The 144,179-nt window shown below is 39.9% G+C and overlaps 6 protein-coding genes and 2 pseudogenes across 11 annotated transcripts in view; 3 read left to right on the forward strand and 5 right to left on the reverse strand.

The window, feature by feature from the left end:
• Positions 1–2,911: 2,911 nt before the first annotated feature.
• LOC144543480 (uncharacterized) lies at positions 2,912–11,827 on the reverse strand (annotated as a pseudogene).
• A 7,485-nt stretch (positions 11,828–19,312) lies between these two features.
• On the reverse strand, positions 19,313–56,802 carry LOC139916070 (uncharacterized). Of its 3 annotated transcripts, none has more exons than XM_078290815.1 (6): positions 56,691–56,802; positions 44,388–44,687; positions 30,331–30,609; positions 26,749–26,816; positions 24,791–24,904; positions 19,313–19,953 (listed from the first exon to the last, which is right to left on the reverse strand). In XM_078290815.1, the coding sequence occupies exons 1-6, from the start codon at positions 56,728–56,730 to the stop codon at positions 19,924–19,926; spliced, it is 831 nt and encodes a 276-aa protein (XP_078146941.1). In that variant the 5' UTR covers positions 56,731–56,802; the 3' UTR covers positions 19,313–19,923. The 3 variants fall into 3 exon arrangements, with proteins under 3 accessions (XP_078146941.1, XP_078146946.1, XP_078146943.1); XM_078290820.1 differs by having other exon boundaries at positions 19,313–20,205; positions 24,774–24,904; XM_078290817.1 differs by lacking the exon at positions 19,313–19,953 and adding an exon at positions 20,297–21,106 and having other exon boundaries at positions 24,774–24,904.
• Positions 39,557–43,595, forward strand: LOC144538473 (uncharacterized; annotated as a pseudogene).
• Positions 56,803–79,676: 22,874 nt separating the features above from the next.
• LOC139910258 (CD48 antigen-like) lies at positions 79,677–94,445 on the forward strand. 2 transcript variants are annotated; one of them, XM_078282157.1, is made up of 5 exons: positions 79,677–79,760; positions 81,533–81,832; positions 82,255–82,533; positions 92,197–92,319; positions 94,377–94,445. In XM_078282157.1, the coding sequence occupies exons 1-5, from the start codon at positions 79,721–79,723 to the stop codon at positions 94,382–94,384; spliced, it is 750 nt and encodes a 249-aa protein (XP_078138283.1). In that variant the 5' UTR covers positions 79,677–79,720; the 3' UTR covers positions 94,385–94,445. The 2 variants fall into 2 exon arrangements, with proteins under 2 accessions (XP_078138283.1, XP_078138277.1); XM_078282151.1 differs by lacking the exons at positions 79,677–79,760; positions 81,533–81,832; positions 82,255–82,533 and adding exons at positions 85,728–85,855; positions 91,004–91,303; positions 91,807–92,085.
• A 4,924-nt stretch (positions 94,446–99,369) lies between these two features.
• Positions 99,370–104,731, forward strand: LOC139910232 (uncharacterized). Its single transcript, XM_071897476.2, has 5 exons — positions 99,370–99,632; positions 102,690–102,983; positions 103,675–103,953; positions 104,063–104,185; positions 104,285–104,731. Exons 1-5 carry the CDS (start codon positions 99,593–99,595, stop codon positions 104,290–104,292), a joined length of 744 nt encoding a protein of 247 aa, XP_071753577.1. The 5' UTR covers positions 99,370–99,592; the 3' UTR covers positions 104,293–104,731.
• A 3,428-nt stretch (positions 104,732–108,159) lies between these two features.
• LOC139910190 (NACHT, LRR and PYD domains-containing protein 3-like) lies at positions 108,160–120,393 on the reverse strand. Of its 3 annotated transcripts, none has more exons than XM_071897422.2 (13): positions 118,583–120,393; positions 117,779–117,961; positions 117,321–117,566; positions 117,073–117,243; positions 116,302–116,475; positions 114,788–114,837; positions 114,146–114,690; positions 113,980–114,035; positions 112,367–112,581; positions 111,925–112,190; positions 111,300–111,416; positions 111,026–111,167; positions 108,160–108,718 (listed from the first exon to the last, which is right to left on the reverse strand). In XM_071897422.2, exons 1-13 carry the CDS (start codon positions 120,385–120,387, stop codon positions 108,408–108,410), a joined length of 4,281 nt encoding a protein of 1,426 aa, XP_071753523.2. In that variant the 5' UTR covers positions 120,388–120,393; the 3' UTR covers positions 108,160–108,407. The 3 variants fall into 3 exon arrangements, with proteins under 3 accessions (XP_071753523.2, XP_071753516.2, XP_071753532.2); XM_071897415.2 differs by having other exon boundaries at positions 114,122–114,690; XM_071897431.2 differs by lacking the exon at positions 111,026–111,167 and having other exon boundaries at positions 108,466–108,718; positions 114,122–114,690.
• Positions 120,394–128,163: 7,770 nt separating this feature from the next.
• Positions 128,164–140,951, reverse strand: LOC139910254 (T-lymphocyte surface antigen Ly-9-like). The gene is made up of 7 exons (XM_071897487.2): positions 140,840–140,951; positions 133,967–134,284; positions 132,908–133,225; positions 131,155–131,448; positions 128,623–128,745; positions 128,391–128,452; positions 128,164–128,303 (listed from the first exon to the last, which is right to left on the reverse strand). Exons 1-7 carry the CDS (start codon positions 140,877–140,879, stop codon positions 128,241–128,243), a joined length of 1,218 nt encoding a protein of 405 aa, XP_071753588.1. The 5' UTR covers positions 140,880–140,951; the 3' UTR covers positions 128,164–128,240.
• Positions 140,952–141,638: 687 nt separating this feature from the next.
• LOC139910224 (uncharacterized) overlaps positions 141,639–144,179 on the reverse strand; it is a 4,295-nt gene continuing 1,754 nt past the window's right edge. The window contains exons 2-5 of the mRNA XM_078290145.1: positions 143,867–144,179; positions 143,457–143,602; positions 142,430–142,536; positions 141,639–142,096 (exon numbers count right to left, since the gene is read on the reverse strand). The exon at positions 143,867–144,179 is cut by the window's right edge and continues 227 nt beyond it. Of these exons, the coding sequence (XP_078146271.1) occupies positions 141,931–142,096; positions 142,430–142,536; positions 143,457–143,602; positions 143,867–144,179 (732 nt within the window). The 3' untranslated portion in view covers positions 141,639–141,930. The remainder of the gene's footprint in view (positions 142,097–142,429; positions 142,537–143,456; positions 143,603–143,866) is intronic.

The following is a 144,179-nucleotide window of genomic DNA, read 5'->3' on the forward strand; positions in this document are numbered from 1 at the left end:
ATGTTGCCAATTTCAGAGACACTAATACAGATTCCTTGCATTTATTGGCATTGAGTCATTTTTTGTGAATCTAATTCTATTTATAATAACGCTGCTGCTAATACTCATTACTGAGAACACAGATGTTATGTGTCAGGATCTCATGTTTCAGAATGTGGGAGGATTCAGTCATTGGTCTCTAAAGGTTTTTCTTAATGGTGTCATGCTCCACCTATACTGGCTCTGGTTGCTTCCTACATTTGGCCGACTCAAAGGCATCATTTTCATGAACTTTTTGCTGGTTTTGTACCTTGTACCTATAGATGTGTTTGTCAATTTTGTCAAGTTTGTCATGTGTTTGTCAATTTCAAGTGCCAGTTATGAGCTTTATGACTTATAATCATGAGTTTAGATCGTGTGACTACGAGTTGAAACAATACCTTTTAAAGCATTCACTAAACTGATAATTTTATTAAGAAATCAGCAGACTTCCCAGTATGCATTGCATTTGGTTTAACTCTCCAGAAACTCTTCTGGTTTGAATGAAGTTACAGTATGGAGACTTGTTATGTATCATAGCTGAATCATAGCTCAATTTCTGAATAAAAAAAAACAACAACAACTATGTAACCGTTGTTCTATCACATTAGTGCTTTGCTAATAGCTAAATAGTAGTAATAGTAAATAGTAGTGGCTAGTGTCAGTAGCTAAATACATAGGCTACTAGAATAGAATGTGGTGTTTCAGCTTCTACCATAATAGTTATGATGTATGTGCCTTTGCAGATTCAAGAAGAATGTAAGTGGAATCATAACTAACTCTGATGTGCATATGTGTGTGAGTGAGTGCGTCCATCATGTGTCCTCCCTCAGCCACAGACCTCGACCCTGTTGAATGAGGAGGTCAGAGCAGCTTGATGCTCCAACAGGAGGAAACATCAACTCCACAAGATCCTTCAGTCGGCCCTGTAACTCCCTATATTTCAACCACTGGCCCATTCTTACAGCGCAAAGATTTTACATAGTAGCCACAAATAAAACTGTATTGACTGTGCACAACTTCTCTGATGCCCTCACTGCCCTTGCTTTCTTGTACTTCATTTTGTGGTAGCAGTATCCCAAAATGTATACAAATACAACTACTGAATAATCCTAACCCTAACAGGTAATATATGGATACTATGGATCAGTCCCTGTCTGTCCGTCCATCTGTCCGTCCATCACACACAACATTTTGGATGCCACTGAACCAGTTGTGACCAAGAAGAGAAGCCAGGTACATTAGTTGACAATGCCACCTTGGGAATTTCACCCAAAGAGTTCTTAACCAGAATTGAGTTATACTCTTTCCAAAGAGGAGCAGAAGCGTAGTTTTCCAAGTATAAAAAATTACACGTTTATTTGAAATACAACAGATCCAAGTTAAAAACTAGAATACAGGAAGCTTAATGCTTTATAAAATGATAAAAATGTACAGGTTGCTACAACATAAGGGCCTCTAACAGCCAGGAGGTGGTTGATTGTCTACAGAGAGAGGCTAAAATACTAAGGCTATCCCAGAGGAGTCAAGGCGACACGTGCGGGTTCACTACAAAATAGCACAGCAAACGGTGAACAATATTATGTGTATAAACAAAAACACATGCAAACAGGTGACTAGGAAGGGGGAATTGCCGGCAACAGCCCCTCTCAGCAGGACAACTGCTCCTCCTCTCCTGGCTAGGCCGATCTGCAGCCAGAGGTTTAAAAGAAAGAAACACAGGCAGCTAGTTTGGGATGAAGTAATGAGGCTATACCAGAATAGGTTCAACTGAATGTTTTTCCCCCATGTAAAGTTTCACAAAGGAACAATGATACACAGGACAAGATAAAAATCAGGCAGAACAGAGTTAGAGAAAAAATAAAATAAAAAAAAATAGCCACAAAGCAAACCAACTGCTTGAACACAAAACAAAAACCTGTCTCTGCTCACAAAAAGAGGGGTCCTGCTGACAATGCCAGAATGTGACTGAGAAGAGAAGCCAGGTACATTAGTTGACACAATGTTTATTAATTATTGTGTAATTGTCTATACAGTAATTGTGTAATTGTCTATACAGTAGACAATATAATTGTGACACAATATCAGGATTTTTACGAAACTTAGGGATATAGGTAGATGCTATATTGCTTCGTGTGGGCATGGATGGCCTTACAATACGTACAATACGATATCTTGTATGCTGCTAATTGTTTATTGATAAAACTAAAATTTTTTCTCTTTTTCTGTCCTCATTTGTACTAAAGATATTTTAATTCATTGAACAATATTTGACAAATAGGTAAAATAGTTGGTTGATACACCATATGAGGGTGTATCGCTATGAAACCATATGAAACAATGTAAAACAGAGTTACTGTCAAGGATAAACACTATAGTGGTGTTTGGAGTACATGAGAAAAAGGATTAAATATACCATAGTGGTGTCTGAAAGTAAGGCATCAAAACACCATAGTGGTGTTTGGATTCCCTGACAGTCAGCTATTAAAACACCGTAGCGGTGTTTTCAGTCCATGAAAGTAAGGCATCAAAACACCTAAGTGGTGTTTGGAGTTGAGGAAAAAAAGCTCTCGAGTTCCAGGTTTTACAGACTTCAAAACACCATGCAGTCTTTCGAATCTCTATTATCAGGAGTGTCTCTAATCCTTGAAAAAAAGAGTTTGAATCTCTGAAATACGTTTCAAACCACTTATCTCATTGGTGTGTCCATGCTCCATATCATGTTTGAAAACTCTGTGACCTGAATGCTTCAAAGCACCATTTTCGGATCTCAAAACAGTCACAAGAGGGTGTTTTGTAACACTCTATGTTGTCTTGAAACGCCAGTGTAAACATGTCGGGTTCAAGCAACCTGAACATTATTAAAACACACAAAAAGAGAGAAGACACAGAGTTAGAGTTTTCTTCCTTGCAAGGGAGAACGGACGGAAACGTGCTCAGTTACACTTTCCACCCCGCTCTGAACCCGTCCCGCCGTCTCCTCTCTTTTTATTTCCTTAAGGTGGTTCCTAGTTACAAAAGGATTACAGCCCCTAAAGGGTGGGGGACACACGGGCTGAAATTCTCTACGTATCTTTTTCTAAACATGGTTACAAAGAAGTTCTCGTTTGTAGCAGGTGTCTTCATTCAGATCAAAGGCATAGTTGCGGCCTCCGCCTTCTTGTAGGAGTGTTTCTTATCTGCCTCCTCAATGCAGTCACCTCGACCCTGAGCCTGCCCATGAGGCTTCGTGATATCTCTGAAAAACAGTTAACACATCCTCTCGCACAGACACACACACACATATATAGCTCTCAAACAATATAAGCAAATGTAGGATAACTTTCTATGTACAATTATTCCAACATTTCCCTCCTGTTTATCCTGTATTTGCTTAAATTCTCATATCGCTTATTTTCAGCCACTTAACTTAGATTTTCAGCTGTAAGGTCATTTTTATAAGAACAAGTACATTTACACTCAGAGGCCAATTTATGATTACTCACATCTTTTACTCATAATCACCTGAGTTTGAGGACAGGTCATCATCATTGTCATCGTCAGTGTCATTGTTTCTCTCTAGTAGGGGATACAGTTGTTCCATATGCTGTTCCATTGGTGATATGGCTGTGGTAATGAGACGGTTAAGCAAAGCACGCAGACAAGGAATACAACAACATCCACACAAGGTCAGTACTGCTGCAAACACAGCTAGAGACATTAATACTGAGGACACCAATAGTCGGTATTTTCCGAAGGCATCCATCCATGAATCCCACATCGTGGTATCAACCCCAGAATGCTCTTTCATTTTGCTGTTGAGAGTGCGTAGACCTTCAATTGCCTTGGTCAGGTTGCCATCAGCAGCGGTGTTGTTTGGTATGAATGAACAACATTGTTCACCAAACATTGCACAGACGCCTCCCTTTTCAGCAAGCAGCATATCTAGAGCAATTCTATTTTGGAAAGCCATAAGTGAAGTTGCCGACAGTTGTCCATGAACGGCCTCAAAACCGCTCTGAGTCCAATTACCTAATCTTTGAACATTGTAGTGGATGTAATTGATCCTGTCAACGTTTTTGTTAAGCGTACACCACCAACAGATAGAAGATTCGAACCCTGCTACAACTTGATCAACTAATTTGTACTCATCGGGTACTCCACGTGGAACGCCTATCGCGTCTATGTAAGTTGGGTCATTATCAGGTAGCCAGGTCGCAGAACGTTTGTGTCTGCGCCATCGTTCAGGCATTACACTTGACATGGTATCAATTAACTGAGTAGCGGACATTGGATAGACAGACACTGGAAGGATCAACGACACTAAAGCACAGTATCCTGTTGTATTTATGGGCAAACGGTCGAAGATCCTGTCATCTCCACACCACCACCAGATGTCACTACGAGACACTGGGGTGAACAAACTAGGTACTGCTAGTGTTACGTTACACCATGAGCTTGACAAATTTCCTAATTGCTCCCCTTTACCAGTTCTGTTGACACAAAAAATTACCTGGTGCCACAGTCTTTGAAAATATTGTTTTTTTTCTTTTCAGGTCCAGTATTGGGGAAAACTTCATCCCAAGACTGGCATGTGACATTAGGATTAGTATTATTCATCACATCAAAGATACACTCTTCAGAAATAACTGCTGGCACTCTCTGAAGTATGGGCTTTGGACCCATACAGATCACACAGTCTGTTTTCGTTACATTCACCGCTTGTTCTACCATCAGTAACCAATTGTTGTTATTACCAGACACTCCAGTTGTGACGCGAAACCATCCATCAACACTATCAAACGACACACTGACAGCTCTCACACCAGCTCGTCATGTATAATTGCTCATTCTAGGCTGCTCTGTGGTTTCCATAGTACTATTGACACATACAACAATCGGAAAATAAGGGTCAGCGCCTGACGACCAAGCCCACAGCAGCAGTCCCCAACAGGAAGTGTTAAACAGTGTTGCATTTGGAGGACGTATTTCGCCGTCGGGAAGAGAAAAAGTCAACCTAAGTTGTTCTCCTGGGTGACTGAGAGTTATTCTATCTTTAAAGAATTTAGCCTCTTCACTATGGCCTGGTGGCCAATATTGTCCTGCCTGAGTTGTAATAAAAGCACTCCAATCAAGTCGCAGAACGTGTCCAATCAGATATCACCAGGAACCTAACCAATCTTTGCCTGTGGTTGGTACAGTGTTCCGAAACCCTTTTAACGCTTTTATAGGAATATCTACAGAAGTGGTTGTATTGGGGGGCACTATAACAGTAACCGAGTTATTATACGTCCAGGATATTAGCCATGGAATGTGAGTCTCAGGAGTACTACTTCTCTTAACACGATTGGTGTCATTGCTAGTATGAATTTGTTTGGGAGGCTCCCAGAGATACCATACCAGTAAAAAGGTCAGGATAAAAAACACGGTTATCATCCAACAACAGATGGACTGTTTCAGCCATCTTGGGGCCATTTCAGCTAAAGGGTTATCCTCTACTTGGTTTGGTGTCTTGGAAAATCTTCACTGACTTTCAGGTCTTACCAGTCTCTACACGTCTGGCACCACCCTATTATCAGATTCTCGCTCACCGCCCCTATTGGAACCTTCAGCTGAGATGACTCTTTTACAGTGTGTCAAATGTATCCAGGTACCTCTCTCCGCTATTTTAACTACAGTAGGAGTCGTCAACAATACCTGGTAAGGCCCTTCCCATTTAGGGGAGTACCAGTGTTTCTTCTTGATGCTCCTTATTAGAACCCAGTCTCCTGGTTCCACTAATGGAGTGTCCTGCTGAGAGACAGGAGGAACGTCATCAGTATTGTCTTTCCTCTGTCTCTCCAGTATCTTTCTCATATAATCTGCCAGATTTGTTTCATCATCAGTTTCCCATTGATTCTTAAACTGAGGCAATCTGTAGGGTCGTCCAAACAGGGTTTCGTATGGGGTCAGACCAGTAGTACTGGTAATGTTTATGTATAGTTTTACCAAATCCAAACAACCTGTCCATGGTCTGCCAGTTTCCTCAATACACTTTTTCAATCTATTTTTTATTGTTCCGTTCATTCTTTCTACTAGGCCTGCGCTTTGTGGGTGATAGGCACAGTGATTTTTTAAGTCTATGTGGAACATAACTCCTATCCTTTTTATTATTTGATTTACAAAATGGCTTCCATTATCACTGTAAATTCTTTCTGGGATGCCATATCGCGGTATGATATCTTTACATAGCGCCTTTGCAACTGTTAGAGCATCTGGATGCTTTGTTGGAAACAGCTCTATCCATTTTGAAAATGCGTCTATTATGACCAAGCAAAACTTCTTTCCTTCACTCTGATTCAGTTCAATAAAGTCCATATGGATTATTTGGAATGGGTATTGGGGTGTTGGAAACTTTCCCCTCTTTGGTCTCATATTGCCCTGTGGATTATGTTTTGCACATATCAGACATGCTCTCTTTGAATAAGAGTTAAATCCATAGGTTTTATAATATTGATGTATCTGTCCTACCATCCCTCCTGTTGAGACATGTGTAGAACCATGGCTCAATATTGCCGCCCATTTATATAGGTTTTTTTTGGTAGGATAGGTTTGCTCTCTGGTCATACATAGATGTCATCTTTCAGGTGGGCACCATTCTTTTTCCACTGATCTTTTTCTGTTTGTAAGCTTTGGATTTGCATATCTTTTAACACGTCAGTAGTTAAGAGTCCACTCTGCTCTAAAGTTAACACTTGAATTCCGCCTTCTGCTGCCTCTTTGGCTGTTTTATCAGCAAATGCATTTCCTAGCGAGGCCTTGTCTTTATTTCCGGTGTGTGCAGCACATTTGCATACTGCTAATTCTTCAGGGAGTTTTACTGCTTTTAGTAGCTCAGTTAGAAGCTGAGCATGTGTCACAGGTTTCCTTGTTGAGGTCACCATTCCCCTGTTTTGCCAATATTGTGCGAATGTGTGCACTGTAGCATAAGCGTATTGGCTGTCCGTGTATACAGGGACAGAGAAGAATGCATTGCTTATATCTACTACGGTAAACACCTTAGCTTCTGGTCATAATGAGTTCAGCAACGTATATGGGTCTGGGACACATGGTGCTCGTTGTATTACTGCACTGTTGACTGCTTGCAAATCTTGGACCATACGCCACCCTATAGATGGTGCTTGTTTCTTTACTGGGAAGATGGGGGTGTTACAGGGTGAATCTTCACATTTGATAATAACGCCAGCTTTTATCAAATCCTCTATCACTGGCTTGATGCCTTCCTGTGCATCAGCTTTAAGGGGATATTGCCTGACACTAGGCCTGTAATCATTTTTTGGTCTGATCTGAACTGGTAATGCTCCCTTTACTAGTCCAACGTCTGATGGACCTTTGGACCATAAATTTTCTGGCACCCCTTTCAACAGATTCTCTTCTTCCTCAGAAAGAAATATATCTCATCCCTCACTATCGTGCATGTGTGCTTCTTCATGCACTTGGATTGTCCAGAACAAGGATTTTCTAGTCAATCCAGTAGCTGCACTAGTCCATGTATTTACAGATGTGGGTACCCAATCGGTTGCTTTTTCTCCCTCCTGTACTACGCGCCCCAAATCTTTCCACTGGAGTTCCTTTTTCTTGTACAGGGATATGTGAGGGGGAGTCCACATCCTGAAAAGCTTTCTTATTTCGGGACTCAATGTGACCCCTACCACAGAGGTATTTTTTGCATCTGAGTACATATAGTTCACAGTTACTCGTGTTGGGGTTAATTGTTTTAGCTTTCTCTTGTAGTCTGGGTCTGGACCGGGTTTATCTTTGTACCACATTGTGACATGCAAATCATCAGGAGACATTATATCTTGTGGAGTTAAGATGGCCTGTCTTCCCTCACTCAAGAGCTCTGTCCCCGTGTTGCATGGTGGTTTGGGTGTAGGCAGCGTTGGATACAGCTTCTGCTGCTGCTGCACCCTCCTCCTCACTCTCTTCCTCTTCTACTCCTAGCCCCCCCCTTACTGCTCTCTCTTCTCTGCTACTCCTAGCCCCCACCTTACTGCTCTCTCCTCTCTGACTTTCTTCCTCTTCCTGCCTACGATGTCTACTAGAGGTTGTTTCATCATCCTCTTTTCTGTGAAACATTAACTTTGTTTCTGTCTGCCTCAACACATTTATCTGCACATTCCTTTTCCTTAGCCTCTTTAACCTTCCTGTCGCCTTCTTCTCTTTTCTGTGCTACTTCTAGCCAGTATTTCACATCCTCATAACCATCTTTGCGCACTTTCTTGTTTCTGCTTTTATTCTTCCTTTCTATTGCTCCCTGTAATTCAGTTAATTTCTGAGTACTTAATTTACCATTATAGTTGTACTTTTTCACCCATTTTTCAAGGTATTTTACTTTTTGCGGGTTTTTTTTTTTTTTTTTTTTTTTTTTTTTTTTTTTTTCCGATATATTTCCAATCTTTGCATTGCAATGCTTCTTTAATTTGACATTTACCATTTCCTTTTCCCATTTTATGTGTCTTTTAGTCCAGTGTAATAACACCTAGGGTGTTCTAAACACTGGGAAATTCAAGCAGGACAGTGATTCAAATTTCCTTTTGTGGTAAGTCTCACTTCAACTCTTTCGAGTGGAGACTTCTTGCCTTTGCATCCACAAAAGTCCACTGTTTAACTCCTGCCTTTTGGTATGAGGTTAAATACCTAGTGGTATTTTCCCCTCCACTCACTCACTCACTCACTCTTTCGTACTTTACGCTGCGCTTTTTCAGGCTTACAGAGGACTCCGCCGTCCTACGGAATTTAACTGTAACACAGGGGACTCCGCCATCCTCTACGGAATTTAACTGCGCCCCAGGACTTCTTTGCCCTTATTCACCTGCCAGTGTCTAGAATATTCAGGGTTTTCGCAATGACCCTCAGTCATTCTTTTCCTTTTTAAGAAAACTGTAACTCACCGATTTGTGTTGTCTCCCTGTCAGACTACCGTCAACCGTCGGATCTCAGTCGGCGGGGCGGATCAGTCCTGGAAAAGGACTCACCGTGCACGGATTTTCCTGGTGTCCGCCTCGCCCACTGAAATCCTCAGATCTATTGGTATCCGGCTCGAAGGACCAAGTTAATGTCGGGTTCAAGCAACCTGAACATTATTAAAACACACAAAAAGAGAGAAGACACAGAGTTAGAGTTTTCTTCCTTGCAAGGGAGAACGGACGGAAACGTGCTCAGTTACACTTTCCACCCCGCTCTGAACCCGTCCCGCCGTCTCCTCTCTTTTTATTTCCTTAAGGTGGTTCCTAGTTACAAAAGGATTACAGCCCCTAAAGGGTGGGGGACACACGGGCTGAAATTCTCTACGTATCTTTTTCTAAACATGGTTACAAAGAAGTTCTCGTTTGTAGCAGGTGTCTTCATTCAGATCAAAGGCATAGTTGCGGCCTCCGCCTTCTTGTAGGAGTGTTTCTTATCTGCCTCCTCAATGCAGTCACCTCGACCCTGAGCCTGCCCATGAGGCTTCGTGATATCTCTGAAAAACAGTTAACACATCCTCTCGCACAGACACACACACACATATATAGCTCTCAAACAATATAAGCAAATGTAGGATAACTTTCTATGTACAATTATTCCAACAAAACAGGTTTTAGTTAATTAGTTAGTTAGTTAAGCCCATCGCTCCTAGTGGAGCATAGGCCATTGACGACGGTCCTCCACTGGATTCTGTTCTGGGCAATTTTGTCCAGCTCCGCCCAGGTATGGCTTGACATTTGCCTCCAGGTCCTGCCTCCAGGTGTTTTCTGGGGCAGCCTCTCTTACTTGTACCTTGTGGGTTCCAGGACAAGCCTTGGTGAGTGATGTTGTTGTGGGGTTTTCGGAGGGTGTGACCGATCCAATTCCACCTCTGCCTTAGAACCTCTTCCTCCACTGGGACCTGTCCAGTTCTTCTCCACAGGTCCACGTTACTAACCCGGTCCCTCCAGCTCAGGTGTAGGATTCTCCGTAGGCATTTGTTTATGGAATGTCTGTGGCTTCTTCATGTCCGTCTTTGTCACTCTCCACGTCTCAGAGCCATATAGAAGCACCGGCAGCCGCAGCTTTGTAGGAAGGGGTTTGATAACTTGCCAGCATGCACGAATCTGCATGTTGTGCCGTCGTAGGTGTTGCGGATTAGTGTGACAAACTTCATGGGGACTCCATAGTGTCTCAGGCGCTTCCATAGTGTCTGCCTGTCCAGACTATCAAATGCCTTCTCGTAGTCCACAAAGTTAACATACAGGGATGAGTTCCACTCGATTGACTGCTCCACAATGATCCGGAGGGTGGCAGTTTGGTCGGTACATGATCTGTATGGTGGTCTCTGAGCTTGGCGTCTATTGCAGATTTGAGTCTCAACAGATGATTCTGTTGAGAACTTTGGCAGGCACTGATAGTAGTGTTATTCCCCTGTAATTTTCACAGTACCGAAGTCTTCTGGTATCACTTCTTCCAGCCAGATGGATCCAAACAGCTTGAACAGCATGTTTGTAGAGATGTTAACATCTGCCTTTATGGCTTTGGCAGGAACCTCGTCTGGGAGATTTTCCATTCTTGAGGAGACGGATGGCCTTCTTGATCTCTTCCTTGCTGGGTTTATTGCAGTTTATTGGTAAATCAGTCTCTGCTGGTGGGATATCTGGAGTGTCTGAAGGTATTGGCATGTTGAGGAGCTCCTCGAAGTGTTCAACCCATCTTTCCAGTTGTTCTTCTGGGTTTGTGAGTATTGCTCCATCTTTTGCCTTGACTGGTTTCTCCATTTGTTGGTATTTCCCTGCCAGTTTCCTTGTTATGTCGTACAGTTGTTTCATGTTTCTTGTTGCTGCTGCCTCTTCTGGATCCTTAGCTATGTTATCTAGGTGTGTATTTTTGTCCTTCCTGATGCTTTTCCTGACTGCCTTGTGTGCTTTAGTATAATCTTCTTGTGCTGCTAACTTAGCCGCCCTAGTTCGGCTATTGTTTATGGCCCCTTTTAAAACCTTTCTTTCTTGCACACTTTCAGTGTGTCCACCGAGATCCATTCTTTATGTTGGGTCTTTTTCTTTCCAAGAACCTCCTTGCATGTTGTGGTCTAGGTTTCCTTTGTTTGTTGCCACTCCTTGTGGGGATGATGGGATCCATCCTCCTGTAAGTCCTGTAGGGATTGATACTTATTGGCAAGGGTGAGGCGGAAATCTTCCAGGGTCTTTCTGTCCTTTAGGAATTCCACATTGTAGTGTGTTCTGGAGTTCTTCTTTGCCCAACCTTTCCTCAGTTTCATTTTCAAACTGGCCAGGACTAGGTGGTGGTCAGAGGCTGCGTCAGCTCCTCTTCGGAACTGGACATCTTGCGTCTGAACTTCTGTCCAATACAGATGTGGTCGATTTGGTTCTTGGTTATCTGGTTATCCAGTGAGATCCAAGTTGCTTTATGGATTCTTTTATGGTGGAATATGCTCCCTCCGATCACCAGTCGGTTTGATGCGCACAAGTCTGCAAACATCTCCCTTGTTAATTTCCCAGAGACCAAACCTCCCCATGACTTCTTCGTAGCCGTTGTTGTCAGCTCCCACCTTGGCATTGAAGTCACCCATGAGTATGGTCATGTCCCTGTCCTTGAGCTTGTCGAGGATGTTCTGCAGCCTGGTGTAAAAGACTACTTTTGTTTCCTCCTTGGCCTCGTTTGTTGGGGCGTAGCATTGTATTATGTTTAATCAGATTTTTTCTTTTGTGGTTCTGAAGGTCCCCCAAATGATCCTTGATCCTGCAGCCTCCCAGCTGATGAGAGCTTGCTGTGCCTCCCGAGAAAGCATGAGCGCCACTCCCTCGGTATGCGGGGCATTTTCCGCGTTTTAACTCCATTATAATGGTGGCAGGAGAGTTGCCACCACTTTTTGGGTTTCAAAACACTTTCTTCTAACAGTCTATGCTCATATAGACAAGTTAAACAAGCCCAACATTTGTGATAAATTGTGATCTATTTGGTCACACACATGACAAACGCATTTGATAATGGTCAATCAGAACCATTCAGCATAGGACAGACCAGAGCTATTATTATACGCGTCCCATATGTTATTATATGCGCACGACAAACAACACTTCATCACAGTATAATGTGTAAAGTAAGACTTTTCTGTCTACGTGTAGCCTATTACCCTACATAAAATGGAATGGCAAGATTTTCACAAGAACTACAATGGCAGTCGGAGAGATGTCACACCTGCAGCTGAGTTTGCTCTACCCGCAGCACCCCCACTATAACCTTGCTGTGTGGCTTGCAAAATTGAAACATATTCAACAATGAATATCCTGTCCAGTTATGGACAGACACAGTGACATGGGTGAAAGACCCTTGGACACTCACATTGAACTTGGTTGTAACAAAGAGGATAAATCAAAACTCACATTTTGGATACCTTGTATTGGCTCTGTTGATTTTAGAGTAGCTGTTAGGATTCTACTTATTACTTAAAAAGCAATACATGTCAATACATTATCTCCACTTCATATACTTCATGTTATTTATCTTATTTCATTCACACCAGCTGTCATTCAGTAAGGTCAGATTTGATCTAATTAAATTCTCTATTCCTAGGAATCAGCAACACCAGCGGAGCCCTGAGCCAGCGACTGATGACCAGGCCACTTCTTCAACTGCCAATGAACGGTTAGAACATATCATACTTGGACCATTGTAACCATCTACTGCATTTTGTACTTTGTGTTTTTGTGGGATTTGTCAATATACTTCAACTATTAATGCAATCTTGTGTAGTCATCTTGACTTGTCCTTTTTTATAGCTTAGAAGTAGGGGGAGAATTGTCTTATATGTATAGTTGGTTAAAATCATGTCATAGAGTCTGGAGTGTTAGTAGCAGCACTGGCTTTCTGCTAAATCAAGTCCATCATTTGAACTTCTCTCTTCTCATACATACAGAAACAGGCAAAGGAAAGGGCAAATGACAACAGTGATGGCAGTCCAGCATCCTACATTAGTTGAAATGTGTTTCAGTAATGTGAAACACACATTAGTGTGTGCAGATCTCAGATTTGGATGGGTGCCACACTGGAGCATAGACGGAAGTCTTTTCGTCCTCACTGGCGCATAAATGTCAAGTTTATGGATGACATTGGAGTAGCAGAAGGAGTTGTTGATACAGGAGGGCCAAAGCGGGAGTTTTTCACTGTTGTCCTGGACTACCTACATGGTAGTGCCCTTTTTGTGGGGACCAGAAGGTAGCAAATTGTTGAATTACTCCAGTTCAGGTAAGATACAACTTTAAGGACCATACTGCTGTTTTTACATGTTTAGCCCATTTATTACAAATCAGATACTGTTTACATTGCTGCCAACTATTTACCAATACTAAGTTTGTTAGTTTTTCAAATGTATATATTTTTTTACCATTCAGACAGCCATTATCTTCAATTCATATCAGTAGGTTACGGTTTGAAAATCCATTTGCAGAGACTTGAAACTTGACTTGAAATTCCAAGTGTAAACGCACCCCAAGACGGATTGAAATGTAATTGCTCAAACCACCTCCGTAGGTGGGTTACAAATTCATTCATTCAATTCACTGTGATTGGTGTGAGGTATCAACAGAGCGCAAATAAAACAGAATGATGAGGAAATTTTAGGTTGCCAGTGCATTATTGGGAGCTAATGGAAATCCTTGGAACACGTCTCAGCAAATCACAACACAAGTTCTGACTAAACTGTGGTGTAGTGAAGTTTATCATGTAATTACTGCCCAGCCCTTGTCTCATGGATATGCACCGTATCTTTGGACAAGGACCTATGCCATTGTTCTTAATAAGGAATTAACTTACTTTATAGATGAAAAATTTGAGTGCCCTGGCTTGGTATAGATTTGTTATCAAGTGTATTCTAGGCAAGCAAAGTCTTGTTTAAATGGTGGACACCATCTTGTATGTTTTTACTTTAATTCAGTATTTATGTTCTCAAATTTTAATAATGGACAAAGATGAGTACTTCTATGCTGGTATGACCATAGCGATGTCTCTGGTGCATGGAGGGCCTGCTCCCCAGTACCTCTCCAGAACTCTCTACCAAGCTCTCACAGAAACTCCGGAGTAGACAACAGTGACCATTGAAGAAGTTCCAGATTTGAAATTGAAGGAAAACCTGCAGAGGGTCAGTATGCTTTTCTGTTTTATCTGAATGCTTAATTGAAAAGTTTTTTAAATCAGTAGTTTACCAGGAAATCTTTTTCAGCCATCCCCTTATAGGTAGGGTTTGGCTCCATGCCCCGCAGTGAAAAATCAAAACATTTTCTCCACAGTGTCACGAGGCAAATTCAGGTCAGTCAGTCAGCTGTCGCTTCGTGAGATGATGTGCTTCAACAGATGGCCTCTAGAGACAAAATCCAAATCTGGTGATAGCTCACAGTCAAAGACTGTGAGATGGAGTGTTTCCCATACAGAGGCACAAAATCAAAACAGGGTTCGACAATAACGATTGTCCGATGGCCCGGGGCCAGTATAAACTCACGTCGGGACAGTAAATTAAGCAACTCACTGTCCTGATTGGGCCAGTGGAAATAAATTGGAGATTGCAAAAAAATATATATATAAATATTCCTCACAAGTAGTGTTAAGGGACCGGAGGACGGACTGTCAGACACCTGCTTGGCTGCCATGCAGGCCAGGTGCTGCTTGCTGTTGCCGTGGCTGTCGAGGAACTCAGGGTTTCCCATACATAGACAACTTTGTGGCGGCTCGCCACAATATCAGCACTGACCGCAACAATTATTTTTTTTTACTATTTAATTGTAGAGCTCTGTGTAGCGCATTGATTAGCTCAGTCCCAGTCCTCAGATGATGTAAATCCATCATCTTGGTCAAGGGCAGAGACAAGTGTATTTCCACATACATATCTTTAGTGCGTTTTTTAATTTCCAAGTGGGACAAAGAAATGTATCAACATGCCTCCATCCCTCTCTGATACAGTCCACATGTCATCCAACATGTCACTGTATCTTGTAAACTTGTTTCTTTGTCTTGTAGATGATGAATCAGATGTCTCATTGGAAAACATCCTGTTCTTCTCCATTGGTGTAAAATCCATCCCCCCGCTTGGTTTTAGGCCCACTCCATGTCTTCGCTTCCTACATGATGCTGACGACAACGGGGAGCTGTCAAACTATCCAAAAGCCAACACACACTAACACGCTGTACCTGCCAACGGTCCATAAAACGTATGACAAATTCAAAAGCCACATGGCTTTTGCTCTCACTGCAAGTGCAGAATTTGGACTGCTGTAATGTTGGGATGCACAGTTGATGTTTACACCACTTAGGGTGCGATCACACCTGCAGTTAGTTTTCTGTGGTCTAAACCATAGTTGAAAAGTTTACTTTGTTACATTTTTGTATCTGTTTTGTTTGGGTTCACACTTTTCAAATGCAAGCGAACCATGGTTTATTAACAAAAGTCACATGGACTCACAAGTAGCTTGTTTAATTGCACAGAATTTTGGTGACCTGTCATCCTGCGGGATTAAAGATTTTTGGAGCGGGGGAGTCAAAACAAATCGTTTAACTACAGACTTATCAGTGCTGTTTGCCATAATTTACCATCTCTGGCATACCAGACAAGGACACATTAATGAAAAGTTGAATATGAGCGTCAGTCCAGACTGCAGTGTGCCCCCAGTTCAGTCTAGGCTTTCCAAGCATGAGGAACTGCTGACTATCAGATGTCAACATCTATCCTTGGAAGCTGACCGAGACCCGTATTTTCAGACGGTGTTAGTGCTGTTATTTGGTGCCACCAGCGTTCAAATGGCATTGTTCTCACCTGCTCAAACGAAACGGACTAAAGGAGGAAACGCACCAGAGTTCAATTGAACCGGTCCAAACGTGTGGTGTGATGCACCCATACCTGCATGGCCCCTCTTAATGCACCTATGTTTTGTTTCATTTCATTCACTTTCAACAAATGCATTTTTTTTTTCAATCCCACTAGCACGTTCTGTAAGAGACAATTTTTTCTGTTGAGAGACAATTTAGACCCCTTGGCAGCAAGCTCCTGTTTTGGGGCAGACATCTACCTGGAAGCATTGAGACTGGCTAATGCTCTTAGACCCTGATCATGCTGTTCATATTGGCCCGTCTTGGTGCACCATGTTCATTTCAAAGTGAAAAAAATTGCATTTTTATTTATTTATTTTTACAATCGACTGTTTCTTTGTGTTTTAGGTTTTGTGCTCCAATTCAAAATTGCAATTGAGTCAGTTTCAATGATTTGTTTCCCTTAAATTGTGATTTTTAGGGGTTTAAGCAACCATTAAAACCCAGTTATCCTATGGGTTTTATTTGTTCTTGGCATTCCTCCATGCATTTATGTAAAAGAATAAAATAAAATACAATGAGCCTTTGACCTTTTAACATTCTGTCATATCAATCCATCATTTACTCCATTGCCACTTAGTGGTGACTTATGGTGCTGCTTGGCAAAACTGAAAATTATTTTAACGTGGGAATTTTTGAGATTATCTACAAATATGCTATATGGAAAATCACGTTAAATGGTTATGTTGGATTGCATCGTAGTTGGACATGCAATATCAAACAAATTTTAATTCAAAGTTCTAAAATAATGCCAAAATTTAATTTAGGGTATTTGGTTTAGACAGGATGCATGACACTGATAGAATGAGGAAGGATAATATTGATTACCTAGCTCTGCCCAGTGGTTACAAAGGCAGATGGCATGCCAGAATTGAGCCCAACTCCCCTGTCATATTACAGTATGTTGTGTGCATTAAATAAGTGAAACAAATGTCTTCATAAGTTAAGTTTTGTCTGAGATGTCCCAGCAGCTGTGCCGGTTGTTGACCGGCTTGATAGACTTACTGTGTTTCCTGTGACATCTATTGGCAGTTAAACGAAACTGCATCTTACATACAGTCCAATGCATATCTAATGGCCTGTCTACATGAATCTATTACACTATCCATCTAAGCGAACCCTGTTGTACCAGATCTTTCTCAGACATAATCAGTTGGACTACACATTCATATTCATAACTGGTGTAGATTTAAATGTAATGGGTAATTACTATAATGGTAGGTTTAAATGTAATGGCTAATGGTCTTTATTATTAACTATTTAAACATAACATCTTCTTGGTAGTTGTATGGTATGCATTTATAATTTACCTCTGAAATGTAAAGTAGATTGGCCTAAAAATAGACATATTTTGAAAAGTCATTACACTTTTGTGCACATGCACGTTCTGAGCAGCAATACGGTATCGCACATAAATTGTCAGCAAAGGAAAGTTGGTGACGACTACGCTGCCGGAAACTAGATCAATCCCATTTGTCTTCAGTTGGTGGCGGTAATGCTTCGCATTTGGCTGCAATACGCCAATAAAATAGAAGAAGAAGAAAGTGATGAGCCGTGGAATGCTAATGACCAGCCAAGCCAGTAGCTAATACAGTGGGTTGCTAGCCTCGGCATGCTAGTTACCAGCCAAGCCAGTAGCCAATCCAGTGGGTTGCCAGTTTAGACGCATGAGTTACCACCTTCGTCGAGTCAATAATCGGCTTCTCATTTACCACTGCCGGCTTATCATTGGGAGATCAGTAGCTGGCTTTGACAAGGATATAGCCTCTGCCGGCTTCTCAGTAAGCCTGTCCCTGCGACATAGGGAAAAAGACAAATAAAATATGAGCACAAAAAATTAGCATAAAAAAAGCCTTTAAAACGAAATTAAATAATAAATCGGTGAAGCAATAAAATAGAATACAAACAATTGTGGGGATATATAAATGTATGCTGGTGACAATTTCAACACATCAAGTAGACTGTATGGGTGGGAGATACAGGGAAGAGTGTGGATTACTTACATGTATGGATTAAGTTACTTACAGATGTCACTAGCACTCATAATTGCTTACTTAAATACAGATGAATACATTTCAAGTATGTATAAACATGTGAATAGAGACTGTTGTGTAACCAGAAGGTCCCAGGTTTAATACCAGCTAGACAATGTCTCATTCTAAATTGCCTGTCTTTCTTCATGTGTTTTTGCTGCCTGTTGTTATTTTTAGTGTTCATTCAGTCACTGTCTAGTATTCTCAGTGAGCAAATTGTTTTGTCTGTATGATCCGTTTTATCCTTCCCCATCAAGAGGTGAATTCCCCTTTGTAAGGAGGATTTTACTCTTCCATGATCTACCAGTTGAAATAAAAACAAATAATGGGAATAGTTAACAGAGAGTCACTGGAACCCACAACTTCCACTGACATGGACATCCGTCTAATAAGACTGTTGAATGCCTAATCACTCTTTTTGAAGTCCACAGACAATTACTCCTTATGGGATCCTTGACACCATACCATAATGTCCTTATGATGTCTACTGTCATCCGATCATTTTACAGAAAATGATCAAGTATTACAGAAGATATAAATGACCATAATCCTGCTGCATTTACAATATCTCTTAGTACATAAAAATAGTAAAATAAAGACAAATCTTTAGAAAACAAAGAATTTCCTTTGTAATCATCTATAAGCCATTCCAACTAATTTAATATACTCATGGACATCGAGCACGGTAGGTGTGTTGCTGCCTTTAAGTGCTGTCAGAAATATTGTAATTATGAGTTTGAGTGTACATCAATGATTTAACAAAATGGTAAATAAAACTGGGAAAGTGGGAATTTTCTTTGATACCTGAATTGCTGAGATGTGACGTTTAGGGGGCAGAGAGCATGGAAATCGTGTCAGCAAGAGATGTTAAAAATGATGGACTTGAAGGCAGCATAAAATACAAAGCAACCTCACTGTAAATCAGAGCAAGAGCTCTGGTGTATCACTAGGTGGCATAAGGCACTATTGGAAATGGACAACACAGTGCAGCAGACCAGTTTGGCAGCTCTGGTCTCCTTGTTTATTTCATGGGCATCTGGTTGACTCCATTTTACACGCCACACTCACAAGGGTGACGAGTTCCTTTCACAACACTCTTGTGTGTACAGTGCACAGAAACCTTTCTTAACCATGGTGTTACCATGGTTTTACTAGTGGACAGATGGCTTTATTTACAGTGAAGCCATCTGCTGCACCTGTCTGCAGGTACCGGATCATTAACAGCAGCTGATAACAGAGCTGACTTACACAGCAGATGACAAAATGTAAGCACAGGAGAAACCCTAAATATACAGCACGGGATATAAAATCCTGTAACATTTCACTGAAAAAAGAAAAATAATCCTTTCTGGTTAAGTACAACATAAATTAATTTTACAATGCTATAGTGTGTATAAGACAATATAATAATAATATATAATAAAAACATTTATTTTTATAGCGCTTTTCAAAAACAAAGTTTACAAAGCTGCTTAACAGATAGAAGAACTGCAACGGAATGAAATAAAACAAAAAGAAAGAAAGGAAGAAAGAAAGAAAGAAAGAAAGAAAGAAAGAAAGAAAGAAAGAAAGAAAGAAAGAAAGAAAGAAAGAAAGAAAGAAAGAAAGAAAGAAAGAAAGAAAGAAAGAAAGAAAGAAAGATATAACAAAAGGTACAATACCAATAGGCTTATACTGTAGGTTAAAATACTATGCTTCTTCCTCTGTAGGGCCAGCGATGGCCACCCCATGGCCTACATAAGACAATGACGAGTTTGAAATGAAATGATAGACTATATGAAGTGGCCTTAAAGACAACTTTTTTTTGTGATACATTTTTTGACATTGATATTTTGGTATAAAACAGGGATGTGGTCATAAATTAATTTGACACCCCCTACCCTCCCTCATCACCAGTTTAAAAAAATACAATTTGAGAAGTGATATAAAAGAGGCTAATGAGGGGGCTAAAATGAGCTCCTCTGGTAAGCTGTTCCAAGGCCTTGGAGCCCTAATGGCAAAGGCCCGATCACCCTTACTTTTCAGCCTAGACTATGGAAAGAAATGTCATTGTTTTCTCTCAATCAGCATCTGTATCAGTCAGTGGGTACGTCTCAAGTCTCTTATTTGATATTTCCTCACTCCTCGATCCTCGCTTGAACCGGAAGTCGTTCTGGTCCGCCATGTAAAAGGTCGTCCCACAGCTCTTATTTCTGCTCCGAGGAGCGAGGAGGGATCTCTGAGGAGCTATGAGCGAGGATACACGAGAGCAGCCTTCCCGGAAGACTTTCAGCTGAACGGCATGACGTCAATTACACCGCCCCTACACCTGGCAAATTTGATGCCATGATGGCAGAGAAACAGTACAAGTGTAAGTGCCCGTTATTTTATGCTTTTTGGGGAACCTAAATTGAACTGAATAGAATTTATAGAATTTATTTCAGTCTGCAATCAATAATAGAAATTAGTTCATATGTATAAATATACAAATTCATATACATACATACATAGACACATATAAAAATAGGCAGATACTTAAATACCGCAGTTGACAACAGCACAATAACACAACTTAAAGATTTCTGAAGTCCGAAAAAGGTGTAGGCTGAAGCTACAGCTTATAATGCCTACCCTTTTAACAACACATCATGTTTAACCTTGAAACATCAAACAACAAAAACAACAAAAAGGTAACATCAAACAACAAAAATAATTAATCTGCTAATCACAGTGACAGAATAAATGGCATAGCAAGGCAAGGCTAAAGACTGTTCTTTCATTGCCATCAATGAGCAGGTAACGTTAGCCTATCACTTTGGCAAACTATGACAAATGACTCAATAACAATGTAAATACAAGTAAATGTGTCTAAACGGAGTCATGAAGGAGGGGGGTGGGGGCTACTGTTTGTGTCAGTGTGAAAATAACGGTAACGACAGACGCTGGCAGCAGATCCAGCTGTGCCGCCATAAACAGAAACAGACGTCGCTTCACATGACGCTTCAGAGGAAAGGACGGCTCATTTCTCTAAAAACATGTTTCCTTGTTTCCTCTCTCCTCGCATGGTTTCCTTGGAAAAGACGCAAGTGAGGGAAACGTGGATGCAATTTAAGAGACTTGGGATGCACCCTGTGTACCAGCCAAAATGGCTGATGGCTGGGGAGCTGCATGCCCTTGAACCACCAGGGGGGGCAGGGATTCCAATGTCGTCAGGGCAGGTTCTGAGGGTTCTGGTAACTGAGTGAGATGTGTTTCAGGAACAGGTACCATTTGCAGCAAAACATATTCCTCATCACCTGCCATGTTGCTGGATGTTGGTCTTTCCCTCACATAGCGCTCAATGAAACTCATGATGGAGCTAAATCTCCATCGCTTCCTCTCTCCTCCTGCTGAACCACTCTTCTTTTCCTTTTCTAACTTTCTCTCCTTGATGTATCTGTCCCTCAAATTCTTCCATCATTTTTTACACTCATCATCTAAAACCAGATGAACACAATCAGCAATCTTCATGACTATTTCACAGCAAGGTTATTATAGTTAACTGTTAACTGTTAACTAGTTAACAAATAATAACTAAATTTACTGAAAACTAAATTAAAAGTGTAATGCACCATGGTAAAACCAACTGAAATAAATACAAAATGACCATGGATTATTTTCACCTGACCTGACTCTTCTAATTGGAATAAATTCTTGGTTGATAAAAATAAAAACTAAAATAAGTCAAATGACATTACTAATGACATGAATAATGTACTAAATTAATGCTTTCAGGTCTTTGTACAGCTTAAATAATTCAAAAATGCTGCTGTCTGGCTTCTTTTGAATCAGAATGTGGAATATGTAAATAACGCAATATAATTTTTCTAACCTTTTCTAATCCTTTGGGATATTGCCTGCCATGCCTGTGATTTTTTGGCCAGGTTCCTGTATGTTTTCAATGTGGGGTTATATAACTCTGGGTGCTCCAACACACAGAGAATTTACTTTTCCTCCATTCTTCAATTGTGGTGCCTACAATACTTCCGCCTCCTGTAAATGTCAGAATGCCATTGGACGCGCCTCATAGATAAGGTAATTGGCAGAACAATGAACAGTTGATAGTTGACGGGAAACTCCTGTGCCGGTAGGAGAGCTGATGGAACTTGAATGGATAGAATGGTCTTTCCCATCCCATTTCATGCACGAAAGGGTTAACAAAAGGCCAACATGCACCTGGTGTGTCTGTTCCTCCTCCCTTTAGCAAATACAAACCTGTTATTTACAGTCAAGCCATCTGCTACACCTGTAAATGAATAGCCCTGTTAATAGGGTTATTCACACACACAGCAGATGGCAAAATTTAAGCACAGGAGAAACCATAAAATATGTACAGCGCAGGGTATGAAATCCTGTAACATTTCACTCAAAAAAATTAAAATAATCGTAACTGGTAGAGCGTGTACAATTAAGGCAAAATCCTAATTGCAACAGCATAGGTTTGAATCCGGCCCATGCCCTTTGCTCTATGTCATCCCCTGTCTCTGTCCTGTCTTTCCTGTGACGGCCCCAACTCCCTCTGCCAGGGCTTGTGTGTCTGGGCGTGGCTGTGCAGGTTCTGGTGTGGCGGAGTTGGGAGCCATCAGAGCAACTGGGAGCACCTGGCCAGTGTTCTCAGGGGTATAACACCTGCTCCAACTCTGACTCTCTCCCAGAACCACGTTCTGTTTGACCGTCTGTTCTTTTCTGCATTATCCATACCCTCAAACATAAACGAAATCCTAAAGTCCTATTTGACACTATCAACAACATTGTCACTCCTGCACCCCCTGATGTGCCTGTATTTTCAAATGAGGATTGCAGTAACTTTCTCTCCTTCTTTGTGGATAAGGTTAGAGATGTTAGGGCAAGCATCATCCCCTCTTCCACTCCCCTTTCCGTCTGCCCAATTCGGCCGTCAATTTTGAACTGCTTCTCTCCCATTTCCCTGCAAGACCTCATTGATCTGGTGGGCAGTATGAAAACGTCTTCAAGCCCCTTAGATATCTTACCAACGTCTATGTTTAAAAATGTACTTAGGTCTATTGGTCCGTGCCTGGTGTCTATTATTAATAGCTCCCTGCAATCTGGTTGTGTCCCATCTTATTTTAAACATGCAGTTGTTCAGCCTCTCCTAAAAAAAACTAACCTTGATCCATCCCTGCCCAAAAACTATAGGCCTATATCCAAGTTGCCTTTTATTTCCAAAATTTTAGAAAAAGTTGTTGCCAAACAGCTCACTGCTGTTCTGAATGCACACAACATTCTTGACAAGTTCCAGTCTGGTTTTCGTCAGAAGCATTCCACTGAAACAGCTCTTCTCAGAGTCTCCAATGACATCATGATGTCTTCTGATGTGGGTGAATGTTCTGTTTTGGTGCTGCTGGATCTTAGCGCAGCTTTCGATACTGTAGATCACTGCATTCTGATCGAAAGGCTTAGGCAGTGGGTGGGTGTCTCTGGGAGCGCCCTGGACTGGTTCTCCTCCTATCTCTTGGATAGGAGTTTTTCTGTGTCGGTTGGTCCCTACATGTCTGCAACTGCTGCCCTGTCCTGCGGTGTGCCCCAGGGTTCTGTTTTGGGTCCTATCTTATTTGCTTTATATATGCTTCCCCTAGGACTGATTATTAGCAAATTTAAAGGTGTTTCTTATCACTGCTACGCTGATGATATTCAGCTGTACATCTCTTTTAAGCCAGATAAGACTGACAAACTGTCTGTTTTGCACGATTGTCTGAGTGCCATTAAGGACTGGATGGCCAACAACTTTCTACAGCTTAACGCAGACAAGACTGAGGTTCTTATTATTGCTTCAGACAGTATCGTTTCCAAGGTTGCGCAGTCTATTGGGTCCCTTTCCTCAACTGTACGGTCTAACCTTAGAAATCTTGGTGTTATTTTTGATCAGGCTATGTACTTTGATCAACATATTAAGTCATTGTCCCGTACATGTTTTTTCCATCTTAGAAACATTGCCAAACTCAAGTCTGTTGTGTCACAAGCTGAGTTGGAGATGATTATTCATGCCTTTATATCATCCCGCCTGGACTACTGTAATTCCCTTTTCACCTGCCTCAGTAAGTCATCCCTGGATCGTCTACAAATGGTCCAGAACGCTGCTGCAAGGCTGCTGACCAGGTCCAGCAGGACTTCTCACATCACTCCCATCTTAGCTTCCCTACATTGGCTTCCCATCAAGTTTAGGATTCAATTTAAGGTTCTTGTAATCACATATAGAGCCCTGCATGGTCAGGCACCTGTGTACATCTGCGACCTACTCCATCCCTACATTACCAGCAGGTCACTTAGGTCTTCTGACCAGGGCTTACTGTTCGTCCCTCGCTCCAGACTCAAAACAAAAGGTGATCGAGCCTTTGAAATTGTAGCACCTAAACTATGGAACGCTCTTCCACTGGACTTAAGATCTGCGGTCTCTGTTGACACTTTTAAAAAGCAGCTGAAGACTCATCTGTTCAGACTGGACTTTCTCTAGCCTCTTGTGTCTGTATTTCTGTGTGTTTTTATGTCCTTTGTTTTTATGTTTTATTGTTTCTTACTATTTGATGGTCTTATTTTAACTATTTTACTCCTGTGAAGCACTTTGTGACTTTGTTCTGTGAAAGGTGCTATATAAATAAACTTTACTTACTTACTTACTTACATACATTTCATTCATTCACTCACTACACTACTGACTCCACTGATTCACCTGCATTATGATGTGTAAATAAATTCCCTTATCTTTTGCTGGTATCTGCGTGTGTCTCCCGTTTTTGTTATGATCTTGGAGACGGTCAAAACAACTGTGATTGTCCAATAAAGCAGAAATGCCAATAAATACAACATAAATGCATTTAGAATGTCATTTGAAAGGGTTACCATGTTTGCTCTCAAACATTCTCAACAGTGTCTGTATCAGTCAGCGCCATGCGATGAACCTCCAGTTTGTCATAGACTGTCGTTAGATTGGAGCCTTCTACAGCTGAAGAAGAGTCTGATAAATTTCCTCCCTGGAGGAAAAATAGAAGCAGGGAGGGAAGAAAGGCATGAGTCAATAATAGGTAGGAGAAAATAAGAGAGACTCAGCCAGAGGGGGTGAATATGAGATGTCTTTTAGGTGATGTAACACACCCGCTGCCGGTAGGGCTGCCAGATGCCCGGTTTTCAACTGGACTGTCTGGTTTTCAGAAGCATTGTCCGGGTAATTCTGTAAATAATTATTTTATTACTTATATTATTTCCCTATCATTGGTGGGCGTCTGTTGCTTTAACAAGCTAAAAGTGTTTTGATAGGCTAATGACTACAGAAGGGGTAATCTCCACCAATCACAAGTGACCGTTTCACCCCACGTGGAAGAGTGTTTTACTGTGTGGGCTATGTAAGTACATGGCGCCAAAGTTTGAATAGATTACATTATCATCAGGCCTACATGATGGAGATAAAAAGGTAAGAGAAGCAAGTCTCTGTCTGTCTGCCTTTCTCTCTCTCTCTCGCTCTCATTTGTGCCGGGATTTTTCCGAAAGTTGTCAGAAGCGACTGTAGTTGTAGTTATGCTATGATCATGGTATAGTGATGATGCAATATGTCATTTAGAAAAATGTCAGCTCGGGATTAAGTTTTGTGAAAGACGCTTGCTGCTCAGTAAGATCATCAAAAGAAGAATTGCATATTTGATTAGGCCTACACTTTTTTCATCTTTTTTACGATTTTTTTATTCTCATTATATTTAGTTGGCTACGTAACATTTGTTCATCTCAGTTTATTGACAGTGCTTACTGTGCTACACACAGCATTGATATGACTGTAAGTGCTCCGCCTGAGGAGGCCAACTGTTTAAGTGAAATCATACAAGAAAGCAACGTCCACGCACATGCACGCACGCGCATGCACAAATGTACACAGCGCACACAATGTCCGGTTTTAACCAAGATGTAAATCTGGCAACCTTAGCTCGTGGTCATGGTGGAGGTCTAGTGCTCTTGGCAACAATAGCTGTCAACAGCTGACTGCATTCCTAAATGTACAACTTGGCCGTCTCAACTCAATTTGGTAGAAACTGTTCATATTGCCAAATAAATTTGATTGCTTTTGCGTTCACAGTGTCAGCCTGTTAGCTAGCTAACAAGCCTAACGTTAGTAGCTGCAAGTTAACATTAAGATTAGTTGAAATTAGTTGTCAAGACGCCCATGCACAGCCGCTTATGATCAGGTGCAGGTTGGTCGCAGGAATACAAGTCAGTCCATATAGAGGAATTATCCAACCGCACATTGTTAGACTTCGTTGTTAACTTACTCACATCTTTATTTTCTTTAGAGGATTAGGCTTGAGAAGCGAAAAATTTGTTTCGCCAGTTGCTTCCTCAGGTTCGCTCCTATAATTAACTAATTAACATTAGTTGCTTTGCTAAATGAGCCTGCTGTCTAGTGGAGTAGAGAGGCTAAAGACAGGACAGTTTGCTGTGTCACAGTAACCTACATTTGGAAACAAATCTACCTTATCACACTATTCATTTTTATTTCTAACATTAATGAATGGATCTACAGCCACACCACAACAATCTTCAAGTATCTCTCTTTTTCTAGCTAGGTTGTTGTATAGTTAGGCATTAAGTTAGACATTTGCATGGAACCAATTCTTCAGTGAACCTCCATGATGGAGCCAGAAATGTTTGCTAAAAGACTTCTGACGCAACTGTAAAGCCTCAACAACATACAGGCCAGTAGGCATAGTCTATTTACTTTAAGATAGGATAAACCCAGCAAACATTGTTAATGACAGCTGTGGTTAGGGAGACGAACATCATCATAATAATTAACTATTGCCTAAGGTGTGTTTGTGTGCAGAATACCAACCTGTCTGTTTCTCTCATCAGCAATAAGTACGTCAGTATAGACAACTTCTCCCTCTCTTTTTATTGAATCTACAAAGATATAAGATGAAAAGCAGTAAATGTTGGTGTAGCAAGTTACACTCACACACCACTCCTGTTAGCACATGCTAATGTACATGTCATACATTGAAACTTTTCATGTTATCCTTTAACCAGCAGTTTTACAGTGCAGTCTTATAGTTAACTGAAGAAATAGATTAACACAGACATGTATAATGAACTCCAAATGATGGAAGTTCAATTTACAGTTTCTGAAACTGGAAAACAGATAGGAGGCTGGAAGGCTTCTGAGCCTCTAATGTTAAATATTTTGGGGGCTCGTGTGATAAGAAAAGGGTCCACTGGTAATAATATGGCAAACAAAGAGTTTCGGCCTCATGGCCTTCAAAGGGGTACAGAAGCCTGAAATTGGATCTGGTTAACTAAGGTTAACTATGGCGACTAAGGTTGGCTGCACAGCTCATGTCTACCAGCACAGTTTAGTGTCACGCTGAGATCACCTCATATAAACACTTTGTGTTGCTTATATACAATTTGGGTATTACCTGAGAAGCAAACATACACAAACATGAGGTGACTTGTCAGCTTCTAGCCATTTATATTTAGAGGCGAGAGAGAAAGAGAGATTGTGTGCATTAGATGCATGTACAGTATATATGCATGTATTTGCGTTTGTGTGTGTGTGTTTTATACCTTCTGCTTTTTCCAGCCAATACAAACACAACAATGCAACTTCCTTTTAATTAAGGAAATAACTGAAGTGTGAGACAATGTAGACCATAAAAAGTTCAAAGCCGACCTCTACAGCTTTCAATGCAGCTGAAAGCAGATCAGAAACTAGACGTGTGTTCAAGACCTGACTAGTCGCCCTGTTATTTAGTCTGTGTGTGGCTTTCTGTCTGATGCAGCATGTCTACATGACTGACTGATTCTTCACCACTGTAGGATTACGAGATAATGATGAAAGAGGAACAGCCTCTTTCACATGAAAGAGCCTGAGACCTAATACTGTGTGGAACAGCATTCCACACAGTATTAGGTCTGCTGATTCAGTCCGTGCTTTTAAATCTCGCCTTCAAACCCATTTTCATAAAATTGCTTTCCCTAATGACAGTAGTGCTCTTTACATGTTAGTTATGGACACAACTAACATGTAAAGAGCACTACTGTTTTTACCATTGTGTTTTTGTATTTTATTCCCTGTTTTTGCATTTTTTTAATTCCAGTTTTATCATTAAAGGATAAGGCCGGTGTTTTTTAATGCATTGCTTACCGTCAACAAATCCTATGAAAATAAAATCAACAATGCGTTTGTTCTACTCCCGTTACTTTCTGACTTCCCACGTACCGTTTTTAGCCGTCAACCCAGCCGTCACTCAAGTCATTGGCTCCAACTGTAAGCTAAAAACCTTGAAATACAGCTCACAAAGACATAGTTTCAATTTTAAAAATCGCTAACTGTTACCACGAAAAGTCAGGCTATTGTAGTTATTACCAAATCAAATTCAAATGGGAACAAATTCTTCATTACGCCAGGGACTATTTTCGGTGCTACGGAACTACTTTCCTGAGATCGCAATCGTGTTTACAGCCGGCTTATTAAGTTGTTTGAGGAAAAAGTCGGCCGGCCCGGTGCATCGTGATGATGAAATATGTTGCCCAGAGCAACGGCATGGCTCTCTGACGTGTTTTTAACCGTTTTTTTAATACAATGGAGTTCTATGGCTGCTGGAACATGGCTGCATTGGGCACCGGCTACATGGACGAGACTTGCTGGCAAAACAAAATCATTGCTGATTTTGTTATTTTCATAGGATTTGTTGACGGTAAGCAATGCATTAAAAAACACCAGCCTTATCCTTTAAGTTTCTGCATTTATTCTTGTTCTTGCATTTTATGTTTCTGTTTTTATATCTGTTTATGTCTTTGTATTTTATCCTTCTTTCTTCTGGAAAGCACTTTGTGCTCTATGCTTGAAAGGTGCAAATACAACTTATGATTGTAAAGAGTGAACGCCATACACATATTTCAGTTTTCACAAGCTATTGTGAAATGAAATTGTAATCCCTAAAAAAGTCACTTTGAAAAAAGTAACACAAGTGGATTACATATCATCCTTCAAATCCCCTGTCTCTCTTTCTGTACCCATGACTTTATTCAACAAGGTTGGAGACTGTTGGAGAAATTGTGAAATAAAAAAAGATCAGTAACACTTGCCCTTTAGAATCACATATGCTTATAGTGCTACCAAAAAGTTATCAAATATATCTCAAACACAATGAGGTATTCGGTTAACGGTCAGAATTAGTGCTTTTCTCATCATAACGTATCAGATCAGAGTACTGCAGTGTGCACAAGGTACACAACATCCAAAACTGGGATGAAAACATGGACAGATGTGAAACCAAAATGACAATGACCCCCAGTCATTACTGCTACAGAGAGCTATCAGGGAAAAAAACATGTGTTCGGTGGTTTCCACCATGATAAGTGTCTTATTTCCTCTGGCCTGCAAAACAGGAAATTCTGTGTTTACAGCAGATTTTTGTCAGCCGTTTGAGATCATGTGAACCCAACTTATCTGTCAGTCCCTTTGGATTACTTAAATGGAAACCAAAACGTGCATGCTGACATTTCTGAGTAAACAATAAACTATAGTATAGGTTAGTGGTAAGGAAGTATTTGGGAGTATCAGATGTGGAAAGTACCATCTCTCCCCTGATTAATCAATGGGGCAGAACGCAGTGTGGGGGAAGTGTCAAGTTCCTTCTGTTGTCAGATGCTTTCTCCACACTATGAAATCATACACAATTAGCCTTTTTATACTACAGCAATACTAGTGAGAGCATTATTTGCTATGGTCATGGTACAGTGGTGATGCAGCCAGGTCCAGCCAAGTACCATTGGCATCACTGACATGCCCATAACCAGCTCAAAGAACGCTCCCTAAACCATTACTGCTCTGTATACAACAGTTACCAACATATTTGTACTGTCTGAAGTTTTCTCCAAAGTAGAATACATACATGAGAATAGAAGTCAGAGCAAGAAAGATCTCATATTATTTTTTCATAAAGTATGACTAGCTGTATTTAATTAAATGTTAATGATCAGCACTGATGCATTTTTGGCCAATCGATTCACTTGGCTGTAACTACATTTTCTATCAATTTAAATTAAAGATTGGTCCTTTAAGATTTTGGAGAGCAATGCCATTACACACATAAGAGACAAATGTTACAGTATAAAATTATGAGAGCTGAATATCTGTAATCAAGCAGTGAAATAAGAACAATTACACAAGTAAATAATAAATACCTGCCTTGTGATTGTCTGTCCCTCTTTCTCTTCCTTCTCTTAAAATACATCCCAGTGATGATAGCGGCAATGACACTTGGAAGTACAACCATGGGAATCAGGAGTAACGCGGACTGTCTCTCACCTGTCAAAAAGATTTACAATGATCAGCAAAATTATGCGCCATTGAGAAAAATCTTTGGAAATCTAAAAATTTTATAAAAAATTATGGTGGATTTTGCCTTACTTGTCTCATCTGTATTGTTTTCCTCACTGCAGAATGTCTTGACGTTGACTGGAAGTGTCTTCTCATCAGCAGGGTTGGCAGCCACACATCTATAAGAGGAGTTGAAGTCTTGCTTGTCTACAGTGAGAGGCAGAGAGGGACCAGTGCTGGTCTGGTTCAGTATCTCCTCTCCTTTGATCCAGTACAGCGTCGTCTCATGAGCCTTCTCCACAAAACATACCAAGGTGCAGCTGTCAGCGTTCACTCTTGATCTGTTCACACCAGGCGTTGGTGCAGGTTCTGGGGAGGAATTTGGTGTAGATTCAAAACAAAGAATTAAAGGAATAGTTCACCCAAAAATGAAAGTTCAGTCATTATCTACTCACTCCCATGCCAGTTGAAACTCTGGTGAAGTTTGTTAGTCCATAAAACAATCTTGGAGCTTCCGAGCACAACTTCGTAGCAGTGTTCTCCAAAAAAACTGAAGTCATTAGGGACCGATCTTTAGAGTTCCGAAAAGAGCAGAAAAACAACAGAAAATATCCATAAAATTACTCCATACAGCTCTTGTAGCATAAACCAAGTCTCCTGAAGCCGACGATCGCACAGTGAGTGGAAAAGACCGATATTGACGGCATTATTTAGAGCAAATCTTCACTACAGCCGAAAAACGTTCGAAAAACGTCGCGTGTGTGCAGTCGTGAATCTCCTCCACTGTTTATACTCCTAGTCACACAAACTGAAAAACTCTGCTGAAAGTGACTTTTAACGCTATGCACATACTTATCAGACTTTCAAACATCGGCACACTCTAACACTATACATGTAAATTATTTCACATATCACATTGTAAACACGCGTTGTACACAGCAGTCGGCTTCAGAAGCAGTAATTCCACTTTTCTTTCCTGGACTTTTGGACGGTAATCCTCTGAGGAGAAAGTTCACTACACAGCCGGACTACACGGAAGGATTTAGAGGAGAAATTGGCATGCAGTGATTCGCCGGATCATTGTGAAAAGTCACAGATTCAGCAATGACGCTGGTCACGGAGCCTCACAGGCTTCTCTCTGCTGAACCATTCGTGAAGACCTCTCACTCAGATCATTTTTTAAATGTCGGCACTGGGGAGAGAAGCTACAACAGCTAGGAAACAGACCAAAGATCGAGTGGAAGGTCCAAGTGAAGCTCGTTCAGTTTGTGTGATGTAGCCCTATGACTAGGAGTGTAAACAAGGAAGTGGAGGAGATTCACGACTGCACACGCGTTATGTTTTTCGAACGTTTTTCGGCTGTATCAATATCGGTCTTTTCCACTCACTGTGCGATCGTTGGCTTCAGGAGACTTGGATTATGCTGCAAGAGCTGTATGGAGTCATTTTATGGATATTTTCTGTTCTTTATCTGGACTTTTTGGAACTCTAAGGATAGGTCCCTAACGACTTCAGTTTTTTTGGAGAATGCTGCCACAAAGTCGTGCTGGAAAGCTGCGGGATTGTTTTATGGACTAACAAACTAAACCAGAGTTTCAACTGGCATGGCGGTGAGTAGATAATGACTGAATTTTTGTTTTTGGGTGAACTATTCCTTTAAACACTTTAATCTTTAACTTTAATCTTCACTTTGCTTGAAACACGTCCCATGGTGCATTGTGGTGATGACATATAGACCTAATTAACTATAAGTTTATTTGAATGAGATCTCAGCTCTCTGGCTCCCTAATTGATCAGCTGTTTTCTCTTCTATTGAGAATACAGTATCGTTATGCTACTTGGCTAACAAGCTAATGTTAGCAATTAAACCGTTGGAAACATACCTATAGCATCTTACATACATACATATAAGCTTACAAAACAATGTGATTTATTATAAAATACAACAGTATGTGTTGTCTTGTGAAAATAAGACAACCTCACCATACATCACTGTATGGTAGCAGTCCATGTAAGCTAATAGATGAAGAACCCAGGAGCAGTGTTGCTAATTTTCTTCAACAAAAAGTTGTCTAAGTCACTAGAATTTACCAGATGAGGTTATATACTAATTGATGTGAATATATTTGCTACAACATGCGACAAAGGTCCCAGGCTCGATTCTAACCCAGGAAGTCGCAGTTACATGGTATGGTATTATATTTACATTTCCAAGCATTTACATTTTCTGTGAAGCCTCTCTGAGGGGAAGAAATTGTAAATAAATTAATGAAACAAAAGGAAAAGAAGAAAGAAAAAGAAAAAAGGAAAAAAATACAAGGCTAATCAAAAACAGAACAGAAAAACAGAAACTCCACAAAGAGGTAGGGCAGGATTGGACAGAGTACAGCACACAAAGTAAGACAGAGGACAGGGACAGACAAGACACAGACTGACAGAGAGACATGACAGTTTCTGACAGGTCTGGTGTCTGTTGAAAGTTTTTGAGTAAATAATCACATAGATATAAGAATGTAATACTATAATTATATTTCAAAATAAACCAGTAATAATAATAAAAGTCAAATTTGTCTTGGTAAACTCATAAAAACATAGACACAGTTGTGCAAAAGATACATTTCACACTAGAATTGAATGACTTGAAACATAATAAATAGCACAGAAAGAGCCTAAAAACATATGTAGCATAAAAAGAGCCTAAAAATAATAATGGGATCAACACCAGTTTGCCAGATTAGAGACCTCCCTCCTGTATACATTCATCACCATCAATTATCAACCCTACCACCGTGGTATCATCTGCAAATTAAATTACATTAACAGTAGAGTGTCTTTCAATCAATGAGAACCGTGTGGACTCAATCAATGAGAACCGTGTGGACTCAATGAATGAGAACCATGTTTGTAGATTAGAAGAACCAAGCGCATTTCTCGTTCATCGCTTGTTGACCTATATAATATTACAAAGGTAGGAAATGCTACAAATAACTAAACAAAAACAAGGCCAAATAAAAAACAAGTATGAATTAAAAACAACACTAAAGTGAAATAATTTGAATCTGCATAAGCTCCAGCTCTACACTTACGTCAAAGAAACATTTTAGCAGTTGAATGGTGAGTAAAACAAATATAAAAGATGTTTGTTTTCATAAATATGCAAACAAAGTATATGACACACAGTAGTTTAGGATGTAGCCTAAATGACTGGACTGTTTCTCTAACATGATTTAAATTTGTGGAATAGGCAAAATTATTTACTTAGGTGCAGGAATGCAAAGTGTGAATTAGTCAGCTCGCTGGTAGAATTACACATATCTGACTGCTTATTTGGTTGCAGTCTAAACATCGTGTTGGTTAGCCAGGAAGCCAGACTCACTCATTCACTCACTGAGTCACTCACTCAACAGCCCATCGTTAGCCCATCGAAGAGCCGGCACATGCGCAGCTCTCAGCTCAATTTCCTCAACCCACTCACAGCTCCTCTCCTTGCTGCATGTGGCACTGTGGAGCCGTGAACGAACGACTCGTTTGGCAGAGGGAGTCTTGACTCCCAGTTCCTTGTTTAGAGTTGTTCGCCACAAACTAATCATTCATGGATCTTCCATCACTATAGGAGTATAGGAAAGGAGAAAGGCAGCAGCATTGAGGAGCACCAATGTTGAGGGTGCGAGGCTTAAAAAAGTTAAAAAGGCTAGAATCCAACAGCACATTAATCCCCATGCCAATTAGCTTCTGAAAGTGCCTTTGGGGAACTATTGCATTGAATGCCAAGCTATAATCTACAAAGAGGACTGATGCATATGTGGTAAGATGTTGTAAAATGTGATGGAGACACAAAGGCAAACTGGTGCTAGTCCAGTTGAATACCAGACAGATACTTTTGCACCAGGCATTGAATGCGTCATTTTTAGTTTTACACAGTGCTTTAAGGTCTTTGTTGAACCAGGGCTTGCTGTTACTATAGACAGTCACTGTCATGGAGACAAGACAGACCTCCTCATAGAAACTGATGTAAGATGTTACAGTCAGCCAGTTCATCCAGAGTGCAACAAGAGTCCTTAAAGACATCCCAAATGAACAGACAGTTCAATGTAATTTCCTGTTTCTATTGTGTACTACTCTCAGCAGTGTCCTTGCACAAATTTTAAACTGAGTTTGAAAGGATGGAGGAGATTGAAATCATAAGGGAATATTTTAACAAAGGACATTCATATGATGTAATTCTCGATATGCTTTCAACATATCATGACATTAAAATGTCCCGTGGAACCCTGAAAGCACGCTTGAAAGAATTAGGACTGAGGAGACGGGGCGGCTACTCTTCAACAAGTGACATCAGAAGGTCCGCCTGCGCGGACCTGGACAGATGTTTGGATACAGAACTATGTGGTTGACTTTAAAGCAGAAACATGGCCTCTGTGTTAAAAGGGAGACGGTAATGCCAATGCTTCATGAACTGAACCCACGCGGAACCTTGTTGCGGACACGACGTAGGTTTATTAGACACACTTACTATTCTATGGGTCAGGATGCGAATTGCCGGGGGGGATGGGGGGGATTTCCCTCCCTCTGCTTTTGATATCCCCCCCTCTGGTCATTCATTTTTATTGCCGGTGGGGATACGTTTTATCCCTGCTTCTGGTCAGACTGAATTAAATAAATGCATTTCCTATGCCCAACAGTTAGATTGCGCAATGAAATGCAATTGCAGGTGGGGACACGCTTTCCCCCACTCTCTGGCATGTTTTATTCTGTCAGTAAATTAAATACATGTATTTCTCCAATATGACAGTACATGGCGCAAACAACTTCCAAAAAAAAATGCATGGATTATAGAAGGTGCGTTCTTTCCAGCTCATAAATTTGTAGAGCTGTGGATAAAAGAAGGGCGACCAAGTGTAAAAAGAAAAGGAGGTCCGTCATCAACACTAATTGTTTTGCTAAAAGAACGGTATGTGAGAAATCTTTCTTCCTTTCGTCAGCATCGCTGCCGTCCACAAACACGTGCTGACTGGCACACAGCTGGCATCACCTGCGGGCCAGACGCATAAAACTGGAGATTCAAGCCAAAGCAGCCACTGTATTACGCACAGCCATTACGCACCGGCACCGCTGTATATTTTGAGCCATAATGGCCCGATTGATCAGACCAGTAGGTCTGATTTATTATCTGATGTGCGTTATTCCTATTCCCACATTACTGTACGATATGGTGACAATATGTAAACCTATTTACTCCACTAGAATAGAAATCAGGCTTGTAGAAAAGGGATGTTAACGCACGCATGTATTACATTTAAGGCTCAAAATAAAATGTCGCACAAATTCCCTCTTTTATATTATCCTTCTCTTTGCCACATAGCTATATCACACTCACCGGGAGCTGACGCAAGCATGAATGAGTGTATGCAAACATGCGCATTCTCCTACTCAGAATCTCTCTCTCTCTCTGTGTGGCTCATATATGACATGCGTATATGGTCATATATGATATATATGGACATATATGGATAGAACTCGTTGGGGAACAATAATATGTGTATGATAGGAGTTTGCACTTGTATTTTTCCCCCCCCTTAATATCCCCCCCTCTGTTTTTTTTTACAAATCGCACCCTGCTATGGGTTCAAATTACTTGTGGCATGTAGACGGGTATGACAAATTACAGTTTTTGCCAATTGCTTACACACTGAAAGTGAATGCTTAGACAAAAGCATCAAAACCTTAACTTTTGTAGCCATGCCTTAAACAAAGGCACCAAAAGTACAAACACATTTTCTGCTTTGCACTTTGTTTGCAATTCTGCAACACACTTCTTGCAAAACACTACACACTGTTTCTTACATTAGACACTTCGTTCAAAAATGAAATCTCTTGCAATCATTGGGAAAACACTTCTATTCAAAATGCAAAACATACCTGAAATTGGCAACACCCACACACACACATGAAAACACTTATACACTAATTGAACACCAATCAGTCTGAGCCTTAGCACTACAAATAGGCCTCAGGTAAGCTCACCTCTTTTGTGAGAACTTGCAAACATGGAGGCAGAGAGAGAGAGAGAGAGAGAGAGAGAGAGAGAGAGAGAGAGAGAGAGAGAGAGAGAGAGAGAGAGAGAGAGAGAGAGAGAGAGAGAGAGAGAGAGAGAGAGAGAGAGAGAGAGAGAGAGAGAGAGAGAGAGAGAGAGAGAGAGAGAGAGAGAGAGAGAGAGAGAGAGAGAGAGAGAGAGAGAGAGAGAGAAGGAGGAGGAGGAGGAGGAGGAGGAGGAGGAGGAGGAGGAGGAGGAGGAGGAGGACAAAGAAGGGGACCAGGCAATAGACGGAGACATATTTCCGACGACATTAGGGCCACTTTGGTGGACCATGTCATAAATCATGGCCTGACGATGAGGGAGGCTGGGCAGAGAGTCCAGCCCAACCTGAGTCGCTACACGGTAGCATCCATAATACGGACATTTAGACTGAACAGGTATGTCTTCAACTTTCTACACTAGACTGTACCTATGTAATTGTTGCACATCATTCTGCATCACAGTATAATACAATGTAGTCCTACAGTATTAGGTCTGTGCTCCTCAGTGAACAAATAACAAAATAAAAAATAGGTATAGTGCTGTGAAGTACATGTAATACAGTTTTGATGTTACTGTGTACAGTATGACAGTAGAGTATGTAAAAAAGAACCTAACCAATGACATCATGTTCTTGCATTTTCTACAGAACTGCCAGACGACCTCCTGAGGGTGGAAGGCAACGTCTGTTCACCCATGAACAGGAACTGGCCATTGTCAATATAGTGTTGGCAAACAACACCATCCGCCTACATCAACTGCGAGAGCAAATCATCGCAGATCACGCAACATTCCATAATATCAACCGTGTCAGTATATGGGGGGGGGGGGGGGGTCTGTGGGGGCACCTGCCTTGCCTGTAGCTTGTAGTTTTGACTGAATGTGTCTGACCCAACCCAAGCCCCACCCCCACCCCCATCCTTGTGTGAAAATGTAGACATTGTAATCCTGTGTTTTGAGTTACACCATATTCACGGTACAGTGTATGCATTTTCTGTTACAGAGAGTCCTGGACTTTGATGCAGCTGCACAGCCTCATGGGTTCATTTTCATTGATGAAGCTGGATTCAATCTAGCTAAAACCAGGCGTCGGGGTCGAAATGTTATAGGACAAAGAGCCGTTGAATGTCCCTGGGGAGCGCGGGGGAAATATCACCTTGTGTGCCGCCATTAGTCTGCAAGGAGTTCTCCATCACCATGCCACCCTAGGTCCCTACAATACTGCACACATAATCACATTTCTGGATACACTACATAATGCAGTTGTACAGGACAGACCAGAGCAGCCCAGGTTTGTTGTCATCTGGGATAATGTTAGTTTCCACCGGGCTGCTCTGGTCCGGGACTGGTTCACCAACCACACTAACTTCACAGTTGTATACTTGCCCCCTTACTCCCCATTTCTCAATCCGATTGAGGAATTATTTTCGGCTTGGCGTTAGAAAGTGTATGACCGGCAACCACATGCCCGCCTGCCTCTTCTGCAAGTAATGGAAGAGGCATGCGGAGACACTGAGGTGGGGTCAGTCCAGGGTTGGATACAGCACGCAAGGCCATGTTTTCCCCGTTGCCTAGCCAGGGATGACATTGCTTGACGTGATGTGGATGAGGTGATGTGGCCAGACCCTAACAGAAGGCGGGATCCATAAACCATCCACCCCATCCCTTACAATCTCTTACAATACTATTTTTTGTTTTACCATTGCACTGTAATTTTACTGTAATTATTTTTGTTTCCGTGAGTTTACAGTAACATATTGTATTGATTACTGTACTGTAATTCTACTTTTCTTTGTGTCTTTTTGTTGTTGTAAAAACCTGCAATGACAAAAAAATAAGCTGTATATATTTTTTTCTGAAGCCTTTCTATTTTTGTGTTGATTGAAATTTGAGTAGATGTACTGTACTGGAACAATCTTTCACAGAAGCCTGTATGAAAATATTAAAAAGGTATACAAAGTACTAAAGACAGCAGTGTTTTGTATAAAGTACATCAGTGTGTTGTTGCTGCTTTGAAAGAGTAATTCAAATGGTGCATGTGTGTATCATTTTGTTGCAAAAATGCCATTTTGAAAAAGGATTGTTAGGTTTTGATTGCAGTTTCATTTTGATATAGAAGTGAGATGTTTATCTCCAAGTGTTGTGTCTTATTTGGCTTGTGTGTAGAGTTTTGACACAATGAGCCAAATTCCGCAACAAGTGTGTAAGCAATCACAAAAACTGTAAAACCGTTTGGCATTGCAATATCTGGCTGTATAGACGGGTTCTCCCGCAGAATCATGTGGCTCAAATGTGGGCCAACAAACAACAACCCCGAAGTAATAAAAAAAACAACTTTCATCTATTATTTCACCATCTAAGGGACTTCTGTGTAGCTGACCATTCTAGTTAACTTTAACACATGCCCAGAGCATCATCAGTTGCCTGACAGCGAAACAACCAATCACAGCAGCGTAGAGTTTAGAGCATCCCTCTGGCTGATCCAATCTAGCACCAACCCACCTTAACACATCCATTGAATAAACTCTGAATTGACTTGGGTTCTGTCCAATCACAAACAAGAAGTGTTGTCCCACCCTTTCCGTAATCTGAAATGTTGTTGTGTTTTGTGAAATGTCGTCGTGTTTTCTGAAATGTTGTTGTGTTTTGACCCTCAGGGCCACCGTACAAAACAGTCTTTCAGCAGATCAACAGATTTGGGCGACCATGTGTTACAGTTTTTTCTGATTGCTTAGGCACTATCTTTGAAACTATAGGCTATTTTTGCAAAACTCTACACACTAACCACAAAACCTTACACCAAACCAGCAAAACATTATACATCTCTTGCAAAAGTAAACAATTCTTGCAAAACTCTTCAAACTCTTTTAAAACATTGTGTTTTTGCGTCAATACAGTACACACAAACCATCATTTGAATAAGCACACGAAGCACCAACTACGCACTGATAGTATAAATGAAAAACACTTGTGGCTTTTGCTTTTTCTGTGTGCAGGGCATAGCAGTTTGCAATACTGTAAAGTTTTGTCATACATGTAGTAAACACACATACAAAGAACCTAACCCTAACCCTGGATCAGACACAATGCCCTGTGAAGACTGCCAGCTGCTCCAGAAGGCGAACAGAAGCATAACTAACCTCAAGGAGGACATCCGTAGACTCTCGGATGAGCTGAAAAAGAAAGATAGTCTCTTGTCCAGCTTCATTAACACCGCCTCAGGCTAAAAAGATATCAGTGATGAACTCGGCTATATCCGACACCATTCTGTGGGATCCAGTAACCCATCCGCGACCCTCCTCCTGCTCGACTCCCAGTCACCCGGCAACCTGGACCGAGGTAGTGGTCAGGGGCCGCAAGAAGAAGAAGAATGGTCACCAGGCAGTCTCACCACCTCCCCTCAATCTTTCCAATCCCTTTGCGATTTTACAGAGCGAAGCACCGATACATCCAGCGGATCTCTCCGTGGATGCAGCCATCGACCCGCGCTCTGCTGCTGGCCCGAGGTCTGGAAGAGCTGCGCCTGCGGCTGCTTGCGCCTTCCAAGCTCAATCCACCGCTGGCTACAACGGCAACAACGCACCAGGTTCCTCCTCTGCTGCAGCGGCCGTCTCCCATCCTGCCACCGCGGATCCTCCTGTGGTCACCTCAACTGGCTCCTCTTCCACATCACGGCCTGGGAATTCCCGGTATCGCTTCCCCAGGCAAAATGATTGGAGCACCGAGGTGCATCCCCGGTTAGATCTGCCACCACCACTGCCACAATCCCCTTCTCTGCCTTGTCCCTCGACACTGATTCTTGGAAGCTCCAAGGTAAGGAACATCAGAGCCAAAGGTGCCCACACGTTCTGCTTTCCTGGTGCCTGCATTCTGGACATCCGTGATAAACTATCTTCTGTCCTAAAACGCCATCCGGTGCTCCAACCTGGTCATTCACGTGGGATCAAATGACGTCAGCAAACAACAGTCGGAAATCCTCCGTGTGGACTTTCAACAACTCATCTCTGCCCTAAAGGACACTGGGAAACGCATCCTCATATCTGGTCCAATCCCGTCCCTTGGGCGGGGCTGTGGTCGTTTTTCCCGTTTACTGTCACTGCACACCTGGCTGAAAGGAGAATCCAGTGCAGCATGAATGAACCTGGACTTTATTGACAATTTTGACCTGTTCTGGAACCGGAGCCAACTGTACAGACCCGACGGACTTCATCCAAACCTGCATGGGGCAAAGCTGCTCTCTGCAAACATTGTCTATGCATTGGTTAACCTGCAAAATGCCTGTCAGACTGTCTGAGACAGTCCATGCCACCATGAGGTAACCCACACATACGTTCAAAATAATGTTCACTGCCACTGTAAATTTACTGGTAGGGTTCCTGTTACAAGTGACATTTCTGCAACATCTGGCCAAATTCATCCCCTACCAATCATGGGGCATGGACTGTCAAACTCACATTCAGCTGCTCTACCTGTAAATCACATCCCAATCTGTCTAACACTCAGACACTGTACTTCTGTCTCTAGAGTATCCCGTTCAGTAAATTATGACAATCTTATTAACATTACACACACTATAACTCCATCCTCGCCTCCCCCTCCCTCCAAATTGGTCTGCTAAATGTGAGATCGCTGTCAAACAAATCATTTATCTGTCAAGATTTTATTGTGTCCCAAAATCTAAACTGTTTCTTCATCACTGAGTCATGGCTCACCCCTGATGACCTCTCCCCTCTCATTGAAGCCACTCCTTCAGGCTACTCTCACTTTCATCAACCCAGGTCACATGCACGAGGTGGTGGGGTTGCCGTAATTCACAAAAATGCCCTCAAGTGCTCCATTATCTCTATAGGCCCCTTTTCATCTTTTGAATTTCTGGCTTTTGTGATAGATAGCACCCCGCCGGTTTTCTGCCTACTAGTATACAGACCCCCTAAGCCCAATATTGATTATATCAGTGAATTCTCTGATCTCCTCTCCCCCACATTGCTCCGAAATATGACAATATTCTCATTCTCGGAGATTTCAACATCCACATTTGCTGTCCCTCTGAAGCCATGACCCGTGATTTTATAAATTTACTTGAATCCTTTGGTCTCCAACAATCTGTGAATGGCCCAACCCATGTTAAAGGCCATATCCTAGATTTAGTTCTCTCCTCAGGTCTCTCTATCTCCAACCCTGTGATAGAAGTTTTTCACCTATCTGATCACAGGGCAATCATTTTTGACCTCGATTTGCCACACGCTTCTCCTGGCCGCCCAGCTCTTCTCCGCTCCCGCATTCTAAACTCTTCCACTGCCACTAGGTTTGCAGAAGCCTATAGAGAGGCTTCCATCACTACCAGTATCGAGGCTGCACCATCTCATGTGAGCACAGAGGAACTTGTCTCATTATTCAACAATACTGTTTCGGCCACCCTTGATTCTGTTGCACCGGTCAAAACTAAAAAACGTAAGCCTTTGGCCTCACCGTGGCTTAATAACAGTAATATTAGAGAAATAGGGAGAGCATGCAGAAGGGCAGAGCGGAGGTGGAAGCGAGATAAATTGCAGATCTCATTTCAAATTCTGAAGGATCTCTTGGATAAATACCAGCTGGCTGTCAAAAATGCCAGAAACTAAACTTCTTTAGAGACAAAGTACTTGATATCAGAGCTAGTATTAGTCCACCTGTAAATAGCCTATCCATCTCCTCTGAGAACACTGCAGTTCTAAATTCCCTTACTTCCATCACTCTACCAGAACTTGATCATATTATCTCCTCTATGAAGACCTCCACCTGTTCTCTCGACATTATTCCAACGAAACTCTTCAAAGAAGTTATTGGCACCATTGGCCCCAGCATTCTTTCAATTATTAATAGCTCTCTGGAAACCAGCCATGTTCCCCAATCTTTCAAACATGCAGTGGTCCAGCCACTTTTAAAAAAACTGAATCTAGATCCTTCAGTCCTCAATAATTACAGACCAATCTCCAAACTCCCCTTTCTTTCTAAAATCCTTGAAAGAGTAGTTTTTAACCAACTGCTGTCCCACCTGGCTCAAAACTGCATTTTTGAAAAATTCCAATCTGGTTTCAGAGCTCTTCACAGTACTGAATCTGAATTACTGAGAATAACTAATGACCTCCTTCTAGCTGCTGACTCAGGTAACTGCTCCGTCCTCTTGCTCCTAGATCTAACTGCAGCCTTTGATACAGTAGATCATTCCATTCTCATTCACAGGTTAAACTATTGGGTGGGGGTCTCCGGTTCTGCCTTAAACTGGTTTTCTTCATATTTATCTAACAGATCTTTCAGTGTCTCTATTAGCGACTCATCTTCTTCCTCTGCCCCCATGTCCTGTGGTGTCCCCCAAGGTTCCATACTTGGTCCAATCCTCTTCTCCATCTATTTGCTTCCGCTAGGCCACATTATTCAAAAACACATTTCTTTTCACTGTTATGCGGATGATACACAGATCTACCTCCCCCTAGAGCCTAATAACTACACCAAACTAACTGACCTCAATAACTGTCTTCAACACATCAAATCCTGGATGGCTGCAAACTTTCTTCAGCTCAATGAGAATAAAACTGAAGTTATCTTATTTGGACCACAGCATTTGACCAACATGATTTCTCCTCATCTTGGCCCATTGGCCCCCTCTGTTAAACCACATGCAAAAAATCTTGGAGTCATATTTGATTCAGGATTGAAGTTTGACAAACAAATCAATCAGGTAGTAAAATTAAGCTTCATGCAGCTCCGCATCATCTCCAAACTCAGATCAATTCTCTGTACTTCTGACCTGGAGAAAGTCATCCATGCCTTCATATCATCCCGCCTTGATTATTGCAACTCGTTATATTTTGGTATCACTCAGTCTTGTTTATCCCGTCTCCAACTAGTTCAAAATGCAGCAGCAAGAGTTTTGACAAGGTCAAAAAAGAGGGAGCACATTACTCCCATTCTTGCCTCCCTACACTGGCTGCCTGTTAGCTACAGAATTGATTTTAAAATCCTGATGTTTGTTTACAAGATGTTAAATGGTTTTGCCCCCTCTTACATTACAGAACTCCTGTCCCCATATCACACTGTCAGAGTACTGAGATCGTCTGACCAAAGACTTCTGTCTGTCCCGAGATCCAGGACTAAGTGTTATGGGGACAGGGCCTTCTCTATCACTGCCCCAAAACTATGGAATTCTCTTCCTCCCACCATCCGATTCTCCCCCACTATTGAGATCTTCAAGAGTCATCTTAAAACATACTTCTACTCATTAGCTTTTAACTGTGCCTAACTTAACTTAACTAGCTCAGGTATTTCTCCTGGAGTCTCTGTAGGTCTGTGTTGTCACTTTGGGCTTTGTGTGACCATGTGCCTTCACTATTATTATTATTATTATCATTATTATTTATCATCACTCTGATCTTTTCTCCTCTTCTATTGTGTTTGTTTCCTTCTTTTGTTTTGTTTTCCTCTGTGTGTGTTGTAAAGCACTTTGGATCAACTGCGTTGTGTGTAAAGTGCTATATAAATAAAGTTGAGTTAAAGCCAACAGATTCCAAAGTGACTTGAAAAGACCAACATTTACATCATTATTTAGCTGAAATCGCCACTCTAGCTGTTATTTCAAAATGCGTCAGCTAAATAATGGTGACTTGGTGTTATTTTGTGGGGAGGTTGACAGGTGTGAGATCTCCTAGAAGGCAGAGAGAGGGAGATAATGGAATGCTGTGATAAAGAGATTTTGAAATTTCAGTAGTTGCTGATTTAAAAAAAAAAAAAAAAAAAGGATGTGTGAGCTGCCTATAATGTAAGGGCTTTTGATGTATCCATGTTGCACTTCACAGCCTTATATTTTATGTTTTTTGCGGAGGGTCTGGTGTGCTGTAAAAAGAATGGGATATTGCTCCATAAAAACCAGAGTTGATCTGTGCAAAATGACAAAATTTCATAGTTCCTAAGTATAGAGGAGAGAAGTGTCCTCCTCCCATTTGCACTGGCTGAACTTGGCTTGTTGCCAGAGAAAAAAACTTGCGCCAAAAAATCTAAGAACAAGTATTGTAAGTTATTAGCAAATGTGACTTACCATACACTGTGAGTTGATATAATGTGAAAACACCTCCTCTCTTGGAATCAATTGTATAAGTCCCTGAGTCATTTGTCTGCAGTCCTGTGATGGTAAACAGTCCAGTGTTGTTGTCCCAGAGAAGTCTGTACCTGAAACTTTCCTCCACTATCTGGCTTCTCCTGTCAGTCACCAAAGCAATGTTCTTTCCTTGATATAAAAGAAATCCAAACTCCACAATAGGGTCAGGTAGAGTGATGAATCCTCCTTCAGTACGTGTCAGGTTCTTCTTCACTTCCTGTGTAGCAGATGAGCTCATTACTGTAAAATAATGAGTGATACAACAATCAGGTGAAAGCCAATGATAGAGAACATGTAAAATCAAGAAATTAAGACAGATACTCCCCAATTTGATCATTTTCATGATATTCCTCTGCATTAGAGCAGTTCAGCCAAAGTCAGAAGCCACATAACCAAGAAAGACTACTGTGATGTTATTGAGATGCACAACCTGGAGCTGGTCCATTGACACGCTAGACTCTCTTAAAGTTTGTTTGAACTTGAGAAAATTTACCCATATCTGCAGAAAATCCTCTGTGGTGCTTTTACTGTCTTGTTTTCTTCCTTATTCAGAATATTTTTAGTTGAGTTGTACAGTAAATTGGTGGTGCATCACAGTTTTGGGGGTGTGGCTAACTCTAATGGTAATGGTAGCTGTGGGGGTCAATATTTAATGTAAAACACTAAATAGCCTACTTGTAATTTTTTTATATTTTTGCCATGAAAATGATCAAATTTAAATATACTGATACTTTGATTATCCTGAGAGAATTGTGGAAATCTGATTTTTTTTCTTTAAAAAAACACTTTAAAAAAACACAGCTGTGGTACATTTGCATAAAACATTCGTCATCAACGTGAGTCCGTCCGATGCACTTTATCGGTGAAAATGCCACAAAAGAAGAACAATGTGCGCCTTGTGTGAGCGTCACTTGCGCCTGTTTGCCTCACATGCAGTCATGCTGCAGATGTGCAGAAGGCAAGCTGGTCGCACAAGGTTTCTGAGAAGACAGGCAGACATATAGGCCTATTTGTAGCAGAAGCGCATGCACTCATTGTTTTTGTAGCATCATGGATGTGTCACAGTTTTATCATTATGGACACCCTCTTAATATTTTTTTGGTTATTTAAATAGTATTTTGTTACTTATACAGATTACCTACAAGCTCACCTGCTCTTCTCTGAAACAGCTCTGCTGTAATACCAATTTTAGCCAGTAGATTTATTGGAAGCAGGCTTATATTAGAGACAGGCCTTTATTTCTAATTCCCTCTGTTTGATAAGTATATTTGCTCATATTTTAGTACGAAGCCTCCTTGTTTTCTGACCTGCTTCTGTTGGGGTTCGTTAGGTAGCCGTTTTTTTGTTACTGCAATGCATTACGATAATTACGGTAATCGACGACGGCATGCTCCAGAGACTTCCGCCGGCCGAGCCGTCTTGTGGCACTTGTACATTACTACAAACTACAGTTACAAACAGGCAGCAGGAGTTTACCGGTATCCACCGTTGTTTGCATGTAAGCTGAAGCTAACTGACGCTAACTGAAGCTAAGAATAGAATCTATACAGTTATATCATATCCCCGTTTATTTCGATGCATATGCGCGAGCTCAGTCCACCTGACAGCCCTCTGTTCTGTCGGCGGAGAGAGAGACACAGACAAGTATGGAGGTTTCAGCGCGCCGAGGCTTACTGCCGACGCTTACTGCCGACGCTTTCCAGAGTTTCCCAGGGGCACGGTTCCGGTCAGTGCCGATAGCTGGGCGCCGATGTGTTCCCGGTGATCTGGCCGAGATTTCGGCGGGGGTTCGACGCCGATGCGTCACCGGGCGTCCGGGGCTTGGATCGGGAGGATCAATGCAGGCCGTGGGCGCGGTGGAGAGGACAGCGGCGGAGAGAGGAGACAGACACGGTCCAGCCATATACTAGGTTTTGACGTAGTCTTGTTTCCTTTGTTTTTTTCCCAGGCCTGTATTTGAGGCCGGCCTTTATTTGTTCGTGCCGACCACGGCCCCGGCCATTATCGGAGACCCAGCTTTTAATTGACTATTAGAGGAAATACGGTAATTTCTGTAATTTTAAACCCACCCACACAGATCAAGCGATTCCTTTATGGTAATTCAGCCGATTGGTGCACATTACAATAACATAGGGATGTTTAATAGGAGGACACGGAGACCGTTTCCGATCGCACAGTTTACAAATCCGTTCGCACGGATTTACACATCTAGTTTTTTTTCTACCATGTGACCCCAGAGGGGCTCCGTACTAGGAGGAGTCTGGCTAGTTTAATATTTTTTCCATTTCCTAAAGATGGAGCCTACTGTGCTCTCTGAATCCTACAATAGTTCCTTGGACTTCATGGTAAAGTTTCTGGTCTGACATGCACTGACATTTATGGGACTTATATAGACAGATGTGTTTCCTTTGGAAATCATGTCCAATCAACTGAGGTGTCCACAGGTTGACTCCAATCAAGCTGTAGAGACATTTCAACAACATATTCTGAAATTTGGATTTACTTTAACTAGGAAGTAGGGATGTGCAGAGAGCCCAGTATTTGTATTTGTATCTGTATTTGTTGAGGCAGCAAAATTATTTGTATTTGCATTCGAATAAAAGTGGAAATAGGCGTAACAATCCTGTTTTTGTTTTTATTACACTTCTAATTTTAGGATATTAAAGTGTTAAAATCAGTGTTCTTCAATAAACTATTTTGCAAAGGAGGGTTCCCCACAGCAAGTCTTGAACGCTGGTCTCCCAGACCACAGACAACTGCACTGACCACTCAGCCAAAGACCAGGGGCCTCATTTATAAAACTGTGCATAGGATTCACGCCAAAAGGTTGCGTACGGACGAAACACAGAAAGTGCTTACGCACAAAATATTCTGATTTATAACACAGTGCGCACGCACGTCCTACGCCGGTTTCCCTTTATAAATCACAATCAACTCGAAATGTTGCGCACGTGCGCGAGCCTCATACTTACGCCCCTTAACTCCCACAATTAACCATATATGGTCAATGAAACGCCCTGAATGAATACTGATGTGTATGTAAATATACTTGTCATTCCATTCTCTGTGTGAGAAATTGGCAAAGCCGGACCAGACAGAAAAGAGAAATGTCCCCGGTGGCCTCAGTTCGGGCGTCACCAACCAGAAACAGTTTGTTGAGTGGCAACATGTCACAGCAGTATTTAATGCTGCAGCTCAGAGAGGAGAACCCTTTATAAAAATAAAAAAGAAATTGTCCGATATAAAGGTTGACGCCAAGAAGCGCATTGGACTGTTGTGTCAGCACCACCAGCGGGGCGAGGAGATACCGGAGCTCTCTCCTCTTGAACGTTACACCTCGATGACGGGGGAAACCCTATTTAGTGGCATTGTGCCAGAAAAACAGCGTGGCACTGACTTAACGTTAGAGAGGAAGATGAGATGCTGCTACGATACCCAGGTACCGTAAATGTGCCTTTTGTTTTTGGAAAGAGTGAACGTAACCACGCACTCAGCATTTCACATTCATTTAATTTTAATAAAAAACGCATAGACAAGTTCTGTATTCTCGTTTTCTGACTCGGGGATCAGACAGTGTGCGACCGGGGTGAACAGCTGGCTGTAGAGGACGCTGCGCCTGGCACCGGCGTCTCCAATGCGCCCCGTGCGTCATAACGCATAATTATTTATTACCTTGAGACATCCAGTCCAATTGCCTAACACCTTGAATTTGTCAGATTTAATTGTGACAAACTGGGTCTCTGCTAAAAGACTGTAATGCACTTACTTGAGACTAATTCACACCATGTCAGCCTATAATGACATGTAGATGCTTTTTGGACAAATGATCGGCTTTCAAACTAAAGCAACAAAGACACTATTTAGTTGTAGCCTTGACGTTCTTCCGACAAGGAATATTATTATTAGAGGGGTTTCTAAGTTGATGTGGAGTCGGCCTGGAAGTTAACTGAGTGTAAAATGCCACTTTTTGCTTTATTTTACTGCTTTGCTATGTCACTCGCCGTTTCCCACTGTCTCCAAAATGTGCGCACGCATGGGTCAAAGTTTCCGTGGCGGTGCGCACATTCTCCCATCAAGTTTTTTATAAATCCCAAAGTTTGCTTAGAAAGTGGCGTACGCCTTCTTTTGTGTGTACGCAACGTTTATAAATGAGGCCCCAGCTCTGCCAGACACACAGACCTGCAGCTATTTATACATCCATGACACATAGACAGACAGAGCAGAGCAGAGGAGAGAGATGGAGACAGCAATTTAACCTCGCTACGCTACGAGTCCCGACCTGTGCGCTGTTATTTGACATGTATTGTTTTTCTTCCCGAAAACAAATAATTTTGAAAATATTTGTACGAAATAAATATTCGTAAAAACCCACTATTTGTGCTTTTCCGAATACCGTATTCGGATTCGGCTCCACCCCTACTAGGAAGGGATTGAATACTACTTAAATCATTTCAGCTTTGAATTTTTTATTAATTTATAAAAAAAAAAAAAATTCAACAAATCATGTTCATCAAATCAACTTTTGGGTTATTGTGTGTAGATCAGCGACAAAAAAATCCTAATTTTATTGATTTTAAATTGGGGCTGTATCAACCAAAACCCAGCAACACTCTGTCACTTATAACTCACATCAGAAGCACTTTTCATGTTACAGATTGAGATCCAGTCATGCTGACCTGGCTAAGGTCAGCAGCTAAATTTGTTGTCAGAGCACACTTTGCCATGCTTTCCCCTGTAGCTTTAGATTGGCTAGACAAGATAGAGAGTAAACATACAGTACCAGTTTAACAGAGCTTAGAGGCCTTCAGGCTTCATGAAAACTGAAGGAATTCATGGCAGACGGATTTGCCACCACCGATCTTACCTCTCACAATCTGCCACCTGAGGTTTTCTTAAAGTTAAAACTTACATTAAATGTACGAAATATACCCACTAAAGTGGCCAGGTGAATGCATGTGAAATCTATGCTAACTTTTTGATTTCCTATTACCTTTTTACAGTGGTGTAGTCTAGTTTGGGGGGGGGTACATAATTGGCGGGGGGGGGGGGGGGGGGCTGGCGGTCCTCCCCCAGAAAAACAATAGTAATTTAAAACAAATTTCCTGCATTTCTACACCACCTAACTTCTTGGATTAAGTCAAGAAACAGCAACCCTGTACAATGTTAACTGTCGAGCCGGGGAAATGACCGTCAAGCAACTGTGTTCGTTGGTAGGTGACGTCAGGTCTAGGTCACGGGCCACGGCCAAACTCAAAGCCCCTCCTATATGGGAAGCCACCACGTTCCGCGCTTTGTTACACAGACAGAGCGCACAGGGTGAATCTAACTATAAAGCAAGGAATCTCTGTCTGTCTGTCTGTCTCCTTCGCATATCTCGAGAACCGTTCATCCGATCTACTTCACACTTGGCGGGTGTATTGCTGGGGACCCAAAGACGTGCAGTGTCGGATTTGGTGCAATTTGGACACGCAACACGTTCAATATTAATAAACTTTTGAATAAACAAGCGAACAGCGAACTGTGCAGCAGCGGGGCAAACGGGCACTGCACTAGTTTTATGAATGGAAGTGTGAATGGAGGAGATGCTTTCCCCTGCAAAACTTATTTTATTACAGTTATACTCTACCCGGTATTTGCGAAACAAAATCACTAAAGTGAAAGTTCTGTCACAAAACTATATTGTTACGTATCTTTTTAAGTGGGTATACGGAAATCCTGGAGCTTTCTTAGTGGGTATACAGCGTATACCTGCGTATCACGTAGACTACATCACTGCCTTTTTACCACCTACTGAATCCACTTTACTAGATGAAGTGAAGTCAAAGAAGCTCAAACAGGGTTAGGATTTTGTAAGGGATTTTGAAGGGGGTACAAGATGAGTCTAATCTTCTGTATACTCAGTACAGTTTTTAATGTAAATACTTTAGCCTATTATCTGTTCAAATGGGCATATTTGGAGGTTTTTGGCCTTTCTCCATTTGGTCATTCAGAGGAGGAGTGTTGGTGGTTTGCTTAGCAAAGACTGCTTACTGTAAGCAGTTCTTGTATTTTCAATATAAACAGAAATATTTCCATCAACACAATTGGATGGAAAAATCTTCCCCTTTTTCAAAGTCTGTTGCTGCTGCTACTCTGTTATAGGACAACCACAACAAGAGCTCTATTGTAATTGTTAATATTTCAAACAGTTAGGTTCTTCCCCATTTACTTCACAAATTCCCACTGCTGTGTGCCCTTGTATTACAGACTTTCTTGTCCTTGGAGTTGTTAAATTTCCAGAGGACATGTGACAAACCAAAGTTTATTTTCACACACAGTACATCTGTTTCCTACGTTACTCAGAAAACCACTTCACTTGCCGTGAAGACAGCTATAGCGACCACAACGCAGATCATTTCCTGTTACAGACATGCAATTGCCTGTGAAAGGCCATTATAGTTTTTCAGTAGCTTTTATACAGTTTTCTCATTTTTGTATTTCAATTTCAGTTTTGTTTTTTGTGTCCAGGGTGAGTTTGATAGTTTTAGTTTAGTTTTTATTCAGTTTCAGTGCTAATTTGATTATTTTTGGTAGGGGTGGATTTTATCATAACGATACAATGATAGAAGTTCAGAACAGGTATTGTGTATGTTTGCAGCAGGTATTGTGCAATACAAACAATAAATCATAAATTGTTTTTACATTTAATTAATTACTTTCATTTTTCCTCAATTATTAAAGCCCACTCGGTTTTATGCTGCACAAATTGAATGCACTAGCAGACTCAACAGCAGTCTGAATTCAGAACATTTTGCTCAAAATAATCCCAAACGAGACTCTGGTGTTTTCCCCGGTTATTTTGTGCAAATGGTGATGGAGTTAGCAACACTGGCAGGAGGGGTTCATGCGTAAAAAATTGGTCCACAGGATAGTAGTGAAAAACCCCCACAATACATTCTCTTTCTTTACCCTGCACAAAAACAAAAAGTAACTTTTAGTTTACTATAGCAACTTTTCTGTGTAATGTAACATCTCAAAGCCAAAACCATTTTCTGAATTTAGGCCACACCCTCTTACCTGAACATTGAATAGGCCTTTTCCTGTTGCATGTTCAGGTAATAGTGATAATGTGAACAGATAATAATGCACGTGTTTTGCACACTGCCATTTTTCTGTAGGTCAGTCAGGACAACTCACGTATTAATATTAATAAGTTTATCAATGGTTATGACATTGCGATAAGTTTGGTTTTGTCAGGATAGATCTTCTTCTATAGCTTGTTTCTGCACATGCAGTAGTGGTAGTACATGAAAGCAGATCTATGCAGGTGGTATGAACAAAAGCAAAGTGAACAAAAGCAGCAAGACCCATTACAGCAGACAACAGCTGCAGAGTGGCAGCCTGCATGATGAACTAAACAGTGAGTGAGTAGGCCTACGTGTCATTTAAAAGGTTTGACATTAGGGTGTGTTTATGTTGACCTGAGTTAGTTTGATCAGTTGAAAGCAACTACATTTTCCTGCCTTATATCCGGTGCCTTCGTCCTGGAGCTCTTTAAAAAGGGAACAGCTAGTAATTCACAGATCCCTATGGTACATTCTGGAATATATTTAATACGGTATATAGTTTTATATTATATGGTATTATATGGTGGCCAACGTGGGAAAACGTACTACATGGGTTCAAACCAATTGGATTAGGAGAAACACACTGCAACTTCAGAAACAATGCAAATTCAAAAATGCATATGAAAATCCAAAGCAAATACAACAACGAAAACATGCTGCAAAAGAGGAAATGCACTGTAGAATGTCAAAGCAAATTAAGCACATTAACAGGAAACACACTGGAAATTCAAAAGCACATTCAAACCACAAAAACAAATACAACAGAAAAGTGCTCCAGTCAATACAACGTAAACGCTCCAGGTCTCTAGGGAAGTCCGAAGTGGAATAGGTTGATATTCGACACGAGAGAGAGAGAGAGAGAGAGAGAGAGAGAGTCTGTTTGGTTTGGCAGCAGGAAGAAGAAAGCTTCCCGTCATCTCCTTTGTCTCTCTATTTGTTATAAATATTGATGCTGCTGCACAATCACTCATAATGGGCAGAGAGGCATGATGATGGGTATGATGACCAAGATTGCATCAGGAGCCCTTAAGAGCATAACAACATCTAGATGAAAATCAACCTATTCTACTTAGCGCGGCCTGGAGGCCTGGAGCAGCGCTTTTCTGTTGCATTTATTTTTGTGGTTTTTCATGTTTTTGAATTTGCATAGTTTCTGATCTGCAGCACATGTCATGTTACAGTAAAGTATTTGCTTTGGGATTCTGCAGCATGTTTCTTCCTTTGCTTTGGATTTTAGTATGTGTTTTTTAATCTGCATCATTTCTGAAGTTGCAGTGCGTTTTGCTTAAAGGATACGGCTGGTGTTTTTAAATACATTTCTTATCGTCAACAAATCCTATGAAAATAAAAAAATCAACAATGCGTTTCCACTACTTCCATTACTTCCCGACTTCCCACGTTCCCTTTTTAGCCTTCAAACCAGAAGTCATTGGCTCCAATTGTAAGCTAAAACCTTTAAATACAGCTCACAAAGACTTAGTTTCAGTTTTAAAAATCGCTAACTGTTACCATGAAAAGTCAGACTGTTGTAGTTTTTACCAAATCAAATTCAAATGGGAACAAATTCTTAATTTTTTATTTTCGGTGCTGCGGAACTTCTTTCCTGAGATGGAAAATGTCTTTACAGCTGGCTTATTAAGTTGTTTGAGGAAAAAGTCGGCCAGCCCGGTGCATCGTGATGATGAAATATGTTGCCCAGAGCAACGGCATGGCTCTCTGACGTGTTTTTAATCGTTTTTTTAATACAATGGAGTTCTATGGCTGCTGGGACATGGCTGCATTGGGCACCGGCTACATGGACGAGACTTGTTGGCAAAACAAAATCATTGCTGATTTTGTTATTTTCATAGGATTTGTTGACGGTAAGAAATGCATTAAAAAACACCAGCCTTATCCTTTAATGCAATTGGGCCCTTGTAGTGTGTTTTCACCTGTCGGCCATCATACTGTTCCACACTCCACAACACTTTCTGTGTACGTTGTACACTGTAAAAACTCATAGTGCAATTTAGTGAAATCAACTCATCTTTATCCATTAACACAATGTATATATTTGTGTTTGTCAATTTCAACTTAAAAGCGCTAGTTATGAGCTTCACGACTTAAAATCATGAGTTCACATCTTGTGACTTAAAATTATGAGTTGAAAGAACACCTTATAAAGCATTCACTAAACTCAACACTGTTAGTTTATTAGCAGACTTCCCAGTATGCATTGCATTCGGTTTAACTCTCCAGAAACTCTTCCTTCTTTTGGTTTGAATGAAGTTACAGGATAGAGACTTGTTATGAATGTATGTGAATATGAATGTTATGTATCTGGGAATTCACAATCAAGTAAGTTTCTCTCTGATGCACATGGCAAGTACAATCCACTACAAGTAAGTGTATTGCAGCTGCATACTATATGCTGAACTGTGTATAGTCCAAATCAGAATGTTTGTAAACAAACAGATTGGCTATACTTCCGGGTGGATAACTCGCACCTGTCGGCAGCGGAAATCGTTTGTTTTAAGCAGCGGTAAATACGAGTCAACTAAACAAAACATTAGCGATTATGCTGAAATCGGGTTGTGTTTGGGGCTGTAATGCCAAATACAGCTTGGTACATAAGGGATTAGGTTTAGGCTTTTTCCGTTTTAAAGCAACCTAACGGAATCGGTGGATACAGATAATAGTTTACAGGCCGTCTGCATCTACAGAACTGGGGACAGGCTGGCAGCAACCACTCATGACCGGGTTTTGCGGCAGGCATTTTCTTACAAGTCAGTAATAAAAATTATAAATGTAGCTGTTGGGTAGCATAACGTGCAAGCTTGCTAGAGTGACAGTAATACAGTCTCTCGGTTTTGCTTGTCTCGTTCGGGTCTAGCACAGCAGCAGCTCCGTTGTGACTGGCACTGCACTGCCGGTCCCAAGGCGTTCCATTAAAAACCGTTCGGGTAAAATCTTTCACTTCATGTAGGTAAGGTTTCCTGACCGAAATTTTGCCAACATGATAAGCTTTCTGAAATCCTTGAGCCATTTTCTGTTACACGAGTAAAACATATTGTCAAAGTGCCACAAATGTTTTATCCGCACGGTTTTTTATGGACCACGGTTCTAGCACAGAACAAGTAGCACAACACACGCAGTGGTTTGTGATCTGGCTTTGCTATCATACCCTGTTTTACAGTCAAGATGCTTTACAATGGAGTCTGAAAGTAAATAACGAACAGTCCACAGTTTCTACTATAAAGCAAAACACTAAAGAATGACTGGTTTGAGGTTGCTTTGTTAGATCAGCACTTGAATTTGAACTTCTGCTCGCTGAATCACACTAACAGCCTACTTTGTGTCACCGGCTGTCACTGTTTGGCTATATAACATAATATAAAATAAAAACAGAAAGTTATGGTTAATTTGTATAAGACAGTGGCCAAAACAGAACTTTTAAGCATTTCTAAACATTTTGGTAAAATATAGTAGTTTGTGGACACATGTTTAAATAGGCTATATATTTAGGTTATGTTAGGTTATACACTAACAAATATCAACAGCAACGACATCAGGAACGTCTCATTTTCGGTGGACAGCCAGAACTACATAATGTCTGTGTATTTCTAATCACAAGAGCTTAAAAAGGGCTCTTACTTTGGTTAAATAACACGAAAAATACTGTAGCGCCGATGCAGCACCACCGACGTTATCCACCCGTTAAGTAAGTTCTTTGTTGTTGTGACGTCACACTGATATGGCCTATTAATCATGTGATACAGGAGGAACTCAAACTTAAACCTAGCAAACCTTGTGAGAAAATAAATAACACTGGATTTCAGTTCATCAATTAATGCATTCAACTTGGAAACACGAATCAGCATGACTAGACATCTTTGACCTATATTGAACTATTCAGTACTACTCCACTCAACTCACAATTTTAAGGCAGCAAGGAAACTTATGTTTTTAAGTTGAACTGCCTTAATATTTTTTGCAGTGTACATGTGCACATCAACTACACTGCTGTAAATTCACATCCAGTTATATTAATGTTCTGCACAGACTACCTTTTACTTTTAGAAGGGTTACGCTATTACATACTGTATTCATATACTGTAGATATTTTTATATTTAACAACATTGTGTTTATACATACCTATACTTATACATATATAAACAGCAGAAATGTTTAGACATACCTATATTTATACTTATCTATCTGCTTATATTTACTTATGTATGCTGCACAAATGTAATATTTGTTGCATTGTACATCATTTGTTCACTCAGTGTTTCACGTGCAAAATCTCAGATACCACTGATCCGATTTTGACAAAACTTGGGGAAATAATGCATGTCATCGCTGCATTCAAAATTACCCAAGGGGAAACTACAATTACAGCTCAAAACAAGGTGACATATTTGATTGTTACTTTTTGTTTGTTACATGTTTACTTTTGCCTTGTAAATCTGTGATGTCAGACCAACCTGTTAAAAGAGTTTGGTAAAGATGGAAAAGGTGAGTATGAGAACAGCAATAGTGCTCTGTTGTTCCACTCATTTAAATATGATAAGAAAAAGGCACCACAGTCCCAGTCATTATCTATCTGCCACAGCAGTTTTTTGAATATTCATATTAGATAAAACATTTTCCTTGTAAAGAACAGAGGCTCTTTTTTGAAATATCTGAAAATTAGTATTAATGCTCAATATATTAAACATGTCTTCTTCTAAGAGCTTCTTTTAAAATATTGGATTATAATACTTGCAATATTAGCGTGAAATCTGTCTAAATCATTTTCATTGTCTTCTCTTAATCTATCAAACCTTTTCTTAGCAAGTTAGTCAAAATGAGATTGTAGTCCTAAAAAGGATTTGCTGAAATTACCCTAACTGTACAGATGGGTTTAAAAATGACATCTCATAAACTAAACATGTTAGTAGGCTACAAGCAAAACCTAGCCAAGACAAGAAGTCAGTCAACAAGTAAGTGCCATACTGTTATTAAATACTATAATAATACAACACACATTCATTTGAAAACAGCCTCTAAAACTATAGAAGAATTTAAAATAGAACATCATGCAACAACAGCACCCTCTGTAAGCCACAATCAAGCGAAGAAGCAATGACATCAGCTATGAAGTGAAAATGTTACCTATGAAAAAGATCACAATCTTCATCTCCTGTATCTCCATGGTCCATGGTCCAGAGTTTGGGACTTGTCAGGTACTGTATTTGTGCGGCTTGAGATCGACAATGAGGAAGTGTTCGTACAGCAAATATCAGGAAGCTCTTATCACTGATAGAGCAGGCTCCTATGAAGAAGAGGAAGAGAAGAAGTCCTCATTTTTTCATCAAAATGAATCCCATCAACCAGTCAAGATCAGAAATCATCTCATGTTCACTTTGGGGAAATCGTGCAGAGCTGGGGAAGTTCCCACCGTTTTGAGCACAATTATGCCATAAATGGACAACGGAGGAAGAAAAAAGCAACTGGACTAATCATTTTCCAAACTATCCAGACTTCTGCTCAAGCAGCATATGTTGTAGGCTACAGTCTGGCCCACATAACTCCAATATTACTTTAAGAAGTCTATTTTCGTTATTCGATGACGTGCGTGTTTTTGTGAATTCAAGGCTTGAGAAGCGCACAGTTGGAATCGGTTAGGTTTACGATCAGTAGGTGTGGCAGCCAGAAGTTATTTTCCTTGCCTTTAAATCCAGTGCGCTCTGCGTCACGGCGCTGTGACAACAACTGGTCACCGTGTTGCTCTGGTCATAAAAGAGCCGTTGCCCAGTATAATAAACCGTTCAGTGATTTCTTTTTTGCCTCAATGGTAGTAGAACAAACAGAAGCAGCAGCGAATAGCACGGACAGCTTGGCAAGTCCCTGAAGTTCCCTCCTCCACAATCCCCTCTCCCTGCGTCATGACCAAGGGCGGATATTTCATTTCACTGTTGGGGGGGACAATAAACAGAAAACTTTCTCAAGAGCAATTCCTGAAGGGGACACCAAAGGTGCCGCCAAAAGTACTGTTGTATTAAATGTATATAGAGGTCCATTATGAAACATTTCCATAAGCACTTCATTCCTTTCTTATGAAGATTTTATCAAATTGCCTTTGATATTACTGGGGTCTTTCTACTTGGCGTTTCGGTGCACTGAAAAATGATCGGATGTCTGTTTTTCTTTTCTCTGCCATTTTAACTGACCTGGCTGGCTGACAAATAGACACACACACACACACACACACACACACACACACACACACAGTATGCAGGTTATTTACAGTAGTAGGTGAGATGCAACACCCATTAACTGAACTAAAGCTAATATATGCCTAATTAAATTTAGTTTTCCCGAAAAAGCAGATCTCTAATGTTTTGCTGTCAATGTGTAAAAGTCCAGAACGCTATGAAGCCTGCCAGAAACTTACTTCATATTTTAACATAGTGTTTGTTGTAATTATGTCTTTTTTATGAATTAAGTCTTCATTTATTTCCAAAATTATAAACAAAATTACATAGTGGCAGCCATTTTACATGCAGTAAGAAAAAAAGAATATACTTAGAACCTAATTACGTAGGGTAAGTTAATCTTAAATATTATATTATAGAAATACTACTGTTACCATCTACAAAAGATAATTTTGGTATGAAAACCCGCATTTTAATTTAACCAAGTATCCTGTATCATAAATACATGTCTGGCATTTGTAACAAACCAAACCGCTTGAAAATCAGTCGAAAATTCAGTGAGTTATGAGGATTTTAATTGTGGATAGACCTCCTGCCTCCATACACATACATGCATTAGGAGACGCGGCTGCCCCGTACCAACACGTTGACACACAAGATTCAACCGCGAGGTAATGGAGTGAACAAAATGTAGTCTGGTTACAATTGTGAATGTGTTTTATTCTGTTGAGTGGTAGAAGTAAAGAAAAATGTCTGACACATCCTTTGTTTTAAGTTAACCTTTGCGAAGCAGCTACTTACTGGAGGTCTGCCGCCACTGACACACTTCCAGAGATCCTCCACACACACTCGTACCGAGGGCTAATGTGTGTGTGTGGGGGTTCGGGGAGGCAGGTAGGCAGTGGACCAAACCACTGTGATGCATCCACACGCATTGTTTTGTGTCTATAATTAGCACAAGTGCTTTCAATGCATATTATTATATTATTTAAAATTATATAGTTATGTTTACAATGATATATTGCCTGGGACAACTCGTCCCCCGCAATATATCAACTCGTCCCCCCCGTCCCCCCCGTAATTTCCGCCCATGGTCATGACGCATCAAACCACTATGCTTACATATTTAGATCGAATGAAAAATGTTGTATCTTATTTTTTCCCGCTTGAGGGATCTATATCAAAGTCAAATTGGCCAACATATCCACAAAAAGGGTTGGTAAGCTTTTGAATAGGATCCGTTCATACGCACATCACTGACAGTAGTGAACTTATTTTGTCAAAATGACAGCCTGCAACATAATGCTTTGCTCACTCATTTATATATATTACGTTTTTATCACAGATAAACTTGGATGACGGTCTCAATGATAATTTGATTGCATGTAAGATTTTATTGCTGCAGTTCAATGAATAATGTGAATAATGAATTGATAGAAAAGCCCTTGAAGATCAGATATTGGTGTAGATAAATAAGTCTTAAAAAGGGGTCTCTCTCATGAGCCTTTCATGAGCCTTTATGTTTTGGCATGATATGAAAATTCTTTCACATTTGAAGAAAGAAAGTAAGAAAGAAAGAAAGAAAGTAAGAAAGAAAAAAAAATGTGTACAAAAACAACAAGGGATTTAAAAATCTATATCTAAATATCTGAAGCTAGCTTCACTATGCCTTACCTGCTCATGACTTGCAGTGACATCACTGTTCTGTCTCCATCATTCTGATTGTTTGATTGATCTTTGAGATGCTTTCTTTCCCAGCCTGTTAAATGATTATTTCCTGATTACTATTTGATTATTTTTGTTTATTTACAAAAAAGAAATCTGGTTGAGGCATATGATAAATGTTCATTCATTCATTCATGCATTCATTTACTGTATATAGCACTTATTTAAACATGGTTACAAAGTGCTTTACAAAAATAAAATAAGAATAAAACATTCCTGACAGAATGCAGATATTAAGAAAAAAGATAAGCAAAGATAATAATAAACAACAATGAAATGTGTATAAAAGAAATAATACAATATAAAGGCAAATAATTCAACCCATAAAATCAATAAAAGCAAGTCTTAAAAGGTGTTTCACCCTTTTAGCCCAAGGGATGGTCAAGAGGGCCGCATCTGTGGATCTTAAAGTGCGTTCAGGTTCATAAGGTGTTAAAAGGTCACTTATGTAGCTAGGTGCAAGCCCCTGATTGCCTTAAAGGTAATCAGTAAAATTTTTAAATCAATTCTGAAACGCATAGGGAGCCAATGGAGAGAGGATAAGATAGGCGTGATATGTTCTCTTTTTCTGGACCTCGTGAGGAGTCTGGCAGCAGCATTTTGGATAAGCTGTAATCGGTGAAGATTTTGCTGGGTCAGGCAGATATAAAGAGAGTTACAGTAGTCCAAGCGCGATGAAATGAAGGCATGAATAACAATCTCCAGGTTCTTATGAGACAAAAATGAACTACTTTTAGAGAGTTTCCTAAGTTGCAGGAAACATCACTGTCTTAATCTGGTTCTCAAAACTAAGATTGTTGTCAAACACAACACCAAGATTTTTACTGTACTTGGTCACATTTGAGGATAATGAGGCACGATGAGTAGAAATTTGGCGACTAGTGATGTCTGGGCCAATAATAATTAGGCTACCTCAGATTTCTTGGAGTTCAGTTGTAGAAAATTTTGTGACATCTAGTTTTGAATGTCAAGGCAGCAGTCGTGGAGAGTGTTAACCTGCTGTGTATCATCTGCGTCGAAAGAGAGGTACAGTTGAGTGTCATCAGCATAAGAAGGAAAGCATGACATTGTGCTTTCGAATGACACGGCCTAGAGGTAATGTTATGTAATTACCTCTCAGTAATGTTGTGTAAATGTTATCATTTTTGTTCCCTGAGTGGTCTTTTATTTTCCTACCAGAGTCGAAGCAATAAAATGTGAGGGAGGGAGGTTCTTGGCCATCATGGAGTGGGTCTTATTCCCACTTTCCTTTACAGCTGTGTGGGATAGCTGGGCCGGTTTGGGCCATAGTAGTGTAGTGAGGTTTGGGATCTGCTATGTTAAAGGTGACTGTGAGCTCCCTTGCATGTAGATTAAACTGTGCCGTTGTGAAAGGAGGTCGATGTATTCTCATTTACATTTACCTTCCACAGTAGGCTGCAGTGGAGGCTTGCAGAATTTGGATTCTGCCACATTATTATTGGGATAGTTGTATTTGCTGAAAACATACAGCATGTTTATTATCATTTGAGGGACTAGGCAGTTGTTGACCTTCCCATGGAGCCAAAGAGATGGTAGGTTGCAGCTGTAGAAGATAAATATCCACTGCATTTCAGATATGTATAGAAATCACCTGCTACTAGAGATGCGCGGGTCAATCCGTGGGTCCCACGGGTTTATCCGCGGGTGGGGCAGGTTAGGGTCAACTGAAGATGATATTGAGAACGGGTCAGGCGGGTGCGGGTCAAATGGGCTACACACACAGTAGACACACACTTTGTTTTCTTTATACTGCAGTACGCCCGGGCCACACCGCCTAACTGAGCAGCGCATGTGCGTCACGGAACCTGTTGCTTTTCATTTCGGCGCCCATGTTAACAGGTTAGAGCAGCCACACAGCTCGCGTGAGCAGTGCGGCTCAGGCGCAGCTCATCTAGAGATTCAGCGTGTCGCCTATTTTTTCCACGTGCGATTCTCAGCAAAAGTAGACAGTGAAAATGATCTGTTGATAGTCATATTGACATCATACCAGCAACATTACACCTTTCAATACAGTTTCAATGTCTATATCTGTAGAATATGTCACAGACATGAAAAAATATAAAAAAAATTTTTTTACTCAATACTTTCTGTTTCCGTTTCAAATTAAAAGCCTTCTAGCGTTTCTGTGGACAGAATCCCTTCATTTAGTTCTATTGTTAAATATTTGCAGGACCGTGTTGTAGAAAATTCAGTGACTTGCACAGCTAAATTAGTGGAGTACCGGCTTTTAATTGTGGAAATACGGTAGTCATAGCAGAAACCCCACGTAGGCTATAATTATATTATGTTAAAAAGTTAAAAGAACATCAGGTGAAGGGCAGTATTTTTCTGGTGTGCTCTCTCTCTCTCTCTCTCTCTGAACGTGGGTAAACAAAAACCATGTATATTTTTTATTTATTTATTTTTATTATTATTATTTATTATTTACAATTGAGCATACACTTCTTAACCTTTTTCTGTCTAAAATAAATATAAATGACATTTATAATGACATGAAATGAAACATTCTATGGCCATTATCAAAGGCAAACTCAATGTAGAAAGATAGGGCTGGAAGGCAGCGCCGCAGCAGCAACGCTGTCTGTGTGGACACCACAGGCGTGCAAGCCGCAGCAGTTCAGCGAAGTAGCTGTCATGCACAGGTAGAGGTAGGCGGTGTGGCCCGGGCGTCATGTGTGCTGCAGAGTGTGGCCATTACTTGTCCACAGTTTCTCTGTTTGGCTGTTTCTCATGCAAAGGAAAGGTTAAAACCCTCTTCCTGTCCCACTTTAGCATACGTTAGATGAGAGAGAAGCTAAAGCATCACTGCTATTCTAGCCATCTGTCCAACCGCATCATCGCATGTATGAGTCAAAGCTAGTTAGAGACTGCATCCACCCCCTAAAACCACTCGCTGTTCACTCGTGCTTCTATAGAAGAAGTTAACTGGACCACAGAGAACGGTTTGACCTCAGTTTTTTTTCTACATCCTGCAGAAGGAAGTTGCCTGTATTGTTCACATCAGTAAATCATTGTTTAACTTTGCAACAATAATGTCTTGAATAAAGTCATTAATAATAGAATAAGTCATAATGATTGTCAGCATTTAGAGTAACACACTTGGTGTGAGAACGTTGTCATAAGCTCAATATTAGCCAAAATCTGTGCTGCTGAAAAACTACAGTGCAATATTCTTAATGTATCTACTAAAAATAGCTACAAGCACAAGAAATATATTTGTAAATAATTAATGAATTAAAAAATGATATGGCACTGACTTTATATGTGTTGATGAAAAATAGCAAAAATGAAGCAATGCCTTCTGCTTTGTGGCCCACAAGATTTTCACAAGATCATTGGTGGTGAAACAGGCGTGACAAGGGCTAGAATTTACTCTTCACACGCGGTCTGTGCTGTGAGATTATGAGTCAGGCCTGGGTCTTGCGGTTTATGCTTGGGGGGGGAGGGGCTTAAAAAATTCCAAGGACTGATCATAAAACAGACAAAGATGTGGCAAAGATGAGTGTGTGGCCTGAAGGCGTAGTTCTGGGATATTTCTCACCACAAATTCAGTGACAGATGAGGTGTCCTACAAATCACTATATCTGTGAACCTCCTCAGCTAGGCTCCATTTCATCCCCTCCATTGTCTTCACTGTCAGTGGACATCAACCACGAGACAGGTGGGAGGAGATACAAAACAGGCCAGTCACAGATCTTGCAGTCTTGCTATGCTACAGCATAGCTACGGCGGTACTTTAATGCAGAAGTACAAATTACCCTTAATGTTCCCCAGAGAACAAAGATGAATGAGAAAGCATTCACTCTGTAATTTTAGTAGCGATTGCGGGCACGGTGGCGCAGTGGTAGCAGTGTCGCCTCACAGCAAGAAGGTCCTGGGTTAGATTCCCGCCTGGGTCGCTGTTGGCACTGGGTGTGAATCCGAGTGTGAAACTTTGTGGTCAAGTTTTGACTCATCTTGAAACCAATGATTCCTTTGAGATGATTCAACAGTGGGGTGAGCCAAGGTTCCCTCAAAAACATCTGGAGGAGAGACTGACATGTGAGGACATGTCAGAAACTGTGTGTGTGTGTATGTGTGAATGTACACGTTTCAAAATAATAATTTTGATACTTGACACCACTTCTCTGGATTCTACCTGGATTCCAGATGCAAAACAATACAAAACAATACATTAATTTTCTAGATTGGACTTTACATGCAGTAGCTGCCTCCAGAATTTGATATTGGTGTTCATTTTGCTAAACCCCACCATCCACTGCTTGGCAGATAAGCCATTTAAACAGTTATGGCAGTTGACAGCACCTGCTGCAAAACAATGATAAAAGCCAGTATAACATGATGACATTGATAGCCAGGGGTGTAGTGGCGGGGGGAGTGGCGCTCCCTCACTGTATTTATACTCGCTCATGTTATGTTACAGTGTGGATAGCCTACAGTTATTCATCCACAGACACTCCCAAGTAGCCTACAAAACAATTTATTCACAATCCCATAGGTGAATCCACAAGGCAGTACTTACTATCCATTACAGGAGTAAAGATTTAATAAGCAAAACATAACGTTAAAACACAAAATTGCCATTATAGTCGAAAAGTAAACAAATCCAGGAGGAGCAGAACACTGACCAGCGAGTTTCTTAAAGAGAAAGTAACTATTACTATACAGTAAAATTATGAACAATAAATTATGATTCAATTATTATATTTTTTTTTATTAAGTTTCAATCCCTCCCCCACTTCTACAAATACCACCACAACACTGCTGATAACATGTGAGGAGGGGGTGAATAAAGGCTTGAAATCAGTGTTTGCAATACTGACTCTAATATATATTCTAATAATTTGAATATACACCAGCTATATTAAATACTCCACTGGTAATCAGTGAAATAGTTTAAACATCAGTGTAGGAGATAGAAGCTGAGATAATATGGCGAAAGCCTGATGCACTTTTCCAGCACTTTTTGTATCAAATGTCAAATTATCTTTCATTGTCATTACTGCTGCTACTACTGCTACTAATATTCAGCTTTGTAGTGTGTTATTTTTGACTGGTGTACAGGCTCCATTGTCCCTTTTGATGTTTTGAATTATGCTTTTGAGCCTACCCAAAGTCAACACAGGTGCAGTATCGAAGGTTAGAAGGGTGTCCATGCTGAAATAGTAAGTGAAAGAGAAGAGAATACTGTGGCAATAGAAAGTACAGTAGTGACCAAGTCAAGAGAATTGTAACTATAAGCCACTGTTAGATTCAAGTATGCGAGTATGTTAGTGTGAGAAATGTAGTCATTTTAGAGCAGGCTAGTATGTAAAAGTAGACTAATGCTATCAGAGAAATGAGACAGTGAGGAAAGCCAGAGGGAAGTTGGGTGGGTGCAGTGGCGTGCTGTCAAGGCCTGCAAGGCCTTCACTGCAGGCCTAATAGTGTTCAGAGAAAAGGGAAAAACGTGTTCAAGTAATGTAAAATTATAAAAATAAAAATTCTAAGCTTATTTACATCGTTCATAAATCATAATGTAAACTTACTATAGCAGTCCAGTGACTCTGCAATTGTCTCTGTTTTTTTAGCCAATCAGATTTTTTTCCTGGTGTGTCTCTAGGTGAAACTGAAATCTGTGCTCCTCCCTCAACGCCTGCAGAATTTCTATTGAATCCATCCGTTCATAGAACTTGGTGTGAAGGGGGTGTGGGGGTATTTCGGATTGTCATTTTTTTTATCCAATCCAAATTTGATGTGTGTTGATTTGGGCGGGAGCCAGGCCTGCATGCAGGTTTTTCGGCGGGAACTCTGGAATATAAAACGTCAGTCAGCGTAGTTAGCTTGGAGGAGTGTTAGCTAACGTTAGCTGGCGATTTGTTGGAGTAGCTTACTTTGTGTTAAAAATCATGGCAGAGGGAGGAGAAGGAGTGGATTTGGTAGCCGATTTAATGGCAAAACCATTTTCAAGGAGATCGTTTCAAGACAAGCTTGCTATCGTCCAGAACGGTCGGCCTACACTGGATTTACCAGCGCTTACCCAGCAAGGGAAAGGCTTTTTGCGCCGATTCCAGTCGGCCAACTTCCAGCGTTACCCGTGGCTAACTGGCTCGATGCAGAAGAACAAATTGTTTTGCTGGGATTGTCTTCTGTTTTCAGCCGACCTGTATGGTGTGTGGAACCACGTTGGATTTGGCAATTTGAGCTGCCTGAGCAAGGCAGCAACTCGACATCAGAGCACGGCAGGACACCTCCAAGCAACTGTCATGCTGAAAACGTTTGGGGACACAAGGGTTGACTTGCAGTTGGATGAACAGAGAAGGAGGGAAACTGAAATGCACAACGAAAGGGTAAAGAAAAATCGGGAAATACTGAAAAAGCTGATCAACTGTGTGATGTTCTTGGGGAAACAGGAGCTCCCTTTTAGGGGTCATGATGAGGGAAAGGAATCTGCTAATCGTGGCAACTATGTGGAGCTGCTCTCCTTTTTAGCTGAATATGACAAGGATCTACATTATCACCTCTCCACCAATAAAGTATTCACTGGCACATCAGGAAAAATACAAAACGATCTTATCACTGCCATAGCTGATGTGATGGGAGAGGAGATAAAACGGGAGATCAAGAAAGCAAAGTTTGTAGGAGTTATGGTGGATGAGACCACAGACGCCAGCAATGCGGCCCAGCTGTCTCTTGTGCTCCGTTATGTGACAGACCATGGTGTAAAGGAGAGGTTCGTCAGGTTTGATGATGTCACCACCGGGAAACAGGCAGATGATATTGCAGCTTTGATTGTTGGATTCCTGGAGGAGTATGAGTGCTTAGACAAGGTTGTGGCCCAGTGTTATGACGGTGCCGCTGTTATGGCCTCAAGTTTAAATGGTGTGCAAGCCAAAGTGAAAGAGAGAGCTCCTTTGGCCTTATTCATCCACTGTTATGCACATACATTAAATCTGGTTCTCACGCAAGGAATGTCCAAGTTCAGAGAGTGCAAAATATTCTTCTCTACTCTCAACGGTCTTTCTGCATTTTTCTCCCAGTCACCTAAGCGCTCCCAAGTGCTTGACGAGATTTGTCAAAGACGGCTACCTCGTGTGGCACCAACAAGGTGGCTCTACACTTCGCGACTGGTTGGCACCGTGTCTGAGAAGAGAGATGCCCTAAAGGAGGTGTTTGAACACATAGTAGAGCATCATGGCGAATATGACAGCGATACTGTAAACAGCGCCGATGGATACATTACACATCTGGAAAACTTCGAATTCAACTTCTTGCTCTCCACTTTCCACGGGATTTTTGACCACTCAGATGTTCTCTTTGGACTGCTTCAGAACAAAGCCCTGGATATCCAATTCTGCTTAGACAGAATCAATGGGCCTCATTCACGAAACGTGCGTACGATCAGATTTGATCTTAAAGTGTACTTACGAACGTTTCCACGAACATTTCGGCATTCATCTTTTTTTTTCTTACCTGAATTTGTTCTTTGGTACGATCAAAATCTATGTGTGTTTGGAAACATGCGTGGGGCATTACGCATGAAGTGGTTTCTGCTTAAAATGCCTTATTCTTTAAGGGAAATCTATTAAAGCAGTTCCAGACCTCATTATCAACAACAAAATGTGTTTCAGGCCATTTGTAAGCCTGGTGATAATAACCATATTAACAAAGCTAGGCCGATATGAACAAATTCATAGGCAATTCTATTCAATTGGAAACATGAGTGATTAAAGTGATTAATTAGTATCGTATATATATTATATTATATTATTATATTATGTATTGATCAATAAAGTTCTATCTTATCTTACCACAGGAGCAATAGACTGTGCACATCAAAGCACAGTCTCCAAACGCTTTCCCTATTTAAATCGCAAACAATAACACACCATAAACATTGAATTAATTTGTGACGCCAACCTAAACCTCCTACATGTGGTTTCCAGCTGTCCAGGAGGGAGCCGCAACTCGTTGGTGCTGCAGAACAGCAGGGTGTCGTGCGTCTTGAGCAGGTGCTGCTGGAGACGCACGGCACATATAGGACTGAATGAAAGTTAAATTAACCAGAGTCTCAAGACTAACTAGTTTGTCTCTAGGTGATAGAGGTTATGCCTTGACCACGTTGCTAATGACACACCTGATAAACCTTCAGACCCCTCAGCAGAGATCATATAATTATCATACGTGCACTCGCTCCGCCACAGAGCGAGCGCAGCATACTGAGCTGGAAGGCTGTGATGAGTTTGGACACCGCAGGAAGAAAGCTCCTGTCAAGAGCTACAGTCAAAACCAGCAATATTATTATAAAGCCTAAAGTCTGAGCTTACCATCAGATGGAGATGCTGCTTGAATTAAATCAGTGTCCAACTCCGCTGATGACTGGACACCTGACAGCACAGTCTCCATATTATTTCCCCAAACATTTTGGCAGCGCCCTGCCGTCCGCCTGGAGCTAATAAACTGCATCTATTTGGAGTTAGACTATCGCCCTCGCTTTTTAGATTCTAACTGTAAGTCAAACCGTTTCTTTTTCATTTAAATCAAGGTGTGTGTTTCTGATGTTGCAGCATTGACAGCATCAGTAATTTCTTGCCATGTTTTCTTTCTCAGTTGCTGTCACTCCACCGCTTACACTTTTAAAAAGTATTTTTTTTTTCTCTCACTCCCGAATACAACACTTGTATTACAGAGTTTGAATTTTTCTTCTTGGGTCTGTTTGCCATTCTCCACCACTCCAGTAATGCTTTCCATTTGCGCACGACCCTTCAGTCTGCAGACCTTTTATGGAGTTGAACGGGGCGTTTAACTATGCAAATTGCTTGGCACAGGCACGCGCATCCAATTTACGAACGATTGGCATTCATCATTTGATACACCTGTGGTCCGCACAAATCGAGGTTGTCCACACGTTTCATGAATCCGACGTTGGTCTTTTCTTACGAACAGAAATACGCAAAATATACGAGGAATTTACGAAAAGATTTGTGAATGAGGCCCAATGAGTTTTGTCAGGCCGTTGAGAGGGAAAGACAGCAATTTGGTGACATCTATGAGTCCACTGTGCGTAAAACAGGTGCGCCAAGCACAAGGAGAGCTCATGCCCAAGAGGACATCCAGGCAAAATACCAACAATTACACAGTGACATTTTGGACAGCATTCTCAGCCAGACAAGGAACAGATTTAAAGACCATGAGAGACTTGCATTCCTTTCTCTCCTTGACGCTCAGCATTTCCAAACATTCCGGGAAACATTCCCAAATGAGGCCTTCCAGAGCCTTACGCAGAGCCACGGAACCCTTTTCAACTTACCGCGGCTGAGAACAGAGCTCACTGTTGTGTATGCCATGCCCGGCTTCCAAGGGAAAAGCCCCGTTGACCTCCTGTCTTTCCTTCAGCAAAAAGACCTCAGCGACAGCCTGCGTGAACTTTACGCACTCACCTGTTTGGCTGTAACAATTCCAATGTCAACTGCGTCTGTTGAGAGGACCTTCTCAGCGCTTAAACGTATAAAGACGTATTCAAGGAATAAAACAGGACAAGGTCGACTCTCAGCACTGGCTACCATTGCCATTGAAAAGGAACTGTTATTGGACATGAAAGCCAAGAACGAACTTTATGACCGCGTAATTGACCGCTTCCTCCAAAAAGAAAGGAGAATGGATTTCATCTTCAAGTAGAACAGCACTGGTGAGTTAATTTTATGCTTCTTGTGAATTTACACCCATGATTAGCTCAGGTGTTAAGTTAAGACCCAGCGGCCCGGCTGGTTGTGTACTTCTGTATGCGCGTTTTCTTGTGCACCATTTGGAACAGTTTTCTTTGCGAGAGGATTGTGCGTAATGTGTGGATGAGTAGGCTACCACTTATTCATTCATTGATTGCTTTTGCTACTTGTGCCTCATTATGGTGTTTCAGTTTCAAGGTGAAATAAAATGATTTAGTGATGGTCGGTGTGTCATTTGGAACAGATTTCTTTGATAGAATAATTATACTAAAATCATGTGTACTAGTGCGTCATTGTCCTTTTTCCCATAGATTGTTTTTGGAATTTTGCTTCAGTCTTACCAGTCTTACTTAGTGTTCCAGTGGCCCGGTTGGAGAGAGAGAGAATGACTGTGTGTGTGTGTGTGTGTGTGTGTGTGTGTGTGTGTTTGATGTTGCAAAGTAATATATCAGTGATAACATTGTTTCTCCGTGCGTAATAGTCTGGTGCGGTGATAGCGGTTTGTGCGGCATTAGGATTTTTTGGGGAACCCATTGAAGGCCTAGGTCTCAAATGCACGGTCCGCTACTGGGTGGGTGAGTATTAGCTTGTGGAATGAATGAATCAGAGACAGGTGGGGGGAGTCAGAGTTACAATGAACAATAGTGATCCAGAGGAAATCCCCTCCTCACTATGGCCTCAGCCAAGCCCAGTCTCCCTTTACCAAGGCCTGCTGATAGGAAAGACCAACCTCAGGTCAAATGACTGTCTGTACCAAGCTCCGCAGTATGGGGGATTGGGCCTTGCTGTTGGGTTGAATCTTTGCTCGTTTGTCTCAAGGTGTTTGTTTGCAGACAGTTCACTGCATCATTTATCACTGTGTCATATGACTGTAATGTTTTTCCATGTCAGGCTGGGAGGATTTATTGACGCCATTTATTGCAGCCAAGGAAATAACTGCCCTTATGTTCCCATTATTATTAAGCTACATGAGTATGTAACTGAAGCTAGCCATAAAGTTAATGCTCGCTCTTTTCTTTAATGCGTTGAAGAGTCACCAACTGGACCCTGAAAGCAGGGGGATGTTCCACTCTGTTATATTCCAACTGTGCAAATGGCATTTTATACACAGGTCTTGTTGAAATTTCAAATTTTCCATTATCTTAATTTGCCTGTAGTCAAATCATTCATGGAACTCACAAGAGTTGCCTAACAGGTTCACAGAGCTGTGTTTTCAAAGCAATATTACACTTAGTTTTAACATGGGGTTTAGGGCTGTGCAAAAAAATCGATACAGCTGAGTATTGCAATATTTTTTTCCGCGATACTGTATCTATTTTCCAGCCCCTGGTATCGATACATTAAAAAAAAATTATTCACGTTTTAAACGGATTTAAAATGTCCTTAAATTTCCCTCAAATCCCTTTGAATTAAATAGTTTTGACTCAATTTGTCCGCTGAGTTATCAATATAATGTGATGTACATATTAGACTACCTGGGTGCAGGGCAGGCATTATACCACGCCAAACTAGGCTAACGCCAAACGGCCAGTGCCGTGGATGCCCCGGAGTGTGGCCGTAATGCCCCTTCTAAAATTAACTATCCACACGGCCAGTTTGGCATGCCCTGTTATGAACTGGCCATTGTGCCCAGGTTGTGCCATTAAAAGAAAGTTGCGTATTTCCTCATTTAAAACTACATGCGACGCAGCAAATAAACAAACTCACGTTTTCCAGAGTCTCCGTCATCACGCTGGACATCAACAGTAGCACGTGATGTCTCCCACTCCCGCAAATATATGTGTAACGTAAACATTAACAGCTAATTATTAATTAAACTGAGGGAGAGAGAGAAGCCATTGCTAACTGCTAAGCTAAGTAACTAGCAGATCTGAAAAGCATGTAACAACTGTGGGATTAGCGAGAAAGTCGCTAAAAGAAGGAGAGAACTATGAGTGCTTGAGCAGAACTAGTCTAAGTTTAAATGTACAGCGGGTAATTAGCCGCTGTACATTAAACATTTAAAGAATATAGCAAAATTAACCGGGTTGAGAGCAGCAAAAACGCTGTAACAGTAGCCTACTTATGAGGCGTTTAGGGAACATCGGTAAATTGTAGCGTCTACCGATAGTCTGCATGAAGCGTTTAGGGGACATCTGTAATTTGTAGCTACAGAAAATAACCTGGGTTACACTTACGTTATCGTGTGTTACTGGACAAGTAACTAACTTTGCAGTCTGAGCCATCTTACATATGTGCTGTATCACACTGCAGCACTTAATTGTTCTATTAGGATATTTATTTTGTTGAGGAAAAAGGACTGAAAAAAGGATTTTAATAACCATTGGTTTTGGCCTTGGTGCCCTACATTTTGGCCGCGATATCCCAATAAATTTGTATTTATCAAAGGCCAAAGTGGCCTTGCCCTAAAAAAGACTTAATTCCAGGCCTGCAGGTGGTACACAGTAATTAATAATAAATAACGTAATAAATTATGTAGAGTATTGCAATGTATCGCAATATGTATCGTATCGCAATGTATCGTGATACAATCGTATCGTGATCCATGTATCGTGATACGTATCGTATTGTGAGGTCCTTGCCAATACCCAGCCTTAATGGGGTTTATTTGGCACTTGACAAAATACAGGTTATAAAAACATCATGTGACTGTACTATACCTTAGATCTAAATAGCCAGGAACTTGTATCAATAAACTTTCAGACACTGAGAAAAATGTTTGTGTTTCCTGATATGATCAACTTTCAGAAATGTGGAACATCTGCTGTAATGTTTCATTATATTTCTGTCAATACTAGAATGAAATAAAAATATGTCAAATGTCATTATAGATCAGAATATTTATTTGTCATATAGTCTTTTGTTAAGCCCGCTGCTGGAATGGCGCGAGGGGTTGTAGGCCCATCCACTAGGATGCAACGGCCTTGGAAAGGGCAGGACCAGGGGTCAGCAAGACACAGATGAAAAAATATGTGTGGAAAGAAAAGAGAAGGGAAAGGAGACAGAGAGAGGGTTCAGGAAGTCACATGCGAGAAGAATAGTTCATGAACTGTATGTAACCTAGGAACCTCATGATATAAGCCACCATAGAGGTTTTGTGAACTTGTTACACTGAAGGGCCTGTGAATTATATACAACTGGGGACATGTATATAACCATTAAAGTGTCTGTGAGTTGTATGTTACTGTGCTCTGTACACAAGTGATATATGTATAACAATATAAAGCTTTGTATTATGCCTTTTGCTTCGCTTGCAGAAACTAAAATGTATGGAGAAATAAAATAAAGAATAAAAAAGCTTACTATAACTAGAACGAGTGACAATAAGGAATGAAGAACCGCCTATGACTGTAGTCATGTGGCTGATGTATGATAATAAAAATGTGTTTAGATTAGAGGGGAGACACCCCACAGACGCTTGCTATATACTGTATATCCAGCCTGCTTGCTGCAAAACACACTTCTACGGCACTTCTACTTCCTTTTTTGTTAGACAGCTGAACCCTCTGAAAGGGATTGTTGTGTAGTGGACTTAGCTTTAATAAAAACTCAGAAAGACAAAGCCAAGACTGCACCGTTCTTTTTATTTTTCCATTTTTCCTTTTCTCTGAGCCTAGTAGAGAATATCCCTTTTCCAGCTTCTAGGCCTATGGAGCTAAGGTTGGGTGAGTGACCTGAAGGAGAAGGGACTCCCGCCCATACCAAACCAAGGGCCTTAGGGACGAGTGAGGCCTATAGGCATAGCAAGCCTCCACCAGTGAATTAGTCTTTCAGGACACCCTAGGTAGGGGGAAGAAAGAAACTGAACTTTGCTGACGAAATTGCAAAAAACCTTCATCAACAAGCGTTTTATTCTTTTATTTTACAACAAAAACAACTCTGATTCTGGGACAGATTCTGAGACAGATGCACCATCAACTGGAAAATAATGACAAAGTGAATGTTTCACCCCCTGTTGACTTTTGTTTGACAAGTGTATTTTGACAAGTGTAGTTTGTAAAGCATCTGTAGGCCACTATCTTACAATATCAAGCTATCATGGTCATGTTGTTTTGTTATTGCATCAATATACAGTTTCATATTCACTGTCAAGTGTAATTGTGTAAAATGAGTACTCATTATTCATGAAATTGAATTCCATTCAGTCCATTTTGTGACGTAGCTAGGTTGGGTACAGGGTGGTGTCAGTTAATGTTGTTAGTTGTAATGAAGAATGAAGGATTGTGGGCCTAATAATCGTGAGTCTATTGTGACGTGTATTTATACTGCCAAGTGATATTTCTCTGCATATGATTCTGGTCAATTTTACTGCCCTAGTGGCTGTTAATGTACTGACCCCTTCTACACAGATGGTAGTGTTTGTCACTGGTTGCGTTGCACAAACACATGTTCTTGAGGACAAGTTCTGACGAACGCCACCAAAATGAGGCAGAAATGTGTCAGTAACGGCTCCAGTACAGGACAGTCTCTCAGCTTTAGCCCACCAAGCTTCCTTCAGCATGTTTGCAAAGCTTGAAGCCCAGAGCCTCAGTTAAGCCATCAGGGCTTACAGTAATCGTTACTATTACAGTAATGTTAATGACAAAGGATGTTGCCTATTACAGATTCCTTGCATTCATTGGGCATCAAGTAATTTTTGGTGAATCTAATTCTATTCATAATAACGCTGCTGCTAATACTCATTACTGAGAACACAGATGTTAATGATCTGACTGTGTGTAAAGAACACAAATCCTTACTATGTTAGAATACTGTTGAAAGTATAAGATTTCAAGTTAATGATGTTCTCAGTTGAGAGTATTGTTGAGAATAGTGAAGTATTGGTGTAGTGTAGTGAAGTGTTAGTGTATATGTGTCAGGATCTCATATTTCAAGATGTGGGAGAATTGAATCATGAATTACATCACCGAAATGAGTTTCAGGGATATTATGGATTCATCCCACCCACCGCCGCGTCTGCCGCAGATTCTTTGTGTGAATGCGATAACTTGAACAGTTTTTATAAGAATCTTTACAAATTTGGTATGGACATTGATGACCCCTAAAGGAAGAACTGCATTGATTTTGATGTGTTTATGATTATTATAACTATTATTAATTAACTGATTAAATTAATGTCCGTGCTATTTGGACCCATATCTCACCAATGGTGCATTATATTGTATTGAAATTTGTCAAGATAATTGTTCAGGCAATTATGGAGATTTGTATGAAATGTGCACTTTCTGTGATTATTATTAATAAATTAATTAATAAATTTTTGTACTGGTACTTTATTAAAAAATGATTATTGTTTTTCTCTTTGGGCTCTTCCCGTTAGATGATACATGCTAGAGCCATAAAACTTTGCACCATGGTCTAGTATGGCTTCAATTAGACCCACAAGAAATATGACCCCCATCAGCCTGATGGTGGCGCTATAATTAAAGGTCAAAAATATCCGATTTACATGAAACTTTGTCCACGTGTCCACCTAACCGTACTCTACAAATTTGCCATAAGGACCCCCAAGGTTCACCTGGATTTTTTTTTTTACATATTTTGAATTATTTGAAAAACACATCTCCTCCTATCGTTTGACCGATTACCACTAAAATCGGTCAGTAGCATCTATGGTCCTACGCTTTTTAAATTTTGTTGATATCTACTGTAGTTTTGAAGATATTCACTCTTAAATTTGTGGAGGCGTGGCCTATAAGCTAAATTGTTATAAGTTTGTGATAGATGGTCCAATCATCATGAAACTTGGACAAGAGGTTCACATATAATGAATGAACATGTGTGCAAAGCCATTCAAATATTGACCAATAGGGGGCGCTACAAAGGCCAGAAAACTGTATCTCCTAATCTAATCATCATACTATAAAGCAAGGAATCTCTGTCTGTATGTGTGTCCTTCGCATATCTCGAGAACCGTTCGTCCGGTCTACTTCACACTTGGCGGGTGTATTGCTGGGGACCCAAGGACGTGCAGTGTCAGATTGGACAGGCCGATTTTGGTGGCTATAATTAATAAACTTTGAATAAACAAGCGAACAGCGCTGTGTGCAGCAGCGGGGCGGGGCAAACAGCACTCTGTGCAGCAGCGGGGCTCAAAGCAAGCGACTGGAAGCGCAGTGTCGAGTGTGAAGTCGCTTGGATGAGCAGTTCTCGAGAAAGCTGCAAGCAGCAATACGGGCCAAGCAATCGGCCCGTTCCGAACAGGCATGTTTTGAACGGGCCCTGCACTAGTTTGTTAAATAACACGAAATTCGCTACACATGCTCTAGGACCATGTCCTAGTCAAAATATGAAGTTTGGTTGTCATTAGTGAAAGTGGGTGTGGCCTATGACATTTTGGCTTATAACTCAAACAGAATTTCACCCAAATTTTCAAGCCTGTGCACCAGCTAAAAATACCACACTACAAAGCTGAATAGTAGTAGCAGTAGAGATAGTTCTTTTAATTTGACATTTGATTTCAACCAGATTTTGCCGAACAGCAGCATTTTGAGTGTACAGCTAGAATACGAAGTTGGCTTTTGACACCTTTTAACTTGCTATTAGATTGTTCAGTATCAGAACTTGATAGCTTGGCAGCCTAATATGACAAAACTGACAGTAATCTTAATGCAAACTTCCACGTTTCAGCTCTGGCTGCTGTACTGGCATGAACCCAGCCATCGCCGCTAGTGGCTAGCCTATACTTAATTAGTTCAATTTATTATTGAGTGTTAAAAACATAGTTAAGGTATAGCCTTTATTATTGGGGAGACCAGTGCCTGAAATGGGCCGGTACTCACTGGTACTGAGTACCGGCACTTCTGATTTTTGTCCACATGAGTACCCTTACTTCTTATTCCGTACCGCCACCTCCTGGTACGCCTTAGTTGAATGAAGAGAGTATCTCCGTATGAAAAAAGTGCGCCATAGAGAGCCTAAGTCCCTCCCCTTCCGGTGGACCACCATGGGACCTTATTTCGGAAAAAATATGTACGGTAGTCAACGGCGAGAGACAAATAATTGTTTGATCCCGTTTGAATTGTGCCATGAATTACACATATTATGTTTTGTCAATTTAAATGATAATTTTGCAAGTCAAGAAAGTCGCAGTTTGTGGTAAAACTGTTGAACTATAAGACTGTAAAAATACGTAATTAGAAAGACTACACACCCAAAAGTCGCGCAAGTGACATAACTTCCTCTCTCCACAAGCTACCCAGAGCCGCTGAAGCTAAGTCCCTCTCAGATAGCAGGAGTATTATACACAACCTGGAAGGTAGACAGTAAGAATGGATTTAAACTGGTTTAGGATAGTTTTAGTACAGTGGGCGCTAACGTTAACGCGATGCCTGTGTGTGTTTCCTATGTTTCGTTCCATGTTGGTGTTGGTGACGTATATTGTGCGAGACGAGAGATGTAGTTCACTGAGCGGTTTCACACAAAACTAAACGTTACTGTACTGTTTTACAACAAACTGCGACTTTCTTGACTTGCAAAATTATCTTTTAAATTGACAAAACATCATATGTGTAAGTCATGGCACAATTCAAACGGGATCAAACAATTATTTGTCTCTTGCCGTTGACTACCGTACATATTTTTTCCGAAATAAGGTCCCATGGGGGACAGCGTAAGGGGAGGGACTTAGGCTCTCTATAGACTTGACAGGGCTTCATTTAAGCAGACAGCATCCTACAGACTGAAGGCAGCACTCCGCTCACACATGGTGAGTCAAACTGCAGCCGAAAACAAAGCTGCATAGATCAAGTGAAGAGGTGTCACTCTGGCCTAAATTAAATAGCCGCTTGTAATTGTGTGTTCTGCAATATTAAAACCATTCTACTGACGTTTTACCCCGCAAAGGCAGATTGTAAAGAATATAATGGCTTACATTCTGATGCAGGACTTTGTGGGCAAAACGACAATGGAATGATATTGTGTAGAAAAAATAAATACATTTATATTGTGAGCAGAGTGATGCCTCTTCACTTGATCTGATGGAGCAGAGCAATCAGTGGAGCACAGGGCCGTTAAAGTGTCAATCATGAAGAAATTCATGGTAATCAAACGCCAATATGTCCAATCAACACTACTGGTCAGGTGCCAATAGAGAGAGAAAAGAAAATAGAGGATGTGCAAGCACAAATGAAAGGTATGTTATTGCGCCAAGGAGGAATAAATGTACGTAAAAAGTTACATAATGCTAGTTTTCTTATATCATGACTGTCAACAACAAAAGGTCAATATTGCTTTGTTGCCACTACCTCCAAAAAGCACAGACAGCTCTGTCCGTCAGTTATATAAAGACAATATTGGCCTCTATCTATTTGCATCAGTCTTCTGTATGCTTGTAAGTATGTAATCTTTCTCTGATATAATCTTTCTCTGATATTATTACAGCCATAACCCAGCACATTTTTCTGTTTTTTTTTTTAAAATGGCAAGGTAGGTTAGGACTAGTTGTTTTGCAGCTAAACTGACTGCAGTCTTGTTTCATTTTCAGTTGGTTTTATTGTAGCATATATGCAATATTATATTTGTATGTAATGAAATACATACAAAAATACATTTGAAGTGGGATATATTACCAAGATATGCGTATAAATATAAATATGTCCAAGACACATGCGATGCTTATGTCATGCAACTGCTGAATTAGGGTACTGGCACCTTTTTTGGTCCAATTCAGGTACTGGGGTAGACAATCCCTAGAGCATTATATGCATTCATTTTGAAGTGTTTAGGAGTAAAATAATTAACTTTAGATTAGCCCAGAAGGAAAAAAAGTATAATTTGGCAAAATAAACCCTGGAGTCTCATTGTTTGATTATTGAATGGCTTTTATTACATTTGACTTAATGGGGCCTTCGAGGATCGGGGAATTTCGGGGATATACCCTTGCTGTCGGCCCCCAACAGCATCCTAGTTGAGCTCTAAAGGTTTTTCTGAACGGTGTCTGGCTCTGGTTGCTTCCTACATTTGGTCAAGTGCCAGTTATGAGCTTCATGACTAACAATCATGACTTCCCATCTTGTGACTTAAAATTATGAGTTGAAACAACAACTTATAAAGCATTCACTAAACTGATCATTATATATAGTTTATTAGGAAACACTGTTTCCTACAGCTTATCAGCAGCCTTATGCATTGCACTTGGTTTAACTCTCCAGAAAGATAGATAGAATCTGATAGAATACTGTTGAAAGTATAAGATTTCAAGTCAGTGTTTTTCTCAGTTGAGAATATTGTTTAGAATACTGAAGTATTAAAAGTATTAGTGTGTATGTCAGGATCTCATATTTCAGGACGTGGGAGAATTCAGTCATTGGTCTCTAAAGGTTTTTCTTAATGGTGTCATGCTCCACCTATACTGGCTCTGGTTGCTTCCTACATTTGACTGACTCAAAGGCATCATTTTCACGAACTTTTTCCTTGTTTTGTACCTTGTACCTATAGATATGTTTGTCAATTTCAACTTACAAGTGCCAGTTATGAGCTTTATGACTTATAATCATGAGTTCATGTCTTGAGACTTAAAATTACGAGTTGAAACAACACTTTATAAAGCATTCACTAAACTGATCATAGTTTATTAAGAAACACTGTAGCTTATCAGCAGACTTCCCAGTATGCATTGCATTTGGTTTAACTCTCCAGAAACTCTAATTCTTCTGGTTTGAATGAAGTTAGAGGATGGCGACTTGGTATGTGAATCATAGGTCAATTTCTGATTGGAAAAAAAAAAGCAACATGATAAAATTTTATATCTACAAAATATTCCAGTGGGAAACGATACAGACTGAGAAGGTAGAATGATGCATGGTGTCAGGACTTTCAAGCTTTGAGACATTTAAAGCCGGACTTGCTTTCAACATGCTTAATCCACGGTGTAGTTCATGTTTTATGGGTTCTCACTTACTTGTTGAGATGGCTTGATTGATGAGTGTGGAAGTGCATGCGACTGTACAGGTGTATACGTTATCAAAATAAGGCTCGATGCATGCATCTAAAAAGGCTGACGTGGATTCCAAAAACGTTCAACAAAAAGCAACTTTAGTTCAAAACCAAACGAAACTAAAGCGAAAAAACGTGTGTGAGCGTGCGGTTGAAAAACAATATCTGCCTGGCGTCTCCACCAGTTAGACACACCTCTGTCAATTATTAGATGGTGGACGCACGGTGACTGCGTCATCTCGCGCTTCTAACTAGGCGACTGCCTGTGTAGTTCTCTTTTACAAACCAAAACAAAAAGGCTCCTACACATGGTGTTCAGATTCAGGAATATGTCTACTCAGAACGATGGAGAATTCGCCAGTTTCTCAACTCTGCACTATTTTCCAAAACTGTACGTGAGAGGAACTTTTTCTGATCTTGATGGAATTCATTGTGAGGATAAAAGTCAGAACTGTGGGTATGTAGAGAGTTCCTCTCTACATGGAGCCTGGTATCAGTGATGAGACGAGAGCTTCCTGTTATTTGCTGTAACTACAACACTTCCTCTTTGTCGATCTCCAGCAGCCTGAATACCTGACAAGACCAAACTCTGTGATGGACCATGGAGCTACAGGAGATGAAGATTTTCATCTTTTTCATAGGTAACTTTTTAACTGCATAACTGATGTAACTTTCTGTTTATTCTTCACTTGATTGTGGCTTATAGAGGTGCTGTTCTGATCAGAAATTGGCCCATTTTAAATTTGTCTATATTTTAGAGGCTGTTTTTAAATGAATGTGTGTCACATTATTGTGCTGTTAAATAATAGTATGTGCCTTATTTTTTTGCTGACTTCTTGTCTTACAAAGGTTTCACTCCCTTAAAAAGGATGTTACCCAGAATGTTTTGTTCCTAACTAAAAATGACACAACGTGTACTGTATTGATAGTATCACGTTTACTCTGAGATGTCATTTTTAAACCCATCTGTACATATAGTTAGGATTAAGGGAAAAAGAAAAGTAAAATATAAGCATGCAAAAGAATATAAAGTAGGCAATAAACAACTAGAAATAATATGAACAGTAAAAATAATAACACATTCAAACCAAAAAATGATAAAACAGACTATAAACAATTGAGGGGTACTGTAAATGTATACTCAACAATTTCAAAACTGATGTAGAGGGAGAATGTGCAGAAATATGTCCAGGAGAAAAGTAGAGCAGCAAATAGACATCAATTTTTGCAGCAAAAATAAGTATATATGAATATAGGCATGTCTAAACATATTTGTCATTTATATGTGATTAAATATAGCTATGTATAAACACAATGATGTGCTGATAAATAAATCTCAATTGTGGGATTGAGACTTGAGTTAAAAACAAACAATATATGATGGGGTAAAGCCATATATTGCTTTAAATGTAATCAGTTAGATCCTAAGATAAATCCTAAATTTGACTGAGGCCGATGTAAGATAGATAAAATAGGAGTTGTATGACCTACTCTTAGTTCTACTTAGCTAAGATTGTCAGTATGAGAAGAAATTAAGCTATGAATCATTTTGTAAATTCTGATTAATTATCATTAAGGTATAGAGGTCTAGGACTGGACCATGATGTGGAGGTATGGGGGAGCAGGACTGGATCATGGTCTGAACATCAGTAGCAGCTGGGGGAGACGGGCCTGTGGATTCTTGCAGAAGTCAATCCTCAGTCCTCCATTTTCAGCGTTGTTGGTACATTATGTCTCTGTGACCTTAATGAAACTAAATCAACTAAAATAAGTGAAATCAATACTTTTATAATACTTACTGTCTAACAATATTAAGAAGAACAAACTTGACATTGAGTTAAATCTTGATCTAAATTAGGGTTCGGCCAATATATATTTTTGAAGGCAATACAATAACAATATTTTTGGATTAAAGCTGCTGATAGCTAATATTTTGTGCTGATAATCAATACCCAATAGCTTCCATTAGTGAACAGTCACTACTAGTTCCTATTGAAATGAGTGAGAGGAGTTAGCCACACCCCCAAATCTGTGATTCACCACCAATTTACTGTACAACTCAACTGAAAATATACTGAAAAGCAAGAAAACAAGACAGTAAAAATACCACAGGGCATTTTCTGCAGATATGGGTATATTTTCTTCTTTCTATGAGAGCCTATTGTTTCATTTCATTTCATTGTCAATGGATCAGCTCCAGGTTGTACATCTCAGTAACATCACAGTCGTCTTTCTTGGTTATGTGGCTTCTGACTTTGGCTGAACTGCTCTAATGCAGAGGAATATCATGAAAATAATCATATTGAGGAGTATCTGTCTTAAATGGTGTCATGCTGATCTCTTCTGGATTTCACATGTTCTCATCAATGGTTTTGACCTTGTATTGACTGTTGTATCACTCATTATTTTACAGTAATGAGCTCATCTGCTACACAGGAAGTGAAGAAGAACCTGGCACGTACTGAAGGAGGATTCATCACTCTACCTGACCCTATTGTGGAGTTTGGATTACTTTTATATCAAGGAAAGATCATTGCTTTGGTGACTGACAGCGGAAGCCAGATATTGGAGGAAAGTTTCAGAGACAGACTTCTCTGGGACAACAACACTGGACTGTTTACCATCACAGGACTGCAGACAAAAGACTCAGGGATTTATACAATTGATTCCAAGAGAGGAGGTGTTTTCACATTATATCAACTCACAGTGTATGGTAAGTCACATTTCTTCTCTCAGTATTTTTCTGTGGTAACTGCACCATAATTTTCATCAGCCAGGTTTAGCTTTTTTAAGTTAAACATAGATATTTCACTTCATACTGTATACTTTAAACTTTGTCATGGTTTGGTAAAAAGCATTTTGCACTGATCAAGTCTGTTTTATTGAGCGGTAGCTAATCAACTCAAAAAGTAAAACTAATATTGTGGAAATTGAACTTTAATGAGACTATGCATCAAATTGTATCTCCCATAATCCTTTTCATGCGCAAATGTGTCAATGATGTCACACAACGAGAGAACTCACTTCTGACTGGGTTCTTCATCTATTACTTTACATGGACTGCTGCCATACTCTAGTATTTCCTGATAAATCACGTTTCTATGTATCTATGTTTCTGCACCAAATTCCTCCCAGAACCTGCACCAACGCCTGGTGTGAACAGATCAAGAGTGAACGCTGACAGCTGCACCTTGGTGTGTTTTGTGGAGAAGGCTCATGAGACGACGCTGTACTGGATCAAAGGAGAGGAGATACTGAACCAGACCAGCACTGGTCCCTCTCTGCCTCTCACTGTAGACAAGCAAGACTTCAACTCCTCTTATAGATGTGTGGCTGCCAACCCTGCTGATGAAAAGACATTTCCAGTCAACGTCAAGACATTCTGCAGTGAGGAAAGCAATACAGACGAGACAAGTAAGGCAAATCACATCACTGTTTTTAACTAAACTCTTATGTTTCCAAAGGCTTATGACACATAATGTTTTGTATTTTGCTGATGTTTGTTGTAAATCTTTTTGACAGGTGAGAATAACAGTGAATCCTGGCTATTCCTATTTCCCATGGTTGTATTTCTAAGTGTCATTTTCATCACTGGAATATATTTTGAGAGAAAGAGCGCCAGACAGTTGCAAGGCAGGTATTTATTATCACATGAATATAACACAGAGCTTTACTTCACACATAGCTTTCATACATATCCTGTTTACACAAAAAAAGTTTTAATGAATCGTTGATAACAACCTGAAATAAAAACCTTATGGTACAAAATGTGTCTGCATAAGGAAGCTTTGTTTTCTGATCAGAGGTTTAGTTGTTTCCAGCTACTTCTGACAGCATACTGTATACTGGCCTGGGATCTGCTACACTGTTAACATGTACTGATATCAATATTAATTGACTGAACTGAGCATACAGCTGTAAGACAGAAGTGGACTTCTTATCCACAGACACTGAAGGCTAGAGAGCTGAGGACATTTTGTCGTAAAGTAAGTGAGAAACTTTGAATACATTTTTTTGTATATACATTATACTTTTTTGTTTATTTTTTATAATTTTCATACTTTTAAAACAGTACTTCTATTCTTGTGTCCCTTTATGAGTTTATCCTCTTTCTGTCACTGTCTTTCTTTTTCATGGCCCTGAACTGTTCTTAACCATGTTTGTAAAGCACTTTTGTTTACATTGTTGTATGAAATGTTACAAAATAAAATTTGATTTGATTTTGATTGGAGTGAGACCCTATTGTTGTCACTTTTCGGAAAGTCATAGTCAAAGTCATAGTCTTTTGACAAAAATGAATAATAATGAAGATGTCGATTTCAGCATAAAAAAAATAGCACCATTTTTTGTGTGCATTACATTTCCAACATTTTCCTAGTTCGCTGTTTTTCAAACATTTCATTATTTTTTGTGCTTATAATGTCATTAAATGTAATCAGTTAAATACAGGATATAAAAATATCATGTGACTGTAGATTTAAATGGGGGGGGGGGGGGGGGGGGGATGTAAGGCTGGTGTAAGTCAGTTGGTTCAGCAGGTCCCCCTTGTGTCCTCTTTCATGGATTACACCTTTATTCAGTCAGAGCCATGATAGGCTGCATTTACACAACAGCAGAAAAAATAAAAAGATTTTTGCTCTTTTGTGACACAGATCCATCTTTCTTTGATGTCCTTCCTCAACTATGTGAGAATAAATAAATAAATAAATAAATAGTGCCAGTCTGTGGCATTTATAATTGAATCTTTCACCAGAGGGGTCAGAGTGCACAGGCAGCCAAGTGGAGCTCTACTAGAGCAGGTAGAGCTTTAGTGTCTTGCTCAAAGACACTTCAGCAGGCAACAGTCAAACCTGTCACACTCCAGATACAGGACAGTCTCTCAGCTTTAGGACACCAAGCTGCCTTCAGCATGTTTGCCCAAACAAAGTTGAAGTCCAGAGCCCCAGTTAAGCTATCAGGACTCTATTAATGTTAATGAGAAAGGATGTTGCCAATTTCAGAGACACTAATACAGACTGCTTGCATTCATTGGGCATTGAGTCATTTTTGGTGAATCTAATTCTATTCATAATAACGCTGCTGCTAACACTCATTACTGAGAACACAGATGTTAATGATCTGACAGAAGGGAAACAACAAAAATCCTTACTGTGATAGAATACTGTTGAAAGTATAAGATTTCAAGTCAATGATGTTCTCAGTTGAGAATATTGTTGAGAATACTGAAGTTTTAAAAGTATATGTCAGGATCTCATATTTCAGGATGTGGGAGGATTCAGTCATTGATCTCTAAAGGTTTTTCTGAATGGTGTCATGCTCCACCTATACTGGCTCTGGTTGCTTCCTACATTTGGCCGACTCAAAGGCATCATTTTCATGAACTTTTTGCTGGTTTTGTACCTTGTACCTATAGATATGTTTGTCAATTTCAACTTACAAGTGTCAGTTATGAGCTTCATGACTTATAATCATGAGTTCACGTCTTGTGACTTAAAATTACGAGTTGAAACAACACCTTATAAAGCTTCACAAAACTGATCATTATAGTTTATTAAGAAACACTGTTAGCTTATCAGCAGACTTCCCAGTATGCATTGCATTTAACTCTCCAGAAACTCTTCTTCTTCTGGTTTGAATGAAGTTACATGATGGAAACTTGTTATGTATGTATCATAGGTGAATTTCTGATTAAGAAAAGCAGACATTCTCTATTACACATTGCAAGTACTATCCACTTCAAGCATGTTATCAACATGACTAGACATTTGTTGATTGAACTTACTGTTTTTAGTTCACTCAGTTTTTCTACATTATAACTAATGATCTTTGACCTAACTATTCAGTACTATTACAGTCAACTCACAATTTTGATGCAGCAAGGAAACTTATGTTTTTAAGTTGAAGTGCCTTAATATGTTTTTGCAGTGCATGTTGCGGTCGGACAGAAGGCTGGAATAGCTAGACAGCGATGCTTTAGCTTCTCTTTCATCTAACGTATGCTAAAGTGGGACAGGAAGAGGGTTTCAACCTTTCCTATAGCACAGCATGACAAACAGCCAAACAGAGAAATTGCACAAGAGATTAACATTTGTCTGTTGGTCCAATTCAGTTGACACTTTGCTCACATCATCTTTGCAGAATGGTCCAACAAGATCTGTCAGCATGTACCATGCAGAATGTAACGGCATTTGGCCAATAGGCAGTGCTATTTGCTTGAACCCTGTCTATTGCCCGTCTATTATTATTATTATTATTATTATTATTATTATTATTAATATTATTACTAATATTATGATTACTAATAATGGATTCTCCAGTCTCCTCCCCTAGCTGGTTCGCTGCAACACCAAGATATCAAAATATTCCAGTGGGGAACGATACAGATTGAGAAGACAGAATGATGCATTATGTTCAGATTCAGAAACATCTCTACTCAAAACAATGGAGAATTCTCAATTTTCTCAACTCTGCACTATTTCCCAAAATTGTACATGAGAGGAACTTTTCTGATCTTGATGGAATTCATTGTGAGGATAGAAGTCAGAACTGTGGGTATGTAGAGAGTTCCTCTCTACATGGAGCCTGGTATCAGTGGTGAGACGAGAGCTTCCTGTTATTTGCTGTAACTACAACACTTCCTCTTTGTCGATCTCCAGCAGCCTGAATACCTGACAAGACCAAACTCTGTGATGGACCATGGAGCTACAGGAGATGAAGATTTTCATCTTTTTCATAGGTAACTTTTTAACTGCAGAACTGATGTAACTGCTGTTTATTCTTCACTTGATTGTGGCTTATAGAGGTGCTGTTCTGGCATGATCAGAAATTGTCTGTTTTAAATTCTTCTATATTTTAGAGGCTGTTTTTAAATGAATGTGTTGTATTATTGTGCTGTTTAATTATACCACATCCCTTATTAATTCGCTGACTTCTTGTCTTACAAAGGTTTTATTTGCTCTCTTTAAAATGATTTAACCCAGAATGTTTTGTAAACTAAACTCATACAGATGTGTTGAAAAATGACACAATGTACACTGCACTGATATCACATATAATATCAGATGTCATTTTTAAACCCATGCATCTGTATATATAGTTAGGGTTATTTTAGCTTATTATTACATTTAACTGACTGACCAAAAGTTTGAAAGATTACAAAAGACAAAAAAGGCAGTAAATGCACAAAAACAACTTGGTAGTAATGGTAAGAAAATTAAAAAAGAATAGAATTTGATAGAATTGACTGAAAATAAAAGCCACAAAATTTCACACTATACTCTGATATTTTAATAGAACTTAAAAAATAAATGTTTCATATATTGAGCATTGATACAAATTTTCATATGTTTCAAAGAGAGCCCTTTTTCTCTAAAGGATTAATAAGGAAACTCTTTCATCTACATATAATATGAATTTCAAGGAACTGCTGTGGCAGATAGATAAAGACTGGGACTGTCATATTAAATATGAGTGGAACAACAGAGCACTATTGCTGTTCTCATACTCACCTTTTCTTTACCAAACTCTTTCTCAGTGGTGCTGTACGCTGTCTGACATTACAGATCTACTATAAATTAGGGTTCAGCCAATATGTATTTTTGAAGTCTGATACCGATGCCAATATTTTTGGATTAAAGCTGCAGATAGCTGATAGTTTATGCTGATAATCAATACCCAATAGCTGCCATTAGTGAACAGTCAGTATTAGTTCCTATAGAAATGAGTGAGAAGAGGTAGCCACACCCCCAAATCTGTTATGTGCCACCATTTCTATTTTACTAGTCCATACCCGGGGATGCCACAAGTACGTGCAGACTTCTGGGGATGCGCGCGCCACAACTCCGCGCAGACTTGCCAAAAATGCGCATAAACAGCGTAAATTTCGGGAAATGTTAAAATCGGCTCCGTCAGTCCCTGCCTATGCCAATGCTCAATGCCCATGTGCAGTTTCAGATTGATTGGCCAACCCGTTGAGGAGCAAAATGGATGCGGACAGACGGACGGACGGACAGACAGACAGAGGTTTCCTCATTCTATAGTAGGATGGTATATTTTCTCAAGCTCAAACAAACTTTCTATGAGAGTCTGTTGGGGACAAACGATGCAGCAAACGATGCAGCTCGTCAGTAGTCTGAGCTGACCAAAAACGACTTTAACGATCTTTTTAACTTTTTAAATAGTTGTGGAAAGTCTGTTTTTATCTCCGGTCCTATTCCCACTCTGGCCCGTGGAGCAGGGCGTTTCACCAGAATCCTCAGCCTCCACACTTGGCTCCAATCCGCCTGCAGAGCTCACAATATAGGTTTTATTGACAATTTTAATTTGTTTTGGAATCGCTTCTCCCTTTTTAGGACTGACGGAGTCCACCCCAACAGGCTGGGCGGCCGAGTGCTGGCGGCTAACTTGCAGCACGCTGTACAGTCCTCCCCACGTGATTGACTATTTACATTCCCCTCTTCTTCTCCGGTCTCATCTCAGGCCACTGTTTCCAGCACTAGCCCCCCCTACTGGCCTCCCCTGGCATTACCATTAACATTTCCACCGGTTCGTCTCCCTATTCTGACTGTTGTTACAGACAGCTCCTCCCCCCGGTGAGTCGTCCCGCTGTGCACAGTGTGCGCTCTCAGAATCTTGGACCTCTTCCGAGGGAATCAGCAACAAGAAAAGAACATACTGCAAGGATGGACATTAGTATAAACATGGCACTTTTAAATGTGAGATCGTTAATGACAAGAGTTTCCTAATTAATGAATTTATTTCCGAGAGGAAGTTATATTTTATGTTTCTTGTCGAAACCTGGCTAAAAACTGACGGCATTGCAACTCTCATTGAAACCTGTCCCCCCAACTACACTTTTTTTCAATCAGTGAGACAGGAGAAGAGAGGTGGGGGAATAGCTGCTATTTCCTCTGATCAATTTAGCTGCTCTAAAATTGATCTGGGTAAATTATCTTCCTTTGAATATCTTGCCATTTTGCTAAAAGCTGAATCAGATGTGCTTATTTTAACATTATACAGACCACAGAAGCAATCAGCAGTATTTCTCTCCGAATTCTCCAAACTTATGTCTACCATTATTACTAGCTATGATCGAATAATTCTCAATGGAGACATGAATATTCACATTAATAATAGTTCTGACTTGAAGGCTATGGAGTTTATGAATCTCCTTGACAACCTAGGATTGTCACAACATGTAACGGAAGCTACCCATCAACGGGGTAATATACTTGATCTAAAAGCATCGCAAGGAATAACCATTGACAATGTTTCAGTGTCCGACATTGCTGTTTCCGAGCATTACTGTGTGTTCTTTGATGCTCTGTTAAGTACATGTAGTAAAACAAGAGAATTTACAATTAAAAAACGGTACTTAGATACCAGTAGAACGAAAGTTTTCTGAACTTGCAAACTCCTTTGACCCATGTGTTGTACGCTGCTCGATAAATGAAATGGTTGACGCCTTTAATAGTAACTTAAGCAATGCATTGAACAGTGTTGCTCCAGTTAAGATCAAAAAGAGGTCACACGATAAAATATCACCATGGATAAATAGCACTATCCGTGGACTCAAGAGATTATGTAGAAAAGCGGAACGGATATGGAGAAAAACTAAATTAGAGATTCACCGTAGCATTTTTAAGGAGCACATTAGTACTTATAACAAGGCTATTCGTTCGGAAAGAATAGCTCAATTTTCAAAGATCATTGCAGACAATGGCAATAATTCCAGAGTACTGTTCTCTACTATCGATCGGTTATTAAATCCCGCACCAACCTCTGACATTCTTAGCCTGGCCTCTGTCTCAAAATGTGAGGAATTTGCACAATTTTTTAACGACAAGATAAAAACCATTAGAGCTGGTACTATCAGAAATACTAGTACTCCATATGACCTGCCCTGTAACAGGCCGGCAACTATGAGGAATTTTAATAGTATCTCTGATGCAGAACTCGACAGAATTATAACACAGAGTAAACCGTCAACCTGCTGTCTCGACCTTGTCCCTACAAAATTAAAAAAAAAAGTTTTTAATAGTGTCTCCACATCGGTCCTAAATATAATAAACATATCTCTCGAGACTGGAATTTTCCCCAGCGCATTCAAAACTGCTGTTGTGAAACCGCTATTAAAGAAACCAAATTTAGATCATAATGTTCTAAGTAATTACAGGCCGGTATCCAATTTACCCTTCTTGAGCAAGCTACTTGAAAAAGTCGTTTTTAACCAACTAAGCAACTTTTTCAACGAGAATGATATTTTGGAGAAATTCCAATCGGGTTTTAGATCTAACCACAGCACAGAGACAGCATTAACCAAAATAGTAAACGATCTTAGACTTAGCGTTGCCGCAAACAAGGTCTCAGTTCTTATCCTTTTAGATTTGAGTGCAGCCTTCGACACAATCGACCATAGCATCCTGTTGGATTGTCTGGAAAAATGGGTTGGTCTCTCAGAAGGTGTCCTAAACTGGTTCCGAACATACCTTACAGGGAGGCAATTCTATATTAGTCTAGGAGACTACAAGTCAGAGAGATATGATATCTCTTTTGGGGTTGCACAAGGAAGCTGCCTTGGTCCCCTTCTGTTTTCATTGTATATGTTGCCCTTAGGTAATATCATCAGAGAACACAATGTCAGCTTTCATAGCTATGCTGACGATACGCAACTGTACATTTCTGTGGAGCTGAATGATATGAATGTCTTATGCTCCCTGACTGCCTGTTTATCTGCAATCAATCAATGGATGAACAACAATTTTCTGAAACTAAATGAGGATAAGACAGAGATTCTCTTGGTTGGCCCCAAGAACAAAAGAGAAATACTCTCAAAAAGGAAAGGAAATCTGGGCCATCAGACTAAATCGGAAGTAACAAGCCTCGGTGTAGTTTTGGACTCTGACCTGAGTTTTGAACACCACATAAATAGGGTGACAAAGACAGTGTTCTTTCACCTGAGAAATATAGCCAAGGTACGATCGTTTTTAACCCAGCAGGATGCTGAGAGGCTAATTCATGCTTTTATATCAAGAGCATATAACCCCTGTTCTGGCTGCACTGCATTGGCTCCCTGTGTCTTTCAGAGTTGATTTTAAAATTATTCTACTTGTTTTTAAGGCTCTTAATGGCTTAGCACCCCCATACATATTAGAGTCCTTGGTGTCCTATGTCCCCTCACGAGCCCTCAGGTCCTCTGAGGCAGGTCCTCTGAGGCAGGTTCCCCAAAAGAAAATTGGGGAAGCTGCCTTCATCCACTACGCGCCAAAATTGTGGAACTCCCTGCCTACATGTGTTAGAGAGGAGGACTCAGTAGACACTTTTAAACGACAGCTGAAAACATATCTTTTTAACCTGGCATACAATCACTAATACTTCTTTCTTACTCTTTTTTTTACTTTTTTATTATTTTATTGTTTTTATTTTTATTTTTTTTCTATTGTTTTATTGTTTTTAATGTTTTTACTCATTTTATTGTTTTTACTCATTGTATTGTTTTTACTCATTATTGTGATATGGTTGTGATATGGTTGTGCCGAACAATTCATTTTTGTGATATGGTTGTGCTGAACTGTCAAAGTATTTTGAGCTGCATAGTCTGTATGAAAAGTGTTATACAAATAAATGTATTATTATTATTATTATTATTATTATTATTCATTGTCAATGGACCAGCTCCAGGTTGTACATCTCAATAACATCACAGTCGTCTTTCTTGGTTATGTGGCTTCTGACTTTGGCTGAACTGCTCTAATGCAGAGGAATATCATGAAAATAATCATATTGAGGAGTATCTGTCTTAGATGGTGTCATGCTGATCTCTTCTGGATTTCACATCAATGGTTTTGATTTTGCACTGACTGTTGAATCACTCAATATTTTACAGTAATGGGCTCATCTGCTACTGAGGAAATAAAGAAGAACCTGACATGTACTGAGGGAGGATCTATCACTTTACCAGACCCTATTGTGGAGTTTGGATTTCTTTTATATGGAGGATTGAATATTGCTATGGTGAATAACAGGAAAAGCCATATATTGGACCACCGTTTCAGAGACAGACTTCTCTGGCACGACCACACTGGACTCTTTACAATCACAGGACTACAAACAGGTGACGCAGGGATTTATAATATTGATTCTATAAGAGAAGGAGTTTTTACATCATATCAACTCACAGTGTATGGTAAGTCGCATTTGCTTCTAGTTATTTCTCACGTGGGAACTGTAGTATGCTTTTCAACGGCCAAGTTTAAACTTTGTAAATGCAAGAAAGTCATTTCACTCCTTTATACTTAGGCACTAAACTCTGTCATGGTTTGGTAAAATTTATTTTGCACTGATCAACTGTTTTTTTTTATTGAGCAGTATTAAATTGAACTTTAATGAGACTATACAACTTTATGTTAGCTGCACGTTTCATATGCAAATGAGTGTTGATGATGTCACACGGCGAGATAACTCACTTCTGACTGGGTTCTCCATCTATTAGATCACATGGACTGCTGCCATATAGTGACATATCTTAATCTTTTTATTATCACAAGACAACAGATACTCAGCATTTTATAATAAATCACATTGTCATATAAGCAGTGCTTCTATGTATGTATGTTTTATGCTATAATGTATGTTTGCTAATGGTTCTCTCTAATTCTTTCTTTTGAATCTGCACCAAATTCCTCCCAGAACCTGCACCAATGCCTGGTGTGAACAGATCAAGAGTGAACGCTGACAGCTGCACCTTGGTGTGTTTTGTGGAGAAGGCTCATGAGACGACACTGTACTGGATCAAAGGAGAGGAGATACTGAACCAGACCAGCACTGGTCCCTCTCTGCCTCTCACTGTAGACAAGCAAGACTTCAACTCCTCTTATAGATGTGTGGCTGCCAACCCTGCTGATGAGAAGACACTTCCAGTCAACGTCAAGACATTCTGCAGTGAGGAAAACAATACAGATGAGACAAGTAAGGCAAATCACATCACTGTTTTTAACTAAATTCTTATGTTTCCAAAGGCTTATGACACATAATGTTTCAGTGTATTTTGCTGATGTTCATTGTAAATCTTTCTGACAGGTGAGAATAACAGACACTTCTGGTTATTCCTAATTCGCACAGCTGTGTTTCTAAGTGTCATTGCCATTACCATCACTGGAATATATTTTGAGAGAAAGAGAAAGAGGGACAGACAATCACAAGGCAAGTATTTATTATTTACTTAAGTAATTGCTCCTATTCGAGAAGGGTCTGGCTGCAGATCTCCAGCATCAGGCCCCTCTCTGGCTGCTCCAGCAGCAGGCCCCTGTCATGTGATCCAGGAGCCTGCTGCAAGAGATGGAAGTGATGTTGATTTTTGAAACTATTATGAACATGAAGGAAGTAGAAGGACTTTCAGCATCTAGCTTTATTTCAAATCGATAATATTTTAAATAAATAAATTAATGAATTTACTTTAAACATCCAAATATGGTTATTGCTGCGCTGCCGACCAAAACTTCCAGAACATGCTCCGTGGGGGAAATTATATAAGTCCTAACGGAAAAAACAGCCAGTTATTGTTTAAAGGGCATACTTAAATTATTTATATTATGTACTCATGTGTTTTGTATGCAGCCTGTTTCTTTCTGATCTGTCTGTATTTTATAGTCTAGCTCATATGGTCGGTGAAATCTGACCCAGAATGGGACACTTGTTACTCTCTTGTTAGTTTCAGTCATAGTTTCACTGTTTCATCACAATGGGAGCTGGTCTTTCAGATTAAAAGCCATCACATAATATTATGAAGCACTGTATATAGTAATTATTCAAGTGAAAGAAAAAATATACATTGAGTGAATTTACATGCACACAATAATGCAACTATTGCCAATACTGCGATTAAGGCAATAGATTAAACCGTTTACATGATTGCATAAACTGACAACTCCCCAGAATAATCCCGTTTACATGACTACAGCACTTCCATATACCCTATAGCCTACATATATGTTTTAATAAAAATAACTCCTTTCCTGTCCACTGTCCACTTTCAAATGTAATAAAAACAACTACTACTACTGATTGTGCTCTACCACATCATGTTGTTCATCACAGCCATATGCCTATCTATCTCATTGGCATGCTTCAGGCTCTACTATTGGGAAACCTGTTGGAAGGAACGAGGAGACGCATGCAGTTGTTGCGGTGTGTTTGGATGGAGCTGTGAGCCGCTGTGTCCAGCGCGTCTCCAGGATGTCACCGTCCGTCTCCTGACTTGCACTGTAGAAACTTGGAAACTGTGTGGAATAGCCTACCAGCTTGGTCTGTAGAAAAAACACAGACGTTTGCGTATCTATTTGGCAAAAGCAGGACGCTGATTGTGCAATAATGTGAAAATGCGCACCACATCAAATTAGAGGCTGCAGATGGAAGACACATAGGCTAACTGTCAAGCCGCTTTTGGACGGATATAGCGATATCAACTGAAATATCCTACAAGCTGTTGTGGATGACAGATATTGATAAGAATAACCCCCTAATCTAGCCCAGTACAGACTACAATTAACTTTTACCTTCACGTGGTGAGCTGGACACATGCGCAAATTGGTCACAGTTCAAGAAATGCTATGGTGTAATTTATTTATTTAACCTTTAAGCCTCATTGAGATTAAAAATCTCTTTTTCAGTAGTGTCCCTGCCAAGACAGGCAGCAGTACAATTAACATGTTACAGACAGACAGCATGTAACAGATTACAGACAACATATAGGCCTACATATCCTATCAATGCGATTAAGATCGGAGTACTCCACATATCTTACTGCGATTATGTTTACCTCGACTATGAGCATAATAACATTAATATAACCAGAGTATGGTGTTTACATGGGTTCTGTCTTAATCACATTATAATCGCATTATTGTGCATGTAAACGTATTGTTTGGATTGTGCGCATGTAAACGTAGCCACTGTTGTCTGTTTTTTCCGTTAAGATTATATAATATCCCCCACATAGCGTGTTCTGGAAGTTTTGGTCGGCAGTAAATTAATTAATTAATTTATTTTACATATTGTCGATTTCTACTTTCCTTCTACTTTCTTCACGTTCATATAGTTTCGAAAATCAGCGTCACTTCCACCTCTTGCAGCAGGCCCCTGGATCACGTGACAGGGGCCTGCTGCTGGAGGTCTGCAGCCAGACCCAATTGTGCTTATTTCACTGGTTGGTTAGAGATCTTCCCCTCTAATAATTTTATACTGCAACATTTGTCTCTTAGGTGTGTAATGGCATTGCTCTCCAAACTCTTAAAAGACCAAGTGACCTGGTGGCTGCTCATGCTAACTACCTAGTTCTTCTTCTACTTATTACAAATGGAAATGTAAAACACATCACTTCCTGTGTGCCAGAAGATTTTTTCCAGGAAAGAGCTACCAGACACCGAGTGTTTAGAACAGACAATGGAAAAGCTTTCATGAACTGGATGTAGGTTTCACTGTTGAGTTATAGCAATCAGAGATAAAGAGGACAAAACACATTTATTATTATCAAAATATTGTGGATTATTGCTTCTTTAGTTTAATACTACAGGTTGTAATTTCTTTCTCATGATTTGACAGTAACCAAGCATTTATCACAAAGATTATTGATATAATATATTATATAGTCAGGAACTTTACCTGTATCAATAAACCTTCAAACACTGAGGGAAAATGTTTCCAAACTCTAATATGATCAACTTTCAAAAACCTGGAACGTCTGCTGCCATGTTTTATCATATTTTCATCAGAATGAAATAAAATGATTTCAAATGTCATTATTGGTCAGAATATTTATTTGTCATAGTCTTTGTTGGCAAAATGGCAAAAGGCCTTCATCAATGAGCATTTTATTCTTTTATTTTATGACAACATTAACACTGATTCTGGGACAGATTCTGAGACAGATGCACCACAGATGGAAAATTATGACAAAGTGACTGTTTCTCCCTGTTGACTCTCTATGGGCTGTTTGAAACCCAGGAAGTTTGATGAGTGTAGTTTATAAAGCGTCTGTACTATATTACAGTCCCAAGTTCTGTATCATGGGCATGTTGTTTTGTTAATTTCAATCAATATTCCATTGAATGAATGTAATTTATGAATTGTTTTATATTCAATGTAAAGTATTGTTGGCCTAATTATAATGAGTCTATTGTGATGTTTGTACTGCCAAGTGTGATTCTGGTCAATTTTACTGCCCTCTAGTGGCTCTTACTGTACTGACACCTCCTACACAGATGGTAGTATTTACTGCTTGCGTTGTACAAAACATTGTTCTTGAGGACAAGTTCTGAGAAGGCCACCAAAATGAGGCAGAAATGTATCAGTATTGCTCCTATGAAAAGAAAGATGGTCAGAATACAAAAAAAAAAGAAATGAAAGGAACCAGCAGAATAAAGAACTGAGGAGTTGGAGTTTGTTTTCAGAGTTGAAGTGTTGCTCCTGCCCTAGGGTGGTTCTTTGTTTTCTGCTTGTACACTGAAGCTGTTTTGATGGCTGGTGTTTCCCCAACACCTTATTGATGGTGCAAGTCAGTTGGCACCACAGCAGCTCCCCTTTATCTGAGAGACTTATAAGGTAGTTTTGGTGTAACTATTTTCATAACTACTGCATACTTAAAAAATAATTACAGGGTACAATAATGTAATTAGGGGGGACAGCCCACACACCTTGTACTTACTCCATAATTACAGGGAACAAGTACCAATAACATTTGTTTTCTCCCCCCAATTAAGTTATTGTACCCTATAATTATTATGTATGTGGTAATTACGAAAAAAGTTACACCATAACTACCTTATAAATCTCTCATAATTACAAAATTGTTACCCCTTAATTCCTGGACTTCTTGTTTTGTTACCCTGTAACTGTAGTATTGTTATTTTATCAGTAATAATAATTACAAACTACTTACACTGTAATTAGCAGGCTGTAAAATAAAGCGTTATCCAACATTTTCTTTGTGTCTTTTTGACCTTTGTGGCACAGATTCATCTTTCTCTGATGTCCTTCCTCAACTATGTGAGAATAAATAAATAAATAGTGCCAGTCTGTGGCATTTATAATTGAATCTTTCACCAGAGGGGTCAGAGTGCACAGGCAGCCAAGTGGAGCTCTACTGGAGCAGGTAGAGCTTTAGTGTCTTGCTCAAAGACACTTCAGCAGGCAACAGTCAAACCTGTCACACTCCAGATACAGGACAGTCTCTCAGCTTTAGGACACCAAGCTGCCTTCAGCATGTTTGCTCAAACATGACTTATAATCATGAGTTAATGTCTTGTGACTTAAAATTACGAGTTGAAACAACACCTTATAAAGCATTCATTAAACTGATCATTATAGTTTATTAAGAAACACTGTTAGCTTATCAGCAGACTTCCCAGTATGCATTGCATTTAACTCTCCAGAAACTCTTCTTCTTCTGGTTTAAATGAAGTACAGGATGGAGACTTGTTATGTATGTATCTTAGGTGAATCATAGGTCAATTTCTGATTTAAAAATAAAACATGATAAAATTTAGCATCTACAGATTATGTAAATTCAATAAAGTGAAGCAGACATCCTCTATATTACACATGGCAACTTGGCAAGTTCTATCCACTTCAAACAGGTGTATTGCAACTGCATGGTTAATGCTAAACAGTGTAATAATCATGTGATACAAGAGCAACTCACACTAAAACCTCCTCCCTAGTGAAACACTAAGTAACACTGGAATGCAGTTCATCAGTTAATGCATTCAACACTTATCAGCATGACTAGACATGTGTTGACTGAACTTATTGTCTTAAGTTCACTCAGTTTTTCTACATTATAACAACTAAACTCAAAGATATCAGTGCTTGGATGTCTGTGCACCAACTTAAGCTCAATCTTGACAAGACGGAGCTACTCTTTCTCCCAGGGAAAGAGGAAAGATTGCCCTCTCATAGACCTCTCCATCTCCATTGACAACACTACTGTGTTGCCCTTTCAGACTGCCAAGAACCTCGGGGTGATCCTGAACAACCAGCTGTCCTGCTCTGCCTACATTGCAGCGACAACCCGCTCCTGTAGGTTCTCCCTCTACATAACATCCGCAAAATTCGCCCGTTTCTTATGAGAGAAGCGGCACAACTCCTGGTCCAGGCACTTGTCATCTCCCACCTGGACTACTGCAACGTTCTTCTGAATGAGTGCATCCAGAATGCTGCAGCCCATCTGGTGTTCAACCAACCAAAATTCTCTCATGTCACACCCCTCTTCTGGTCGCTTCACTGGCTTCCCATCTCTGCATGGCCGAATCAGTGCCGATCTTTCGGCGGAGACTAAAGGTTGGCTCAAAACATTCCTTTTCTCTGTGGCCTTCTGCTAAATCATCTGTATGTAGACGTAACAGGTGTTATCTTTATTTATTTATTTTATCTCTTTTATTTATGTTTTACCTATCTACCACAAACAGGATCCCAACAGGAGTCCAGAGGAACTCTGGTGAGTAGTTTCTCCACTTTGATGGGATCCTCAAACCTGTATTGAGAACTGAAGGATTTCTTAAAGTTTATAATTGTAATTGTTTAGATGATCTGTGTATTGTTCTAAAGGAACATTTACAAGTCCTCTAGGGGCTGTGGGGCCTGCCTATAGGGTGGGGTAAGACCACTGGAAAGACTCTAGGCTCCTTCGAAGAATCCTTCAAGATCTCATCTAAATTGATTTCCTTTTGAGAGGAAAAATTGAGGGAGTCACTCTCAGAGATCCTCAGGGGTAAGGCACACTTGATTTGAAGCTCCAGTGTTTCCGGGAGGTCTTTTAGTGATTATCTTTGAATGAGAGTGACTGCTCAATATCTTTCTTTCTTTCTTTCTTTCTTTTTTAATGTCATTTTAAATAGTTGTGGAGTGTGTATGTATATTTTTCTGTTTTATGTGAAACACACTGTATTTGCCTTGTGTATGTGTATGTGCTATATAAATAAAGTTTGCCTTGCCTTGCCTTGCCTAAAGACACATTCAGGTTACACCTGGACCCCTCTTGAACTAACCTATCTTCTTACCCTTCTTTGAAATAAATAAATAAATAAATGAAAAACGAATGCTACTTATTCCTATTTAAGACTTAGCTGATGAAGACTGTGAGGCACAGTTGGTTTCACAACTGTTGATAAAATGCACTTATTGTAAGTCGCTTTGGACAAAAGCATCTGCTAAATGACGTAATGTAATGTAATGTAATGTCTTTGACCTAACTGTTCAGTACTATTACAGTCAACTCACAATATTGATGCAGCAAGGAAACTTATGTTTTTAAGGTGAAGTGCCTTAATATTTTTTGCAGTGCATGTTGCGGCCTTTCATCTAACGTATGCTAAAGTGGGACAGGAAGAGGGTTTCAACCTTTCCTATAGCACAGCATGACAAACAGCCAAACAGAGAAATTGCACAAGAGATCAACATTTGTCTGTTGGTCCAATTCAGTTGAAACTTTGCCCACATCATCTTTGCAGAATGGTCCAACAAGATCTGTCAGCATGTACCATGCAGAATGTAACTGCATTTGGCCAATAGGCAACGCTATTTGCTTGGACCCAGTCTATTGCCCATCTATTATTATTATTATTAGGGGTCCCCAGCACATAGTGCTGGGAACCCTATTGTTTTTGTTAAGATTCTTCTTCTTCTTCTTCTTCTTCTTCTTCTTCTTCTTCTTCTTCTTCTTTTTCTTCTTCTTCTTCTTCTTCTTCTTCTTCTTCTTCTTCCCTAAAAGTATCTGGACTCCCATGATTAAAAGTTATCAAAAGATTTCTTGTACTCCATATCATTTGGCCGCTATACGCCAATCAATTGTAGGGTGTGGCACATATGTGACAAAATGAGCCATAACTCATGAACGCCTTGTGCTATCTTAACCAAATTTGGTGCACTTGTGCAGGTATCAACTCTGAGGAAATGTGCAACATTTGGTGTCTACATCACACATATCCCCTAGAGGTCATCAGGTGCTTGGACCCCGTCATTGCCGCCTGTGGCTATATTTATTATTATTATTATTATTATTATTATTATTAATAATAATAATAATAATGGATTCTCCAGTCTCCTCCTTCCCCTTCCAGTGGGGAATGATACAGATTGAGAAGGCAGAATGATGCATACTGTTCTGATTTAGAAACACCTCTACTTAAAATGATCAAGACTTTCCCAGTTTTTCAACTCTGCACTATTTCCCAAAATTGTACATGAGAGGAACTTTTCTGATCTTGATTGAATTCATTGTGAGGATAAAATGAGGACTTTTCTTCTTCATATATGGAGTCAGAACTGAGGGTAAAACACACTGGAGGAGTTCCTCTCTACATGGAGTCTGGTATCAGTGGTGAGACGAGAGCTTCCTGTTATTTGCTGTAACTACAACACTTCCTCTTTGTCGATCTCCAGCAGCCTGAATACCTGACAAGACCAAACTCTGTGATGGACCATGGAGCTACAGGAGATGAAGATTTTCATCTTTTTCATAGGTAACTTTTTAACTACATAACTGATGTAACTGCTGTTTATTCTTCACTTGATTATGGCTTGTAGAGGTGCTGTTTTGGCATGATCAGAAATTGGCCCATTTTAAATTCTTATATATTTTCTTATATATTTCAGAGGCTGAATGTGTTGTATTATAGTACTGTTTAATAATGGTATATGTCCCTTATTATTCGCTAACTTCTTGTTTTACAAAGGTTTCACTTGCTCTCTTAAAAATGATTTAACCCAGAATGTTTTGTAAACTAAACACATACAGATGTGTTGAAAAATGACACAATGTACACTGTACTGATATCACATATAATATCAGATGTCATTTTTAAACCCATAGTTAGGGTTATTTCAGCTTATTATTAAATTTGACTGATTAACAAAAGGTTTGAAAGATTAAAATAGAGAAACATGGCAGTAAATGCACAAAAACAACTTTGATAGAATTGACTGAAAATAAAAGCCACAAAACCATTTCACACTGAAATTGCAAGTTTTATACTCTGATATTTTAATAGAACTTAAAAAATAAATGTTTAATATATTGAGCATTAATACTAATTTTCATATGTTTCATATGCATCGAAGAGAGCCCTTGTTCTCTAAAGGATTAATAAGGAAAATGTTTTATCCAGATATAATGTGAATTTTCAAGGAACTGCTGTGGCAGGTAGATAAAGACTGGGACTGTCATATTTAAATATGATTGGAACAACAGAACACTACTGCTGTTCTCATACTCACCTTTTCCAGCTTTACCAAATTTGTTGTACGCTGCCAGACATCACACATTTACAAGTGGGACAAACTCTTCTGTCTAATTTATGACTATAGAGAACAGCAGAGAAGGTTCAGTAATACAGATCAAAGTGTCTTTGAACAACAAACTTACTGAAGCTCTGAAATTCAGTGGTATTAACCATTCAAAGCAGACTTAACATCTTTATAAAAGTCAACAGAGAAGTCTGACCAAGTGAAGACAAGAGGCTGAGGAGAGTTTTAAGATGAGATGAAACTTCATTGATCCCTGTGGGGAAATGAGGTCATCACAGCAGCAAAAGCTCTACAATTCAGCAGGAAAAAAATTATAAAAAAAAAAACATCCTGTCTAATGGTGATGAAGATTTATGACGGTATAGCCTGCTTTCTATAGTACTCATTTTTCATGGTAAAGTGGTTCTCAACGGGGTCCTTGAGGGTGTTCCAGGGGGTCCCCAGCAAATCGATGAATTGTTAAGGCCCTGACACACCAAACCGACGTCAAAGAACCAGCGGCGACGAAGGCCGACTGTTGCGTCGCCTCACGTCGCCTGCGTCTGGTCCAAAAAGTTGCACTTGAACACACCGCAAAGACTACAGCCGACGGCCAACTAGCACGTACGTTCTGCGCATGCGTGAGGGGAAATAACCATATGTCTGATAAGAAGTTGCAAATGGCACTGGCGTTGTCAGCCCTTGGTCTTTTGGTTGTGGAAGAAGAAAGGAAGAGGCGGAGGCGAAAAATAAATAATACCGCACTAAATGGGTGAAATCATGAATAACGTTACTCCAGCGACAGGCTCAAGGGGCTTTCCCGAACCTGTGTCGAGAGCTGGAGATAAATGAAACTTCCGACTTTCCTGTTCAGTTCCACATGTTGAAGGAATTTATCAGTCCAATCATCCAGAGGCAAAACACAAACTACCAATCAGAGTGATCTCTCTCACCGACGGCTCCGACGCCGATTCAACATGCTCAATCGGCCGAAAAGACGCCGACAGGGTCCGACTAGTGCCGACGGTGCGGGACACACCGCAAAAACTAGGGACACCGACGCTTACCGACGGCCCGACATTGGCCGACGGCCGACCGTCGGTTTGGTGTGTCAGGGCCTTTAAACTTCACCATTATTTAATTTACAAGAAGTTAACACAATTAGAGAATGTAGAAGAATGACTATTTTGATCATAGTTTCACAGTTATCTCTCTACCTACAATACAGATAGTCATGGAATTCTGGACAAAATCACATCTAATAAAAAATTTAAAATGTGCTCAGATTTCGGTCTGAGAGACAAAATCTCATCAAATGGGGGTCCGTGGCTCTAATGTGGACTATAGGGTCCTTGATATGAAAAAGGTTGAGAATCACTGTGGTAGAATATCATTCTGTTAATTGGGCCTCTATATGAATGTTCAACTTGGATTATGGCACAAGGGATATTGACATCATATCCTGTGTATTGAAAAATCTTACCATATTTGTCATTTATATGTGTATAAGTATAGCTGTGTATAAACACAATGCTGTTTTGTGTGCCTGCTGGCAAAAGATCTCAAAGATTTCTCAACCGGTAAAGACAAGACTGAAGAAACCTTTGAACCTCATTCTCATAATTCAGAGCAGATTCAAAAATGACTCTCAAATTTTGTTCAGCCAGTTCAACCCCCCTGGAACAGCTCCAGCTACCTCTAAAATTTACAGTCCCATCCAACAATATACATATACATATATATTTTCAACACTTACTGTCTAACAATGTAATATTAATTAGAACAAACTTGACATTAAGACTTATATCTTGATCTAAATTAGGTTTCGGACAATATGTGTTTTTTAAGTCTGATACCAATACAAATATTTTTGGATTAAAGCTGCAGATTGTGCAGATTTGTGCCGATAATCAATACCCAATAGCTTCCATTAGTGAACAGTCACTGCTAGTTCCTATAGAAATGATTGAGAAGATTTAGCCACGCCCCCAAATCTGTGATGCACCACCAATGAATAACTGCACAACTCAACTGAAAATATAGTGAAGAAGCAAGAAAACAAGACAGTTAACACACCACAGGGGATTTTCTGCAGATATGGGTATATTTTCTTCTTTCTATGAGAGTCTGTTGTTTCTACCATTCATTGTCAATGGATCAGCTCCAGGTTGTGCATTTCAATAACAAATTGAGGAGTATCTGTCTTAAATACTGCTGATCTCTTCTGGATTTCACATGTTCTCATCAGTGGTTTTGACCTTGTACTGACTGTTGAATCACTTATTATTTTACAGTAATGAGCTCAGCTGCTACTGAGGAAATAAAGAAGAACCTGACATGCACTGAGGGAGGATCCATCACTCTACCAGACCCTGTTGTGGAGTCTGGATTGCTTTTGTATGGAAAAATGATTATTGCTGTGGGGAATAACAAGGAAAGCAACATAATGGCGGAAAGTTTCAGAGACAGACTTCTCTGGCACAACAACACTCGACTCTTTACCATCACAGGACTGCAGACAAATGATTCAGGGACTTATACAATTGCTTCTGAGAGAGGTTTCTCTAAATATGCTTTGGCCGTGTACAGTAAGTCACATGTGCTTCTAAATATTTATTCTGTGGTAACTGTACCATGAGTTCAACAGCCAGGTTTAGCTTTAGTAATGACAGAGGAAGAAAAAAAAGACATTTCACTCTATACTTGGGCACTATGAAACGTTGTCATGGTTTGGTAAAAATCAATTTGGACAGATCAAGTCTGTTTTGTTTTGTTTTTTATTGAGCAGTACCTAATTAATAATAATTTTAAAAAAAAGTAATAAGGTGAAAAGTTAACTTTAATGAGACGGTACATCTTCACACAAATTTTATCTCCCATAATACTTTTTGTATGCAAATGAGTGTCAATACTGCCATACCATAAGATATTTCACTTCTGACTGGGTTCTTCATCTAATAGATTACATGGATTGCTGCCATACAGTGATGTATATTTTAATATTTTTATTTTTATTTCCTGTTGTATAAGCAGTGCTCTGTATATATGTAAGAGGCTATAAGAGGCTATGTTTGCTAACAGGTCAATTGCTAACATTAGCTTGTTAACCAAGTAGCTTAACGATACTGTATTCTCAATAGAAGGGAAGACAGCTGACCAACTAGGGAGCCAGAGAGCTGAGATCTCATTCAAATAAATGTATTAGCTGTACATGTCATCACCACAATGCACCATGGGACTTGTTCTAAACTAACTAACTCTGCTCTGTGTACTCCCCAGAACCTGCACCAAGGCCTGGTGTGAACAGATCAAGAGTGAGCACTGACAGCTGCACCTTGGTGTGTTTTGTGGAGAAGGCTCATGAGACGACGCTGTACTGGATCAAAGGAGAGGAGATACTGAACCAGACCAGCACTGGTCCCTCTCTGCCTCTCACTGTAGACAAGCAAGACTTCAACTCCTCTTATAGATGTGTGGCTGCCAACCCTGCTGATGAAAAGACATTTCCAGTCAACGTCAAGACATTCTGCAGTGAGGAAAACAATACAGATGAGACAAGTAAGGCAAATCACATCACTGTTTTTAACTAAACTATTATGTTTCCAAAGGCTTATGGCCCATAAATGTTTTGTAATTTGCTGATGTTCATTGTAAATCTTTCTGACAGGTGAGAATAACAGACACTTCTGGTTATTCCTAATTCGCACGGCTGTGTTTCTAAGTGTCATTGCCATTACCATCACTGGAATATATTTTGAGAGAAAGAGAAAGAGGGACAGACAATCACAAGGCAAGTACTTATTATTTACTTAAGTAATTGCTCTTATTTCACTGGTTGATTAGAGATTTTCACCTCTACTAATTTCATACTGCAACATTTGTCTCTTAGGTGTGTAATGGCATTGCTCTCCAAACTCTTAAAAGACCAAGTGACCTGGTGGCTGCTCATGCTAACTACCCAGTTCTTCTTCTACTTATTACAAATGGAAATGTAAAACACATCACTTCCTGTGTGCCAGAAGATTTTTTCCAGGAAAGAGCTACCAGACACCGAGTGTTTAGAACAGACAATGGAAAAGCTTTCATGAACTGGATGTAGGTTTCACTGTTGAGTTATAGCAATCAGAGATAAAGAGGACAAAACACATTTATTATTATCAAAATATTGTGGATTATTGCTTCTTTAGTTTAATTACTATTACTACAGGTTGTAATTTCTTTCTCATGATTTGACAGTAACCAAGCATTTATCACAAAGATTATTGATATAATATATAGTCAGGAACTTTACCTGTATCAATAAACCTTCAAACACTGAGAGAAATGTTTCCAAACTCTGATATGATCAACTTTCAAAAACCTGGAACATCTGCTGCCATGTTTCATCATATTTTCATCAATACTAGTATGAAATAAAATTAATTCAAATGTCATTATGGATCAGAATATTTATGTCATATAGTCCTTGTTGGCAAAAGGCCTTCATCAACGAGCATTTCATTCTTTTATTTTATAACAAAATTAACACTGACAACACTGATAATACTGTTATTGCATCAACAGACAGTTTCAATCATCAAACTGCATTTTCATATTTCATTAAATGTAATTGATTAATACTTTTATATTCACTGTAAAGTAAAATGAAGTATTGTGGGCCTAATTACAGTGAGTCTATTGTGATGCCCTCTAGTGGCTGTCACTGTACTGACACCTCCTAACAAAAGTTGGTATTTGTCACTGCTTGTGATGCATAAAACAGACTGACGTTCTGGAGGACAAGTTCTGAGGGACACCACCAAAATGAGGCAGAACGGCTCTTATGGAAAGAAAGAGGGTCAGAAGACAAAAAAAGAATTGAAAGGAACAAGCAGAATAAATAATTGAGGTGTTGGAGCTTGTTTTCAGAGTTGAAGTGTTGCTCCTGCCCTAGTTAAGGTGGTTCTTTGTTTTCAGCTTGTGCTGTTTTGATGGCTGGTGGTTCCCCAACACCTTATTGATGGTGTAAGTCAGTTGGCGGTTCAGCAGCTCCCCCTTGTGTCTTCTTTCATGGATTACACCTTTCATTCAGTGGTTAGGGTTCAAAGCCATGATAGGCTACATTTACACAAGAGCAGTACAAGCATATTTTTTTACCTCTGTGGCACAGATTTATCTTTATGTCCTTCCTCAAGTATGTGAGAAGGAACTGAGGGAAACGGCTCCGGTCTGTGGCATTTATAATTGAATCTTTCACCAGAGGGGTCAGAGTGCACAGGCAGCCAAGTGGAGCTCCACTGGAGCAGGTAGAGCTTTAGTGTCTTGCTCAAAGACACTTCAGCAGGCAACAGTCAAACCTGTCACACTCCAGATACAGGACAGTCTCTCAGCTTTAGGCCACTAAGCTGCCTTCAGCATGTTTGCCCAAACAAAGCTTGAAGCCCGGAGCCCCAGTTAAGCCATTGGGGCTCTATTAATGTTAATGAGAAAGGATGGGGACTGATGGACCAAGCAGCTATTAACCCTAGGGTGTGACTGTAGAACCTCTGACAGGTGCTTCAGTTTTGAGTTGTGACCTCTGGGAACAAACTGTCATCTCATTAGAACTGGAAAATGTTGCCAATTTCAAAGACACTAATATGGGAAAAGAACACAATCCTTAAGTAGAAATACAAGAAGTCAGTGATGTTCTCAGTTGATAATATTGAAGTACTGAAAGTATTACGGTATATCCTATGGTAGGATGTCATATTTCAGGATGTGGGACGATTCAGTCATTGATCTCTAAAGGTTTTTCTGAATGGTGTCATGCTCCACCTATACTGGCTCTGGTTGCTTCCTACATTTTGACGACTCAAAGGCATACTTTTCATGAACTTGTTGCTCGTCTTGTACCTTCTTCTTCAAAGGAACTTGTGCGTGCAAGAATCAGATAAATGCATAGCTATAAAAACTAAGACATCTGCCTTGTTATGTGCTGCCACCCACACCTCCTTTTACAGCTCTACCATCTAACACTGTTTAGTGGCTGAACAGAAATGTTGTTATGGGCGTTGAGTACCAGCAGTAGAAGTTGCTTAAGTCTACTATAGATGACAAAGCTCTTGAAAATCTGCTTCAATACTCCAAACTCAAACCAGTGTCTCTGATGGGAAAAACTCTGACACTGAGGATTTCTTACTGAACATCAGTGTGAGGAGTCTAGATTGTAGCTGTTCATAGTGGGATGACATGAGCCATTTCTGTACTTTAAGTTGACTATACAGCCCTCTTTGTTCCACACTTAAATTTGTACTAGTTCTCATAAGCTTGGCACTAACACTGTCAGGGTTAGGGGTTAAATTTCCATGTTACAAAACGTATGCATGCACGGTATTGTAAGACAGTATGTATTATGATATAATAACAATATAATAATAATTTGTTAGTCTTTCAAGTAGTCTAATCCTAACCCTAACCACTAACCCTAACCCAAAATACAAATACATTTACAGCTAAGCAAACTCCAACCTTCATGTGAAAAAGCTGTACAGTCGGTCCCAACTCATACAAAATGAGTTTTTACAAATTCAAACATTGCCTCTATAATACAAAGATGTTCCCAATTCACACTGAAGCTGTTTTATACATGTTTAAGTTGGACTTTTGCATGGTTTTATCCAAAACTTGGTTGATCCAGCACACACCAGAAGAGAGATACACTTTTTATTAATAAACTACAAAGCGAGCAACTGATACATTTTGCAGGTCTGCTCCACACTCAATCAGCATCAGGTGTGCACATAAAAAGGTAGGTAGGTGGGTTTAAAACAGACATGTGAGCAAAACAATTCATGTGACCACACCAAATATCTTCATATTCAAAATGGATAAACTCTTTGTGGCCTACAATCAAAATAATCCAGTTCTACATCCAAGGAGAACATCCAACACATAGTACACAAATAGTATTCTCTCTATATGAACATGGGTAATTGTATTACTCTTCTATTTGATATTTTTTAATACACTGATTACAGAAAAAACATGCAAATTAGAACTTGCCATCTGATATGAAAGGATGAACGATTACATGTTATATCAAAATATACATTTATATCTTAGAACAATAGAAAAAAATTACATAGAAAAATATGTTAAAAAAATCTCTGAAAATATTGCATGAAAGATAACAGACAATTATATGGACATATGATCAAAGGAATTCATGTGACCGCACGAGAAGAAGAGCATCTAACAAATAGTTTATTCTCTGTATACAAACATATTACTCTTCTATCTGATATTTTCAAATACATTGATTACAGAAAAAACATGTAAATTAGAACTTGCCATCTGATATGAAAAGATTAACCATTACGTATTATATTGAAATATTTGTTTATATCTTACAACAATAGAAAATTTGACATAGAAAAATATCATTAAAAAAATCTGAGAAAAATACTATAGAAAAAATGTCAGGAAGGATATCAGACAATTCTATTTTAAAAAATCATGTATGTACATATAGCACACTTAAACAGCTGTCACTATACCTTTACCTTTTGGAAACTTGATAAGGGGGGGATCATAATTCAGGAGATTCCGATATTTCTTTATAATTCTCTTCATCATTCCTGACATGATTGACGATGATTATATTCTGACTCAAAGGTGACCCTACTCTTTTTTGGCTTCTGAGAAGGATGTAGTTCTGTTTACTTTTTTAGATTTATTCATAGCTTCATCAATTCATTTCTCATTACATGACTCTCTTTGGATGAACTGTTATAAATCTTCTAAAGTTTTATTTCAGTGTTTGAAAATGCAATTACTGTACATTTAAAACATAAAAATAAGGTTGAGCTTTTCCATAGTGTCAGGTCTTGTATCAAAAGATCAGTAAATTACTTTCGGAGTGAAAATCCACTGACTCAACAACATGGGCTTCAAAGGCAAAGCTTCTCACTTAAAGACTTAAAGATGTGTTGATATACGACTGTCTCTGCTACCATGTTTCATTATCGTACTCAGTACAGTTTCTCATTTCTTCAGCTTAAGTTCAGCTCTTTGGAAAGGTAAGGGTCCCGTTCACGGAAGACTGCGATCATATTTGAACTGGCTTCTGTTCCTTTCCTTCGCACCATGTCGATCACTTCTCGTGCTTTGTCTGGCCTGGCTTTTGTTCTGGCCGACTCCATTTCTTCATCATTTATTACCATCCGTCGCAGAAGTTCATCCAGCAAATTGTCTAGAACAGGTTCAGACACTCGCTTGATGAACTCTGGTCGAGCTGAGTCCAGCCTCTCCTCTGCTGAGAGACTCTGAGCCCTTGGTAGATTTTCCCTACCTGGACAAGGACCTGGAAGGTAAGTTGGAAAAATTATTCTATTCAACAACTAGCAGTCACATTTTAACAGAGACCTCTTAGAAATTAGAAGAATTTGAACAGGACCAAATTAAATTATACACTACTATGTTAGATATAATATAGTATTTAAACCACAGGGTAACAGCATAACCAAATTGGAGCTCTTCCATGGTGTAAAATGTTCTTCCTTCCTGGTTTGTTAATGTTGTTTTTCTAAAGGGATGAACAGTTTGTTTCCACTTGGCTTAATTCCTACTTATCTGATAGAATGCATTCTGTTTCTCACAACATTATCTCCAAAAGCTCCAAAAGTTAACTTTGGTGAACCACAAGGTTCTGTGCTAGGACCTTTACTTTTCTCTATTTACATGCTTGGCAGAATTTTCCATAGCCATGGTGTTAAACTTCATTGTTACGCGGACGATACCCAAATCTACCTACCCATTAAGCCTAATGACCGTTCACAACTCGCAAACTTAGAAGTATGCCTATCTGCTATCAAAAAATGGATGTCATCTCACTTCCTGCAGCTAAATGCCAACAAAACTGAGATGCTAGTTGTTGGCCCAAAAACACAACGGCCTCTTGTTGTGGATGTCACTTTAATTTTTGGGGACTGCTTAATTACCCAGAGTCCCAAAGTTAAAAATCTTGCCGTTACATTTGATTCCGCTCTCTTATTCAACACTCACATTAAGGATATCACAAAGATAGCATTTTTCCTCCTTCGCAACATCTCAAAAATCTGTCTTTTGCTAAATATGGCTGATGCCATGCTTTTGTTTCATCAAAACTTGAATATTGTAACGTCTTATTCTCTGGCCTCTCTTACTACAGTATTAAAAACCTTCAATTTGTACAAAATGCTGCCACCAGAATATTAACCACAACTAGACCACATTTCACCCATCCTGACCTCCCTTCATTGGCTCCCAATTCAAGCCAGGTCCGACCAGGTGCTTTTGTTAACATATAAATTGTTACGTGCTTGCACCATCATATTTATCCGACCCATCATCCCTTATGTTCCCCCACATGACCTCTGATCACAAGACACTGGTTACCTTACTGTCCCTAGAATCAAGAAAAAAATCAGCAGGCAGCAGAGCATTCTCCTAGCGACCTCCTATCTCTGGAACCAACTCCCTCTTACAACCAGGGAAGCTAATTCTGTAGAAACCTTCAAATCCAAATTCAATACCTATTTATTCTTGCAATCACACGACCTAGCACTGTCTAGCTTGGGATCGACAGTCTCTTCCCCTACTTTAGCTTAGACAGTATTAACATAGGACTCTGCCGTTGGGAACCCAGCATAGGGCTGCCTCCTGGTTACTGTCTGTCTTCGCTCCTTCTCAGACCCTGGTGCAGTCTTTCTACCTGGCAGTGGACGGGTGCTGCCCTCGCCCTTACAGTCGTCAGTGCTGGCCAAAGTCCCATCTCTGATGCTGTTTCTACTTGGATGTGAATTGTGAGTGCTGTCGTTGTCTGTGGATATTAGTGCTGATCTTGGCCCCATCATTGTCATTGTCATCTCACTGCCCATGTTCTTGTCACTGTTTGTCCCAGCACCTATTGTCCGCTCAGCCATCCCGGTGGGGGATCCCTCTGTGACTTGGCCGCCCAAGGTTTCTTCCATTTTTTTTCCTAACAAGGTTGTTTTTTTCTTAAAAGTTTTTCCTTGTATGCATGGAGTCTAAGGCTGGTGGACTAGGGTGGGCTGTTATGTCTAAAATCTGCTTTTGTGTCGTGTGTCTTGTGCTCTTCCTGATGTTTGTCCTATATTATTCTGTTCTATGGTTGATTGTTGATCAATTAGATCTAGTAGGCTCATTCTCTGTAAAGTCCTTTGAGACATGCATGTGATAAAGGGCTATATAAATAAACAAACTTGAACTTGCACTACTGTTGGGCTGAAAACCATCTAATGCAATGAATGTGTGAAACAAGTTGGAAAATGCATTCTGCTATATTCCTGTAAAGTCACCCATTTGTAAAATTCCCTGAAATTGCCTAATACCCAGAAAACTTGAAGACAATATGGTGAAAAACTGGTAAAAATATGGATTGTGAATTGAATGCAGCCTGATTGAAGAATGATCTAACACAGAGCATGAAGGCCCCAGATCTGTATCAACAACTATATGCACAAGACCCACACACAAGCATGGCTGCACACACTATCCTATCCTATATCCATATCCATATCCATATTCTATTCTATTCTACCATCAACTTCTCTATTCTAACACACTGAGTGACAGACAGAGTGATGCTATAGGAGGATTAAGTCTTTACCAGTCAGATCAAGCTCATGTTCCCAGACTTGTGTCTTCTCTTGATTTTGGACCATCAGAGTCACTTCCTCTGTGCTCGTATTCAGGAGAATCTCAAATGTTGGGTGGTAATTTGGTCCATAATTTAGATCAAATGGTGCACGCTGAAAACCAGGAGATACTTTTAATAATATCCGAAGTTAACCAAAGAAAGTAATTTCATGAATTGTGTCTGTATGTTACAGCACTAACAGAGACATTTTGAAGGCACTAGAAGTTGTATTTGACGTACTCACCTTAGGCTGGACTTTATATTCCTCAGGATCACAGTGGAGACTGTAACTTTGGTCTTTGGTGAGATAACAGTAGGAAGGAGTTTGGATATACTCATCATTTTCTTGTTGCCCTCTCACCTTCAGTGATATCAGAACATTTTTATTAAAGGGTTTATGCTCATATATGTAGACAATGATTTCATTGTCCTGTTCATGAGGACATTCTTCTCTTCAGTTTTACATGTTTACTAACATATACCACCATACATCACTGCATCACAGCAATCAACTGAGAGAATCCAGAATAAACCTTAAAACTAAAGAACCCAGCGGTTTGTTCTCCCATCATGTGACATTTCAATTAATTTGCATACAATAAGAGGGTTTTGGTAGCATGAAAAATTGCTGCAAAGATTTGAAGATTTAAAGTTCAATTTTGACAATACGTTCATTTCTTTTGTTAATTATGTTTAAAAAATATCAGACTTTGTAGAGAATGATTCTTACCACACTGTGAGAAAGTCTGACAGGTATAGAGAGGAGTGAAGTGTCTCACTGACTGATCAACATAAATTTGGCTCATCATGGAAACACTGCTGTGATTAAAAAAAAAGTGTGGTAAACTATTAGGTGACAGCAGCTTTACCTCCTGGACAGTAACGTTGTTTGGCAGCAGAAACACGTTGAGTTTTCGTCTCTGCTTTCTGCCTGGTGGTCGAAGAAACAGCAGAACTTGGCTACGGATTGGCTTGGTGAAAGTCAGAAACCTCTTAATGTAATCCCACACTAGGCCAAAGGCAGAGAGGTGGGGGACTTTCACACCCACATGAGTTTCTGTAATCTCCAGTGGCTGGAGGATGCTCATTCCATCATCAGTGATGTGGACAACAGACAGGCTTTCAGGAAGCGGTGCTGTGAATACACAGAGCCATCCAAGATTTAGTTTCACTGGTGTGGACCCCATTACAGTTTCATCTTATGTCCATGTCAGTAACTCTAGCTCTTTTTCATCAAAAAGGAAATCATTCTTAATTAGTTTTTTGTTCAACAATAATCAATACATATTCATCACTGAATGATGTGCCTACCAGGGTGGATTTCACAGTGTGGGAGGTGGAGCTGACGGACAGGGTCCTGAGGACACTGGATGCTGAACAGCGGGCCTGCAGGCGTCTTGCCAGCTGATTGGAGGAGGCTCTCATCCCACTGGACAGTCCTGTACAGCACCTCCCCCTCCTCAGCCATAGTAAACACCAGACCAGTCAAAGTACACTGGAACACACCTGAACCAGGGAACTTGAACCTGTAGGACACACAATGGTTAAAGGAATACAGCAAGTTTCTAGGAGATTGTCCCCTTGGTCAAGTTACCTGTTAAACAAGGAGAACAAAGACAGTAAAAACATCCATGTGTTGCTGGTAAATCATTCACTCTGGCACTCCATGCTAACACTGTAGCACTATGTTGAGTGATAGTAGCCCACTAGCATTATCCATAATAAGAAGACAGACCTTTTAGAAATAAAAAGTTGCTAGCGGTTTTGATTATATGGCCTGTTGATTCATAAATTTAAAAAATGAAACATCATTAACTTAATATAGCTGATGTTGTAAAGTTTATTTTTGGAATTATTTCAGGTGAGCAACCATGTATTCATCTGCTGTGCAGTGATTTTTATTTATTTTTGTATCATATTTGACATTATATTTGTATCATACTTTGTGTAAATTTTAGTAATCTCCTACACAAAATTGACAGACTTAGATGCATATCATTAAATATTCCTTACCATTTACCTTTAGTGCTGCTATAAATTCTCATTTTCTCACTTTTGAGATAAAATAGCCTACTATCACTCAACATAGTGTATGCTAAAGCATTAGCATGGAGCACCGGAGCCAATGATCTACCGGGGGTACATGGATGATTTTTGGTGTCTCTGTTCTCATCACTTAATGGGTAAGTTGACCAATGGGACAATCTACCAAAACTTGCTATATTTCCTCTAACAGTATTAGAAAGAAACAACCATGATGTTAGCTAAAACCACGATGTAATAGGAGGCTAAACCCACCTAAAGTCAGTTTACCCAACTTTTTATTTGCAGAATAGAGTTTACCACCTTTCAGTCTGACATAAATCCTTCGGATATGAAATTCATAGTATGGATATTAGTAAGTAGTATCAAACTGATATTTAAGGAAAACAAAAGCATAAATGAAAAAGAAAAATGTTTTGTTTGGTGATTGGTGACCAACCTTTTTTATCTACTGCTACATCACTGCTCTTAAATATAAAAAAAAAAACATATAGGCAATGATGTAAATGTAGCGGTAAATAAAAAGTGGGTACACTATGATCTCCAGCTGGTGATCACCATAGGGCAAACAGCACCATTATAATGAAAAATCAAAAACAGTTTTAGAAAAGCATTCATATTTTTTTTTCCTCTTAAAAGACCCTATCCTCATCTATCTTACACCAGTTTTATACTACCAACTAGGAATTTTATATCAGTCTGAAAAGGTGGTAAAATCTATTTCTGCAAATAAAAAGGTGGGTAGTTTAGGAGGAGCCTACCCTCCACGACATCCCTACACTATCAATGTTCAATATAACTGCTATTGCTCATTTAGAATAATAGCTTGATAATCATCAAAGCAGGGGAAATAATATTTTGTCATTTTATGATATGATTACCTGTATAAAGTGTTTGCAGATTCAGTGAACAGTTCAGGTGTAAAGTTTGTTTTGGCCTAGAAAGCAGAAAGGCACAAAATTAGTTGTTTTTTCTAGATACCAACCTGTAGTGGTGTGCTATAAAGTGACCAAAAATACTCACACTATCCATATTCAACTCAAGTACCTTGGACAGGGTCAGAGAGGATGGACCAGAAATGCTAAACGCTGGATACAGAGGCTCAGTGAAAGTGGTGTGGAAGGTGTGAAGGAGAGCCTTTTTGTCAGAGGAAAGCCAGTAGAATGACAAGATGCCAGCTGGCCAGTCCAGATACACTCCTAGTCTCTGGGGTCTGGCCAGGAATGCCTTGACGTCAGTGACCGGGACAGGTATAAAAGTCTCCCTACGTTTATGTCGGAAAGAGTAACCATTCCACACAACAATGGTGAAACACCAGGACTTGTCATTTGATCCAATTTCCACGTCCCTCCATCCTTTCCTCTCATTACTCTTATATGCCAGTCCAACAGACACAATTCCTTGCCACTCCACCTCCCAGTAGCAGCGCCCAGTCAGACCCTCTCTACACAGCACCTGGTTCACTTCATTAAATCTCTCTGGGTGATCAGAATATGGCTGCTTCTCTTTTATATACGCCACTCTCCTGTTCCTCTCTGAGAGGACGAGGTGTTCATTTGCTGTGTTGGGGTCCAGCGTGAGTTCACAGGCATCTGTAAAGAAATAGGTAATAACTCGTCAGTTATGCCAGTTTAACAGTCCAGTTTAACAATTCAGTGGATGAAGGGGCTGAGTGAGTCACATCCTTACATTTCTTCAGTAGCTGTGGGTTTACCCAGTGCTCCTCGTCTTGGTCCACACTGAGGAAGAGGAACAGACAGTGACACAGTGATTTCAGCTTGGATGAAGAGAAGTCTGAGAAGCAGCTAGATTAATAAGCTCATCTAAAGTGTTTGTGTGTAATAATAATAATGATAATGATAATTTATTTGTAGAGCACTTTTCAAAACCAAGTTACACAGTGCTATAAAGGTGCAAACAAATGAACAATGCAATTGAAACACACTAATTGATACACACACAGAATTATTGATGACACATTTATAATTAAATATCAATGTGTTCTCATTATTGTGTTCATAGAAGGCAAATGGAAATAGATGTCAGGTTTTCCTAAAATTCTAATGTAAGAACACGTACAAGCAACTCCCCCTTGCAACGATGCCCACATTTTCTCTCGCCTTAGATTTTACCTCAGGGTAAGACAATAATCACTGACTTGGGGTTAGGTAGGAAAAGCAGAATGGTTGAGGTTAGGGGAAGTTTTGGGGTCATGGTTTGATGTTTGACAGCTCCTGGCTTGGTACACGCTTGTTTGTTGAAAAATAATTGACCTAACAAGTGCATCAAGCAAGGCATCTTTAATTCAATGGTAGAAGGGTAGGATAAACATACACTGTCCTCAAGTCATGGTATAATCATTTATACATTACATACATATACTGTACAGTTCAGTCTACTGTTTGCTTATACAGTGCAGCATCTGAACTGCTAAGCAGGTTGTTTCAAGAGGGATCAGGCTTCCCTTTAGCCAAAGATTGCTAGTACATTATGGTTTCTAAACTGCTGAGGGGGCTGTTTTGAGCTAAAGGGGTTTCTGGCTCCATTAGTCGCTGATAGTTGGGACAATACAGTTTTCTGAATTGCTGAGAATGCGTGTACCTTCAATTCAATCATTTTACTCATTGAAGGCACTCCGTTTGCAGGCTAACCCTAAAAATATGGAGCCACTAAAATAAAGCCACTACAATAAAGGCTTTTTATGTGTTTTTTGCACTGGTTATCTCCCGCAAGTTGCTTTCTTGGTAATTTATTCAGTGTTGGTTAAAAATTATGTGAATCAAAGCTGTTGTTGTCTTCAACCTAACCTATTCAAATTTGTTTTGCTTGGCTTGCTCCGATGATGTCTGTTAGTCAGTAGGGTCAGCTCCCCATTATCTTTTTGTTTTTGAGTCTTATGGTAATGTTGGAAATATATACTTGATAACCTTAATGACTTTTCTCTAACATCCAAATCAGATTTCTAATTTCAAATTTCTACACACAAGACAGTTACCTCAAATATTATGTTTTGGTAAATAGTTTGGCATCATGGTAATTTATTCTAATCATGTAATCTCCCCACCCAACCATCCTCTGAAGTGCTCTATGAACTGTAGTGGAAATTCAAATTTTCATACAGGGACTATGAAACAATTTCTCTCTGAAATATCATGACAACAGGCATATCTCCACAGGTATCTGCAGTTCTACACTGTACTAACTTGAGTTTTTCCAGTCTACATGCTGGGTCCTTCAGTCTTTCAGACAGCAGCTTCACTCCTGAGTCTCCTGGGTGATTGTAGCTGAGGTCCAGCTCTCTTAGATGGGAGGGGTTGGAGCTCAGAGCCGAGGCCAGAGAAGCACAGCCTTCCTCTGTGACTCCACAGCCTGACAGCCTGCACAGAAAAGGACACTTAATAAACAAGCACAGATCCTATAGAGGCCCATAGAGCATGTGTTCAATTTAATTAAATTCAATGTGATGCACTGAAGCATTGGGACACTAACGTTACTTAAATACCACAAGGTAATGATGTTGCCTACTGTTAAAGTTTGTGGGGTAGCAGATGATGTGTTATCAAGTTACTGTTTACAAATACCGTTACTAACACATGCAAGTTTGGAGCAAATTGTGGAATGTTAAGTTTCACTTTCATGCTGCTGGTCTACTGGTCTGTGCATCGCCAAATGACAAACAATGGCAATGTGCATTAGGCGCATTGCTAATATTTCGGCGGTGCGTCACAGATTAGCCTATGTATGGGAAACACTGCATCTCCCAGCCATAGACGCCCTCTAGAGGCCATCTCACAAAGCGTTGATGACTGCCCGAAAATGCCTTTTGATGCCCTCGGCTGCATGGTAGAAAAAGAGACCACCCAAGACCCTCTATTGCAGTGAATTGTTTGTATGTAATTGTTACTGCAGATAGATATTGTACAATATTTGATCATGCTGAATCTATTATCTAATACCAGGTTGTGTATTAGTACCTCAGTATCTCCAGCCTACATTTAGGACTCCCCAGTCCAACAGAAAGCAGCTTCACTCCTAAATCCTGCAGGTTGTTGTGACTTAGAGCGAGCTCTCTCAGGTGGGAATTTGAGCTGAGAACTGAGGCAAACACTTGACAGCATTTACTTTTTAGGAGACAACCAGACATCCTAAAATAAAGACAAAAATAAATAATAAAGAACAATATGTAAATTGTGATAATTGTCCCATCATCAAAGACACTTACCTGAATTCCAACAGTTTACAGTCTGGACTGATCAAGACAGAAGGGATAATAATTAATGGGCTCTCATCATTGCCATCGTCATATTTTTCTTTCTTTTCCACCTTTTCAGAATAATAACCAGTGAAATCACATTGGTAATTATATGGGCAGTTTGTCAAGTCCAGCGCTCTCAGGGACAGTTGTTTTGATTGAAGGACAAAGGCCAGTGCGTGACAACGCTCAACATCTAGAGCAAACCCAGACAATCTGTGGAAACATGAAGGCATATCATTCATAAACAGAGCTGTAGTGCAAGTCTATCAGACGTTCTGATGTGCTGGGATGATGAGGATTAACTGCATTAAGTTAAACAGAGGTTTAAACTGTAGTTCAGAATATCTATGTCTAATATTCTGAAAGGATTTATCGACATAAGTGAATGTCTGGAGAAACAGTTCAGACTTTGATCTACCACTGACCTCAGTGTCTCCAGTTTACAGCGATGACTTCTCAGTGCAGCAAAGAGAGGGCCAGGGAGAGGAAGGTTGCAGTTAGAAAAACACAGCAGACACAGCTCTCTCAGAGATGAGTCCGTCGACTTTAGAATGGAGACTAGTATTTCAAGGCATTCATTTTGTAAATGTAAATGCTCACTCTTCAGCCTGTAAAAGTAGAAAAAGCAATAAAGCATCACATGCCAAATAAAAAAAAACGTACGGGAGAATTACAATAGTATCGGTTATGAGAAAGCATAGATGTTCATGTCAACTGGAGAAAAAGGTAAACTTTTGTGTTTTGGAACTTTGCAATAATTAATTCAAAGTGACATTAGGGATTACTTCATTTTACACAATTTATGTGATTGTGATCATTTGGTTTCACTGCTACGGGTCACGAACAGTAATATTAATTCTCAGTGATCAGTCTAAGCCAGACTAAAACCTTAAGGTTTTAGTGTATATGTTCGGAGCATGTTTGGTTACCTTCAACACAACAAACAACACTAGCACCAAACTTTGGACTTCAGTGTCAATTTTTCTCAGACTTCCTCTTTAAACAAGACAATCTGACCAAAATCATTTTGAAAAATGTGCAAAATACAGATAATCATAAACAGTGGGCAAATACTTCTTCAAGGAACAGTAGTTGTTAAGGGGAATACCATATAAAAGCTGGCATAAGAGTTGACTCAGCATTTGCCACGTAGCTGTCATGGCGTTCTTGTTCAGGTGTTATGAATGTGCTATATATTCATGTACTGTCTTTTCTAACGTGCTACTTACACTGCCCGTTTGCAGTTCTTTATTGACAGCAGAAGCTTCTCACTCCCCACAAATGGTGTATGGCATTTTGTCAGATCAAGTTCATCAATCACTTCTTCTGACATCAGCAGCATGGCGGACAGAACTGAACAGTCAATGGATGAGAGCCTTACTCCTGACTGAAGAAACATTTGGATTTCATTCTGAAATCTGTGTTCTTTCAGCTCATACTTGCAGAGGAAAAGATTCATGCACCTCTCAGGTGGGATGTTCCCTGCGTTAAAATTTCGAAGGTATCTCTTCATCTCCTCCACAGTCTCTGAGCTGTTCTCTGTCTGTGGCAGTAAACCTTGTAACATAGTCTGATTGGACTCCAGTGTGATGCCGAGAAAGAAGCAGAGAAACAGGTCCAAGTGACCATTCACACTCTGTAAGGCTTTATCCACGACCCTCTTCAGCAGGTCATGAAAGGCCAGATCAGTAGGGTCAACCTCCAGAAAAGACTTCAAAGCGCTGATGTTCTTGGTCACACAGCAGTGGAACACGTAAACAGCAGCAAGGAACTCCTGAAAGCTGAGGTGCACAAAGCTGAACATCTTCTTCTGGTACAGCCCGTACTCTTGCTTCAGGATTTCTGAGCAAAATCCACAAAACACTGAAGCTTTGTCAACATCAATGCCACATTGCCTAAGGTCCTCTTCAAGGAATATGATGTTCCCTTTCTCCAGTTGTTCAAATGCCAACTTGGACAGTTTCAAAAGCATGGCATAATTCCTTGATTCCAACACCTCTTTTTGAGCCAAGTCACCTGGTCTATTCTCCTCATATTTCTTTGTTGTCCGTTGTGTTTGAATTAGTAAGTAATAAATGTACAACTCTGTCACCGTTGTGATCATTCTACTCTTCTGGTCGCTCCATCCTTTCTTAAATACCTCAGCGGTGATCCAACAGAAGATTGGTATATGGCTCATGACATAAAAGCTTATCATCCCTTTGAGACAAGATATGACTTCTTTGGCCTGGTTAGCATCACTGAATCTCTTCATGAAGAACTCTTCCTTCTGTTGGTCAGTGAACCCTTGCACTTCTGTCATCTGGTCAATGTACTGAGGAGGAATCTGATCGGCTGCTGCAGGTCGGGAAGTTATCCAGAGGAGAGCATTGGGAAGTAGGTTCCCTTTGATGAGGTTTGTCAGCAACACATCCACTGTCGATGTCTGATCTATATCACTCACTCTCTTGCTATCAGCAAAATCCAGTGGAAATCTACTTTCATCCAAACCATCAAAGATGAGCAGAACTTGCTTGTTAACAAGTTTTTGTGTATCTTGTATCTGTTTCAGTTCAGGGTAGAAGTGAAGTAGAAGTTGGATCAGACTGTACTCACCCTCTTTGAGCATGTTCAGCTCTCTAAAAGGAAGCACAAAGATGAAATCAATGTGCTGGTTGGATTTTCCTTCTGCCCAGTGAAGGGTGAAGTTTTGGACAGCAACTGTCTTTCCAATTCCAGCAATGCCCTTCGTCATCACTTTTTTGATGGACCTGTTTTTACCAGGTGGGAGTTTGGGGTTGAAGATATCAAGGCAGTCGATCTGTTGATTCCACAGACTTCCCATCCAGCTTTGTGAATGTGCTGAATTCTCATCTGGGAGTTTAAACTGATGTAGAATCTCATGTGAATTGCAACCATGTCCCTCAATCTCTTGAGCAACGTAGAGTCTTGTGTAGATCTTTTCAAGGTGAGATCGACTGGCTGCTGTACCTTCATATATACATGTAAACTTCTCCCTCAGATGGGCTTTAAGCTCCTCTTTAACATTCTTCATGATGCCATCCACTGGAAAAAAGAAATGTTCTCTTCATTAGTGTTTCTTTAACAGCTGTTATTAACCTGTTGCATTTTCTCTCCTTGCCTCTCACATGCAATACATTGAAGACAAGTTCATCATGATCATTGTGGTAACTCTCAAAAGGTTAGAGGCCATTTCAAATAGGCCGACCCAATGCAGTGTATTGTTGCTGAGGGTGTGCTGTATGCTACTGTGAGCTAAAATTTCGAACAACAGTCAGTCAGGTGTTCACCCTCCAACACCCCTGGACCCAAACAAGCATATTTATGAGCAAATGCTCATTAATATGCTTGTTTGGGTTCTTGCTGTGTTAGATCTGGTTAGATCTGTATAATATAGCCTATTCTAAGTGGAAAGGACAGTCTGTTCTACAAATGGGTTAAAGGGGTAAAGAGAAAAAATCTGGTTTGAGGTTGTAGTTAAGGTTTGGTTCATTTGTTGATGACATTTCTCCAGTTCTTTGGGTAGAAAAAGTCTACATGTTTTGATAGACTTAAATGTGGCTAAAAGTATGCATTTTGCAGTAAAAGCAACTTTGATAAGAACTGTAGAATCTGTATAAGGGAATCATCCTCTGTGATTATGCCTTTCTTTCTCGGTTTGTATGGTAATCCAACGCAAAAATGTCATGACTGAACCCAAATTGGTCTTTAGTTTGTAGCCTACATTGCAATCCTGGTTGATTTATCATTACTTGTGTATCAGAGCTAAGGCACAGAATCGTTCACATGGGAAGGCCTATATATGAGCCTCTTGAGTATTTTAGATGTGTGATAGGCCTACCACTCATTCACAAATGTACAAAAGTAGTGACCTCAAACTTTACACATGACAACACTCACTGTAACACATCAGATAATATGGATATGTTGTCTCGCCCCAGATGTTTCATCTCCCTGTGTAGTTTGGTGAAAATCAAGGGATCTCAGTTTGCTGAACGGTTCAACTCCAATGTAAATGAATGTACTTTTCCCCTCAATCTTCCTCTCTACTGTTTTTTCTTAATCTCCTGTTTGGAGAGTGAATTGAACCCAAGTCATAAAACGATTGCTCTTATGCCTTATATCATTTAGGGTATACAGACATTTTCATGTCCAGAGGTAGTGGTAGTCCGCCTGTCTTTGGGTCTACATGCTGGTCTTCCCCTGCTGGTCTGGGCTTCCGTCTCACCAGAACCTTCTTGGATATTTTCCCCTACTCTGTACCCCTCTCAGCTTTCCTATTGTCTCAATAACTTAAATAACTAAGGGGAGTGGACTGGCCACTCTAAAAGCAAAATACTGTCATTAACCCAATACAAAGAGAAACCAGCAAGACTAGAGCCAAGGCGTGTATCATGAATTTTCCCAGTCTTTCCCCAGTCATAGAGAGGAATTAAGAAAAGCAAAACACAACAACAAAAGACAGATGGGATTTACAAGTGAAGTATGGGAAAGGAATTGGCTCACAGTACAAGCCACAGAAGTGAATGTCATGGGTTCAAGCTCTGTTTATGATGCATTTTTCCTGTCACTCCAGTGAACGCTGCCCAATAAACTAACAATGTCTTAAATAGCCTATTTTCTTCACAAAAATTGATTAACGTCATAGACCAAGTTTTGCTCAATGAAGTAGTCAGATAGTGCATATATAGGCCCACTTGTTTGTAATGTCATGAATTGTTTAGATTTTTTTTATTACTAATAAATATGAACGCATTTTTACAATCCATCTTATATTCAGGACAATCTAGAGATCTAGAATTTTGTTTTTGAACTGCATTCACAACCTAAATATACGTTTGGACGTTTCGCCATATGGACACATATTAGAAGAAGTGAAATTAGCTAGTGAGACCATAACCTCTTGTCAAAAAAAAATATTGACTTTGTATTTTGAGTGAGTTGTGCCGTGGTCCCATAGACATGAATGGAGTTGGGCGGGATTTAGAGTCTTTTTGGAGCCGACCCTAGCGGACATTTGAGGAACTGTAGCTTTCAGACACTTCCTTATTGGCTTCAAAATTCACGGTTTTGACCGCTTGGACCGAACATTAATAAAAACAGTGACGAGTAAGAGAGATAGGCTATGACTAAAGTTAAGACAGGTAGTTATGCATGCACTTACTTCAGAGTCCAGAGTAGCTTTCTGTATTTACCTCCGTTGTGCAGTGAAGAAGTTATTAGCTATAGCATGCCAGGAAGGAAAGTGAAAAAGACGCTTTAAATCCGTAAATCTTCTCTATGAAAACATGAGACCAATTTCCTCCCTGTTATCCCCTTCAATGCGGACTTTTGACTTCTGAGTGACAAGCTGTAATATGATACAACCACGCTGGTTTACAGGAAGAGTCTGGCAGCAGTGTCCAGACGACGCTGCAGCCATTTGCTACTTCAGGTGCTGTCGGAAATATCGCAATTTCGATTTGAGCGCACGTGAACGTCTCCACAGAGCGGTAACCTGTGCTGCCTTCAAGTGCTCCTCATACGCTGATAGTACCATATGGAGTTAACTGGTTCCGAAAGTCATAAAACCACCTCCGACTAGTCGGAGAGTCAAGTGCTTTTGGATGGAGATAACCTAATGGACACTGTAACAAAAGCATTTTTTTATGTCATTTGTTGAATTTTAAAAATCAAACCAAAATTTTGAGTGAGGTCCCAAGATATCGTGTGTGTGTGTGTATGTGTGTGTGTGTGTGTGTGTGTGTGTGTGTGTGTGAGAGAGAGAGAGAGAGAGAGAGAGAGAGAGAGAGAGAGAGAGACGACAGCCTTGTTGCTCTCCAAGTCTGGAATATTTCTTCACAGCTGCCAAAGTGAATTCAAATGTCGACCACATGAACATCGGGAATGGAGATGAAGTGTCTCGATCATTAAAACATGCATCCTAATGTTTTGGAGACTCATTTGTTGAACATTTATCAAATTACATTTGTCTGATAAGATGTGAAGCTCCTCAACAAAGGCCGGTCACAGTGTTTCCTCTTTTTTCTGCTCAGCCACTTCAGGCTGTTCTTACCGGGTGGACGATGTCTCATATCTTCCTCGCTTTCACAGTCAGACCCCGTTTTGTGGTTCTACGTTAATAAGTCAATATCTATAGGTTTCTAACTGTGTCAGCATACACACAGTGTTGTGAATGTGGCACAAATTGAGTCAACCGTGCGTGAAGGCGGCGCACAGATACACTGTGAACTACACTGTGAACAGGCTATTTACTGTGCGCTATGTAGTCTATTATATTGTATAGGCTACATATTATATTATATTATATTATATTATATTATATTATATTATATTATATTATAGCGTATTGTAGCGTACTATAGTGTATTACATCCTATTATAGAATATTGTAGTTTTATTTTACATATTTAAAAGATGTTGTCATCATCAGTGGTGGCTTCAACCTAGGCCAACCAAAAGGCTACCTTCGTGTCCATCAGACTGCCACCACCAGTTTGTGAATCTCTTCTTGCAGCCTGTAAGAGGTCTTTCCATTTTTTCTTGACCTCCTCTGTCCTACACCCTACTCTCCATTCAGCACAGTCGTTGACCGCTGCAGCAAGCCTAATGTATCTCCATACCGCCTGGCATGCTGTATAATGAAAGTATCTTTATTGTTTCTGTATCAGCAGTGCCGTCGTTAGGCCTGGGCGTCCAAGGCTACAGCCCCGAATGTTTTATGAATAGCCCCGGATCTCAAAAAACTTTTTTTTTCTCAAATTCTTTTTTTTTTTTTTTTTTTACAAAAATAAGAATAATTAAAAAAATAGCCCCAGATCTATTCGTCTGTCATTCCGATCATGCATTAAAGCCCTCGAAAATAATATGATATCGTTGACCAAAAACGCAAGTACGTTTTGGGTCCTCTGTGTGTCATTCAAGCAGCAGATCTTCTTCACACTACTTGGCACGCGCGCATTTTGTGTGAGTGCGAGAGAGAGAGAGAGAGAGAGAGAGAGAGAGAGAGAGAGAGAGAGAGGAGGGAGAGAGAGAGAGAGAGAGAGAGAGTGAGAGAGAGAGAGAGAGAGAGAGAGAGAGAGAGAGAGAGAGAGAGAGGGAGGGAGAGAGAGAGAGAGAGAGAGGGAGGGAGAGAGAGAGAGAGAGCGCACCGGTTACAGGGCTTGTCATTGTTGGCATCTGGTGGTAGCTAGCTAGCTAATTCACTAAGACAAGACTGGAAGGCTATGGATGTAAGAAGCTTTTTCAAAAAGAAAAAGGATGAAGGCAACAAGGCGCAGGCGAGTCTAGAGGAGGTGGAGGAAGAGTTATCTCCTGTTGCTGTAGCAGCAGATGAGTCAGGAGTGAGAGTGCCACTGCCTCATCTACAAGCTCAGGTTGGTGAAGAAGAGGGCTCTTTAGCTAGCTAGCTAGTCTAGCTCAGTGGTTCTCAAACGTTTTTGTCACAAGGCACACCATTTATGAAAACAAGTATTTCCAAGGCACACCTTTACATATGATTATGTAAATCATCATAAATAAGACTAATTCCAAGGCACACCTGGCCAGCTCCCAAGGCACACCAGTGTGCGACGACACAGTTTGAGAACCACTGGTCTAGCTAGCCTGCATTCACTGTGATATTAATGTGGAACATGGGCTAAGCATAGAAAGAAAGTGGGATGACCTTACTTTGCCTTTGTAGAATCCAATTGATAAGTCTTCAAGCCATAATTTGTTTCCCCTGAAGCATATGTATGAAGCATATGCATCTCTGCAACTGATTTGGCGATTGAAACGTATTCCACTCAGATGGGTAGCTAGCTAGGTAGCTACCAGGCTACCATAGTTCACTTTCAATAGCAAGTAGAAATGTCAAGCTAGCAACAGGTCATTACATGCTTCCATTACCAGCAGCAAGGTAGGCTGCTTATAATCACTTATTATTCTGATTATTATTATTACTATTGTGTAAATGAGAGATTTGGTTAGATTTTGGTTGGCATATGCTGATTGCATCCTTTTTATGACCAGGACAGGAGAGAGGAGAAGAGAACAGGAGGAGAGAGCAGAGGAGATGAGGAGTGCGACAGACAGATGAGACACCAAAAGAGCTACTGGAGAGGTGAAGAAGAGGAGAGTATCAGATAGACAAGACACAGAGTTAACACAGTTTGTCACAATTCAAATTTGTCACAGTTCAAAAGGAGCCCTTGTCACACAATAAAAGCAGAATCTATGAGAGCAGGGTTGGTCAATTTTCAAAATTGAACAAAGCATTGGCAACATACAATCTAGCATATGACTGCTTCATCGACGTCAAGGCTCTTATTTTTTCTTAGGATTTTACTCCTGCTGCTGAAAATAAAAATAATAACGAAGTTGAATGAGAACTCAGATTGCACTCATTTTGTTTATTTTGATATCATGTTGTGAAAGCCAGCCTACGCACCTGACCGGAACCTTTTGGTAGAGCACAGTGTCTCACATCTTATATTCATTTTACTCTGAAATAACTTGAAAATGGTGCAATTATCGGGTGAAGGTCTAAAGATTTCTGGGCTGGGCTAAGCCCCCAATGTTTCAAGATCCTAACAACGCCTCTGTGTATCAGTATAGTTAATTTTTCGTTTTTTTTGGTTCTGTGTCCATTTTTAGTATTCACATATTCTAATCTGCCTGCCTGCCGCAATCAAAACTTTGTAGATCTCAGATGAACTCAGATGAACGTGCACTGCCTAGTAGCTTAATAATCACTGCGACAGAATGTATCAACGTGAACGCGCATTGTCTACACCACACTTAGCTGCGCCTGGTCATATATTTAGATGGTGCAACAGATGTAAGTATTGAACACAACGCTGGACTTAGGTACCAGTCCCAGAAATAGTAAAGGGGAGCTGCCGGTTCGGCCGCACAACCTGCACTCTTACTTCCAACGTCCAACTGGTTGACTGCCAGGCTGTATGGTAAAATGGAATGTGGTGGTTATAATGGACCAGAGTGTAATAACAATAATAATACATTTTATTTAGATAGCACTTGTCTGAAAACTGTGTCCATAAAAACAGGGAACACAACAAAATGAATAAAAACAAATACAAGGGTCCAAAAGAGTTACAAAGACACAAGGATAAAAGACAAATTAAAATGAAACATTTATATAATAACCTGTCTATAAAAGTGAGTCTTAAGAAGATATTTCAAAGATGATGTTCCTGAGTTCCTCAGGCAGAGGGGCTCTAATGACGAACGCCTGGTCAGCTTTGGTCTGGACCAGAACAGTCAGTAGGATGTTGGGCCACATTCAGATTCATATAAGGTTAAAAGGTCTGGGGACCAGTCAGTTTTCTAAACACAGTATAAAGGTGCTGAAAAAAGGATAACGTGGTCTCTTTGTTTAGCACTGGTTAAGATGCTAGCTGCAGCATTCTGTACAATCTGAGGACAAGAGATTGACTTTTGACTAATGCCTAACTGAAGGAGTTCCAGTTGTCCAAACGAAATTATACAAAAGCATGGATCACATTCTCCAAATCTGCAAAGGATGAGAATGAGAACCCCCTTGATTTTTGATATATTCCTCAACAGAAAGGAGCAGTACTGTGCTACCTTGTTAACCTGATCTTTAAAAGTCAAGGCCCTGTCAAAAACCAGCCCCAGGTTTAACAGACTTGGCCTGTATAGCACATATGTAGGCTACACAAGCCAAGTCACATCCTCATTGGTTCAGTTCTACACATTGTGTAGTTGTTATTGTGGGCTCTGCCTCTTACAGAAAGCACTATAATTTGCTGGAACTTGATCTCCTCCCCATGCTTCATTTACCGAAAGGAGATGAAGCACCGCATGTTGTTCTCTATTAAGGTGACATCACCTGGCACCAAAGATCAGCCAACAGCAGATGGCCATTTCAGCAGCATGCGTTTTACCATTAGATGTCAGGCTTTACACAGATTTGGGTTTGGGGTTTAGTTTTTAATGGGAATCATCCTTACCCCACTTGCCACAGAAATATTAACATGTTAACTGCAAAATTGACAAATTCATACATTGACATATTTCACAGTATTTACAAGCTCATAGTTTATGAGAATTGTGGACAGGCAGTGCTCAGCCCTTCCTTGCTAGCAAAGGTTTTAAAGGAATAGTTCACCCAAAAATGAAAATTCTGTCATCATCTACTCACCCTCATGCCAGTTGAAACGCAGGTGAAGTTTGTCCATATAACACACAGGGAGGTTGCCAGCACAACTCCATAGCAGCCTTCTCCAAAACAACTGAAGTCAGTGGGGACCAGTTCTTCAGTTCCAAAAAGATCTATATTTACACCATAATTTAGTGCAAATCTTAACTACAGCTGATTGATTTGCAACAAATAATGGTGTATAGGTCTTTCTATTCACAGTGTGATTGTTTGGCTGTTTTTGTTTTGGAACTCTAAAGAACTGGTCCCCACTGACTTCAGTTGTTTTGGAGAAACCTGCTACAAAGTTGTGCTGGCAACCTCCCTGTGTGTTATATGGACTAACAAATTTCACCTGTGTTTCATTTGGCATGAGGGTGAGTAGATGATGACAGAATATTCATTTTTGGGTGAACTATTCCTTTAAAGGGAGAGGACAGGGTCGCCCTCAAGCTTTTGCCCCATCAGTCCAAATCAGTTTTAAAGGAATCTGAACCGATTCCATTTTGACCCAAAGGAGGTACAGTTATTGAAACTCCTCACTCAAGACGAAGAAACCTTCAAGGTGACCCAGAGAAGCCACAGTGGTCATTTGGAGCATAAACGAATATGCAACAAACAAAGAACTTCAATACCCTGAGACAAATTTAAACGTCATAAAATAAATGAATGTATCAAATAGCATGACAAAATATATAGTACTGAGCATGACGATGCTAATTCTAATAAAGGATGACCTCGCTGTTTCTCCGTAGGCTTGTACGTTCGTCAACTTCATCACTTGGCTGAAACAACACGTTATGTACATTTAAACATTTTTTTTTGCCTGAATGTGTTTATGTGACATTTTTAACAGTGATTTGCATGCATACCTCTGAGACATTGATGGCATCACATGACGTCTGTTGTTGCAAATTCCCGATATTGACACAATCTAAGATGATTAAAAATAGACAATGTACAGTATTACACTTCAAAATGTGGTTATAAAATGGGTCTGCACAATTGACAGAAAATGATCTTAGCAACAACTACAAACAATCAAGAACAAACATATCAAAGAATGCTATTGTTTTCCAATAGAGCTGCATTGCGTTCACGTACCTGGTCCTTGGTTTTTCCTACACGGTTGCAGGTAAACAGCAGCAACAGCAAAAGTGACTACAATCACTAGAAAACCAACTATTCCTCCAATCAATACAGCCACAGTCCACGTTTTGCCAGGTGCTGTAAATGAATGAAAATGGTTTAACCCTTATAATTTCCTCCTTGGTAATTACTACAGTAACAAGTTATGGTAAAGTAGCCTATTGTTTGCTTAATTTAACAGAGACAATTAGCAAATACATCAACTCACCCAGTTAGCGAACTGCTAATGTTCTTCTGATCATAGAGGTATTTTTTTCCAAGATTTTTGAGTCATTATTTTATAACCGGTATAGGCAAGATAAATGCAGAGGTTGGACTTGAATTTGAAATTACAACTTTCGCTTTTTAGCGAAAACCTTTGTTTGTACATACTGTGCAGAGGCCTGCAGATAAACAATGTCCAAGCACTCCTTTGTCTTTCAGTACCAGTAGTCTCTAAGAACAATGACATAAGGTAGCTGCAAAAGTGCTAATGGAAAAACCAATTGACTTCCTTAACATCCTAGCACATCTCTCCATTCAAAGCAAGTTGGTTTCTAAAAGCATCAATCAACTAAGTCAGCATCTTGAATATCAAATTCAAGCTGGGCTATTTTTGGAGCAGTGGCTGTAGGATTATGTAAAGATTATAATGTGCTTTACTCCAAACTTAGTTTATTTATTAGCTCTAAGTTTCCTTAGAGTGAATTTAAATGAATGGAATCTAACAAATAGAAAGTAAGCACAAGGATTGGCACTAAACTGTCCTCATCGATGGACTGTCTGGGGCCACTAATCTTCAGTTAATATGTTACTGACAGTCACTGTATGCTTTGAAGTAGACAGACTGATCCCTAAATACTGTGTCAGAAGCACTGATCACAAACACACTGCTTAGAACAGGAAATGTGATCTCAACAAAAACCACAAGTGCTCACATGACAGAACAAAAATGTGAGACACAGGGTTCCTACGGGTGCTGGAAATCCTTGAAAACACTTGAATTTTAATGTGGTGTTTTCAAGGTTTGAAAAGTGCTTGGATTTTGAATAAAGTGCTTAAAACTGCTTGAAATTGTAACGTTAATTGCATTACTTTCATAATAAATCGCTATCTGTATGAATAGTTCGATTTTTAGAATAAAGAAATACTATAGAAGTCGGAGAGAGAGAGAGCCTAATTGCTTTTGCCTTTCGCACAAAATGAAGACAGAAGAAATCGAGCCTCACTTGCCACTCTGCACATGTGTGTCAGTGTTTTTTGATGTGTGCCCTCTGATGGGACAGTGAAGTGAGTGGGAGGCTAACAGACGACATGTCAGGAGGTCGCCGTTTCAATGAGTGTTGGCTTGAAAACGAAAAATACAAATGATAGTCGATTTTCGGGAGGGATCGAGGGTGATACAATATGGTAGTACTAGTATTGCATGTCAATTACGGCACGTTCATTTATGGAATATGCAACGTAACAGCTAACATTACCTTTAAATGACATAGCTAATAATGTTAATGGTAACGTAGTTTGGAAATGTAAACTAAATTACAGACTCCGCTTCATTTCCCCCTTTGTTGTCCTGTCATTATCTCTTACTACTATACTACAATCCAATACAACTGTTCTGCCATAAAGTTTACTCTTATGATGCCTATAATGTTTTTTTGACACTGTCATAGAGGTGTTAATTCAATTATATGTTTAGCATTGAGCAGGGATGCAAACTAGTCATTTTTAGGTGACAGTCGCCTTTTTGATCCCAAAAATAGGGCACTTAAGGTGAATGATTTCTGAGTAGTTTTGTGTCTGCCCTGGTATCTGTCACCTTTTTCACTCTCCATGAGTTTGCATCCCTGATTGAGGTCATAGTTAGTGGTGGTGTTGTACTCCATAATGCTCCATATTATCTTTCAGTAGACCCTCCTGCCTCCTAAATGCCCACTTCTTTTTAAATCCCTCTCCCCTCGTTCGTAATGCAGCTCCAGCCCAACCTGAGATCACCCCAATCATCATATTAGCACTTATTTTATTTCATGAGACGGATTTTCACCAACTGATTGGTTACAGCTCCAAACCTTTAAATCAGATATTATATTCCTATAAGAAACACACCTTCACAAAAGAGCGTTACAAACTTAAGAAGAACCTGATAACCCAAATATATCATTCTAAATTTAATGCGAGAGCCAGGGGAGTAGCAATACTTGTATACTTGTATACCCGTTTATTTCCATTAATACTATCTCTGGTATTAATGGTCGCTACATAATCGTTACAGCATTGCTGTCATGAAACATAATTTTGGTTGTTTATAGCACAATAACATCTGATTTAATGTGATGAAAAAGTGAAATAATCATTTTGAGTATATATATGTATATAAATATGTACCACAGCTGTAAGGTGCTGGAAAAGCTTGAAAATGCACCTTGAAAATGCTTGAAAAGTGCTTGAATTTGACTTTGGAAAAGGTGTAGGAACCCTGGAGACAGAAACTGGTTACACTTGACCTACCATGAGAAGGACACCATTGTGTGGAGTTGACTTTGATTGACTTGGCACTGACAGGGTTTGCTGCCTTACAGCTGTAGATGTCTTCATCCTGATCCTGTATCTTCAGAGGGAGAGAGACGTTGGTGGTGCAGATGTCACAGTTGCTGGTCTGGTTTATTATCTTCTCTCCTCGGTACCAGGACAGGGTCACGTTTTGTGCATTCTCCACAGAACAGTCAATAGAACAGCTCCTGTCATTCAGTGAGGGTGCTGTTTTGACCTGCGCTGTAGAAATGTGTGGTGTTGGAACAGGTTCTAGAGGATAAACAGAAAAACAATCAGGAAGTGAGAGAGCTGTTTTATAATGTTCAGTTATACTTTGAAATAAAGAAACATTGTCTACAATATCCAGAATTACCACCAGGCTTACATGCAGGACTGGCCTCAGATTGGACATATCTGTCATATTCAGTGCAATATAACTCTATTTCCTCTTTCAGCAATTATTGTGAGACTCAAAGAATATCGTATTTCCTCTAATAGTGGCCTGTAGTCAATTAAAAGCCGGGTCTCCGATAATGGCCGGGGCCGTGGTCGGCACGAACAAATAAAGGCCGGCCTCAAATACAGGCCGGGGGAAAAAACTAGGTCAAAACCTAGTACATGGCTGGACCGTGTCTGTCTCCTCTCTCCGCCGCTGCCTCTCCACCGCGCCCACGGCCCGCATTGATCCTCCCGATCCAAGCCCCGGACCCCCGCCGAAATCTCGGCCGGATCACCGGGAACACATCGGTGCCCAGGTTCAGTTAGCTTCAGTTAGCTTCAGCTTACATGCAAACAACGGTGGATACTGGTAAACTCCTGGTGCCTGTTTGTAACTGTAGTTTGTAGTAACGTACAAGTGCCACAAGACGGCTCGGCCGGCGGAAGTCTCTGGAGCATGCCGTCGTCGATTACCGTAATTATCGTAATGCATTGCAGTAACAAAAAAACGTCTACCTAACGTACCGTAACAGAAGCAGATCAGAAAACAAGGAGGCTTCGTACTAAAATAGGAGCAAATATACTTATCAAACAGAGGGAATTAAAAATAAAGGCCTGTCTCTAATATAAGCCTGCTTCCAATAAAGGCCTGGTACCCTCTGCAGTTGAGGTAAATAAAGGCCCGGGCCAATATTAGAGGAAATATGGTACTCATGAAAACGGACTCAGTCCCTATGTAGAAATTGTTTTTTAGATGTTCAGTGAAAACGTGTCTTTTGTGAAATGGCAATGGAACATTATTAAGCAAAAATCTTCAATCTGAAGTCAGTCTTGGCAATTGCCATTTTCAACTATGCCTTGGCTTCAGCCATGAAAATTTGGGTTTTGAAGCTGGTTTTCAGTATTATATGCTGAGGTGCCATATTTCAGTGCCCAGCAGTTTCTTTTCCTCTTAGCCAGAGCAACTGGCCACTCTGCCCACTGCTTCAGACGCTGCTAAAAAGAGCTGCCAGTAGCTGCTAAATGGCTTAATAAACTGGTTGTGGTCAGTTTTTTTCTATCATATATCTCATCTACCACATATTCCCATGCCACAGTGAGATACACAAAGTAGTGTTGCTGAGTTCCGCTATCTAAAGAGGAATGAAAACAATTGAGACATTACATTACGTCATTTAGCAGACGCTTTTGTCCAAAGCGACTTACAATAAGTACATTTTGTCAACAGTATATCACAGTCTTCACATACACATAATGTACAGTAAAAAGGCTACTAATAAAGCACACCTACCAAACACAGTGATGAAATACTGTCTCAGTATGTGTGTCTCCTCACCCAGCAGCATTACAAGACAGTAATGCCCAGTGTAGTTATGTTTCACTTTCATAATGGTGAGGGATCCAGTGTGTGGGTTCAGCTGCAGAGCGCCCCTGAAGCTTTCCTCGTAGTCTACAGTGGTGACATTATTCTTCCACCGAGCTATCAGCTTGTCAGTAAAATTCGGCCCACGTGTCCACTTGACGTCATGGCCTTTATGGAGTTCATCTACGGGAGTGTCCAGAGTGGCATTGCCCTCCACCAGGACATTAATGAAAATTACCGAATTATCTGCAAGAAACCAACACAAATAATAAGAACAATGGATAATAATCACTCTGGATGAGACCCTAATGGCTAAATGTAAATCTACCATAAAAGGCACCAGGAAACATGTCGTCCCCCATGAATGACGCAGGCACTCCTTGGGCCAATCAGCAACAAGATGCGTCATCCCTCTAGGTTTCATCAAAATCAGACAGGTGGTGTAGTAGTTAGGGTCTTTCAACATTTGAAGTTTTGGCCTTTAATTAGAGTGCCTCCATCAGGCCAATCAGTGTAATTTGTTTAAACACTAGAACACAGTGTCATTGTGAGTGCAGCTTTCTATGGACAGAGTGCTTAGGAGACACATTTGGATTTCACTCTTAAATTTTGAGAATTTAATTTTGGCAAAACATGGGCGATTAAAATAGGGTGAATCTATTGCATCTCAATTAGTGGGGATGGGATGCTTTTCTGTGTTGTAGCCCCACTTTGTGATTTAGGCTGATATGATGAGTATATTTTAACATAACAATTTTGCCTAGTGCAGCTTTAATGGACAGTATTATCATGACTGCTCTCACTCGAGGAACAGCTGCATGGTCAAGATGACACTGTCACACAGAGGCCAATGCTATTTTGTATGTAACATTAATATGCTCACAAGAATTTTTTGATAATCTTTGCATTAGCACACATCTCACAAAATATGGGAACACTCTTAGTTTTTCAAGTGATTGGCTAAAAGACAAAAGGTATGTAACTCACCACAGACAGTAAGGTGGAATGTTTGCTGCCACAGTCCTGTTTCTGTTACAAACTGAACCATAAAATGTCCAGTGTCATTGATGGTGAGGTTGGAGACGGTGATTGATCCAGTTTCTACATGTGTTTGTAGCCTGTTTTTAAATCTGGTCCCATTGACCACAGTGATGTCTCCCTTATTGACAATGGTGATTGCATTAATGGGGCTATGGAGCCCATAGGTCCACACGTATGTGTCGGAATTCAGTCCGGTTTTGTTCAGGTGTAGGGTGACGGTTTCTCCATCCCGCTTTTCTACTTGTGATTCTGTAGCCACAGTGCCTGGAATGAGGAAAGAAAAGTAAATCAGCACACCAAGCCAGGTGACATTGTAAGACCTTCAAGAAATGTAGCATTTAATGTTTTTGCATGGAACTTTTTTGTATCCCACACTGCTATAAAAACACATTAAATAGTCCGGTAACACTTTAAAATAATGAATGTTTATAAGTCCTTAATGAACAACGAATTACTGATTAATTAATGATGAGTTCATGTGGAGTTAATCATCAATTAATTATTATCAATGATTTATCAATTATATCTTAATTTATAACAAATTAGTGCATCATTAGTAATGACATTAGGTAAATCTTTGTACTTGATTTATAAGTCAAGACTACCTCTGCTAATATATAATTTGTAAAACATTATGTAATGTAGTGTACATGCAACTTCCTAGGGAGCATGTGAAGTCATTATTGTTCTTAATTAATGACGAACAATTAATTTGTTGATCATTAAGAGATGATAAATGCTCGACAAAATATTTACACAGGATTTACTCATTTATTATAAAATATTTCTTAGAATATTATTATTAATATTGTTATTATATTATTATATATACATTAAACATTTGCTAATGTTTAGTAAGACATTTGTTGCCATGACTGTGACAAAGGAAAGACAAACAAAAGTACAATGACAGTAATTATATTTTATTGTTCACTTCCTGCAAGAAAATCACATGACTGCTCTCAACCCAACTGGATTTGACAAACAGACCAGTGTAAAACCACAGTGACACAGTATTGTTAACATTTGCACAAACTGCTGAATTGAAAGCAACCCAGTTTGGGCAGTTTCCAACCACACGGCTGGGTAACTATTGGACAGAACACAAGCTGGGTTAATCTAACACAGCAAGATGGCTTGAGTATTCAATCCAACTGTTGGTTCATATTAACTAGAATGCTGTGTTCATTCTGTTTCATAAATAGGTTATTATTTTTATGTTTCCTTTCAGTAAAATCTTTATAAATGCTATTTCAATACTACACATGTCTAGTTAAACAGTTAAATTACTTGGATGGGCAGGCCTACTTCACAATACATTCAAGATTTAGTCATGCAAATCATACAAACATGCAATAATAATCACATTTTTAAACACAATGTTGGAAAAGGTTTAGAAAAATAATCCTAATCATCAATAGCAATAATCAATTGCCTTAAAATATCAACAGTAACATTATAGCAAGCCCATAAAAAGTCCATAACATAACGGTCTTGACACCTCAGCCTAAAGATACAGATAAGTAAAGATACAGTTAAAAACCAAGGAGTTAGCAGTCTGCTTTCTCAGTTTCAATTAACACTCAAAATGCGAGTGCCCCCCTTCCCTAATCTCAGCCCCTGCACCTTGAAACGACTGTACAGGACACTGTTCTTTCCTCTGCAGAGTGCCAGCTCAATATGGCGGCTGCACTGCGTTTCATTCCAAACGTGATGGAGTGTGAAGCAGTACTGATATTCAGCTAGCTATTCAACAAAAAACATATGCCTCAACATAATTGCAAGATCAGCATATTTTTCTGACTTAATATCGAAAAACAATAACCCCAAAGTCTTATTCAGTGTAATCAATTCTGTTCTCAATGGTCCATCCAGTACAGATCTTGTACCTGAAAATGACTGGACAGAGAAATTCGCTGCTCATTTTATTGGGAAGATAGAGAGCATTCGGTCTCAAATTTCACCTGATCCACGAAATCTATCCACCTTCAACAATAGTCTTGCTTCACTTTCCCAGTTTCAAACCATTAACATCTCAGCACTAGATAAAATAATTTCTCAAATGAAATCCTCTACCTGTGGTGTAGATATTATCCCAACTAAGTTTTTTAAAGAGATATTCCCCTCTGTTGGTCATTTATTAACAGTTCTTTAACTTCTGGTAATTTTCCCATTTGTTTTAACCATGCAATCATTCAACCGTTACTGAAAAAGCCTAATTTGGATCCCCTATTACTCAATAATTACAGACCAATTTCTAAATTATCATTTTTATCTAAGGTGCTTGAGAAAGTCATTTCAACTCAATTGATATCTTTTATGAATAGTAATGATATTTTTAATAGTTTTCAGTCAGGTTTTAGAGCTCGCCATAGCACAGAGACAGCCCTCATGAAGGTTTCTAATAATCTACTTTTAACAGCTGATAAAGGTGACTGCACAGTCCTGGTGCTTTTAGATTTGAGCGCTGCCTTCGACACGATTGATCACTCCATTCTCCTGCACCGTCTAGAAACCTGGGTTGGTCTTAAAGGAACTGCTACTGCTGAATCTACTACGTTCATACCTCTCCAATAGAACCTTCTCTGTTGTCATAGCAAATGCCTGTTCCTCTGTTACCCATTTTAATTGTGGTGTTCCTCAAGGCTCTATCCTTGGCCCACTGCTGTTTTCAATATACATGCTTCCTCTCAGCCAGATCATTCAGAACCATAGTATCTCCCACCACTGTTACGCAGATGACACGCAGTTATATGTCCCTCTTCAAACCAACAACCCCAGCAGCCTTGATAATCTGTTTGCCTACCTCAGTGATTTTAAATGTTGGCTGTCCCAAAACTTTTTAAAATTCAATGACGATAAGTCTGAGGTCATAGTCGTTGGTCCCACTAATTCTACCAGCCTGCTTCACAGTAAGCTTGGTTCCCTGACCAAAAACATTAAGCAATCTGCTAGAAATCTTGGAGTTATTTTTGATGCGGATCTCTGTTTTGATGCTCAAGTGAAAAATGTTGTTCAGTCATGCTTTTTTCAACTCAAAAATATCTCCAAAATCAGATCATTCCTGTCTCCTACTGATTTACATAAGGTCATACATGCATTTACTTTCTCCCGCCACGACTACTGCAATGCACTTTATGCCGGCATCAGTCAGAGCTCCCTTCACCGACTCCAACTGGTACAGAACGCTGCTGCCCGGATTTTAACTGGCACTAAGAGATATGAACATATTACTCCGGTACTTGCCAACTTACACTGGCTGCCTGTTACATTCCGCATTGATGTTAAAATTCTACTTATCACTTTTAAAGCATTAAATGGCCTTGCTCCAAATTACATCAAGAACTTATTAACCCCTTACGTGCCTGGGCGTTCACTTAGATCGGTGGATAGGGCTCTGCTGGTTATTCCTAGGTCTCGGCTAGTGACCAAAGGTGACCGGGCCTTTGCTGTTAGAGCCCCCAAACTGTGGAACAGTCTGCCTATCGAGATCAGACAGGCAACATCTTTAGTGTCTTTTAAATCTCTTCTTAAAACATTCTTTTATCGAAAAGCTTTTATGAATGTTTGACATGTTGCTGTGTTTTATTATCCCACTTTTGACAGTCTATATTTTTGGGTAACTTCATTTTATTCCCCACTGTTTTATGATCTGTTTGTTTTTCTTTTGTTTTTAATTGTTGTTTTTTAATTCTTTTTGTTAAGCACTTTGTAACTTTAAGAAAAGTGCTATATAAATAAAGTTTTATTATAAGTATTATAATTGAGTTGATAGCATCTATATCTAGCTATCCAGCTATGTCATTTCTCCAAGATCTTCCAAAAAAGACATAAAATGTGATTAGAAACAGATCAGGTTGTTGGCATTGTGCTGGTTAGTTAGCTTACATGCAGTGGTTCGTCTATTAGCTTGACTTGAATCTTGAATCTATACCACTATACCGGCATGATATATTGTAATAAAGCAGCGTTAGACTGCTTTTGTTCGCTGTAACACACCCCCTGCTTGCTCCAAAATGTTTTTTTTTTTTTTATGTGACCCTTTAATGAAGCACGGACATGAAGAAAAGTCTTACGCTAGCGTGATCGCTAACACTAGCGAACGCTAACATTAGCTAACAATTGTTAAAGGTTTTTGCCTCTTCATCATTCGCCATCTTCTTGCATATCCGCTTCTGACTCTGGGCTAACATGGGACAAAGGCACCTAATATCTAACATTAACATTGTTTCACTTTATTAAGGTTATGTTCATGTTACCGGTCTCAGGATTGGAACCTGAGGACGGCTGAGAACAATGACAAGAAGTCACACACGTTAGCGTGTAGAATGTTCTGTTTTATTTACTCTTTCTTTTATCATGTATCTTCGTTTCAAATAACATATCTCTTTATGTTCTTCAGGTATCCTGGCTCAAAACACATTACTCAAAATTGTCCAATATGTACTGCAATTATACTGAGATAGTAAAATCAAAATCAAAATCAAAATGCAACTTAAATACATGTATAATATCACTTTTTCTTTGCACATGAATTCTGTTCCAATAGCTGCATCTACACATATTCTACATATATGTCTTTCATATTTCAATGATGACCATAACACAACTAAAACATAATAACTAGAATGAAATAAATGTTCCCTATAACTTATACAAGGTTCACAATTTGCATTAGAAACGTGCTTCAATTAACAACTATCACAGAACAATGATAGTGCTTCATATCTCATTCTATACATAGCTACCTGATTTATATGTAACCAAAATCACCATGACATTTATCATGAATGTAATAAATCACCAGCATGGCTTTGCCAATTTCTGTAATGATTTTATGTTGTACTGATAACTCTCCATTAAATCTAAATTCACTTTAATACTGGACACTTCGCATTTCACAACACAAACAACACAAAGAAAATAACAACAAAAGGTATCATAGCTCAAGTCAAAGTCTAAACTAAAAGACTGTAGTACCTAGCTAACCAGCTACCATATAAAAGAATACCCGGCCATCTGGCTAAACCTCGCTAGCATCGCAAGCTAGGCTACACGTTAGCATGCTAAAACGAGTGGGTAATTCTTACAAATAACACCTTTTACCGCATTTCTCATTCATTCAGCTGTTGTTCACGAATTAATCCGTTTGCATTTTATAACATTTTACTGAATATTTACCAAGTTTTAACATTTTACCCACCTGAGACCAATGACAAGAAGTCACACACGTTAGCGTGTAGAATGTTCTCGCAATCTCTCGGCTTCCTCACTCTTAACCCGAACCAGAACGAAGGACCCCAAGCCAATGCAAGCGTAGAGCACCATCTACAGGTTAAACTGTATAATAGCATGTAAACTATAATTTAAGTAGATAGGATTCATTCAGTGTAAGTGTAATGAATGTTAGTGAATATGACATTTGTAAATAAATGAAAATTAACAAATAAATGAAATAGTAGGTTGTCTGTTTTTAGTGTCTGTTTTTACCTAACTTATGCATTTTATGCCTCTGACACATATTTTACAGTCCTGTACATTTAGAGTACATTTATGTCTTAGACAGGTGGGGCTCTTTGGCTAGCTGGCCAGTAACACTAAGGTTAGCTAACCTATCTAGCTAGCCTAGCATGGACCAAAAGTGAGTGCACAACACATTAGCTAACGTTACAGAATGATAGTTTTGGCTGTAGGCCTATTGACTTAGAAAGGTGCAAAAGTGGATACAAACCTTTTAACTTTATTTGCCCTGAAGTGCACAGGAGGATGAGAAGGACTGCTTCCTTGCAGAAGAGGAGCCCAACAGACCGCTTGCTGACAAACCGAAACTTTTTGCAGATGAGTCAGCAGCTGTCACTGTGGCTGACCACTGAACTAAACCAGCGGCTGGGCGACAGAAACTACCCAGCTCTGTGGAAATAACCCCACAAATGGCCGGACAGACTCAAACCAGTGTTTGGCTAGATAAAATAACCCAGCTTTTTTAGTGTGTGCGTAACTGTTCAGATCAGTGTTGCAATTTTCATGCATACAATAATTAGGCAACTTTTGTTTTTGTGGCCACAATGTACAGCTACACAATGTACAGTTGTAAGTATTTTCTTTAGAACTGTGGTTTTACACTGGTCTGTTTGAGAGCAGTCATGTGATTTTCTTGCAGGAAGTGAACAAGAAAATATAATTACTGTCATTGTGATTTTTTTTGTCTTTCCTTTGCACAGTCATGGCAACAAATGTCTTACTAAACATTAGCATTGCATGTTGGGACCAGCATGCAGTTGCATGTACACTACATTAGGTAATGTTTTACAAATGATGTATTAACAAAGGTATTCTTGACTTATAAATCAAGTACAAAGATTTAACTAATGTCATTACTAATGATGTACTAATTTGTTATAAATTATTAAGATATACTGTAATTGATAAATTGATGATTAACTCCACATGAACTCATCATTAATTCATCAGTAATTCATTGTTTATAAGTGTTACCAATAGTTCTTAAAGCAATGCCACTATTGTAGCACAGTTATATATGTATGTATGAAACCCAAAACGACCCACTTGTCAAAGTCTGCAGTCTCTCTGTGGCACACGTTGTGACTAGATGAAGGTGTTTCTGCCTATTCGACAGCATGGGAACAGCCATTTGGACTAAACACCCCTTCGACCCATTTTCACCTTACTTTCATAATAAAGTATCTTATCTTATCTTATCTTATCTATGTATCAAACGCCTGTCTTTACCCCACAGCAAAGTGAAAGTGAAAGAGCTCAGTGCAATCAATCAGGATAAAACGCACTGAAATTATTTACCTATAAGAAAAAGGATGAGAAGAAGTATATGTGGCTCCATTTCTCAAGCTTAGCAAGAGCAAGTCCAGTCTCCCGGTAATAACTCTACTGACTTAAAAAAAACAAATACGACTAAAAACGCCCGGTGTTGCTGACTAGCAGTGACTGTTTTGCTGTGCCTAGACTGGCAGCTGCGTCCTCTGCCACAAAGCTGCGGAAAAACATTTTGGGAAGAAGGATGCACAAAGGGGAAGTGAGAAGAAGTTAAAAAAACAAAGCTTAGTTGTGCAGACACATTTTGGACCATAAGGTTTTTATTTCAGGTTGTTATCAATGATTCATTAAAACATAATTTTCTTCTTGTAACAGTAGGTGTAAACAGGATATGTATAAAAGCTATGTGTGAAGTAAAGCACTGTGTTATATTCATGTGAATGAACACCACCCTCACCTTACACCAGCAGAGGTCCTCAGCTCTCTGTACTGTTGGTTTGATCCACTGACAAACAAACAGACGGACCTGGAAGAAAAGGAGAACTGATGGAGGACAGTGACTCTCAGTGTGACATGAGGAACCAGCAGGGAGCTGGGAGCTGATTTAAGGAATGGCACAAATATGAATCTCCAAATGTCCAAATATATTATATCAATAATCTTTGTAATAAATGCTTGGTTACTGTGAAATCATGAGAAAGAAATGTTTATAACCTCTAAACCTCTTCTAATGATGAAAGTAGTAATCCATGATATTTTCATATTAAGAAATATTGCTATAACTTAATAGTGATTCAACTTACAGCCAGTTCATGAAAGCTTCTCCAAAGAGCGCCACCTACAGAAACTCAAACTTCATCAACAGACACATAATACATTTGCTTCAAATATACAAATAAATCCAGTTCACTTTTACTTTGCCTTGAGATTTTATTAAGCATTACATAGTTTCCATTCATTTTGGAAACACTTAATGAAATACAGAAATGCTAAAAGCGTCTTTGTTCTCTCTTTATAGAGAATCAAGCAAGTGAGAAGACAATGACAGGGAGAAAAGAGTTGGGAATTTATTGTATGTGAAAACACAGAAACCAGTTTGGGCTCCAACACATTTTAGCTCAGCCATTGATGCCAATCTTTTTTTCACAGACCCAAGGTTTGAGTTGATTACAGTTTACATCATTCCATCCAATGAAATGTTCCACCACATAACGAAGATGGCCACAGTCTTCTTCTCTAGGAACACCGATCCCTCCGTCATGAGGCTGATTAACAGTCCAGAAGCTACAAAGGGTTAGAGCACATAAAATAAATGCTCTAAAATGATTTCCCTATTCATGTTGGTTTATTTCATAGCATGTAATTTTTAAGCTCATCCTACATGATTTCAGCAACAATTTTATTACTCTGACCTCCAATGCTAGAGGATTTTGTTAAACAAAGCTATGCTGGACTGAAAATCTGGTATGTGGTATAGAGAGGAATAGTTGTGGAAAATAATGAGATTGCTATGCCAAAGCTCATTGACTAGTTCTGCCTTTCATTCAGAGCGGTAGACCTCTTTGTGTGCCCATGTGAGCTGAACACCAACTAATGTTTGAAATTCATCTTCCATACCTCTTGGGCCTTCTCAGTGGTGTCCCATCCACCCATGTCCAGTTTCCCTCCTCCTCTCTGTCAGTCAGACCAAGCCATGCATCCTTGTTCAGTCTATTCAGAAACTCCTGCCAAAGACGGTTACAAAGATGTCTTTGAGTTTGTGTACATTCAAACAGAATTATCAGATTAAAGCTGCACTATAGGCAACAGAGCAGAGCAGCTCATCCCCATTTACTGAGACTATTTGCTTAAATGAAATTCTGTTTTCAGGTATGTACACTTCTCCACACAGGAAGTGATGAATCCAAACTTATGAGTGAAATCCAAAGTGTCTCCTAAACAGCTGTGAGCAGCTCTGTCCTGAGAAAGCTGGACTCACCAATGTTAGAAGGTTTAGGTATCTTTGGTATAAAGCATCACAAACTCGAGTGAGCTGTGTGCAGTTTACTGACGTCATCTTAGGATTTCTGGGTATTGAAGTTCAAATCTTTCCAACAGTTACGCCTGACCTATACAGCATGCGTAACGTTTGCGTATCTGAACTTGTTGCAGCATGTTAAGCTGCTCCATCAGCTCCGTCCTTGTTCCATTCTGCCTGTTATGTTGGGCTTATCTACATTTTACCTATGGGCAAATGAACACAGTTATTTAGTTTTGCTTATTGTTCCATAAACAACTCAAGTTGTACCGTGAAGAACATTAATGTACCACATAGGAGTACTTAAGAAATAAATAGAGAAACACAGAGAAATAAATAGTTTTCTCTGAAATCTAGGTAATCATCAGTATCAGGTATTCAACTAGGTTATTCTTAAATTGATTATGACCTTACTCTGGCCAAGATAATCAGACTAAGGCGTTCACATGATAATTGCTATAGTGGGAGTATTGCTGTTATCAGGTTAAAATTGCAGTCAGTGTGAATTTTAAGATAATCTGTGATTTTATCTATTTCTGGCCTGTAATTGACACAATATGAATAATAAACGTCACAGATTTCACATCTTCATCTCATTTGCTTACACACACACACACACACACACACGTTTTCCCGGTAGCCCTTTATGATGACCAAGTCCGCTCCCCGGCTGAGACAGTCCTGTCTGCTCTCGTCCCAGGTTTTCTCCACAGTGGAGACGTAGTAGCAGCTACAGTCAAACTTCAGCCAGCCCTCTGGACAGCCGGCTTCCTCTGGTCAACATCACATGAGATACAGAGGCAGGTGGAAAAAAACAACAGGAGATTCATTAGGAGGGAACTGAAAGGAATGGAAAGGGATGTGTCAAACTATGAAGCCTAGGAAACAGTGTTCACGTAAAAATCGAAACCTATGTGAGTTTATATAGAAAGAAAGGAAGGAAGGTAGGAAGTAAGGAAGGAAGGAAAGAAGGAAGAAAGGAAGGAAGGAAGGAAGAAAGAAAGAAAGGAAGGAAGGAAGGAATATATAACCGTTACCAGAGCAAAACATCTTATCCTGGCAATCTTCATCCTCAGTCAATTTGTTGCAAATGGTTAGTAACTGTTTGTAATTGGTCTGCAACTGATCTCTATGTTTAGTCAGGTGGTCGTTAAAGGCCTGCTTCATCTCCATAGCCACAGTCAGCTGCTTGTAACTGGTCAGCAACTTGTCTCTTTCTTTAGTCACATTAATGTAACTGGTCTGCAACTGGTCTCTCTCTGCAGTCAGGTGGTTGTAATTGTTCTGCAGCTGGTCCCTTTCTGCAGTCAGCTGGTTGTAACTGGTCTGCAACTGGTCCCTCTCTTCAGT

The sequence above is a fragment of the Centroberyx gerrardi genome, chromosome 3 (assembly GCF_048128805.1).
Source record: "Centroberyx gerrardi isolate f3 chromosome 3, fCenGer3.hap1.cur.20231027, whole genome shotgun sequence".
NCBI classification, from domain to species: domain Eukaryota; kingdom Metazoa; phylum Chordata; class Actinopteri; order Beryciformes; family Berycidae; genus Centroberyx; species Centroberyx gerrardi.

What these genes read in the sequence shown, in the direction of transcription:
- LOC139916070 (XM_078290815.1), bottom strand. Translation starts at nt 56,730, where the DNA reads ATGGAGATACAGGAGATGAAGATTGTGATCTTTTTCATAG. An exon ending in CTGATGAGAGAAACAGACAG is followed by an intron (nt 24,905 to 26,748) that starts GTTGGTATTCTG and finishes TTTTTCCTCCAG; the next exon opens with GGAGGAAATTTATCAGACTC. An exon ending in ATACAGACACTGTTGAGAAT is followed by an intron (nt 19,954 to 24,790) that starts GTTTGAGAGCAA and finishes GCTGATTGAGAG; the next exon opens with AAAACAATGACATTTCTTTC.
- LOC139910258 (XM_078282157.1), top strand. Translation starts at nt 79,721, where the DNA reads ATGGAGCTACAGGAGATGAAGATTTTCATCTTTTTCATAG. An exon ending in GATTTTCATCTTTTTCATAG is followed by an intron (nt 79,761 to 81,532) that starts GTAACTTTTTAA and finishes ATTATTTTACAG; the next exon opens with TAATGAGCTCATCTGCTACA. An exon ending in AAGCAATACAGACGAGACAA is followed by an intron (nt 82,534 to 92,196) that starts GTAAGGCAAATC and finishes TCTTTCTGACAG; the next exon opens with GTGAGAATAACAGACACTTC.
- LOC139910232 (XM_071897476.2), top strand. Translation starts at nt 99,593, where the DNA reads ATGGAGCTACAGGAGATGAAGATTTTCATCTTTTTCATAG. An exon ending in GATTTTCATCTTTTTCATAG is followed by an intron (nt 99,633 to 102,689) that starts GTAACTTTTTAA and finishes ATTATTTTACAG; the next exon opens with TAATGAGCTCAGCTGCTACT. An exon ending in ATATGCTTTGGCCGTGTACA is followed by an intron (nt 102,984 to 103,674) that starts GTAAGTCACATG and finishes TGTACTCCCCAG; the next exon opens with AACCTGCACCAAGGCCTGGT.
- LOC139910190 (XM_071897415.2), bottom strand. Translation starts at nt 120,387, where the DNA reads ATGAAGAATGTTAAAGAGGAGCTTAAAGCCCATCTGAGGGAGAAGTTT. An exon ending in TGTAAACTGGAGACACTGAG is followed by an intron (nt 117,567 to 117,778) that starts GTCAGTGGTAGA and finishes ATGTTTCCACAG; the next exon opens with ATTGTCTGGGTTTGCTCTAG. An exon ending in ACACTGTGAAATCCACCCTG is followed by an intron (nt 112,191 to 112,366) that starts GTAGGCACATCA and finishes GTGTATTCACAG; the next exon opens with CACCGCTTCCTGAAAGCCTG.
- LOC139910254 (XM_071897487.2), bottom strand. Translation starts at nt 140,879, where the DNA reads ATGGAGCCACATATACTTCTTCTCATCCTTTTTCTTATAG. An exon ending in TAGGAAAAACCAAGGACCAG is followed by an intron (nt 128,453 to 128,622) that starts GTACGTGAACGC and finishes TAATCATCTTAG; the next exon opens with ATTGTGTCAATATCGGGAAT. An exon ending in ATGCCATCAATGTCTCAGAG is followed by an intron (nt 128,304 to 128,390) that starts GTATGCATGCAA and finishes GTGTTGTTTCAG; the next exon opens with CCAAGTGATGAAGTTGACGA.